The 141,660-nt window shown below is 38.0% G+C and overlaps 1 protein-coding gene across 1 annotated transcript; it reads left to right on the top strand.

Moving 5' to 3' along the window:
- The first annotated feature begins 32,859 nt into the window (after positions 1-32,859).
- hs3st4 (heparan sulfate (glucosamine) 3-O-sulfotransferase 4) lies at positions 32,860-100,604 on the top strand. Its single transcript, XM_026326165.1, has 2 exons — positions 32,860-33,455; positions 99,950-100,604. The coding sequence occupies exons 1-2, from the start codon at positions 32,860-32,862 to the stop codon at positions 100,602-100,604; spliced, it is 1,251 nt and encodes a 416-aa protein (XP_026181950.1).
- The last annotated feature ends 41,056 nt before the right edge of the window (positions 100,605-141,660 follow it).

The following is a 141,660-nucleotide window of genomic DNA, read 5'->3' as shown; positions in this document are numbered from 1 at the left end:
TGAATATGACAGGACTGCAAACATTATGCCCTGAATATGTAATGGATTTCACTGGAGTGTATGGTGTAGCTCCTTGTAACTGAGCTGTCTCCCTGGAAAAAGTGCCAATTATAATATTAAAGCTGTCTCTGCCAGTGACCTTTTTGCATTTGCTCTGTATGCTATTACACTCAATCAAGAAAGGTCAGTGGTGGACGTGGGTCCCATGCAAAACTATTCTTTTTTTCCGTAGTGTGTTTGTACAATTGGATTTTATCACTCCAGTAGAAAAACACATGAAACGTTATCCGTGCGTGGTGTTTGCCAACACTGATATTCCTTGAATAGTCAGATGTAATGTGGATAGTTTGAGTGTTTAAGAGCATACCGCTGAAATAGTGCTGATTGTATGTGAAGAAGTCTCTGATAAAACGGTACATAAAACTGACATTTGCTATTGTTAACATTTTTATTTTGGATTTATTGATTTATATTTTCAATCAGCATTTAGCATTTTTAACATATACATACACTATTAGTTTCATACAATCAATGCATAAGCTTTTAATAAAAAAAAAAACTCTAGCACAATATAGCAAGAGAAAGTTCATGTATATCTAAGTTTAGAAACTAAAATTGTGTAAATATAAAATATTAAGTATGACAAATGCACTTTATTACCTCTTTAATGTGTTTTTGCAGCTGTGTAAAACTTATGAGATCAGACTAACCACTGAGACAGTAATGATTTTCCTATGAACATGGAGCACACTGATTCAACCTCCAGACTGTAGCCACTTTGCATATCAGTGTTTGAGAAGGGAGCCCCCTGGTGGATAAATGCTTTGTGAATTTTCCTGTCATTGAATTTAAGCATCACTGCAAAAGGTCAGTACTTCTTATTCCCTTTCTTTCTAACAATGAAATATATTGCATTTATTGATGGTACACGCCACATTTGGTAAAAACACTTGATTCAGATTTGGACCATTGTTATATTTTTTCCTTTTGTTATCAAAAATAATTATTACTTTGAAGCATATTTCATTCATCTCTCCTCAGCTCCTAAACACACCATGAGTCCTGGGTACCTTTCAGGTCCTTTACAGTAGTAAAGGACCTTATGCTTATTTACATGTAATGTAAATAAGCATAAGGTTTACATATGCTGGTTTACATGTAATACATATGCTGGTTTACATGTTTACATGTAATGTAAATAAGCATAAGGTTTACATATGCTGGTTTACATGTAAAAATTTGAACGACAATATACAATGGAATTATGCACATTTGTCTCATTGTAAATGTGAGTGTATATATAAGCAATCACACTTGAATTTTATCAGTGTGTAACTGCAGCAGTTACCTTAGGATAGTTTATACTTGAAATGTATTGCTGACATTTAAAACCATGGATGATAAGTGTCAGGTAAAATATTACAAGCTGTATAAATATTACCAGTATGATGAGCCACCAGTGTCAAATATGTCCAGCTTTTTTTGTTTGTTTTTTGTTTTTTTGTTTTTTTTCTGCTTCAAATTTAATCAGATCAGCTCCACATACTTTTGGCACAAGTGCAATTTGAAAATGGGTTTTGAGGGTGACATGATACTGTAGCACACTGATTAATATTATTTCCTCCCACAAGAGGAATCTCCCATATAGAGTTTGATTCCTTGCCCAAGCATTGTACTTCCTTTGCATACACTTCGGTGTTATGACAAAGTTGGCAGTCTGCACTGTAAGCTCAACCAACTGAATATTTCACCATTATTAAAAAAAAAAAAAAAAAAAAAACTTTCATGTGTGAACGTTTGGGCTCGACCCCTCCATTCGTTGCTTCCAGCCATGTTATATTTATCTCTTTTGAGAATACATTTTGCAGTTCTGTATTATCGCTCACTTTGGGTGGAGAAAGAGGTTGTTAAATTTTGATTCATCCTTTCCTGTGGGCGGAGAAGTGTCCACTGCCAAACACACATTTCATTTGAATAAAAAAGAGTGGATCCCAGTGGGAATAAGAAATTCATCTGTAATACAGAACTTTTTTGTCAGATAGGTCACTAACTGCACTAATAGTACATGTTTGAAAAATCTCATGATGCCCATCTAAAAGATTAAGTACTATGCATTATAAAAGGGAATCATCTAATAATAAAAGTCAGAATAGGAGCGCAGATGCCATAAGAAATGAGATTAACTAATGAAAGGCCGCTGGAACAGTGAATTATGCCTTATCAGGCTTTAAGAGAAATAAAATTATTAATCACTTTGCAGTAGGCTAAACCTGTAAGTCACAGAAAATTAAAATAATTTCAAAATTACCATATTTAATGTTTTGATCCTTATCCTTTTGAGAAAGTAAAATTGGTTTTGTGTCATCGATTAGTTGTTTTTGTCAGCTTTGTATACTTTTAATACGTTTCTTTCTTTTGTTAGTAATGGGATAATTATTTTAGCTGCATTATTTATTTGACTCATAATATACAGTATAATAAACTGGATGTGGTCAATTATGGGAACTGTTTTATTACTTTTTAAATCAGCTTCTCTAACGCATGGTTCCAAAATTGCTTGTGCACTGCAACCTATTTTTGTGTTGTACATGGATTCATATTAAAAAAAGTTACATAGTAGGTTGCTAAATTAAACTTTTGAACTTTTGTATATTGCTGCATTTTGTCATTTAGAAGGTTAATTGTTTTTATTATAAAAATATACACGCCATAGTGTCATTGAATTAACTTTTGGGAACTAAACCTCAACAACACACTGAAGCTGTAAGAAATGATTACACTATTGAGGTATATTATGACCACACACATGAATATACAGTTTACATTATTTGTATGTGACAATCACTCTCTGACACGTACAGTAACAAACAATAACTCACAGCTCTCAGTGAACTGTGGTCATCGGTTGTCTTTTGTAAATGTCTTTGTAAATGTGCATTTTCCAAATGCACATTTAAATCCTGTCAAAAATGTGATTATTGTAGAGATATTCTAAAATGTTTGGGGAAAAAAAACATTGCACTTTTTACAGTCAAACATTTCACATTTTAAGGTAAGGAGGTTCCCAAATTGTGAGATAAATTGTTAGAAACATGGTGGTCAGTGGTGAGCTGAAAGGAAGAGCTCAGTTGTCCTTGTGCTGACGTCATTGACCTCTGCAGGGGTTCATTCACATCTAATCAATTCACCAATGAGATCAAGCAGAGCTTGACATAACCCCTGCCACCACATCCCAGGCCTTCACTTACCTTCGTACAGATGCCAATATGAATGAATTCCATCTGAGAACTGTCCACACATCAGCATATTAGATGCATGCTGCTCTCTCTGGGATAGAGATATTATAGTATGCCATAACTTTGAGACTATTGTCCAGCAGAGGGCAGCATAGATCTGCCAAACTAAACACAAAGAAATTCATTAGTTTGCATGACAAGGATTCTTTACAAAAGGAAAAGGAAAGGGATCATCAGTGTCGTAGTGAAAAACAACTGACTGTCCAATCACAGAAGACTCCTGAAAGAACGCTATGATGTGTGAGGGGCTGGGTCATGTGTGCTAGGCTAGAAACATTAGTGCTCTAGTATTTGATTTTAGATCAGCCTCAGGTTACGCTCAGTTTGATGTGACTTCTAATAAAAAAAAGACAAATTCTTAATTATGTAACATGGGTTTATTTAGGTAATTATAAAATGACTAATGTTTACAGTGCTGTATAGTTAAGTTTAGCTTAATTTTTAAAAATAATCAGACAATATAAGTGTCAAGACCAAAGCATGTAACATAAAAAATCATGAACGAGCATGAAAATATGGGGAGATGTTTATTTTAACTAAACATACTCTTCTGCTGGGAAATACATGCTTAATGATCATTAATAGTTATATTCTTTTACTGCTTTTAACCGAAGTGACTGAAGCTGTTTCATGTTCTTTTTCAGTAGTACTTTATTGGGAGAGGTGCTTGCTGATGCTTGGAATAGAACAACAGAAAGAATAGGTCTCTGCTCCCCAGAAACCATTGGTTATAATGAAAAATTATTGCAGAGTAAACATTAACTATACTTTGAGCCATTAGACATTTTCAATCATTGGATGCAAAGTGGGTTAATAGAGCGTTTGATGGAATTTAATTAGTTGCCACAGAACGTACTTTAAAAGAAAGTAGTGTTAGTGCACTTTTTAATGTGAGTGTGCATTTCTGTGTTGAGCAGAATTTATTGTCACCTGTGTGCAACCAGCACTGTTTCCTCTGCCGTTGATGTAGTGCCACCCATAGACAGGTCAATATATTACATCTTCAACCTCAGTCTGTCTGTGAGTGGAGATGGTAATCACACAGATACCAGACTGAGGAATTAGCAGCACCATGTTTGCAAGCTGTTTGAACAGTGGATACAACGTAGGTACCCAGTGTGTATCAATATAGGCATTTAAGTATTTGACCAAATGACTAATTAAATAAATATTAATGATACCAAAAAAAGAAATAAAAATATTTGTCTGCTATATGTTTGATTCAGCGCAATGGGATTCCTGCAGAAGCATGTTCCCCGTCTTTATAAATGATCGTATCTATTTACCATGTATTTTGTTAGACAACATATCTAAACAAATGTCCACCAGGCAGTTGTTTCCCTAAAAACATACATATTTATAGTCAGTTGTCTGCACTTCCTTCATACTGGCTATGGATTGATCTGTTCTGCAGTAATGGGGGGAGTAGTCACTGTCAGCCTGCAGCCCATCTGTGGGTTCCGCGACATTGCTTTTGCTTGATGGTTGGTGTCAGCAAGACCATAGAACAAAATAGTTTTGAATGATTGCTGGCAAATTGAATTCCTTCCCCATTTGTTGGATGCCACTGTAAATGGATGCTTATTGACAAGTGTAGTGTGGAGGCCAAGATGACCAGCTCTCAACATCACAGCTCGATAATATTAACTGAGATGTCCTTGATGTCCTGAGATGTAAATAATCAAAAGGAGAAAACTGCAAATATGGACAAAAGGTACAAGTAATATGATATGGCTCATTTCACTCACTTACATGATGATCTCACATATGGACTTCAGTGACTAGTAGTGATTCTATTACCTTGTTTACTAAAACTTCTTATATTGCCTATTTATGTTTGTCATCTCAGCGCTTTGCCCATCGATCAATAACTGCTGAAATGTAGTCAACATGAATAATGTGTTAAATTAGAATCTTTAGCAGTTATTGATTATGAATTTGCCATCACCCTCAAACTCACTCTCATGGCACTTAACTGGTTTTATATGCAAAGAGAGCTTTATGTCCTTTTATCACAACAAGTACAGTATAGGTCAAGCTCTACAGCAGTTCATCTATTTTCAGTTTTGCAGATTACGTGCATGTCTTCACAGTGAGACATCTTTAAGCGCTGCCCTTTAGAAATGAGGAGGTGAGTAAAGCATACAAAGCTGCAGTGATTATCTCTATCCTTTACCCTGGTGGTGAATGTGATACAGCGTGCCAAAGAGAAACGCCTGGCAGCCCATTACATTTTGTAGAAAACCGGCTTTGCAGCAATGATGCCATGAAGCTTCAGCAAAATGTGGCCAGAGACATGCAGTCAGAAATTATATCTCTGTCTCCCAGGGTAAACAAGCCAGCACAAATTCATTAAAGAGCTCTCGACTGGACCTCAAATATGTATTGACCAGCTGGGGACAAATGGGAACCATTTCCCTGTATGAATTGAAGCCATTTGTTACAGTTTAGGACTGATGCCTCATCATAGCAACCACCAGTGTGTGGTCATGAAATAAGAAATTGGATTATCTCAACTTAAATTGATTTAAGGAAAAAAGACAATGGTTGCGTTTTGACAGAGTAAATAGCCTCTTCACGACGTGACCCAGATTACACGAAGGCATGTGTCTGTGTCTGAAAATGAGTAAACGTGAGACTGTCCTCCCGTAAAAAAACGATATGTCGTTTGTGACAGTGGGCTATTATGACTAGCAGTAACGTGTTAAATCAATGAATAACAGAGTTAATTAGTAACAGAAATATAGTTCATAAACGATATTTAAAGGGTTACCCAGTGTAAACCTGCTGTGTAAGTACTTGTTTTTTATTATTTTAAGACATAGACCAATAAACCAAATCCCTGCTGAATTAAGTATATTTTAGTGTGACAGCAAATGCAGTATCATATTAAAATATATATTAAATATAGGATAATATTCATAGGACAATATTCATATAGGAATGCATGAATACAACCATTGCTGAAAAAACAGCTATAAAATATAGTATTTGAAGTTTTCATGTAAGTTGTGATTAAAATTACCATCTTATTGAACAGGCCAACCATGAGGAGCCTAAATCCATGTTAAATTTTAATAGGGGTGAGAGCTTTTTTAGTAGTTATGCGTGGGATGCACTGAACACCTTGTTTTTCCTGTTTCTAAAGACAAAAACAAACTATGCAAGTTGTCAGGATAGGATGAGATGCCAGCTACTAATACCTGTAGGTCTAAATATAATCAACATCCTATTTGTTCTTTTTGCATAAATTTGTATTTGAAGTTAATATGACTAGAATTGAGCAGTGCTATATTAAGAGTCCCTAAACTTTAGCAATAGTTTTCACATGACCACAGAATAATAAAATAATATAAATAAGCCAGGTTCTATGCACATAAAATGCTATAATGCAAGTGACTTTCTAATTGTGTAACTCAAAGCATGCATGCATTGAAATCAGTTCGCTAAAGCACAGACGGGATCAAAAGTATGAAATTCCTGCAGTTGCGATACATTTTCACTCCTGCACAACCGAAACTAAGGCAACATTATCAGAGCCCCTGTGGATGCAGAATTGAGGCAATCTCAGCTGGAGCACTAAATGCAATGTGTGCAATGCTCTCCTCCTTCAATACCCTAGACACAGTTATCCAACAAAACAACACTGACATGGAATCAGTATTACATTTAACTTTGGTTTGAGAAGCCATTACCTTGGCACTGCTAAGACAGATTTATTTAATCTACAAGCTGCCAGCAATGTCCCCTTCCCAGACTGGCACAGCAGGTGCTTGTTCAGTCAATCTGTAGGGGCTGGCATGAGTCTGGGAATCTGATTATATCTGGAGGCCTGAAAAACCTGGCAAGGAGCAAAGTTCAAACTGGTGCCTATCTGCACAAGTACTGTGCTGTGTAATCAGTGTTGTGGTTCTCAGAGGCAATACATAAATTATAGACTGTATGTTTAAACATTTGTGGTAAAAGGTTTTAGCCTGGGAATATTTGAGGTTAATGTGTGTTTCTGAAGGAGAGAAAAAGGCACAGCCACAGTTTATTATTTCCCTTTTTCTTCATTTATTCCCGTTGCACATCCTCTTTCTATCAAGTCAAGCAGATGTTAGAAATATATAGGTTATTCCAGTGTTGACAGGCCTCCTCAGCCTATGAATAACATAGATCTTATCTGTGCAATCCACCAGACACATCTGACTATTCATCTCTCCAATACAAGTGGCATATTTATTTCCAGATTTAAACAGGTGTAAATTGTGAAGATGTCAGGAAGCACATTTACAGCAACTATGGAAGGTCAGAGGTCAGTAAACTGTGTGCGCCGCCTGGAATAGGGGGATAAAGGAGCACATCCAGGTTAGGGGGCCTAAATCGCACCAAAAGGAGGTGCCTGAGATGCTGTATTGGAGACAGACGGAAAGCTACACTACAAATTCATCAGACTTAGATAGGGTTGTGGTCAGGCTGACCTTTCCTTTCAACCCAGTCGTCTACGCGTACAGTTCAGATTGAACAAGCACAGCTTTACAGAATACACAGTAGTGGGATTTATTTCACTGATTTTAAGTGATACGCACAGACACATAGTTATTAAATATTTTTTATTTATTTATCTTCTATCTGCATAAAAAAATCTACTGTCCTGTTTGTTTTCTCAATTAATTCATATTCTAAAAGCCAAAAGTTTTTTACTTTTGTGTTAACATCATCAAGATGATACAGCAAGGTCACAAAATTTAAGTGGGAGATTTGGCAGGGAGCAGCGAATTTAGTCATTAGTTAGCTGTCCGTTTACAGAAAGAGAAACGCACGTAGCGACCAATACAATGAATATTTTTGAGACACTTTTGGTTTTATACAGCCATATATTTTCATTCATGTGTCCTCACAGCATTGCCACTCTGGTCCCATTTCTGTGATAGACAGAATATAAATTGAAAATTTATATTGTCTTCTCCTTTAGATCCTGAAAAGAGACATTTCTTGTCTCTTGAAAAAAGAAGAGGATGTGCTGGTGTCATTTGCCGTACGAGTCTTTGAATTTTTTTTTTTTTTACCCCTTGAATAAACATCTTTAAACCCTGCTGCTCAGGATTTGTTCTAGGATTTTAGCAGGTGTAAGGCTGCGAAGTCAATGTCCAATGACTTGCCCTTCTTATACCATTACAGGTCATGTCTCTTCTCGTTCTTCTCACACTAACAAACCAGCCTGACACAGAAAATAGACATAATAAGGGCTGTTTGTTTTTCAGTGTCCTTTTCTAGACAAAGTCATGGCTGCTAAATGTTTGTTGTAGCTATAAGGTATTTTTCTGCAGATTGTGCCTGAGCTGTGCTTAGTTTGGGCTGTAATTACTCTGTTCTATTTTCATGCTTGTTGGTTCTGCATACAATAGATGCTGATCACTGAGCCACTGCACATTTCCAAGAGCTGTAATTGAATAGTGAAATGAAGAATCAGAAAGACGGCTGTGGCTGTAGCGTACTGCAGATGGCAGTAGTTGAACGGACATATGTAGGTGAGCAGTGTTCTGCTTTTCTGCCTCAGATGTTAACTCCTCCACAGGTGACAGATGAGAACACAGAGCTTTCCCAACAGTGTAGTAGTACTTTTAATCTAGTTCAGATTTATGGTGTCAACAGAGGGAAAATTCTCCCTTGCTTCTAGTCTGAGATGAAATGGAACATGTGTGCGGACATTAAACAAAGAGGAGGGGTTTTTGGCGGGTGTTTGAGGGGGGAAAAAGGGTTTGCCTCATATTCACCAAAGTGAATGCCCTGTGCGATTCATCCCAGAACCTTTTAGAAGTCTAACTCAGGGCAGGCATGAGATGAACTGATAACCAAGCACTACATCAGCCAATAGAAAGAATGTAAGTGTAAATTGCAGTAACTCCAGGAGAGATGAAAGGCAGAGCTGAAAGTTCAGATTGGAACTTAAAACAGGGCAGAAAAAAAAAAAAAAAAAGAACAGTCAATATAGATTGACTTTATCTTGTGCCCTATTCAACCTGTGCACCCTGTGGCTGGGCTCCTCATTTACATAGAGGTCTGAGGCTTCATCTGCAAGAGAGGGGGAAAAAAAAAAGAACATTTGCTGCTGCTTCAAGAGAACACAAAGCATGAAGAATATTGCATCATACCAGTATCCTGCAGACATGACTTATCCATGCTCACATTAACATGCTATATTGTATAAGCACAGTTAACCACATGCGCACATCACAGTATGGCTACAGAGCAAAGCAGAGCCAATTAAGTGTGTATTTCTAAGGAAGAAATGAGAAGCCAATCAGCCAAGTCAGTGCTAGCTACAAATGAGGGGGCAACCTAAATAAAAAGACACTTTCTTAAAAGCTTTAGTGAAGCCAGCACATTAAAGATTTATGCTCGGGACCAAGCTGAAGATTTACAGTCCTGTCTCGGCTCAAAGTTTGTCTGTCCTGTCAGATGCTGCACGGCTAAATCCGTCACAATGAAACATAGCCATATCATACTGCCAAGACCAATTGTTTGTTGCATCTCAAAGATCAGAGCATGACCTTAATGATCTGTGCAACACTGAGTGTTGGATTACTGAGTTACCTGAGCCAGCCACTGAAAGGCATGCTGCATGTTATATTTTGATTGTGTGGGCAGGAGCTGATACCCCCTCTGCCCTCCCCTTGTGGAACCTGATGCCAGCACCAGGACACTCTGGGGAGGCTTCAGCAGGATGAGGCATTCAGCCAAATAGGAGCGCCACGCAGCTTTGCAATTTGTCTTTCTCCTCCCCTCGACACACCTCATGAAAACAAATGAACTCTCACCTTTGTTGCTACAGCCAGGAAGCGTGCAACATTGTTAGAGGCAACAATTCATTGTCGGATGCTGGGGTTGTTATGGGTTCTTGAGTACCGCTCCCTTAGGGGTGGTTCTAGACTTCTTTACACTTGTGATTGGATTCCACTAAAATGGCTGAGGTGAAAAAATAAATAAATAAAAGTGAATGATACTTAGTGACCTCTGATGTCCAGTGATGTTAGGCCTTCAGGGTTTGTGGACTACATAAAAGACTGTAACAGAAAGCAAGTGTTGGAAATTCACTTTAGGGTCAGAGGCCAGATGCTGCATAAGCACTCCTGCTGCACAAAGATCATAAAGCAGTGGGTGGCCTATTGATTTGAGAGTCTTTATCAGTGGTTCCATGTGGCCGGTGGCCGAAACACTGTGGGATAGATATGTCCGTCATTTTTATGTGTACATTTACAGCACCCAAGAGAAACAATAAGTGTTAGATCCTCATCTATCTGTTTCTGTCAGCTGACAAAAATTTGCCAGTTTTGTTTGTGTTTTCTCATTTACAGCAGTGATTTAGAAGAGCTTTCTCTCCATGTTCACTAGTAGCACAATATCGTGGAATCAATACGCTGTGGCTGAATTGCTGTAAATCAATTTGCAGGATACTGTGCATGAGAACAAAGGATGAATAAAGCTACAAGTGCTTTTTTTGTGTAAAGCGTAATTCTAGCTTATTACAGCTCAGATCCTATTACCATAGCTTGGGAGATTGTTTCACTTATAACTGTTGTACTCATTGTTAATTGCTGTGATCTGGGAACATGACAATATAGCTTGAACAAAAGATTTTCTTGAGTTTAATTTTGAGGTAAAACTGAAATAGTTCATCGTACAGCAAAACTGTAAGCACACGACTATGGTAGGAATGGTTGAGCTTGCAGGCTGTAATTTTAATGTAAATGTGTGTGTGTGTATTTTAATAAAGTACAACACACCGTCATATTTTACCTTTTGCCTTTGATTTTTCTTCCACAAAAATGGTTTGAAATTGAATGTCTGACTGCTGGTGTTTCTTTCCCCTGCTGGAGTTCATTTTAGCAATGTCACATCACTCCCAGAATTCAGCAGTTAACAGTGTCCATTGTTGCAGTTTTGGTGATTAAGCGTCCAGCCGAGTCCGTTTTTTTTTTCCCACAGGTACTGACTGAGTCACTGGCTTAGCTTGCAGCAGGGTCAGGCCACGTTAGGAGTGGGAAAACAAAACGGTAGACCCGCAAAACTCAGAGCACTGCAGAAATGAACATTCTTCACCTGTTTATTCCAGCAATCTGACTCCAGTTACTTTTTGCTGCAGTTACTCACTGCATCATAGTTACAGGACATGGGTAAAAATACATGCACAAGGAACGCTTTGTCAGAAGAGTTATTAGTGAACTTTAGCTGCCATAAGGTTGTGGTTATAGCAGGAATAATAAGGCTGTTGCAATGCTCTGAGTGCATAGGTGTGTTTTATCCCTTATAACATCTACTTTTCATTGAGAGGAGGAAGAATGTGGTCTGAAATTTTACTTTCAAAAGTCCAAAGTTTCAAAGGTCTTGCTTTAATTACATCCACATCAGCTGAACAGCAGAACTTTCCACCCGCACAGCATTATGTAGTTCTCCATACAGCCTACACAAAAAATAAGATATTGTATATTAAAATATACCGTGACATTAATTGCCCTATGCCAATCATCCTAATTAAAAATATGCAAAATAATGTAATTTGTTGAATTAATTTCCACAAAAATAAATCTAATCTTGCGTGATCACAACTAGTGTAAATAACAGCCAAACCTCTAAAAATGTGAACAAAATTGTAATACTAACAATAGGTTTATTTATATAGCACATTTCATTTTGATTTTCCCTTTGGGGTTTACTAAAGTTCATCTTGTGTTAAACACATTTACAGATTGCTTTATTGCTTTACAGGGTGAAAGAAAACAGTGAGACATTCAAAGGAACAATCTCTGCCATAAAACAAATGAAATAAGTCGGTTGTGAAGTCCACAGGTTGCCAGATCTGTTAAGCTAAAACAGCTGTTATCATATGATCTTAAAAAGGTTACTGAGAAATCAGTGTGGGGTCCAAAATGTCAGTATTCCAGAGCGTTTTGTGACAGTTTTTATCAGCAAATCGTGTAACTGTGAAACCTGCAGCTTGTCTCTGTGTTGTCTGAAAAGGAATGAATTCAATAACACAAGTTCATATTCAGGTTAATTATGTCTGTGGCCTTATGAATATATGCAGTTAGCAGCCTCTGTAACCCACTGCTGCACCAATTCACCATGCCTGGCTACCTTTGTAGGCATTGGGGATTAGGTTGGCCCCACAGATCACCTGTTTCTCAGTTTACACCAGTGGTGCCAATTACGTGGAGAATGTCATGGCTCAAGTATGCTGACTACCTATAGTAAATTCAGTGATTCAAATGTCTCCAGGAAACTAACAAACGTGTTTTTTTACTCCCAAACAACAACGCCATCTCTATTTTCTCTGCACCAATAATCCGCCACCATTGTCTTATAATTTCTTTTGATTACAAGGTATCAGGTTGTGTGTGTGATAGACTTCATTATAGTTGTTACTGTATGTTTCAGTAAACTACACTGTATATGCCTTGTCAGAACAGTACAAAACAGTTACACTTGAATCTCAGAAAACTGCCTTTATTTGTAAGTGATTAAAATATATTCAGATTGATGCAAAGTTTTATAATCGGCTTTACTTTGTATCTTACAGTGAATAGAGTGAAGGTGAATTTCTAAGTAAAAGTGCATTAAACTGAAATGATTTTGTGGTGTCTATAGATTAATTTCATAGATGTTTCTGATAGTTGTCTCCTTGACTCATTTGCATTGCGATATGAGTAATGGATATGCTCTCAAACCCATTAAGACGGTAGAGAATATACTTAAAGGCCACTGAACGTCAGCTGCTATCAAATTTGAATCCTCTTCTCCTCTTATTGTAAGGTATATGTCTTGCTTTCTAACAGGAGAGAAAAGATTAAAATAGTCAAAATACACAGTAGATGCTTCATCCTTTTCTTAATCTCTATCCTGTCCTAACAATTTCATTTTCTGTGTTAAAGAAACATTTGTTTATAAATAGAAACGTGTTTCTAACATAAAATGTGTTTTTTTATTTCAAACAGAAAAGAAATTATAATCTTGCTATTCATACATTGTAATTGTGTTTCAGACGAGAGTTAATAAAAAACCATCACCTTTTTTTGTATCGGGTTATTATCAAAGTCAAAGAGATACATGGTGAGATACATGCAGAACTCTATCTACCCTATAAAAATGTGGTTTCTCCTTTGGCATTACATACAGCAGTTCTTTAGTTTACTCAGTTTTATAGGATGCTGATCAAGATTAGTTTCAAAAACCCCAAACTTGAGGAGAAAGCAAAGGAAAAAATAAAATAAAGACAAGACAAACAATTGCAGGCTCCCCTGAGTGTATTGTATGTCCTTGATTGTAGGAATAGATACCTTGCAGTGTGCAGATGAATCAGGTCTTTAACCCTGCGGTTTAATCAGTTTGTTGACAGAAACAATGTTTTTTGAGTTTCTGAGTTTTCCACGTAAAATGCATTTTGAACATTTCTGGAAAAAAAAAAAAAAGAAAAAAATGTTGATTTTGCCTTAGAGAAAACTCTGGGTTGACACTTGTGACTAACTGGCTTAAAAAGAAAGCATCTACTCTAAACACATTCAAATATTTTGCTTCCCTCTCTCATTCACTTCCCTTGGAGTTAGAATGAGTGGGATTGAATGCAGGGGAGTGGAAGGTCAGTGGTAGTGAGTATGCAGGTGTGCATGTGTCAGAAGTTAATAGAGGCAACGGTGGCTCTGTAACAGATTACAGCAGCTCTGTCAAAGGAAGACGGGAGGCAAGGCCTGCAGCCCATTCATCACCAGCCCTGTCTCCTCCTCAGCCTCACTCTCCTTAAGCCATGTGATAAAGGTGCATGTCAGCTCCTCTCTGCTGCTCAACTGCATCCAGTCTCTGCTGAATCCGTACACAGAAGATCGGGCGCTTTCATAGTGTGACACTAGCCATAGGAATATCAACACTTCTGCCTGCTTGCTGATTTAATGCATATGTGGAATGAAACTGCTTCATATACATGCGGTTCTAACTCTCTAAAGTACTTTACTTGTTTACATACCTTGAAGTTCCTGCATATCTGCCTATATGTGTTTATACAGCACCTACTGTGTAACTTAGCAATCTTTATTTTCACTGTAGGAGATTAGATACAGTATGCCTGAACTGAAAGTATATAAAAAAAAAAAAAAAAAAAATCCCCAGTCAGCTTCACTGCTCGGGGGACTCTGGTATAAATCTTGCCTGAAATAGACACACACTACTTCGTGGTGTTCTCAGGGCATTAAAATCAGAATGATAACTTCATTCAGGCTAACAACCACTTGGAAGTAATTTCTGTTTGACCTAGATTACAACATCAGGGGATATTTTTCCCCATTAGATACACAGACTTATGTTAGCTCTTGACTGGATGTGTAGGTGGCTGCTGGTTGAGTCATTTTATGAGGGATAAGCCATTCAATCACATCATGTTTTAATATAAGTGTTGCATTTACTGTAGACATATTAAGTAAGATATTTATTCTTATTCATCCATGAGAAAAAACACTTCTCATAATCAAGATATTACCTATTTTAAAATAATAAGTCACCTCTTGCAACAGTACTATCTACTTATCATTACGTCCTGAATTTCCCTTTGGGGATTCATAAAATTTATCTCATCATCAGTCTGTAACTCAGTACAAACTAAATTTCATTTTGTCTGTACTGCCCGAGCTGGTTAATATTTTGACACATCATGGCCCCCTATGATCACATGGAATAAAAATGATGCATACATGCACAAAATGCATAAAGTCTTCTTTAAAAAAGTTTCAAATAAAAACATGTTGCATTTCCTAATAAATAACCTACTAAATGTTCTTTGGTAGCTGAACAGTGATGATGACAGGATAGAAACCTTCTCGATGACTCTGCTCACAAGTGTTTTATAATTCCACGCTTCTCCATTTGTAAAGGTATTGACATTAATCAGAGAGTTCAGGATATTTTAATGTTCAGCAGTGAGTGATTATACTGGGAGAACATGAAAACCTTGACTCATTAGCTGTGCTTGTCCTTGTAGTGGTTTTGTGTAGCATTTATTTCGCTGCAAACATTAGTAGTAATAGCAAAGACTTGTAATCTCCATTGACTATGATTAGGAAAAAAAAAATCAAAAAAGATCTTAGAGGTTTATTAAAGCCATGTTCATAAGGATAAAGGTTTATTGTTGCATATACTATGAACAAATCATACTATACAGTCACAAGAATATTAACAGCCACCAATTAGCACATGCAGCAGCTACCTCCTTACTCACTTTCCTAAAGGACTCATATATACGACATACTGCTATAACACACGATCCCACACAGTTTAAATTCCTCTCGGCTTTAGTAGTACATGGAACACCAATCAATATCGTCACGCTTGGCTGTTTAAAAATTGAGATCACCCAATCCGACACATAATTTCCTCTGTTATTTATAGACCCAGGTCTGCAATTATTACCAGATGACCAATATGCTGCAGACCTTATTTGGACTGTTACATAAATGCAGCTATTTGTTTAAATCCTCTATTACTGCCTTTGTGTAATGTTTTTCTATTAAGCCTGAGAAACACAGACATTAAGCTTAGTGCATTTTGGTGGCAAGAACAGACATGTGTCATGCCTTTGGTACATAATGGCTGTAAATAAATAGCAGTGAATTGATGAGCAGAAAATGATTAGGGTATTTTTTTTTAATGGGATAAAGGATGGAATCTTTCACAGTGGTGCAGAGACAGGATTAGAAGAATAATCTAATATTTTTAAGGAACAGCAGTGTCAGGCTTAAAGGCAGGCTGCAGGATGATGCTCACACCTCATAATGAAACTTTACTTTTCATTCTTCAGTCCATTTCATCTTCGCCCTTCTACTATGTCCCAAGTTTTTGAGGTGTGCTAGATGACATGTTCCCCCAAGGGTTGTTCAGAAACCTAGTTAGGCCTGCGTTCATTTTGCAGTCAGTTCCTTCTGTGCATCCAACACAAGAAGGGTACTTCTATTAACAACCCTGCCATCTGAAATCTAATTCAGCTACTTGAAGTCTTCTCTGAAATGATATTCCCTCGTTCACCTAACAACACATGGTCTTACAAATACAGCGCATATCAAAGTAGTGAGCACAACAGAGATGTTAGAGGAGAAGCGAGACGTACTGTCCTCCAGAGAGAGCAGTTTTTGGACTGATGAAGATAAAGCTGAAGGAAACTATTTTTGTAGTGATGGGGATCAAACAGATAACATGAATTATTAATCACGAGAATTTTGTCCCCGATACCCTGAAGAAAAGCAGGTTCTGCTAACACAATCCACATCTCATTTATTTTATGGAACGTTATTAAAGTATATACCTGAAATCAAACTGTTGGTGCAAAGAGGAAAACATGAAAATAATGGCTGTCATAGCCCCAATATTAGAGAATATGGTTTTCAGTGGGTAAACAGAGATTCACTGCTAACCTCTGGCCAAAATAATTTTTTAAAGAAAGTATTTGCTCGCCTGCTTTATGCAGAAGAGTTAACAGTTTCATCCACAGGTTCATACAAGGACGTTTGCTTCATTTTCAAGATATACCATTTGCAACAGAGGAAACCACAGGAATGAAATCGCTTATGTAAAAACACTGAAATTTGAATTGGTCATTAATTATCTGAGGGTCTGATATAAAACATTGAACTACAAGCTAAAAATGAACAATATGTGTCCATATGCAAGTAGTGACATTATTTGCTGTTTAAGGTTTACCATGTTTAACACCTTTAGTTTAGGGTGTTAGTGGTAGTTAGCACTAATGCTGATGGGAACCTTATCAGTTGATATAATGGTGCCGCTACGTGAAAAGTCAGTGGTACACCAAAGTTCTTACAATTTATCATGAGGGGAACATGAAAGTCTGTACCAAATGTCAAGGCAATCAGTCTGATAGTGCTGGAAATATTTCACTGTGAACCAAAAATGTCAACCCACTGGCAGCAATAGAGAAAAAGTCAGAAGATCACTAAAGTCATGGGCTACATCGTCTGGGAACCATGAATATATGTACCAAATGTTGTGCCCGCCCATGCAGTAAATGTTGAGACTTCTCACTTTGCCAAACTTAGCTAAATTAGCGTAAATCCATTCAGTAGTTGAGCAGTTAAAAATAATAGTGTCAAGGAAGTATCCTCTGGGGGATATCTGACAAACCATCATGTAATCTACCCACAGACTGACAACATTGAGCACCACTGTGGATCACATATAGATATAGATATCAAATAAAATTTATAGACCGAGAAAATAATGAACCTGGTGACTTTAACCTCAAAGCAGCACCTGCTTCTGATCATACAGCCATTCAGAAAATGTCTCTAGAGAATTGTTTTCAATACTTTTTGTTGTTGCTGTTATCACTGCACTTTCACTCAATACACATTTGTGTGTTTATTGTTAATACATAACCCAAAGAATATGAGTAAACTTCCCTACATCATGGTGTGCCGCGGAACATCTCTTGTAAACCATTAAATCAAATTGCTGCTGTCTTGCTGAATTATCGTCACCCTGCATTTACTGTGGAACTTCATACTTACAGTCTGTGTTTTTCTTCCATATTCATTAATATAATAGCCTAGAGAGAAATATTAATGTGAACCAAATATCCAATCATAGTGGCCCAGCTTGCTTATTTTGATAAAAGCCTGTGCCACATTTCAGTGTGATGTAAACTCGCTGCAATCAAATTTTGTTTTTCTACCTCAGTGCCGTGGGCACATGGGCCTAAATTTTGCCAAGGAAACATCAGTACAATTCAAAGCTTTGCACTCCAAAGTGTGTAGCTGTTTTCTGACAGCCACAGAGTTTGGTGCTCCCCTTTAGGGAGGATGCAGACGGCGCCCTTAGCACTTGTTTGTGATGGGGAAAGCTGATGAAGAAGTACAATGCCATGGCCAGCGGTCAGCACTGTTTATGAGGAGTGTCATCATGGCTGACAGCATTCCCGCTCTATGATTTATACACCTCCAATCGCAACAGGCACCTGCCGAGAAGTAACAACTCGCCTGCGGACGACTGTAGAATTGTTTCAAGCAAGAGGTGTCTTTGATGCCAGTAGACGTAATGACACTGTTTGATGTCTGAAATTCAACAAGTGCAGTACTGTGCAAATATTTGCTGGGGATGCATTTCAGACATGTCTATCATCTGCTAAAGAAGCTGTCTTATTTACAGCTGTTCATTCACTTCTGCTCAGTCACTAGTCGCTATTTATTATAGTTCCAGTGCCATCACCCATATGAAAAACATTCACCTGTATGTGACAGCAGACTGAGCATTTATAATAGGTCAAATATAACCTGATACAGCTATGCCTGCATGTGGTTATAATCTTGATTTTTAGGATTTCTACATAAATGAAAGTAAAAGACAATCAAGCTAAAACAGCCCTCCTCATAAATGTTCCTCTATGAGCTGTTAGCTTGCCCATCAGGAGGTTGATTCATCTCAAACTTTCACTCATAAGACACTTTCTCCTGCAGTTTAATGGAACATTAAGGATTATGTAAGTCACCCACTGGTTGTGTGGGTGTGTATAAGATGGACCAGTACAACTTTCAGTCTTGAAAGGTGTTTTTTTTTTTTTCTTTTTTTTCTTCATTTGTCATTTTGGATACAATCCTCCATAGCACCTCGTAAAAACAGACACTGACACCAACAAAGCATTGAAATTATTATATAATTAGGCATTAAATAGCTGATATATTCAGTTCTTAATTCTTTGGACGGTTATATTCACACATTTCTATCACATTTTTCTAATAAATGACGTGTTTTTGTTCTTGCAAAGCACAGATAAGACCAATTGGACAGTTGAATGGCTCATGAATTTATGGTATGGCTTGAGTTGCTTTTCATTCAAAACGTGGCATGCATTGATAAAGGTCCCTTTGCAGCTTCTCCAAGTTCCCTGTGACCTTCGCTAGGTGTTAGAATAATATAGTTTTCTTTTTAAAAGTCTTTTTAGTGCCTTTTAATTTTTGGATGATTTGAAAACTGTTTATTACACCTCACTTACATATGCAAAGTACAAATATTATCCAAAGGTTACAGTAATTCATTTTCTATAATAGAAATTAAATCATAAATCATGTAGTCATATTAGCTTAGTATTCTGGCGATGGTGATTCTGGCTGTTTTTATAGAGAAATTCTGTAGTTGTTGGTTGGATTTTACTGCTTATGCTTTTATAAAGGAAATAGTAGAATGTTTTTTGTTCAGTATTTTGATATGTTAAGTGAATGCATCATAATTTACCAATACTTGTAGATTTTCAATTTTTTGGCATTTGTTGCAAATGTTTTTTTCCATATCTTACAGGAAAATGTTTAATGCTCAAACTGCCTGAGAAAACAACAAAATAATGCATGAGGTGATTTTTTTTTTTGTTTTTTCATTGTTTTGCAAATATATGTAAATGCAACATGTTTCTTTACAAGTGAATAGTCAGCTCCTTCTGTGATCACAGGCACTTGGGCAGTTTAGCATATAATTTGGTAAAGGTCAAATAAAACAATATTTTGCTTATGTACAGTATATGTTGCTGCTGTCTTGCTTATGTATACTATAACTGATATTGCAATATAAAGACATAATTAAATAAAGTTTTAAAAATTCTCTCTGTTGCCCAAAATAACAATGAAACATAGCACCCATCAGATCACATTTTAATATCACGCATCTTCAATTGCTGTGTGTCAAAATACTAACTCAGTCTGAATGTAGTCTAATAATAACCAACAGAGTCACAAATTCATTGCTCTAAGAATACTGCTCTGACAACTTCAGGCATTCTGTTTTTCCACCATGTCGTACTTTAGTGATAAGAACTCAGTAGGTCTATATCCTGCAAGAAATGGAAAAACCAAAACCCGAATCTTTATCTCTGGACATAGTGGATAAACTTAACCTCTGTCTGGGTGTTATCAAACTCCAGTGAGCAGCACCATAATTCTATATCCATGTGAACATTTACCTTCTGGTCTTCACTGAATAGAGGAGGACTGTATATAGTGAATCTCATGTCTAGACAAATGTTCCCTTTCCACCCAGCATGCATTGCCTCTGATAAATACCTGAAATTACTCCATGTTTGCTCACAGTTAAAAACATAACATTGTTTCTCACAGTTTTCCCAGAACATAGTAAAGAACTATACAATAAACACTGGAACAGTAGCGTTCAATTTGTAAAAACACAGAATTGTTGACTTTTCATTTATAAAACTGGATAACCTGGATCTTAAAAAACTGTCTAATTTTAAGGCACTTCATTATATGGAAGAAAGCCAGAAGATTTTAAACAGTGTAATTAAGACATAATGTTTAAAACCCATGTGGTTAAAAGCTTAAAAGGTACATCAGAGAAAAAAAGACCATGCCAGACACTGTGAGAAGCTAATGAATTAGAATGGGGTTTAGAAACAGTTTAACGGGCTGATCTGATACTTTGGGGACAGCTTTTCTATTACACAGTCTCAGGGCTGCCACAGTTAAAGCTTCATCACTTAACCAGTATGTTCAAAGCACAGAGGTTTTCATTTGAAGCCATAATTAAGATGTAATTTTATGTGGAGGAGCGTCATCCCCGGGAAGTATGCCTTAACTTCGTATACAGTATCTCATGTTCAACCAGACTGTACTGCATGGAAGAATGACTGGAGAGCAGACGAGGAAGTGCAGTGTTGAGGAAGATGAGATTCAGCTTGGGGATGAAAGCCCCCAAGAGGAGACTAGAAACTGTGTGTTTTTTTATTTTATTTTATTTTATTTATTTTTTTATGCCTGTAACAAACACTGACCCTGTTGTTTTTCTGACATCTGATGCAACCTGTGAAACTAAATCCCAGCCCAGCAGAGCAGAACAATCATGGAAACCTGCGTGTATGCTCTACATGTCAGTTATTGGTAAATCAAGTGGAGAATCACAGACAGCTGCCTCCACTATTCTTTATGTGCATGAAAATGTGCAGCACATCTCACAGCTGATCTGAGCCTGCAGCTTTCAGAAAAACACTGTCATGCACATGTTTAAACAGGTCAGATGATGTGTGATTTCTCTGACATTTGCACCCTGATGTGTCCACTGAGCTGTATAAACAGATTATTAATAAATGATTATTATTAATTATAATTGTTTACCAATCCTTGGTTGAGGTATTTCAGTCCTAACCAAAGCAATGGGATGACTGATTGACCGACAGACAAACTGACATTAGAGACATCTTTATGGCTATAGCATTGAAGGTGTCAGGAAAACATGTGCACTAAACACCTCTATAAATATCTAATGTGTATTGTAACCTGCTGGGTGCTACACCAGTGACAACAGCAGGGTACCAGCTGGCTAAGTAAATTATCATTCCAAGGTTAAGGACCTGTAAAGAAGCCATTTTATAAGGTGGTTATACAGAGTGTATAAAGATATATATGATTATAGAAGAATTTGATTTGAAGCAGCTGATTTCACCAGTAACACTGCACCTGTTCCCACCATCATGCTTTACATGCTGACTGTGTGCTGGATGCTGGGCTAAAAGGTAAATTATAGGGTGTGAGCAGAACACAGAGTTCATTCCTGATGCTTTAAAACATAAAGTAGAAACTGTTGTAAAGTATGAGCAACAGTATAACTCAGCAGAGGGTCTATTGTATGTTTAATCACTGTGTTTGTGATTATTATAAGGCAATCTAAACCACGCTGAATGAATGTTTGTAAAGGAGTCAATTATGTCATTATGAGTTTACATTTGCACGTTTCCATGAGTTTCCTGTTCTGCCTGTGACGGGCAGCACTGATACCAACCATTACAAACATCCAAACTAATCTTTAATCGTACTGTATAAATAAATTTAACTAAAAACTTAAATTTAAGTAAAAAAATCTCTATTCCAATACAAATCATTTCTGTGTGTGTGTGTTGGGGTAGCAGAGTGTACATGTGCATGGCCAGCAGAATGCAGATGCATTTCTCTGCCAGCACTATTAACAGTGTTCTCCATTCACTGCACATGGTTTGTGGACAGTATGGCATTCTAATGTGGTCATTTCAAAGGTATGGTGCATACTCTATGCAGCTCAAGCCCTCAAGTCAGAGTCTACATGTCTCATCTGCTGCAGGAGTTGAGGGCACAGAATGATTTGTTTGTGAAACACATCATAAAGCCAAGTGGAAGTAATGGTGAGGTGAAATTGGTACGGTCTGATGCTAAGTTATCCCTTGGTGGCCCGTTTTGTCTTTTCAACTCAGAGAAATGAAAGAAACATATGGTGTTATTCCCAGTAGCTGGATTGTCAACATAAAAATGAAACAAAGGTCATTTAAGAAATGAACCACATGCAGTTATTCTGCAGCCTAAATGACTCCGTAGCCTGTTGCAAGTCTACAGATGGTCAGCATTAACAAAGAGTCAGCTAACAGGTGTAACAGTGACACAGCCACGCTGAGGTGAAGAGGTGTGGATGGAGGAAATGAAGATTTGTTTACCAGAACCACCAATTTACCCAGATTTTAATCATCATTATTTACTAATTAAACAAAACCAATTTGTTATTTCAACAGCAAAATTATAAATGAGATGTACTTCTATTATATTTCCGTACATTGTATATATTTTTTTAAAGCGTGAAGCCAAGAGTCTTCATATCTACCAAACAATATGGACAGATTCCACATGGCACTCTCCCATGCACCCACACAGGCACAGAAAAACAAATGCAAACACGCGAACACAAAACCACACACAAACACACGACCACACAGAGAAAACCTTTTTCCAAACAAAGCTGCCAAACTGCTTCAGTGGCTTTGTTTCATATAGAGCACATCTTTGTAATTACATACATGTTAGTTACAAAATATGCAAATGCCTCATATTGGAGTTGTGGTACTGGGTGAAGACATTTTGATACAAAGCAAAAACTAGTGGTTTCTTGTTCCTTTTTATAAAGTCTTGAGTGATGTTTTACGAATCATTCAGATATATTAAAAATACAAGCCGCAAAATGTTACATTTAAGTATTCACACTGTGCCAAGTTACTGATGCGCTCTGCTGCATATTTGTTTATGTCTTGGAGACAGAATATGTGATTTATAGTTTGACTGGTGGGGGTGGCAGCAAGGGAAACTGTTATGTTCTTCCTTTGCTGCTTGTCGTGCACTGCTGCTGTTCTCTCCAGCTTGTTGTACGTTCACCCCGATATGCACCCTCAGGCAGTATGCCTTTCATTATTTCTTTTGAAACTTTCATCTGAAGTCTCTGAGGGATTAGCCCTCTTGATTCCTGACACAGTCAATGAAAAACAAGCCTCATATACAGGGAGGCTTACAGTCAGAAAAGCCGTGCTCAGCCCTCCCCTCACCTCTGTGTGAAACTGTAGAACGATTTACACAAGCGGACATTCTTCTTGTTTTTGGACAGTTTGGCATATTCAGTTTTATGTTGAGTTTTGTGTGTGGTGTGGCAGAAAATAATTAGAATTTCATTTATTTGATGCCAAGTATCTGTCCCTTTACTGGTCAAAGGCATTTATTCATTATGAATAAAGTCTGACAAGTTATTGTAATATTAATAATTAGAGCAATATATTTGCCATTGAATCAAATGACTGTAATCTGAAAGATTGGCTTGTAGTACTGAACCAAGTGATAAATAACACCCAACTCTGCAGAGCTGCAGGTTTTATATTTGGGTTTCCACATTGTAGCACAGAGATGGTAGGTAAATAAATGGCTCGTGAAGAGACAAAGTTGAGCAACTGTTGTGATAGTTTTATCAGCTCAAAGAGACCAAGTCAAAGCTAATCTGGTAATTTGTTGTCTATATTTATGACCCCAGCAAATTCAAATTCACGTTTGTTGAATTTGTATTTGAATTTGAAAGGGAGCAGTACAGATCATTCTGTACTCCCAGCTGTGGCTCAATGCAGTTTCAAATGTTATGCAATTAAATAGTTGTTTTATTAGTCTCTGAAATATGAAATAATGAAAAGACCTCTAATAAGGACAATTACGTTTAGTTCTGAATAGGTGATTATATTGTAGGTTATAAAGCTCCTCAAGGCTACTAATGTGTGGTAGTCTTGGTAACACCCTCTTTCAAACTGTGTGTAGTGACACGTTATTATGAGCCAGATCAATGTTACCTAAACTGTGCTTGAATTGTGAAATGTTGCAATCTCTGCTCCTTATGCTGTAAAAACTTTGATTTATTAAACAGTCTATGTGAGCTCCTATGAGACTTACATGCTGTGTAATGGCACACTCCCTCCTCCTTCTCCTTTGAGCTTACTTTTGTCAGCAGTTTCATTACTTTGCACTGTGCTATATGAAGCAGGGGGAGCTAATCTATCTAGTTTGCCCTTCAGTTATGGTTTACTGTCCGGGGGACTGGACACAAGTGTCTCCAATAATCCCTTAATTAGGCAATGATGGACTATTCATTTAGTATGCAAAGCTGCAAATCTTCCCATCCACTGAGCGGAGCCCTCTGCAGTCATACGGAGGCCAACGCTAATGATCTCAGCAAGTGGCAGCAATCCATTGGAGCGCTGCAGCAAGTGCACATTAATCTTGCAGGTGATCCAGTTGATGAATGACCCTGGCCCAGAAGCCCTGGCAGATCCCACCTTAATTATATGGAGAGAGCCACACCTGGAAAGCACCGGGGGATGTTTCGCTACTGTAGCTCAGGAACAATGGCTCAGGAGAAGGCCTTGGTCCACAGGCAGATCGCTCCACGAGGCTCCCATCCAAGCATCACTGTAAGGCTGTAGTAAAAGTGAGCCTGCACAGCGGCTCTCTGGAGGACATTATAGCTGGGACTGACTTCCAGAACACAACTTGTGTAAAGGCCAAATAGACATAATCAATTCACAACACTGTTGTTTGGTAGGAAAGGGAATTTTAGGCTAGCTCAAAAAGAAACCAATTCTAAAAGCTGCTCCTCTTGTGACGATGCATCCAACAAAGCATTTTCACAACATCTCTAATTGCACCCTATTATTTGCCTGTGCTCTGACATCTTTAAAGAAAAAAGCACAGCAGGCCAAGTGTTGCATCAGTCTAACATCAATACCCCTAAAGATAGCGCATTGGCACAAAGGGAGGATGAGTTAAAAAGAGGATTTGATCAGAATGCATGAATAAACAATATGAGGAAAAATGAGAAAAACACCAAATCCTCTGCAAGCTGTTTGATTAGACATTGTAAAGAAAGACATGGACAGCGTCCTCAAAACCAAAAACCAGTGAGAGAGACTGTGTCCTTATACATTCATGATGTAAAATGGAGTAATACCAGCATTGTTTTAGGGTTTACTATTTTGGCTTGAGGAAAAGGTGTTTCAGTTGTTGGTGCTGAGAAGCTGAGATTGTGTGGGGAGTAGATGAGAGGAAGCGATTGTAAGAGTCTTGAAATGATTTTTTTTCTCTAGAACAGAGTATTGGTCATTTTGTGCCATTGGAGGAAGAAATCTTGGTTTATGACGATAAACTGTTATTGTTGATGGCTACACAAAAATTTAGGCACCTTGGCAATTACCTTAGATAGTAGAAAAATTAATATATTCTGCAGCGACTGTGTAAGGGCAAACTAGTCGCCTCTCACTGATTCTGTTGGGAATACAAAATCCATGTGAACTACAAGCTGTCTTCCTTTATACTTTTTTCATTTTCTATCCAGTAATGACCGACTGCTCCTCATGTTCTCAGAGGACGCAATTGAGCATATGACCCAATCATAGAGGTTATTGGATTCTCTGGCACAACAAACTCCAGAAGGGATAATCTGCCCCTTTTCTCACAGCAAAGTGTGACTTACCTAGAAGCAAATTTGTGAGACAGATTGATAGATAGACAGATAAACAGACAGATCTGTTTAGTGAATCGGTGCAACACAGGACAATTGCTGCATCAAAATATCCAACAAATTGATATAACTGCTTCCCTGTACAATAAAGTTAGGATTCAAAAGGTCAGCTGGAAATGGAACAAAGCCCAAAGGAGTTCTCTTAAGGGCCAGCTGAATTTATACACATCCATCACGTTTTATCATCTAATTAGTCTGCATTGTGGCAGTCTGGTCAACATTAGAGGCAAGCAGAACTATTGATCAAGTAAAGGATAGTATCTATCATCTCACCTCAGCATCGATACTCCACCCATTTGAAAACAGGGAAGACAATATAGCCACAACGAAGCGCAATGAAACCCATGAATGCCATTCAAAACAGAGGCCATTTGTTAGTTCTCCTTAGTTAGACCATTGACTAATGGACTTGTACTGACTTCAGAGTGCAACAAATACTGGGATAATAAACACCACAAGTTGGGGAAAACAGCTATCTGCTATTAGAATCTTAATGTGAAATATGACACGGTTTACAGGTTTTGATTTTCACATCTTCGACTAATTGAATTACACACTAGGTAAGTGCAGATAAATGCTGTACCTTACTTTAATAAAAGGTGGATCAGAAATATACCACAAAAAGCTGCTGTAGATAGTCAGATCAAATTATAATTAAAAGTCTTGAATATAGCTATCATCTATACAGGACTAATGAGATTTTTTTTTTATTACAATGATACATAAGGTAATTTTCATTATTGTGTCAGAGTCTGAAAATGTTTATGGTAGCATTAGATAAAACGATGATATAATTATAATGGTTTTGAGAGTACAGTATATGAGTAGCAGAATTGATTGGAATATTTAACACTAACACCTTGAAACCTCTATTTATATGTAGCTTTTTATATTTACATGTAGCTTCTTTACTACATGCAGCATTTGGTTTTATGTTGACGTTAATTTATGTTCATTTGCGTAAATAAAGATTTAATTATCTTGGTTAACATTATGGCCTCATTCATCACTGGAGGGAATTTTCTGGTGAATTGGCCCTGTGGAAAGTATGCATTCTGCCATAACTTAGGGGGAGTGCTCAAACAAGAAAGCCCATATGAAACAGGAAAAAGATGAGTGGATAGGATATCATAAAATATTTTCTGTAAGATAAGGCCAGAAATTCCTCCATAAAGATCATAATAGCACAGCTTCTTTCAAGTGGACGTGACTTGGTAATACACACAAGCTGTGTCCCCCTAAACTGATCTATCCTTTGTTGTGGGTTAAACCTGCATCTGTTCCATAAAAGAAGTGGTCTTGCATTTGACACCAAAATGAGTGGACGATTTTGGTGGTAAATATTTAATGACATGCCCACGTGACCGCCTGACTGTTCGCAATATATAAGATTGTTGCATACTGAGGGCCAAAAATGACCTGTCCTCCCAAATTCAGCCAAATAACAGTCCTTACTGACCCGTTATGATATATCGGGTCTTTGAATGAAGCAGCTTCTGAACTGAGACTCATCCCCACTGAGATTTGTAATATCAATACAAACAAATCAATACTGACTCCAGCATCTGTTAGTTATTGACATTTGACCCTGGTGAGTTGTGTTAGCAACTTCAGCAATTCCAAAACACACTTTTTGTTAATTTACAAATTTCTCTCATCAGTCCAAATGATCATTGTTAATAATCCTAATCATGTGAAATTGTACGTTCCTCAGGAAACGGCTTAATAGCAATAACAAAAGTCAGTACCTGTCAGCTCCAACAATTAGCCCCAAATTATTACTTTTAAGTGCTCTGGTATTGTTATGTGTGTCCATCAGTTTCGTATTCATCTCAATCCTGTCTCTCAATGGCAGCAACAACAATTCAAACCTGTTGACTATGAAGCATGTGTGGGTTAGATTTGGGTCCTCAGAAAAAATACTACAATTTTATTAAAGTGATATAAATATGACCACATAAAACAGTTTTCTTCAGTTTTAAATATTGTATTTATATAGTAAGGATCACATTACCTAACGTTTTTCAAGGTAAACTTGTTTACATATCCAAACTAAAAACTCAACCATGCCGAATGCCCATTTTAAGAAAGTTTTTAAATTGCTCCTTTTTTTTTTTTCAATCTTTTTTTATTTATTTACCCAACACAGCCAAAGTCCAATCAAAATGTACAATAAACCCACAGTGTACAGCTGTAGAGTAGGACTACAGCGCAGGATATTTGCATGTTGTGTTTGTGTTTATACATTCCAGATTTTGTTTATATGCAGGGCCTTGGGCTTCAGGTCTCTGGATGGATAAAATTCACGTCTATTTTTGGCCCCTTTCGTTGTTAGCTCACCTTCACATATTCATTAACCAGAGTTCTGTTGTATTTGGTGTGTTAACGAAAACCAAATGCTTTCCACAGAGGTTTCTGTGATACTGATCCAAATTGTTGAAGGTTGTAGGTTGCAACAAATGTGGTGTTTTTGTGTAGTGTTTTGATGAAAACTGATCATTTTCTCAGTGGCTTCTGTGCACCTCTGTATAAAAATTGTAAAAAATCATCCTTTCTACGGGTGGTCAAAGAAAGAACTCTGTTTTTTTAACATTACTATATTATTTTTGATTAAATGCAGACGAAAGCTGTATAATACACTTGAATGGTACTGTGTATAGTACACAGCAGTATACATTGGTATACATTGTAGTATCCAAATTATTTGGAACCTAAGAGAAATATGTTCCTTTCATAAAGTTGTGTCCATTTTGTCATTGCTCCCTGGTCCCTCAGTAGTCAGTTCTAACTGATGGAGGGATGCTCACTTGCATCCGTTCTGTCATTTTGTGTCTAATTGCAGCCTGATAAACCATCTCTGCTGTCAGCCCCAGTGGAACAACAGGGCGTGGTTCTAGACACAGTGCTCTGACTTAAATTACTCCAAGCACTGTTACAGTCCAGACGGCTGTACCTGCCAAAACCTCCACACAACGGCCGTTCATCTCAGCTCTAGCAGACAGGCTCAGGCTGCTGCAGAGTTCAGAATCAGGTCATATCATATTAGAGGACCCAAATCTCAATGTGGTGCAGCAGCTCCTGAGCTCTAACTATATTAAGAAATTGTCAGATGATGTATTTTGCTTTGACAGCATAGGAACTTAATATGGCAAGTGGCTGAAACATTTAAACAAGTCAGTACAGCAGTGTTTTGGGATTTTAGCGTTAAACAGCCTCCAGAATACTTGGTTTTGCCAGGCTGACGGAGCTCTATAGCTGTATTAGTTTACTATAGTAGCAATGGCAGGTATTGTATAAGATGAAATGTAGTCCTTGTCTGGGCTGTGCCCCTGTCTAGATTTTAAGTTATGCAGGACATTTATAAATCCAAGAAAAATAAACAGTTTTGACGTTGTCTATTTAGTCATAGTTTCATTGAATATGTGATATGTGTATAAAAAAACACACATGTACTGCAACAGAATAAAGTACATTTAGTGTTGCAGCCTCCTCTAAAGCCCGTGCAACACGTTGTGTAGCTAAGACGCATTTTTAATTCCAGGTGTAAATGTAATATGGATAATTCATATCTGAATACAACCTACACCCGAGTTGAATGTTAATGTGAACTGCAGAGAAGGCCCCTGTGCTGCATGTGGCTCAGTTTCATCCTGATGAACATTGAATGTGTGCTGGTAGATTGGGACTACAATGCCATGGTTACATGAAACACGGAGATAGGAGAATATTTATTCATTGTGGAGTTAGTAATAAACTGTTAGCTTCGTTCAACTGGAAAATAGTGACATTTTGAGTTCTTTAATCCTATATATATGTAAGACCTGTTGCCTGTAGGTAATGTAGAAACGATCATTTGATATTTGCTTCCAACACAACCAGCAGATTGTCTTCTGAAGAGATCAGATGTCTGGACTCTAAAAACTAAACTACAAAAAATGCAATTTTTCTGAGTGGCTGCTTATTTGTAAATAGAAATAGACACAATCTGAGCTTCTACAGGGACAGACAGCGTCTGGCCACTTTATGAATGGCTCAGATAACAGACAAACGGAAACTAAACAGGTCAATATATTTTCTCTTGTGCTCTGATAATAATTTATCATTGGTACTGAGTAGCAGCAGCCATCTTAGTACCACTTCACTTGTGCTGTTAACACTGAAACATTCTGCTGCAACTGCTCCACAGCCGGCGAGTCGGAGCATGCTCAGAAATCTCTGACAGGGTGACTTTTAGAATGGTAGGAAGTCTGATAACAGTTGGGTTTTACAAATGGGGCAGTTCGCGTTAGAGAACTCTCTTCCTCTCCAAGTGGCAATTTGTGAATACAGTTTCAACAAACCCATTGAGCTCTCCTACGCTCTCTTGACTGTCAAACACCCAGAAACCATTGTGCTCCAAACACTTGTCCATGCTTTCCTCCCCCTCACCCAATCACCTGCATTGCTTATGTATAGGTCCGGTTTGCCAATAAGGGGATATTACAGTTTGATTGTAGCACAAAGTTGGAATAAAAATCAGTACTGACTTTTTTTTTTTTTTTTTTTTTTTCCAAAATATGATCAATGGTAGCTGGGGCAAGCTGTGTTTGAAACATGTTTTCACCAAAGAAGACATGCATGGAAACTAATGATTGGCTGTAAGCCATAAAAGCAACAAGTAGTACTCCACTTCAGCTAGGTTCAAAAATGATTTATTATTTATGTTAAGAAAGTCAGGAATGAGAAAATGTGTTTTGCTCCCTTTAAATGAAGTGCATTTTGTAACTGGGTAGAAATGCTGTGACTGAATGCAAAAGAACTATAGGATTCTGATTTGTGTGTGTGTGTGTGTGTGTGTGGTGTGTGTGTGTGTGTGTGTGTGTGCGTGTGTGTGTGTGTGTGTGTGTGTGTGTGTGTGTGTGTGTGTGCGTGTGTGTGTGTGTGTGTGTGTGTGTGTGAGAGAAGCAGTATCTATACAGTGGCTCAACCCATGACTATGTTTATTTAACCATACACTTAAAACAAGCAGAAGCCTTGGTGGATCCTTCCATTGGTGCAAAATGTCTGTGTGTTTCTTTCCTTCATGAACAAAATATTTGTCCTTCGCTAAAACTGCAGCACATAATACAAAGACTGGTTTGCATGCCAGCTACAGACACTTAAAAAAAAAATAGGTCAAGCAACATATACATAGAAGTATTTTTGTATAACAATGGCTATTCTGAGAGCCAGGCTTCCCAAATTATTTGTGACTGTGTACTTAGTGTGATGCTGGCTCTCCTGGTGTGTTGAAGGTGCGTGATGAATGAGATTCTCTAATTCAGAGAGACGTTTCAGTGGCATGCAATTTCACATCCTCATATTGTGGTAGCAACATGTACAAGTTAAGGTCTGGTGAATATTCTCATTGGTAATTATAGGCTGCACCCGTGTGTAATAAATTCAGTGTATGATACACCTAAGCAGTATCCCCATCCTCAGCACAATGCCCAAGATGGGACTGTTTTCTGCATGTGCTGTCTTCCATTTATAACTCTGTAGAGACAAATGCCATGACTTATCATTTTCATTTAAAGCCCACAGTTCCTCATTATCTGGTTTGATTCATATAACCTGCTTTTATGTGTCAGGATAAACTTCTCTACTGGCATTTTGGTAAATTAACTTATGTAATGCTCCCAGAAAAACCAGTAGGGTGCAGACATGAGCTTTCTGTAAAATGTAATCTCGATCAAAATAATCCTTGAGGTGGAGTTTTATAGAGAACTTTTCATACTGTGAAATGTTTCACAATGTAATAAGCCTTCACATATTCCAGCATTGTGATTCCCATCTCTGTGTAGTAAGAGGAATGAGGAGAAGTCGCTCTCCTGACAACTGTCTCAGATCAGGAAAACTGACGTTTATAGCCCGACTCGTGCACGGACAGAGGAAAAAGTGGGTGTACACACTACTTATGCTGTGTGGCTCTACAGTGCTTCAGTTCAGATGAGCTCACACAGCCATTGCGCACGTCCTAGGATCCTGCCAATGTTAGAAGGCGCAATGACGGAGAGCAGCATCCTGGTAGGCGCTGGGAAGAGTGGATGCTTTCTTTATGCAAAGGCTGCCGAGTTTTTACGCACAAAGTAAACAAAGAGAAGCGTAAGGGGTTGCGCGCCCGTGTTTGTCTCTTGCTGGAAAGAACCAAAGGATGTGTAGCGTGCCTGGATGGACGTGAGTCCACTCTTGAATCGCAGACTGGACTGGACTTCGGGCTGAGCGGCTGATGAGAAGAGACACACTTTCAACACTGCTGTTCGATTCTCTTTTTTCTTTTCCCTCCCTTCATAAGATGCCAGGATTTCACCCAGCGTACTCTGACCAGTTCAAACAAGGGTGCTCATTTGGAAGGACGCCAGACCCCCAGCCTCTCAAATCTGCAAGTTCAGTCCAATAAATTGTGACATTGTCTGTCAGCCTTGGAATAAGAAATCGATACTCAAGAAAAGGGGCGCGATATTCCTCCGGAATTTTAACGATCTATTTCCCTGCTAACCTTCTAAATATGCGATCTGGTTGGATTAGGTTGGTTTGGTCCAGCTTCACGCCTTTGTAGCTGGAGCAGCGCTGATAGTGACTGATTATTGCTGTTGATTTTGTCCATGCAAGACTCGGGGTGGAAACATGTCTGGCCACTTCTTTGAGAGGATCACTGCTATCAGAGATGGCATTTTGGTCCAGCACTTCGGTTTTCACCTCTAAAGTGCCCCGGAAAATCTTATTCATGTTCACCCTCTCCCTCTCTGTCACCTACTTGTTCTATAGCTTGATGAGCTGCTACAACTCACTGCAGTTCCCTCTGCAAGAGAACTACGTGTATCAAGGGAGGCTGGTGACGGAGGAGACAACTTTTGTGACATTGAGGGAGAAACTTTATTCCGCTTCCCAAGGTTTTACCGAATTCACCGAAGCCGAGAGAACCACCGCGGTTTCCGCCGTAAAGGATCATGCCGAGGCCGAGCAGAGGACAGTGGAGTGGATTAGGACTCAGGCGTCTCCAACTAAATCGGCGGCTGCTTATCACACCACCGCGCTGGAGAGGGAGCACCAGGAATTCAGCACCACGGACAGCGACCTCAGGGTGAACTGCACCTCGGATTATGGAGAGAAGAAACTCCCCCAAGCCATCATCATCGGGGTGAAGAAAGGGGGGACCCGAGCCCTGCTGGAGGCTCTCAGGGTGCACCCCGACGTCAGAGCAGTTGGGAATGAGCCACATTTCTTTGACAGGAACTACGAGAAAGGGCTGGACTGGTACAGGTGAGTTACTGTTTCAGTCTGCCACAAATCACGTCTCCATCACGTCTCTGTTTATCATCTGTATTGCTGCTTCCCGGTTCTACTTCAAATCATCAAGGTGTGGAAATCAACTTCCAAAAGACTTAACCTTGTTTGACATACAGTGAATGTCCTTTCTGCCACTTGTTCATGCAAACTTTTGAAGCTAATCTACACTTTTAGTTGCAGCTAAAATAGGAAAACTGCAACAAAAGATGTGCCTTTTTTCACTCAGTGCTCAGTTTACCTAATTGAAAAATGTTTAAATTAAACAAGTCTATATTGGGGGGAAATGAAGCGATCCATCCAATCAATTAAAATGAAAAATGGGAGAAAAAAAATTAAAAAGGTTTTAGGTAAATGTCTTAAAATAATAAAACGGTGGTATGGTCCTTTAACATGCTGTAATTATTTGACTTCTTCTGCACAACAAATGAATAAGGTGAAATTTCTGATGAATTTCTGATCCTGCGAATGTATAAAATGAAAACCTTGTCTCTAGTTCTGTTCAGGAAAGTGAACAACGCTGCACCAGGTCCTTCTGTTAAATGTCAAGAGATTTTCCATCGTACAAAAAGTTGAAGTTTGCACCTCACACAATATTTCCACACGTTGTGGTGCAAATGTACATAGAGCTTATTATTTCCAGCTTAATAATATTTGATTCTATTGTTTCTCTAACAAAATGTGATTTCAGTTGACATATTTTAGTTAGATTTCAGGAAAAATAATTTAATGTGTACTTCAGGCTGGTTCCCGTATCCACTGTAGAAATACACAGTACACTGAGAGAACAATTGTCGGATATTTCCATTAAATAACTGATGTAATTTAAGGTTATTTTAAGGTGCTGTTTTTGGAGCTGACTAGTAGAAATTGGCTTATTATAAGTTTCACTTATGCACACTCTTATACAAGTACAGGCATGTTCCACAGATAAATACAGAGGGAAAGATTTCTTTGAGTTGTTTATTTTAGTGTTTAAGTGAAAAGCGGTAATGTGATTTTTACTGGAGCTTATTCTGTTTTCATCTTACAAGTCAGTCAGTATTCGCTCCTGTTTTTCAGGGGGACATTCACCCATGAATTTTGTATAATGCAACATGTAATTGTGCTATAAGCGGTGTCTTTTCTGAAATGCTTGCATTTTTTTGCAGCTGGTTCTCAGAGGAGCGTGACTTGTTTACACCACCTTTCTTGTGTGTGATGCTTGACATTCACTTTGAGTCCAGGTTTATTAGCCAGAGAAGAACCTGTTTATCATTGCCGTGTTTATGGGAGAAAAAATCAATTTGAGGGTTCATTCATGGTCAGTTGGTCATGGCTCACTTAGGTGTTGTTCTCATATAATGATATTTGACCAGGAGAATTCAAGATTTTCTAATGGAGTCAATGAGCTGATGAGAATGAAGCTTCTGTTTCTGTGAAGAACCGGGTCTGTCATGTCGGCTTTTGGGTTGTGGAGCATCTGCTTTCATATTGCTGCATAGACATGGGAGCTCTCGGCTGTTCATTTAGCCTGTGTTAATGCAAGCTGTTTCATTACGCTTTCAGTGAATGGCTCATTAGACAGGAGGATGACATGCTTACATAAATAATAATAAGTGTGTTTGTGTGTTTTAGGGCCCCTGAGCAAAACAAATCTCTGAAGGAGCCCTAATGCTATATCTGTATTTGTCCTGAGAACAATGTTCACCCCAGAATGGTGCATTCAGGAGGGAAAGAAAGATACAGGGAACATTTGCAGGTGAACATTTGCAGGTGCAAGGATACACCAAGGTGTGGTTTCTTCCTGTTGTTACACATATTCATGAGTTTGACATGCTATTTAGAGTAAACATAAACAACATAAACATGATATAAAAAAATAATTCTCAACATGTTTATTTCTAAATGCTGCTTTATACAGCATGGCACTCTCCTGTCTGTGATGTTCTGGTTAATGTGCACTTAATGGAAATGAAATTATGATCAGTTACAGATGTTTGCAACCATTTGACATTGGTAGTTGTCTGAGAGCAGCAGCAATAAAATGATGATTCATAAATTTGGGCCTGTCTTAGTAACACCTGCTCCACATTCTGATGGATATGACAGACAAACTATGGGGAATTCAACCCAATGATTTTTCTTTCTGTGATGTGCTAAAAGAAAGAAAGAAACAGGATGAAGAAAGTTCCTGTGCTATGAATTAAAAAGCCTTCCATGAAATGAGAATAGTGTGGATGCATTCAGGTGCTGCTGGAGCATTTGCCTCTGTAGTATACTGTGTGGTTAGAGCCGGTAAATGATGTAGTGCGAGCATAGTGCACAAATGCAAACAAGCCACTTTTCAGCTGAATCTTGAACATTTCGTCTCCACCTTTGTGCTTCATCTCATTTAGAAAAACGCACCTCTCTGTTGTACAGTGGGTGTATTCTGTTGGCACTTATCATAAAGAATCAGCTCCTCGAGGGATGTTGTCATTATCCTGGCAAATGTCTGACATCAGTGGCCGTGGTAGAGAAAAAAAGAACTATGTGCTCTTTAACGTAGGCAGCAAGAAACCCCATGCTATTCCACAGCCCCTATGTTTGGAGCTAGAGCCACTGTCAGGCTCCTAGAGAAGTAAATACAGGTGTTTCTCTATGTGTCATGTCTGTTGTATAGAAGAATGATGGTATTAGCTGAACCCCATCAAGTTATTTAAAATAACAATAACAAAAGATCTTTTAGCTTTGATTTTCCCAAAACTTCAATTGCACTATTTTGTGCGAAGTTTGAATCTGTTTGTTGTTGCAAAGAAAAATACGCTAAATGATATTTTTGTCTGATAATAATAGTTGTAGTATTTTTAGTTAAATAACTGACAAATGAACTACTCATCTCTAGCTATCAGTAGTTATCTTCTTTTCTTCAGCATTTTTTTTAAAAGGCTGAACATAATAAAACACTGTTTATTGCAACACTGTTTCCAGTAGTAAATTTGTTTGATTTTACTGGAAAACTGACCCATTACTGACACCTTTAGAAGCTGGGAGGATTTTAACATGGAATAATCAAAGATAGACTTCCAGACTTTTTGTCTTGTAAAGTTTGGTGTATGTGGTTTCTAGAATTGTTTGGAGTTTAAATTGCAGCGATCACATCTGGAAGGTTTTAGCTTCCTGTATAGACACATTCATACTGCTCAGATGGTGCTGGGGAGGATGGATGCTGTTCTTGTGAGCTCCCCCAAAGTTTTTGTGTGTTGCTCAGTATTTTATGTTTCAGAGGCATCAGAGCCAGAACCAGCAGGCTCTGATGCAGCTTCTATCCACAAGCCATCAGACTGTTGAGCACTGAGACTCTGTCAACATACATAACACACAGTCTCTTCTTTTCCTACACACTTGCCCCAACACATGCTCACATACACACCGTCCTCTCCTTCTTTCTTCTCTTGAAAGCAGTATTTAAAAATTTGAACGTAATTGTCTATTGCTTATTTTCTTATGTCATATGTACAGGAAACTGTTATACATTACGATGACATTCTTACTCTGTGAATCTTTCTAGCAATCTATTTCAAACATGACATAAAAAAACACCAAACATACACTGCATAAATTACAAATTGTGCCAGGACCAGATCCCACTGCCACCACTGTGACGCTGTGCATGTGACACTAAATCTCCTGTAGCTTGAGCTCCATAGAAATTTTTGCACTCCTGCACACATCTAATCTTCACATCAGGATTTGATGTTTAGTGTGGGTCTGGTATGAGCCTCCATAGACGAGCCCAGATTGGTGATTGGTGCTGCTTTCCTGTTTTTAGCACTCTTGGACAGTTTCTCCAGTGTGTTTTGGGCTTACTTGAACAAGCAATTAGCAATGTAGTGCCATCATTACCGTACACAGAGGACTTTCATCAGCCAATTGGCGCTTCTAATGTTGCCTCTATTTCTGAGTAAAGAGGATGAGCCACCACCACAAGGATTTTACTTATCTGTTCTCTTGAGCATTCCTCAACCTTGTGCAAATGCCCATCCTGAAATAGTAAATGTTTGATTCATGATGGACAGATACAGCAAATGTTACTCCAGCTTTGTGCCAATGTTCATATACTTTAGTGGAAAGATAATGTGCCTCATGAATTGTGCTAAAGAATGTCATTGATTATCGATCATACATGATGATTTATGCCTGCTGTGGGTGAGCGCTCTCAGCACAGAATTCCTGCTAGTTAGCGACCAACCTAATTAGGGCTTATTAGTGAGGTTGACTGCTTGGTATTTTCGTCACTTTGTAAAAATGCCAAACAAATGGTGTTTACATTAGTGTTAACAAATAGGATTTGAAATGAGCAATAACCAGGGCAAGAATCTTGAAAAAAAAGAAAAAAAAATTTGAAAAAATTGTGATGCTGCTGTCTGAAACACTTGCATGAAATAATAATTTGAGACAGGTAGAAAACATGGTATGATCAGTTACGAGGGAATCATGTCAACAGAGCAGTTATTGCTCTGATTTTGAAATGGTTAAATGAAATAAGCCACAAAATTAAAAAATGCTTTTGCCAAGCAGGGTTGAGTTAACTGGAAGATTCACAGTGGCAGTATCAGTCAACCATGCTGTTAAAAATAACACCAATTTCAAATGTGTCACAATGTCCATTTTAGATTAATTCCAGTTGAAAAGCACATGTGACCAGATCAAATAATACAGCAGGAGGCATGAGGTTTCTCATCTATTAATGCTCAGTGTAATTCTGCTCTCCACTGATATGTGAACTGGACAGTTAGCAAAATGGGAGCAGCCTTTTCACAGGCAGTAAGAATGGCTTCAGCTGAAAGAATCTGATATAGAGCGAGTGTGTTGAGGAATATGCTATGATGTAATTAAACTATTTAACATTTCGAAACAAGTCCTCACTCATATTTGTCGTCTCTTTTTAAATCTAAGTGTCAAGGTAATAAAAAGTGAATGCCATACTACATGTGTCAGTATCTACAGAATATCTTCTAGGGTGCAATATTGAGCTGATACCTATCAAAAAAAAAAAATCAATATAAGAGTGAGATATACAGCAACACAGAACCACAGATCCAAGCCAAATTCTGTGTAAAATTCATGACAGATCAATATGACCGTGAAACACTGATCTTAAAATTCCAAATAACTCTGTCTCTGTGCCCTTGGGGTTTGGGTGTGCGTGTGTATGCAACCTGCACCTCTTGTGCTGCGATCCAGTGTGGCAGGCAGTACCTGCCTGCTCTAAGACATCCACAATCCTACATGGAAAGGAAGTCAGACTCTGCTATGTACAATACTAGTTGGAATCTCAACTAAACTGTGTTATGCAAAATACACAACGGCAATGTGAGACATACTCGCAACACCGCTGACTTTGCTGATGATTTAAGAACGTTGCATAATGCAGAATAATAGTGTGTTGATGGAAACATTACCTGACTGCATCCTGTTAAATTAGCTTTGAAGCAAAATGAAATTAATCTGCATTGTGTCAGATTGTAGACCATGCAGCACTGAATCATCTGAGAGGGTTAGATACAGACCTTTAATAGTCACTCCATGTAAAACCCAGAAGGACACACTGTGTGCTTAAAAAAAAACCATTTCTGATCCTTTTTAAACACACTGAAATGAGTTGTCTATAGACTTATTCTGTGTGTATGAGCAAGCTTTTAAAACTTTTACATGTACATACAGTGACCAGGTATAAAATATACTGCTCATAAATTGTCTCAGTGTGAGACTTAAAAAGGATATAAAACAGATTTATATGTTGTACTTCATCAAACAAGTGCCGCTGAGAGTATATACTCCAAGGTACCAGCAGCCAGGAGAAAAGACAGTACATTCACGTACAGTATGAAGGAGCGTTTCCTGAATCTGAAGCCACGGGTAGCTCCCCTGAATAACTAACCTCTCTGTCAGCTTACTGCTAACTCACTACAGCTGCCACCTCCTGTAACGCTGAGTTTCACCACACACCTATGGATTTGACCCAGTGCAAAAGGATTTATTGCAAAGCTCACCTGTTTATGAGGTGAATACATCATTTATCAAAGTCATACCCCGATCAGGACTTTGCTGCGCTAAATTAAAGGTATGTTTTAAGAAGAAAGAAGAAGAAGGAATGGCAGATTATAATCTAAATTTTCATCAGACTGCACAAAATCCTGAAAATAATTTAACAGCAGCAATGACGAAAAAGTGCATGCAAAATGCAGGTAAATCTTATCCATGAAGATTATGATGGACACTTGAGGTTTAGATATCTCTGTTAAATATGTTAGCTAATCACCAGTCCAGTTTGCATATGCAGATTATTTCTCCTGTTTCTTCTATCTCCGGACAATATATGGTGCTGTAAGTCAGCTTACTGTGAACGAGGCAAAGTTTTACTGAGGTTTGCGAGTTCTAATATCTCTGTGTTATTAAAATGACACTTTAACCCCCCCCCCCATGCAATAAAAGCTGAGGGGATGTGTCTATAAATCTTTGGAGCAGTGTTCTTACCCTTTCAGGGCTGCTGAGAAACAAGTCGGTGATAACATCCAGCTCTGGGGTTGATTAGTCCCAGCAGACATTGTTTTTATTTCAGCATACTATGAAACTATTTTACTTTTTGTTGCTGCCTTTTTTGCAATTGTCTTTTCTTGATGCTTCATGGGACATGGCCTTTTAAAACGATACCACAGAATGAGCTTTCCATTTCCAAGGACTTGTCTCGTGTGCGAGTTGTAATGTGCTCTAATCAATAGATACTACACAGCTATAAAACTTTTTCCTCAATTGAGGCAGTGGAGTGCATTCACTCCTCGCCTAATCTTATCAAAGACACGGATCCTTTCTGTGCACTGTATTATGAAAAATTCACATCTCTGTTTTTGAAATATTAAAGTCTATTCAGTGGAGGCAGTGTCGGTGTATCTTGTCTGATTCTGCTGCTGTGGGACTTTGAAAGAATAGTGTGTACTGCAGCACAGGCTTTAGTGTATCTGCAACCTCCATCCGTAAGACAGCACCCAGTGACAGGAGGTGTGTAATGGAGACATGGATCCACTGCCGAGCCCAGCAGCAGAAAGTCTAAATCCAGCGTTTATCCCTTGTTTAGCCTTGCTTTCCTTCTCTCAGCTGCTCCATGGGCAGCTTAGCCCCTGACTCTTGCCACCTGACTAGGAGCCCATGACTCCACTCTGTGGGGAGATGGGAAAGAGCAAGGTGGGCCAGATCCCTGAGTAGGCAGGATGCCATCCCTTCCAGCTGGGCTTGTGTGCTGCTGCAGTGCCTCCCCTGTCCTGTGCCTTCCCAACATGGCAGAATCTGCCTACGCCTGATAAGACGGCGCCAAGACTCACAAGGACGCACCTCTGAGTGCTCTGATGCCAGTGCTGCAGTTGTGGAATTAAACTTTTTAATTAGCAGCATACCCCTGCGCTGTCAAGAGAGTGGACCGCTTCAGTCAGGTCTTTCTCGTTGCCCACCCTCTTTCCACTTGATTAAACTCCCAAGCATCACGGAGCTCTGAGGCTCCGGTTACCACAGGGGCAATCATGTTTATTTCTTGTTTGAGCATCTCTTTAGATGCAGCAAAGCACAAGAAATGTATGCATTATATCCCACAGATAGAGAGACCAGCTGTTTAGCAATGTGTTGAACAGTGGGCCTACTACACTTTCAATGGATTCATCTACACCATGAGTATGAAATGACTTCTTTCTGTAAAAAGCCACTCCTTGTTCAGTATCAGCAGTAAAACTGCAGTCATCATAGTTTACACCATTATTCTAGCTACAATTTTATTTGTTTCTAATGTGGAAGAATTAAAAATGTATGTCATGCAGATCATTATTTGTCCATATTGTGCATATGAGTATTGTATGCGGTCATAATAAGCTGCTTTCACAAACAACCCGTGGGGTTGTTTTCTGCAGGAACACATTCTCCAACATTTTGCACATCAGTATGAAGATTTTGCCACTTAGGTTCACATGTTCATTAACAACATCTCCTTGTTATGTAGCAAAATGTGTTTCTCGCTGTCGCAGATTAGTAATACATATATAATGTACAACCAATTAAAGCTATGTTTTTGCAGTTTCATTTGACAGGTTCACCTGATACTAATATCAGGTTTTGAATTCTTTAAATTCTTGTTTTTTTATTATCTTGTAGATTTGAATTTCAGCAAGTGCAGACACCAAGTTGCAACTATCGCTGTACACCTAATTAATACAACCATTAGAGCATTGCTAGAACACAGGTTTCATATTTTCTTTAGCAAGTATCCTAATATATTAGATCAACACATAGCTACTCCACAAAGATCAGTGTTGAATTACCTTTCAGGAGGTTTTTTTCTTTCACTGGTGTTTTCTTTTTCTTTTCTTTGAATAGAGGCTCCTTTTTCATTCCATTCCAGGATTACAGATTGGTTTGATCTTATTCTAACGATCTGTATTGTAACATGAGAATTATGGAAGTAGTAATACCTCTCCATCCTTTTTGCATATGGGGGGAAAAAAAGCAGTTAATGGGTATAGCCAATTTCATCCTGCCTTTGGTCCTGCTCAGAATTCATGTGCATTCCTTCTTCCACACACACATTCATCTCTTTCTCTTGTCCTGCTGTAGCTACACTCCAATGCTTTCAAGTGGAAGTCTATTTTACTTATGGTTAGAATTTAATTCACCATTTTTCCCCCTTCCATTGCTATGAAGTGGCCGTGGGTTATGGTTCACATCAAGGCTCATATCCACTTTACTTTTGTGTCCATCAAAAGAGCCAGATAACATTTAGAGCAACCTTCTCCTATGTTGCTGCTGAGATAGTAGGCAGGACTTAGGCTTGTGTTTTTTGTTCCACCACATGGACAGATTGTCTCAGAATGAAAGACATAGCTTCATCTGTTAAATTATTTATTTTGGTCCCAAAATAAAGTATAAGCTGAAGTAATTTTATGCTCAAAGGGATTCATCTCCTCCCCAAAGATTATTTGCATGCAACAGAATTGCTGTGATGTGCTTCTAGTCTAGAGGAACAATAATTCTGTTCAGCAGAATGCTGGTTTACAGACGCCTTTAAATCGCTGCAAATAAGACTACCTTGGGACAAATACGCATGTCAATCATACTTGTCAAGATTCCAATTTTCCTGCTACATCTCCTGAAGCACTTGTGCTGCTCATGCTCCTTATTGGCTGCAAGGGATGTGGTCTCATGACACAAGCTGATGCATTTGTTCAGTCAAAGGGAAAACCCTGACAGGAATGGTCATGGAGCCAAGATACAGGGACTGCTGGGAGTATGTTTCAAATGTGTGTCCACAAGCTGATAGGTGCTTCTGTAGTATGTTATGCTGAGGGATGGAGGGAATGAAAATATTGGCTTTTCCCTCTAGTATAGACAGTATTATCATATGACCATTACACAGTAGATATATGCACCAATATGCAGCATATGGCCTTTTTTCCATCAAAAGCCCTGGCCATTTTTTCAAAGCACAGAAATTAGCATCTGATGCTGGCTGCTAAACACAGATGCAGTTTCAGGCATTTTTCAGGCTTCTCATTTTCAGCAATTGCTTCTTTTTTTTTGTTAAAAGGATTTCATGAATATGAAAAGTTACGACCAATTAAAGAGGTGACCACTGGATCCAAATGCATCTCGCACGCATTATAATATCTATAGTTCAGCAACAACCTGACAGACTTAATTCAATTATGGCTGTGTGATGCGCTGAGACTCTGGAGGCGTGAGCTAATTCCTCTGTTTACACCCCTGAGTCACTGTCACAAACAAAGACAAACACATTCATTGGCTTCCAGGATCTTGTTTGCTGTGATTGTCCCATCGCCTTTGAAGTTTCTCATCACTTTATGTTGTTTACTTATTCATGCTTTCTTTCCCTCAAACCACCATGGGGTATTCCATTAGAGTAATTTTAGCACGGTGGGAAACAATGTATGAGCTGGGTATTAGATGTATAAACTGCACTTAACAAACGTCTTACATCAAGAACTTTAGTGATGCTGTTGAGTTGGATTGACTGGAAGAGATTTTTGTTGGAGAGAGATTTTTCATTTGGTAAGATCCTGGTTTCCTCAGTCTCTGATGAAACATTCTGCTGCCACCAGCGCTGTTGAAGTGGGTACGTTGGAAGTCACTTACAGAAACTGGATCATTTGCCAAAGTCCCCTGAGACTTGGATTAAGCCAATGGAATGCACCGAAAAAAAAAGAAAAAAAAAAGTTTTAGGGATTATGCTAATTGATAACTTCAGTATCAGGATGTGATTGTCTTTCTTGGATAATTTGGATTATTGGCATTAGAGATTTAGGAGAGAGTTGATATGTTCTGCTTTTCTAAGGTTGTTACCTGCTCTCAACCATGAAGCCCAATTCTTCCCTTGTGGGCCTTTGAAATGTGTAATATATTGTCTTCTGTGCATAATGTACCACACAACCATACACACCGAAACCAGAAAGAAATTGTGCTGTAGACAAAGAGAGAAATTGGAAGCGCTTTTAGTTGAAATAGAGCATTGGTGCTATACCTCGAGGCTAATGGGGAGAATTTATTTTGGGCCTTCAGAGCCTCTTTTCATTCTGTTATAAAGCAAACATTCACCAAGGCATGTTTCATTCACCTAGTATGTAACACACAGGAAAATAAGTGTGAACAAAAATAAAATAATGAATGATAAACAAAATATTTGGTACAAAACTGCAAAAATATGCCAGTGTGCTTACGGGCTGTTGGATTAGGATTCTTGACTTCTTTCTGGCTCTTTTTTCATAAAGTATGTGAACTTCGCTTGGTTATTCATTCCATGCATTTTAAGTACTCTCAGGGTGAATCTCCCTGTAGTCGCTTTCTACTCTAATCGACCCCTAGTTTGTTTCATGTCTACAAGGCAGGAGGAGGCAGAATCCTAAGTATGAATTGATTTTTGAATGAGCATACATTTACTTTTAAAAACCTGCAGAACACGCTGGGGCTGTGCTCTGCAGCTAACATCCTGTCTTAATTGATTGGAGTAATGAACAAGGACATGTTTTCTGTCTTTTGACTCAAGGTCACCATGTCATCACAGTCTTAAACTGTGTCCTCTGGTCTTTATAAAGGACCAACTTACCATGAAAGTGTATCTGGAACGAGGTGAGAAGGTAGCAGCTGTAACTAATGGGTTTATTTAATTCAATTTATTGCTTCAGCCACTGCATCATATGAGACATGCTGGTCAGTGCAAGATTGAGGTTTCTTCATAAAAGAAAGTGAGAGATTAACCCCCTTTTCAAAAGGGCAGAATACAGTCTCATGTCATGCTGGATTTTCATGCCTAGATAGCTGGATGTATAAATCTGCAGAACTAAATGAATATAGGTTTGTGGTGAAATGGGGCTCTCGAGCTTATTTCGTACAAGCTTTCTAATCAGTGTCATGCTGGTGCTATGCTCGCCGGGCCGGGAATCTGTAATAAATGAGGGCTTTGTCAACATGTCCACTGTTGGATGCAGGGAAATGGTCTTTTTTGATTTCGGTGTATCAGCTGAAATGCACTCCGGCATATTTGTCCGAGCAAATGTTTAGCATTCAACGGTATCTCTTCATCTAGCATCTATTTCTCTGGATTGAGGATGGCTTTCTGTTCACCCTCAACTGTAATATTTAATTCCTCCTTAATACTTTTACGTTGTCTACATGTCAGACTATATCTGCCTCTTAACACATTGTCTCCAATTAACATTTTCCAAATTTCTGATAACAATCTGTAGAACACAAGTGAAACAGCTCCTGGCTCTGTTGAGACAACACTGAGTGAATTGCTCTCTCTTAAATTTGTTTTATAACACCTAATTTTTACAGGAATAAACATTGGGTAATCTCAACAAAGGCTTCAGGGTTTAGAAAATTAATGTGCCATGATAATTAGTTAAGCAGCGGAGCAATGCCAGAGGAAGGTGTTTCACACCTTGAGTTTAATAACATATACTGTAATTTGCCTTGGATATAATGTGCATATGTTTCTTCATGCTATTCCATGGTCCTGGTGGTGTGTCCTTTTGTTTACTAATGGAGGAATGAAAGTGGTATGTATTTTTATAGAGAAAGTTCACAGCAATTCACACAGCCAGCAGCATACAAGAGTGCATAAATGCTTTCTGAGAAAAATGAAAATGCATTTTACGGGAGCAGCTTATAAGCAAAGACTTTGTGTGAATGACTGTTTTTACTGTAAAACCATTTGACATGTTGCAACTCTGCTCTTGAGGACTGAGAGCACTGCTTCTTTCTGTCCTGCTAGCTAGTTGATTGCAGGTAATTGCCTTCACCTGGCATCCCAGGTGTAAACACTTCCTGATTATATGTTCAGAGTAAAAACTAGCAGGCCTTTAAGTCCAGAGGACCTGGATTAAAAAAAAAAAAAAACTGCCTCAATCACTCTACTCCCATCCTCTACTCCCAACCTCATATCCTAATTGTTGTCCATCAATTTAGGGAATGTTTTCTTGTAAAAACATCTATCTGTCTGTCTGTCTGTTTTTCTTTCTGAGGTTTGCCGAGGTTCACAGAGGAGTGTCTACATAAGTGAGATGGCAAATTATTCTGATTTAAATGAGACAGTGGCTTGATAGTTGAAATGCTCCCTGCTCTGGGTAAATGCTAACCGACCGATTCACACATGGCTCTTTTTCTAAATGCCTTCCTTGATTTTTTGTTTCCTGGGTCTTTCTTTTTTTTTTTTTTTTAAAAAAACATGTGAAAACTCAAAATCTAAAAAGCACAACAACATTGTCCACCACACATTCTGTCAATTTTTGAACGCTACCAGTGAAATCGTCCAATGAAAATTCATGTAATCATTCAGTCTCCTGTTGTTTTCACACATTTGCAAAAAAAAAAGAAATGTCAGGACTTGGAGCTGTGAACATGTAAAACACCAGCTAATGTAAAAGGTAAAGTATCTTTGACTGGAAGTTGTTGAAACAAAAAGAGCTGTTTGCTCATATGAACCTGGCTGTAGTTAAGCAGTAAAGAGGAATTGTGTCTGGCAGGTACACATTTAAAATGAGGCCACCTCATTGTTATACACCACCCAGTTTATCACAATATACCACACAACCACTTAAGAAAAAACACACTGCATTTACATGTGTTCATGTATGTGAATGAGTAGAATGATGCCTGGCACCCATTATTTTTACTTTTGGTAGATAAATGTGTTAATGATAATATTTATCCAACACAAACATACCACATTGTGTGTTTTCTTTTTTTTTTTTTCATGGAGGTCTAATGTGGAGGCAGTAACAAATGCAGCTCTTTTCCAGTTTGCAAAACAGACGAGCCACCAATTCTTCAAATTAAACTTTTAGAGAATATTTTGCCACGTAATGTCCTGAGCAATAGATGTGTTTTTCACAATGTTTTCCTCAAATTCAGTTGAATCTCTGTGAAATTTTGTCCAAAAAATGTTAAAAGTCAGTTTTCTGATTATGTACAGCAATTATGTATGATGACAATAACCAGACAAGATGTATCATATAATTCAAATACAGTGCAAACAGGAAAGTAAAGTAATCTGACCATTATTTCAAGGAAAATAATACTGCCTGTTGATTTTACCTGGTAGACAATATATATCTATATATATAGATAAATATATGAATATGAATTAGCATCAGAGAAAATTTGCGGAGGCTATAAGTCAATAAAAAAGAAAAGGCTTGTGCAAACATTGTGAATTGACAAATAGATCAAGTAGATGTGAGTAGGAGTCAAGAGACTGGCTATGTGGAGGCTTTGTCTGTGGAGTGTTATTTGCGTATGACAGCAGCTCTTGGGAAGTACAGTAACTGAGGTAATGTATAGTCTTGGCCACAATGACTATTGAGGCTATGAGAGGGAAAACAGAGGAGCAGATGGTTGCTGGGTGTGCGTGCACTTCTGCTGGCATTTGACCATATTAAGACTATGTCACTGTAAAATCTTGCCAACTGAAAACCTTGTTTTGAAGAATTTTTAAGTTTAGAAGTCTGGAAGTTACAAATCTGTTAACAAGACCGCCAGGATTTGTCAAATGTGTGTACGTCTATTATCATATATTTTCTCCTTTTTTTTTCCAGCTACTCTGAATTAAAGAGTTTTCTCCGCTGTCGTAGTTGACTGGAATTATTACAAGTTACATCTGAGAAATGTCTGTCGCTGCTTGTTCAACAGGTTTAACAAGAACAATGCTTCAGACAGATGAGATGTTTTTCACACTGGTACTGTTCCATATTCAGTATCTGAATAAACAATAGTTCTACTTTTTTTTTTTTTTTTTTTTTTTAAGCAAATAGTGTTTGTATATATAGAGTTGTGTTCATAAATTTACATACCCCTGGTCTTTTTAAAAGACAATGCAGAAAACGTTTCATTGTAAATGTTCAGATAGTATCTTTAGTATTTGCATTTGTCATTATAATTTTAAAACGGTAGACGCTTGTTCTGCATGTTCAGTTGTATCTTCCAAATTATGGCCAATATTTCTCAAATTGTACCATATGTGAACTGTATCCTTCATGACTTTATAACTGAAGTAGCACACTTATGTCTCAAGCTGTTGCCTTAACATGACTGTACCATCATCACGTCAAGATTTCAAGTTGACCAATACGTTTGTTTACGTTCAAGTACCTGCAAAACTATTGGCATTAACCATTAGCTTCAGCTGCACTGTGTGTTAGTGCTAACATGTTAAACTAAGATGGTGGACATTGGAAACATTATACCTGACTCTAAGAGAATAACATACTGTAGCTTAAAACTGAAAAATGCAAGTTTGCTTTGTGCAGTTTGACATAAAATGCAATTCCACTGCTGCAAAAAGAAAAAAGCATGTTATGAGGTGTTATTTCAACCATGAGAACTAGGAATTACATGTTTCATGGTGTCTAAACCTTCCAACCATTTTGAATATACCATTAACAGCTGTTGCTGTTGTACTAACACACGATGGTGGACTTCCATGTTGGCTTCCTCTGTATGAGAGAAGCCTCTGGGTGTGATTTCAACCTCCTCTATGCTACTGTTGTGGTTTGTTTGTTTTGGAGCAGGTTCAGCGCCTTAGCTGGCCTCTTTATTACTGCATTCCCTAATGCCTTGATTTAATGCACTCTCAGAGGTCAGATATTGTGCTGGCAGCCACAGACCACTTCCTTCAACACCGCCCCATTAATAACAGCAAATAAATCAGGGCTCACTGTGAATTTCCTCACTTGCATATTGGAGCTATCTAGGAGCACTATGGGGACATCTTTATTACATAGAGGAGGTATATCGCCAAACAGTCATCTGTTTACACCTCAATCCCAAGCCCAAAATGTGTGGTCCATGTCCAAATTAATTCAAGGTACTATTCCCTGTGGAATACTTACATTTGCATTCCATTACAAATCCTCAGAGGGCCTCAGTACGTCTGTGGAAGTTTCATAGGGCCATGCAGTGTTCGCTCATTCGGCAAACTCTTGAATGATTCTCGTTCAATTTTTGGTGATTTTATTGTAAAATGCATACAAACACATACACCACATGACGTGTTTCATGTGACAAACTATCATAATAAATTTGTTCAAACTGTTTGTACCTTGTAAATAGCCTGTTTATAATGAAACAAAGGGGTAAAATGAGTCATTCTCAGTGAGCAGTATGGCACCAGAGAGCTTCCTTTGCAGCAGCCTGCTTTGTGCACATACATATCAGATTCTGTTTCATCATCCAATGACACGGATGTGGTCAGACAGAAGAATTATTATTGTTGTCAGCTTGTGTTTATCTCGATTTGGCCCAGTACAATCAACTTTACCCAGCAAGCACCATTTTGTTTTATTCAACTGCAAATGCACTATCAAAAGCTTAGTTTCTGTTTTTACTTTGAATAATGCCAAGTATATTCTCCTGTTGCCTATTTGTTCGCAGCACAGATGCGTACTGCGTTTAAATCATTATGTAGATTAACTGTGTGCTGCTGGATCTTTAAATGAGGGAAATTACAGAACATGTGCTATCAGACAACTAAATGAGGGACGGCTTAATGACAAAAAAATGCTCATCATTTCCCAAGCTTACTTTGAAGTGACTGATGTTAGACCAGAAAGCTGTAGTTTTACAACCCAAGAGGTCCTCCTAGAGGGAATTTTTTTTTTTTTTTTTTTTGGTAGATGTTTATAGAAAATGTTGAATCACTGAGGTGAAGGTCTGCATGTGCAAGTGTGAGACAGGTAGCATATTTCAGTTCTAGATACATCAGGGGGTGTAAACCTCTCGGCAAGGTTTCTGTCAGGGCTTATTCTTTACAGAACCGACGGAAACTAAATAAATAAATAATTCCATAAAGGAAAAAAAAAATATGCAGGACACCGGTTCTATGCTTAAACAGTTGTCTGCATTGTTTACGTAGCAGTAGTGTCCCACTGCCTTGTCCCCCCTCACTTCACATAAAATCAAACATTGCTCCAGGCTAGTCTCACGCAACAGCAACTTATACTGTCCATACTGTAACAGAGGAACCGGCACCATAGTCACACAAGACTCCCCAAGATAATAAAATAATCTGTCTAGAAGAAAATAGAAGAATAAAAAATACTTACAGTAGGACACCACTGTTCATGGTTGGGAAAATTTTATTATACATAATTATGATGTTGTGGAAATATATTTTGCCTAGAGTAGAATATTAATTTCAGTTTCTTCTAGAAATGGAGCTGAAGTAATCAAAGACCCTGCATTAATTACATACATGAACAAAGGGATCTTGTTAATGGTGATAAACACCATCAAAGTTACTGGAGGAACTTAATGCAAATAGGATCCTTGGAGAATAATTGTGAATGTGTGTGCTGGAGTGAGAATAGTATCCTCTATATAAGAAGTCAGTAATTCGGTGATGATTCATGCTTTTCTCAAAAAAAAAATTAAACACGTTGGTCTGCCCAGCTGCATAATCACCATTAGCTATTCAATTTTGTCTCCCATTGCTATTAAAAATAAACAAACCAACTATAGCTCGGCGTAGGGACTTATATTCATTCTGATTTGCAGGGGAGCCAATGAAATATGTTGGCAGGCCAAGCATTCTCTGAGATGTTAACATGTATAAATTATGCAAAAATAGCCCATTTCAATATTTATCACTATATATTATCATCATTCCATACGGGGAAAGAGGTGTGATGTCATAAATTCAGATTTCACACTTACTGTATTTGTAGCTGATGCTGAGTGACAAAAACAGCATCCAATTATCAAATTTTCAGTTGTTCAATCACAATAATCTCATTACAACTCTGCAGTCAACTTAAGTGAATGCTAAGAATACATCTGGGAGAATGAGAGGATGGATCTGTTTTCGCTTCATGCTCAAATAAATTATGCACTGGAGCATTGTTTATCCATCAAACCAGGACCTGTTCCAGCAATCCACTCACAAAGAAATTCAGAATTAATTGGCAACGCCAAAGTAGAGCCAGACAACTTTCTTCTTCTGTCCGTTATGCAAATAATATCCAGTATGAGAAAAAGCAGAGCTTGCTCTCTTTTAGGGCTCATCCCCTCAGTTCTTTTGCCAAAACTAAGTAGCTCTATGGAGTGTTTAACCTCTCCACCTCCAGTTCCCCAAGGCTCATGCTGGAATATGCCGCTTAAAATTAATGCAGTAGTGAGTAGCGATTGAGGGGGCAAATGAATGATTGTGAATGACGGTCAGATAATTGGGGTCTGCTGCAGCTCTCCATCCTCTCTGATCTGGGGACAGGAAGGGAATAGGAGTCGGGCAGCGGGGACAGCAGGGCTTACTCAGCAGAAGAATCTATTTGAAGCAGGGACACACACACCTTATTCTGCCGTCTGTTCTTATAATGGCCCTTTAGTACACTCTAAGTGACTTGCTTAGATATATTGTGTGTGGCTTACCTGTTTTGAAAGTTACTCTTCAGCTGTGCTATCTGCAGCCCTCATGGAGAGTGCTGTTCATGCTCAAGGGGAAGTGGAGGGGGGGAGCCGCTAAGTGGTGCACCTTGGCGAGAGCCATGTTTATCCACGAACCACTCACCACAGTGACACGTGCATTCACTCTGACTAATAAATCATTGAAGGTCTGATGTGCATCGATGGGAATGCAGCATCAGTTTTGATGCTTGATTAGCATTTCTGTCACTTTGCCTTACGTTTAACATAACTCCAGCTGTGCAACTCAATTCGCACTGCCCATGGACATGGCTTTGACGAGCCATTCCTCAAACTGACAGCCTGTTTTAGCAGCCCATCGACAAATGCGCTATGCTTGATACAAATAAGATGCGTTGCAAGGGAATATTTGCAAGTACTAGGATACAACTACAGTTGCATTCTTGCCCCGTTTTGTAGTAAAACACATATCCTGGCAATTTCAACATTTATATTGCATTTTTGTGTTTGTTCTTTAAATGGATCATTATGAGACGTCCTGAGTTTTGCGCATTTGGAAATAAAGTTAAATTAGTTATGTGCATGGCAACTGTTTGTGTAACAACCTTAGATTAGGCCACAGTTTGAACCAATAATGTCACTGCTGATTCTACTATTGTCGTAGTGTATGATTATATCAGAAAAGCTTTCATCTAATACAGCAATTTAAAAAGCATACATATGAATGTAGCTATGTTGAATAAAAGTTTCTTAAAAAAAAATCATAGTTTGACTTCAGTCCTGCGCTGTGCAACACTAATCTCAACATCACATCAAATACAAATACTCCATAGCAGCAATACCAACTTTACTTAATTTAACAGTTCCAAACAGATTTATGTAACTGTATCTAGCTCAGATAAGGCTGGACAGATATTTTAAGGAATGGATTGAGGAAGGACACACAATCCCATCATGCTGTTTCTGCAGATTTTTTGGCAGAACGTTGTTTGCTGTAAACACGTTCCACCTGATCTCTACTGGGTTTATCTTAGGGCTGCACAAGTGGAGTGAAATAGTCACATTCATGTTCCTGTAAGTATTTTAAGACAACAGTGTGTCATCCTGCTTTAAGTACCGTTTGAAATGGTACTCTGGCCTTGACAGGATGTATGTGTTCAGTGTTAGCTGTGGTGTTCAGATGGACAGTTGATACTACAGAGCCCGACTTCTGTTTAAAAACATTACCTGCACCATGTCGTCCATCATGCTGCCTGACGCCATTTTTATTTCAGTTTATTACGCCACTTTCAGCTAAGTGTCTACACTACAGTGTGCCTAACTCCCTGAAGATTAAGCTATTTCCAAAAGTCTGGTACCCACAGTCATGACAGGTTAAAAGTTGCACTCACACATCCTGCCAATTCTAATGTTTCGATGATCAGTAGCTGAACCTCTTAACCCCGCCCACGTGTTTCACACTCGGGCCTTATTTATATACCGTATGAGTCGGTGATTAAAGGGGGCTGTTTGCATATGCGGTAATGTGGAAATTGTGGAGTGTATCATATTAAATAGCATGCAATATGTGGCTCACAACTCCCCTTAGAATGTTATGTAAGCAGTGTGCCTCTGTACAGATATGGGAATTACCATCCTGCCTTAGCGTATGTTAACCTACGCTTGGCTCTGTCCTCCCCATCTGTCAAACTCCACTCTTCAAAACAGTGAAGGGGACAAATCTGCCTGTGACACTAACACTTCAACATTGTAATTTTAAAACTACTACATCCCTAATGATAATGTGGCATCTCTGTACCGACAAAATGTAAAATTTAATCACCACTTTCTCATTTTTCATTATGCTGCATTTATTTTCTGTGAAAAGTTTAGAGTATTTTCGGTCTACAGTGATATCTGCTATCTGAGCAAAGTGATCTCTGCTATCAGCACAAGCATAAAGCATAAGAAAATAATTTGAAAATACAACACCATCAAACACACAAGCACTTCCTTAGATAGCTGATGAAATAACACCTTCACATCACTGACCCTCTTTATTCAGAGTGACTATATACATCCCATATTGTGCTTTGAAAAATGGATTTATTTAGACTTTTTTAAAGGCTCTGAGTTAATGTAGTGGTGACCTTGGAATTCAACTGTACTTTAATTGAGGGAAGTGGTTGGGCCACATTTTCATGCACACTGTTAATATGATAATGAGAGGATATGTTAATATCCACCTTCATTCTTGTCCTCATTCATCTTGGCTGTAGTGATACCTGTCTGTTGTAATGCTCGCTGCGTCGCTCTGATAGAGGACAGTTAACAGCAACACTGTCAAGGCAGACCCAGAGGCAGGATGCACTTAACCCTTTCATAGACCTACCTGGCTTCTACGTCCTGTTAAACTTAGAGCAGTGTAATATCACAGATCTGCGGAAAAACATTCATTAATTTATTGTGGCATTGACAAATATGGTCAATCTGTCAAGATCCAGCTCAAACTCAGAACTCCCCTTAAATCCTAAAACATGGCAGCGGGTGTAATCAAATATGTGTGGTGCTGTGTTATTGATATTAGTGTGATAAAGTGTTTCCTCATTTACAAGTCAAAAACATGCAATCTTATGTTGATTTTATTGCTTATTTAAACCCTTATCTGCCCAATATTAATAGTGCAAAGAACAAACATTGCATTCCTGTTTACTTGTAGTGATTGTTGATGAGCACTTAGAACACAATGCTTGAATGAAGTCCTACATCCTGTTAAAACGTAATGATGACCACACCAACACAACTGCTTCTTGTCCTGTGGTTTTTTTTTTTTTTTTTTTAGCACAGGGCGTTTGGTTCAGAAATGTTTTAATAACTGTGCTGACTTTGATTCGGATTTGATTGAACTTTGCCGAAACAAAACCCTCGTTTGAATGGCAGGATGATCAATTTAAGAAACACATATCTCCATGGCAACAATAAACCGAGTTTTTACGCTGCTAGCCAGCTAATCAAAATCAGCTCTTGACACTGCACAACAGATTAGCCGAAGAACTACCCTTGAATCAAGGAAAGTAATGAGTCTCTCTGCTTGCAACATTATTCAGCTGTAGAATGCTCATGTAATTTGCCATGGCGGGTAAATAGGCTGCATATGAATGAAAAATGTGCTGAAAATCCTAGGAATCTTTTCTATTATGCTCTTAACTGAGCAGACAGAGACAAGTGTAAATTGGTCTGTAGTTGAGTAAAATCTGCACATAATAGTGTCAGAGATGAGGAATGGCTTGTGTCAACATTTAGGAATCATGATGGAGCATATTTGGTACTTAACACTAATACCTAAGCTGATCCGAGGGTTTTTGATATTCTCAGATATATCTTGTTGCAAAATGTTTCATTTTAAAGTCTTTATGGGAACAAAATAAAAGTTGAAATAATTCTAAAGTACCTAGAAAATGCTGTACTATCTAGCTGTAGTGCTAATAATCAACAAGGAAACAAGAAGTCTAGGCTGAAATTTCAACTTGTTTTATCATCTTATAGATGCACAGCAGACTTTTTATGAAAGTCAAAATTTATTGTTTATTCTACTATAACCAGTTATGTAAAAAACAAACAAACAAAAAAAACATTTGTATGTGAATTGCTCACTGTATTGTTACAATTTAGTTTTACCGCAGCATAAAACTAAATGTTGCTTCTCATTCTCAGCATGATGATGAGAGAAACAAGGTTGCAAAACCTTTATCTTTCTACAGTAACTGAGCGGCGCTTGGTTTAATTTTCAGGTCATGCTCAATTTATTTAATGAGACTTTTGCAATAATTAAGAACCAGTTTGAATCGGTGTTTTTAGTGCTGTGTGAGTGTAAACAATAACTGATAAATTATTCATTAAACATTAATCCTGCTGGGATTAACCTGTTATCATAGACTGTAGGATAAACAGTGTAGCGTTGATCATAATAATGTTACGTGAGCATGTTTGAATGCATGTACAAACACAGCAGTTAGTTATATCTGACTATATAAAGCTTGAAACACATGGTTTCCAGAATTTGATGCAAAGTCTACATCTTTATGTGACTGAATGGCATTTTTGATGTTTTTAAAAGTCTTTAAAATTATTTTTGGTTTGGTAATTAGTTTCTACAAATGCAGTTTCACTAAAACAAGTGCCACCTGTACTAATCCTTAATCCTTAAGTTTTAAATGGTTTAAAACAGTTTTCTAAGAATTTTTACCATTTAATAATGTATAATAAAATTAAGCTGTGGGGTTAGGTAGTTTAATTGAAAGTTTTAAGTTGCACGTTGCAGATCTATTGCAGTCTAAGGGTACTGGACTGTATTTTATTTCATTTAAGAAAAAAATAAGACTCCCAAAGAGAGAGGCACCAAAAAGGGAAATCATTTTGTACATAACAGCCTAATGCAATTATTTGTGTTAACACATGGGTTTGCTATTTTACTAGTGTATGGAATAAGTAGAGCATGGAAAACCCACCAGATAACACTGGCTTTGGTGGTTCTCTCTGATTTGCTTCCAGAGTTGGTCAGAGAATACTCTGTAGAGCTTGACCCTTGCTATAAGGCTTATAGCCTACATTGTATTGAACAAAGTAAATCTTCTTTGTCCTCCCCTCTGAGGACCTCTGAATCATGAACATAATGGATACAAAAAGAAATGGCGAATGGAGGAAAAATGCTCTTGGGTATAATGTCCTCTTGCTGTAGCTTCTGTCTGCATTATAATGATATCTTCGTGTGTCCCTGTTGTGGACATGGGTACAGCTCTGTACACTAAAGCACTGCATTTGAATTGTAGCAGTATTGGTGGAGACCAGCCTGTGAAGTCAGTCAGTCTGAGATGAAAGTGTGACATAGCTTTCCAATCTTCTCATCTTTAGAACAAAGACTCATCATCCTGCAACACAGAAATCTACAGTCTGAAAAATCTGACAATTTTTTACATGTAATAGCAGCTTGTGCTGTCCAAATGTTCCACACATGATGATCTAGATATTATTCTGACACTCTACCTGGTTTAACAGCAGAATTACATGATTGATTGAAATAAAATGAAAAGCATTCACAGAATTCAACATTTTCCATTTACAGGCCATAATATGAAGACATCTGTCAGCTGATAAAATGTTCCACAATGAAAAATAGCTTAATGTTAATTGGTTTCTTTTTAACCACCAGGTTTATGACTCAGTCTGCATTCGAAGTTGTCTCCATATGACTGTTGACTGGAGAACCGGTAATAGCATTTCAGACCTAGCAGCTGTACATCTGCTCTGCTGTTACAGGCACTGACAGGTTTAGTGGCATGACTGCATTAACCCAATACCAAGTGAAAGAGCTGAGTCTGCCAGTCCCCGGTCCCATTTTCACAGGCTGATCTCACACCGGACAAAGCCTCACACTGTGATCTGTTGAGTGAGTTCTGCCAGAACATCTAAACTGCCTCTGACTTTCCCCTCAGTCTTCTCCCTAGTTCAGATGTGTACTTGACTGTTTGTTTCGAAGGGGGCCCTAAATAAAAATATTTGACTGCCACTTGAAGGCAAACAGTTATTTACATGTAATGTTAATTGTGATATTAATTTAACCGTTTCATGCCTAAATTAACATCTACCTTCACATTCATTAGTAAAGGTGAAAAACAAATATTTATAAGCTCAGTCAGATCATGTTTTAAAGTAGCATACAATCATCAAAGTGCACACTTTATCCAAGCCAAATGTAGTCAAATTGTACTTAAAATTCAAATGTACTTCAAATGGACTCAGAATTGCAATTTTAACACTTCAACTCTTGTACGCAATTGTGCACCTCAATTTGCATATGTTCCTAAAGTGGCACATAATGATGTTGGTACCTTTTCAGTAAGAGCCTGTGCCAAGTTTCGTGATTTATCATCTCCATTTCAGTGAGGCCAGACCACTCTGTAATAAAACTTTACAAACATATTTTCCTCTTTTTTTTTTAAGTTGTAAAAGACGAACCTGTGACTTACTTAAAAGGTATGATAAAATAAAGAACACCCTGGTTAGATGTTTGACGAGCAAATGAAAGACAAGTCCTTTTTTCCCCACCTCTTCAAACTCTGTCGGTTTTATCAATTTTAATGGAATATAAGTATTTTTTAAGGACACCTTAGCAATAGAGCAAGTCAATTTGGTTACTGTTAACAGCACTGAAAGTCACATATTTGGAGTAATTGTTACTCAAAGTCTGTGTAATTATATTGTTGAATATCCAATTAAAATCCTTATTAGAGGTTAAGATATTCCTTTGTTTACTTTCTCTCTGCAGACTTCTTTGCTCTTGTCATTTCTTACAGCTTTGCAAAAGTACACCCCCCTGCACACACCTACACATCGCCACCACTGCTCCCAGGTCTGTTCTTGTCATGCTGGTTTAATAAGAGATAGCATAGAATTAGAGAAAAGACAATACTGGGTGTTTGCACTCCCCTCTACTGGGGTAATGGCCTGGAGAAGCTGATTAAATACCATGGGAGCCTGTGCCCAACCAGCTTAATCTGGACAATACAGTATGTGGGTGCGAACACTATGGAAAAGTGCCTATACCAAAGAATGAAATCAGTCACACATCCCACTCAAAGTCTTTTCTTTCTTTGCGATTTCTTTACGTATTTTCTGTCACACGCAGTAATTATACCAGTTGCAGGAAGCCTTATGTGTTAACATCACACATTGTGTTATTTAGGGAAGCGCGGACAACAGTCACCTACAGCTACAGGAAGAATCCTCCAAATGCGTCAGAGCCTGCACCTACAGTAGTATCATTGCTGAAACTCCAGTCCCCAGGTGGATCTGTGAAAAGGTGGGAGGGGATGTGTGGCTCTGAAAATAGATCTCCTGATAAGTGACAAAAAATTCACGGAGTAAATGTGAAGGGTTCACTCAACATATGTGACTTTTATTGTGTGAGAGTTTGTACTTGAGAGTTTGTGGCAGGTGGTTTTTATTTGTCTAGCTGTAATTCAGTCCTGAATTTAGCCTTAATTTGAAAATTAAAACTAGTGAAACGACTGCTGTTTAACCATGAAACTGCCTTATTGTTGTAAAAGCATGCATGTGTTGCTAATTATTAATTAGACCCTGTAGTTCAGTCATTTGTAATAAATGTTGCATTTTCAGTTAAATATCACAAATATGACATTAGAGGGTGCTCACATGGGCCGCTGTATTGGATTTTATTCTGTTTAAAATTACTCCTGTTATTGTTTCAACACTTTTCAAAGTACACTATCCTGTCTGCCTTGCTTTGTCACTAACAGCTACACAGTATATGGATGCCACAGTGAACCCAGGGGCTCTCCAAAGATGCCACGTTGTGCATGGGCGATGATGCTATAGAAAGAGCTAGAAAGCTGCAGCTGATCCTCTCTCATTTCAGTGCTCTCAGCACATTGGGCCCATAATGCCTTGAGTGCTTGCCTGAGCTACATGACATCACTCAGCGCAGCCACTCTCCAATTCTAGTTTTTCTTCTGCTTTCCAGGGTAACAAGAACAGAATAACTGGAAGAGAAAAAGGTGGAATAAGGTTTTTGGCAGGGGGGAGGAGAAACTAGGCAAAAGCTCGCCCGAGGCAAAGCACACCAGAGAGCTCTCTCTCGTACACACTAATCTGACCACCCACTAGTTGTGACCCATGTATTTCCTGTGTGAGCAGCATATTCCAGGACAAGCCTACCCTTCCATCACTGTCATATGCTGCACTAATGAGTGCTAGAGGGCGCAAGGTCAATGACTAAGCTGATTTGCCTGTTAATAAGTGATCAACAGGAGGTCCTACTGTAGATAGACTAAATCTTCCCTATATTTGCCAGGGCAGCTCTCAGTTCCCCTACCTTTGGAAAAAAATGGTAAAAATGATTGCCCACACTGGCCTCTTTCCATATTCACAACAGTGAGACGTCCAAGGAAATAAACTTAGTAAATAGTCGCTGCTAGTATTACATTTTTCTTATTTACTGAAAGGGTTTTTACCATTGGTGTAGTCGCACCCCAGACATCTTTTAACCTTAAAAAGTGTATGGTGCATTATGAGCCCAGCTCTTTATCATTCTCTGTACATGAATCTTTGCTATTCCTAATGACAAAATAAGTGATTTGAGAGTTAAGTTTCCCCTCAGTGATTCCACCATGCCATTCACATAGGTAAGTGATAACAGCCCCAAAACTAATTTACATGTGATTATGCAGCTGTTACAGCATAGCCGTAATTGTCTAACTTTTAGCATGTAATTACATAGCCATTTACTTTCTGTAATCTGAGATGCTATAGTGAGAGGTCTGTGGCAGAATTAATTAAAGAAAGAGGTGTGTTGTCTTGATGCATCTCTTTTCACATCTCACCACTCCTCGCATTTGTCTTTTTAATGAAGTGTGTTTTCACCTTAATATAATACTCAAAGATTCAGTGGGGCACAGGTATAACTTCTAGCTTTGCCTTTCTGGCGTATTGGCTACAGACTCTGTCAGAGGTAAACATCTAACACAGCAGTGGATAAAAGGATGCTGGGGGGGGGGGGGGCTTTGGAATAATTATCCTATACCTTGTAATATTTCCATCTTATCTTGCTCTCTTTTAACTTCACCAAAAGCAACATCAAGCTGTTGATGACTTTAATCTTCCTAAAATGAAGCCCAAATACAAAAGGAGTCTGTAGCATATGAAATTTCAGGCATCAGATGGGGAGATGTCTGCAGTTCACTTAGCTCTGTAATTGTAGATACACACTTGATGCCTTTATTTTGGCAAGACACTGGATATTGGCAGTTCTCAGGAAGAATGGCAGTTGCTGTAATCAATCAGGTCATCTGGTGTCAGGGGGAGACAAACGAGCCTAGAGGCAGCGTGTCTATCAGGGAGCATGACTGCAATCCCAGGCCACAGTCCTGTACCTGCACCACCTCCATACATGTGCATAAAGGTTGTTTTTAATTAGTTGGTGCCTCCTTGAGGTTTGTTCAATTTCCAGACCCCTCAGTGTCATTAGAAGGTTGTTAAATAATGCATCAGGTACACAAAGAAGAGTAGGTTTTTGTGCTCCCACTCAAAGGATTGGCAAATACCCCTGAAAGATTTAACAGTTTGCTCTGAAGCGTTTACATCAGAATGGTTTCTACCTACTTCATAGGAGACTCATGAAGATATTAGTTTTATTAGTATATGAAAAGTTTGTTATAAAAACCCTTAATTGAACAAGCTCTAGTTTAAATTTAAAAGAAAAATCAAGACTAAATATAGCCATGAGTGGCAGTTATGGGCCCAAGCATCTCTGGTGCCACAAGCCCTGGCATGTCACTATTGCATTCTCAACATGGGATATCCATCAACCCCCTTGGTTCTCTGGTTCTTCCTGAGCACCTCTGCCAGGCATGGGCTCACACCTCCAGTGCTCAGGCCCTAACAAGAAATGCCCATTGGTTCATCTTGGGGTCCCAGAGTGCTCCAATATAGTAATGCAGAACACTTGTAATTTTAACTTGTAACGAACAGTAAGCAGAATCAGCAATAAAAGTTGTGTACACATTTTGGATTTATTTTGAGATCATTGCACTTGATTTATACTAGCGGGGGGGTGAAGAGAACATATGCCATTGCAGGTGGTGTTTGTTATGGACATATCAGACAGAAAGTCTATAAAATTAAATCCCTCAAAATGTTACCCTTGGTTTTGTCTCTATTGAGCAAACACCCATGCAAACATCTTGTAGCTGCAGCTGTGAAAATAAATACTGACAATAAAATGTGCATCTCTGCCACTTTGGAATACATTCAAGACATAAATTTTCTAAAACAAAACAACACAATTTTGGATTGATTCTCATTTATTCTTGCTGTTTCTTCTCTAGAAGTTTAAAATCCATTAATAGTATTTTAGAACTCTTCTATATTTTCATGGTACATGTAAAATTCTCATATTGCTGTAAAAAATGATTACCTTATTACAATCACTAAATAAATATATCAACAATTCTACACTCTGCCATGCAGCAGGTAGGGATCAGACCTTTATGGAAACATTTCTAAAAACTCTTTGAATTTTGACCACCTGTGTCGATAAAAGGGGTTTTGACTCAAGTAGGTGGTTGTGCATATTTTTCTGAAATCTGGCACATGGTTCTCAAAACTTTAAATAGCTGACATTTTCTTGGATGTAGGAACTGAGTCAACGTTACAAGGCTCAGGGATTAAAATAATAGTGGATTTCATTTTTTTCAGTACAAAATTACTGTATTCTGTAGAGTTGCTTTAATTTTAAACATGCAGCTATCTTTTCACAAGCTGCTATAATGTTCCCTTTTCCTGAAATTATTTTAGGTGTTCATTTGTCATTGCCAACCCATGAGTGATGCATACGCATATGGAGCTGTAGGGGCTTTCTAATAGTGACCCTATGTCGCCTTGCTCCCAGGACCGGAAAAGAGAGAAAAAAAGGGGGCAGTCTGCACCTGTTTTGACATTTTAGAGTGAGTGATCCACAACAAATATCCATTAATGGTGTGTTGCATTTCATTGAAGTCTATTCTTCCAGCCCAACACGGGTCATCCCAATCATGCCAGCAGAGGCGATGCTTCACCGAGCTTCACAAATCAGCTTTCCATTTCTCTCTGCATGAAAAATGCTGTTTAACACATGTGTTTCTGTTGATAAGTGACTGCTTTCCATGATGGAATTAAAACTTCCCTGAACAACAAACATGTCGTAGTCTCATCCTGCCATGATGGTGAATTAATACTCTGCACTGTGCTTCCTACCTATGGAGTATTTGGTAATCAGTGTTTGTGATTAGCCGAATAAGAGTCATTAAACGGGGTTTAAGAGATATGAAACAGGACGTTATTTTGCTTCTCCCACCTACTAGGATAAGGACAATCAATGAGGAATTTCTTTCAAGAATTTATTTTTAGCAGTGACATGTCAAGTGCAACTAAAAGCATATGTTATCAAGATATAAAATAAAATCTTTATAAAAGTAAAGGCTTGTTCATGGTTTCTGCATAGTGACCTGTTGCCATGGCTCCACCCACTGCACAGAATCTGGTTGCAAAATGCATCAGAAAATCAAAGATGGTAGCTGCCCTAATTTGACATCACTATTTATGTGCCGTCTAAGGAACATCCATGTAGGCTTCATGCAGACCCTCACAGATTTTATTATATTTTTTTTAACATTTTTTAAACTGCCTTACAGTAATGGTAATTAATAATAGTGATCATTTCTGTTTTCTAGGCACATTTATGCACATTTATCTACTGTGAAGAGTTGAATGATTTATGACTGGAACAAAAGAGTGTTTTTCACTTTCTTCGCCACTTTATCTGAGAATATATACACATATATACACATATGATGATGTCCTAATATATACACATATATATTGCACATTGAGCTCTACTCCCATTATTGTAGAAACTCTGATGCTTACCATTTTATTTACTTTACTGACTTTAATTGAAAACTTGAGCATTTTCCCATTGTAATTTCTAATTGTTAATAAGCTCAAACAGGAAGATAAAATAAAGCTTCAGGGAGCAGTTTGTGGGTTTGGTCCCAGTTATCTTGGAGTCTGAAAATAATTCTTACGTTGTCTGCTTTCATGCATACAAAACAATCAACATTGGACATTATCCTGCCAAAGGTCCAGAAATACTAATTACCTGCTGTTGACTGGGCTTTGTACATCCCACCTTCCTTGGGACAATCAATAATTACACACAAAGGCCTGAGGAATGAAATCACCCTGATAACCATTAGCATGAAACTGGATGAAGTTCATTAGCAATTCTGTGGGCATAGTGTGTAATATCCAATATCGGAGACAACTAGCTCTGTTATCCCTTTGTCTTTTGTCCTCATCCTGTGTAGAAGGCACACAAGTTGGTATTCTGTGACAATTTATTACAGCCTTACACAATATGCAGTCTAATATATCCCTTAATAACAGGAAGATGGGCTGTATTTGATGCATGTTATGCTGTTTAAACATGCTCTATCTCACACACATTTCCTGTTTTGAATTGCCATACTCGTGCTGCATATTCTGTGTTTTAAAATGAATGATTTTTTTTTTTTTTAGGCATCACGTCCTAACAACTTGGATAAAATGCCAAATGTACTGGAGAGGTGATTAATCCAAGATGAGCGTATGATGAGACTGGTTATTTCTGTACCTTACAATTATCCTGGTGGCTTGTGTATGTTTATATTATCTCTTCATTATTGCATGATAAGTTCCAAGATCGCAATTACCATCTTTTTCCATCCCTGCCAGAGTCGCATGAAATGCATTTTCAGTCATGTCAATGGATTATTAACCTGACACATTTCACATCTGTGCATTGGAGCCTGGCTAAACCGAAGCATAAATAATACTAACTAATATATTTAACTAATAGTTTAACAGTTGTGGGAATTTGATGTGAGAATATTTATATTTGTTGAACCAAGAGTCATTTGCCCCAGCTCGTATACTATGCGCATTTTTTGTTTCCACTGTCTGAACAACTTACTGCGTGTCACACAAACCTGCTCTTATCTGCTGCCTGCTCTAACATTACAATGCATGACTGATTCCCTATGGTGGTGCACAAGAGAGCTCTTTTCAAGCTGGGATAGGCGACATAAAGGGACCGTGCATGCAGAAAATAAATAAATGAAGAGATATGTTAAAAAAAATAGCTATATCTGCTTTTCCTCCAGCTAACCAAGTGCCTTAACCCACCACTAAAGCTTTGGATAGATGGAGTAGGCAACTTAGGATCATTATTGATTTGAACCTGTTTTGCTGTTATCCAACCAAAATGACAGCAAACAGAAGCAAATACTGTACCGTATCTGCAATGTGGCAGTGATCTGTTTCTCTCTTTTGTGGTCATAAGTAAAATACTTCTCTATGAAAAACAGAACCTATAAATTCTAAGCATTTTCTTTTCAACATCCTTGTTTACTGGCTGTTTGTGCTTCATTTTTGCAGTCTGGGCAGCGAACCCCAATTTGTACCCAGTATAACCCGCTGCAGTCTTTTAATTAGTTTCAGAAGGCCCATTTACATTTACTGAATATTTGTTTTGAATTGAATCTTATTAAATCTTGTCAAAATATCTTATCAGTTAGTGTAATCATATGCACATGGTGCTCATTAAGTAATGCTAGAGCTTGAGAATTGCTCATTAAGTGAAGTAAGCTGCATGGTATAACAAACACAGAGTATATTTGAAAGTGCTGGGAAGAATTTTTAGCTGATGACATGACTCCGTCCTCTGGGAAGGACAAAGTTGGTTTGTCCACTACTTTGGTCCGAACTATAATATCCCTGCTAACGATGAGATTGCCACGAAATTTTGTACAAAAAAATTAGGGTTAATCTCATGATGACCTGATCTAGGTCAAATTTCCAGTTCAATACTTGGATATTTAGGATATTTGCATAAAAATGGCCTTTCCCTTGTAGCATAACAGGGAATTTTTTTGGAGTCTTTGGTGCTCAGCAAGGGGCACAGGGCGACAAAGCCAGGTGTCATTCATGATGAATAGTAGCTGTCGCTGTCCCAACTTCTTGAATCTGAACTGTATGCATGAACGGCCATTAACTCCATCAGAATTGCATGTCAGATGTGGAGAATCACTTCCTTCCTTTCCTAAACCAATGATCTGACATTTACACCCAGTTCACAAATGCCTTCCAGGAGAGACTGTCTTAACATGTTCAATGTTGTCCCCACAATTGCATGAAAGTGTGGATGTTCAGCGTAAACACCTTAGATTTCTGACATGTTCACACAGCAGGTCTTCCAAAGTAGTTCTGATTGAGAGTAACGTGGAGTCCTTTTTGGTTTCTCTGTTTGTTTATCTTCTACATATATGAACTGACCGAGAAGCGAAATACAGAAATGTGATATTGGTAAACTGTTAAACTTTATTTTCTTATGATATTTATTTTTCAAAGGCTCCTGCTAAATATTTTCAGGAACATTCGGTACCTGACATTTAGTATAGTAGGTGACTACGTTCTTAGCTGCATCAGCTTAAGTGGATCATCAAAGTAGTTTAAATTCAAATGGGATAAAACAGGAGTGTGAACATACAGTGGGTACGGAAAGTATTCAGACCCCTTTAAATTTTTCACTCTTTGTGTCATTGCAGCCATTTGCCAAAATCAAAAAAGTTCATTTTATTTCTCATTAATGTACACTCAGCACCCCATCTTGACAGAAAAAAACAGAAATGTAGAAATTTTTGCAAATTTATTAAAAAAGAAAAACTGAAATATCACATGGTCATAAGTATTCAGACCCTGTGCTCAGTATTGAGTAGAAGCACCCTTTTGAGCTAGTACAGCCATGAGTCGTCTTGGGGATGATGCAACAAGTTTTTCACACCTGGATTTGGGGATCCTCTGCCATTGTTCCTTGCAGATCCTCTCCAGTTCTGTCAGGTTGGATGGTGAACGTTGGTGGACAGCCATTTTCAGGTCTCTCCAGAAATGCTCAACTGGGTTTAGGTCAGGGCTCTGGCTGGGCCAGTCAAGAACGGTCACAGAGTTGTTCCGAAGCCACTCCTTTGTTATTTTAGCTGTGTGCTTAGGGTCATTGTCCTGTTGAAAGGTGAACCTTCGGCCCAGTCTGAGGTCCTGAGCACTCTGGAAGAGGTTTTCTTCCAGGATATCTCTGTACTTGGCCGCATTCATCTTTCCTTCAATTGCAACCAGTCGTCCTGTCCCTGCAGCTGAAAAACACCCCCACAACATGATGCTCCCACCACCATGTTTCACTGTAAGGATTGTATTGGGCAGGTGATGAGCAGTGCCTGGTTTTCTCCACACATAGCGCTTAGAATTAATGCCAAAAAGTTCAATCTTGGTCTCATCAGACCAGAGAATCTTATTTCTCATAGTCTGGGAGTCCTTCATGTGGTTTCTGGCAAACTCTATGCAGGCTTTCATGTGTCTTGCACTGAGGAAAGGCTTCCGTCAGGCCACTCTGCCATAAAGCCCCGACTGGTGGAGGCTGCAGTGATAGTTGACTTTGTGGAACTTTCTCCCATCTCCCTATTGCATCTCTGGAGCTCAGCCACAGTGATCTTTGGGTTCTTCTTTACCTCTCTCACCAAGGCTCTTCTCCCACGATTGCTCAGTTTGGCTGGACGGCCAGGTCTAGGAAGAGTTCTGGTCGTCCCAAACTTTTTCCATTTGAGGATTATGGAGGCCACTGTGCTCTTAGGAACCTTGAGTGCTGCAGAAATTCTTTTGTAACCTTGGCCAGATCTGTGCCTTGCCACAATTCTGTCTCTGAGCTCCTTGGGCAGTTCCTTTGACCTCATGATTCTCATTTACTCTGACATGCACTGTGAGCTGTAAGGTCTTATATAGACAGGTGTGTGCTTTTCCTAATCAAGTCCGCAGCTGGACTCCAATGAAGGAGCAGAACCATCTCAAGAAGGATCAGAAGAAATGGACAACATGTGAGTTAAATATGAGTGTCACTGCAAAGGGTCTGAATACTTATGACCATGTGATATTTCAGTTTTTCTTTTTTAATAAATTTGCAAAAATTTCTACATTTCTGTTTTTTTCTGTCAAGATGGGGTGCTGAGTGTACATTAATGAGAAATAAAATGAACTTTTTTGATTTTGGCAAATGGCTGCAATGACACAAAGAGTGAAAAATTTAAAGGGGTCTGAATACTTTCCGTACCCACTGTATTTATCCTGTTACTCTTTGTATAGATACAGATACACTCAGTGCTGATGGAGGAGATAAAGACATTTGCTCTACCCAGTAAATGCTCCACTGGTTTTCCTTTTTTTTTTTTAAATGCCTCTTACTCCTGGTGAACCTATTGGAAACCACAGTCCGTGCAAAGTGTTAAATGTAGAGAACGTCTGCTACATCACCACATGTCAGGAGCAGAGAGGGGAATCTTAATTTATCACGGAAATGGCCTTCTCACCTCTTTATCAGCCGCTGATAGAATATTAAACAACCAGTATTTTATAACAGGAAAGTTAAGGAGAATATAAATCTTTTCGTTTGACGTTAATGGTTTCATGTTCAAATATTTTTGGACAAAATTAAGTCTTCGCTATCCCTCACTGTCTCCTACATTTGTGCTGTTCTGCTCTAATTAGTAACCAGGCAGTTTAAAAACTCTACATGAAAATTGTAAGTACTAACATTTGCACACAAATGGCATCACTGAGTGCACAATTTACCTGCAGACCTCTTACTCAAGGGTGTCTCACTGCATCTAATCACAGACCTGTGGAATGTAAAATGAGCTTTTTAAACTCACTAAATGTCATGACAAAAAAGAAACAGTCCTTGTTAAGTGTAGTTAAAATATTGAGAAGATATTTGAGTTACAGCTCAACAGTATTTTTCTACCAGAAATATAAGTCTTAACAGATGTCCGTCTTCCCCCTAAAGGCTGTTTTTCCAATTCTAGTTCTGCTTCTAAATTTCAAAGTGAAAAAGATAATTTACTGTGTGTCAGGGGATGCCTTGCTTCACTCTAGTAAACCTGCATCTTTCAAGTTTTCTTCTTTGCAGTCTCTGCAGTAAATCAAATGAGCACACTTCTCTTTTTCTCCTCTCCTGAGACATATTTTGTTTCAGTTTTCTGAAAATCACACAGTTTAGTCAGTGGTAGAGGGTGTTGTTTACCGCAGTAGAAACACTGCTTGGGAGGAAACCTGTCATAAAACAAATATGCACTTTTAGACTGAATTTTGAAATTAAATGTTTTTACATTTGGCTTAGTCTGTTGTAAAAATACCATCGCATCACCCCCAGCTTCGCTCTGTACGCTCGGGCTGTTATCTTTAATGGTGGTATGTGATGACCACAGATAACCTTTGCGCATGCTTCTCCATGTCTGGCTGGATACTTCATGAGAGACAAAGAGCGTCTCAAGAACAGAGAGGAAGTTAGAGTGCTCAGCGTACCCTTCCAGTGACACCATCTCAGGGGAGACTTACTCCATGTGGACAAGAACATAGTGCAGAAAACACCACATAAAAAAGAAAGATAACATCGATCAATGATGAAAATAAATAAATAAATACATAGGATCCTCTTTCGGAGTCATTCATCATCACCTTGCTGTGCTACTTAAACTCCACACAGCTCTGAAGGATACCTAACACCGATTACTATTTAGAGTAACAATCTCTAAAACCTGTTTTCTTTGTAAAACCAGATTAAGACTAGAATATATGTCTCAGCCACACTGTAGGTCTTCCAGGTGACACAGTGATTAAGATGTGTAGCGTATAACCACAATGTGTGTCTGCCTTGATTCTGGCTGGGAAATACCAACTTGTTGCATGACATGTGCCCCCTCCCCATGTTTTCTGTCTCTGCCTAGACTGACTCTATCTAATAAAAAGCAAAACAAATGGCACAGTGTAGGCATGGATGTTGTCAGAATGAAATCCAATCACAGAGACAACCACAAAATATTGTTTGCTAAATAGTTTCCATATAGAGAATTTACAGTGACAAATGATGACCAGCAGACTCAGAGTTGTTTTTGAAAAACTCTTTTGTTCTACAAATAAGAGGAAAAAGTATCATAAGGAAATGTGACTCAAAGGTGAATCTAAATATGCAAGTTCAAAATGTGGAACTGAATGGGATTTTAAAACACAAATATTTACACAGGAAATTGTTTACTGGGAACTGAAAACAACAAGCATAATTCAAAGTATCTAAGATGAAAAACCACAGATGAAACATTTTATATAAAGAATTACGTTAACAAGCTTGTAATTTATTGAATTATAAAATTTGGAACAGAGTCAAAGGAAATGGAAAAATCTTTTTTCATTTTTCTACAGTCATGCTTACTTATGTTTTTGCTTATGTGAAGAACACACTCTTGTATGTAGGTAGACTATTACACAACGTCAACTTACATACAGTTTTATGTAAAAAAAATAAATAATAATAATAATAAACTGCATTCTCTATTTCTTGAAATCCCAAACTTTTCAGCTAAAGAACAAAACTGCACTTTTATCCTGTGACCTCATTAATTACTCGAGCACATATCGGTAGTGATGCTCCACCATTAACAACACAAACAAAAGAAACTCCAGTCCTGATCCTAAGTGTTTCCATGCCATTAAGCATACTGTGAACTAGACAGGAGCTTTGAGTGCCTTTCCACCCCAGGCATATTGCTTACAATAGAAGGGCACACAGTATTTTTTATTTAAAAAAATGCTCAGTTTTATTTAAGGAATACTTTCAGCCATTCTGCCATGAAGTGTCCTCTGTACAAACGTTCCCTGTCCCTCCACAGCTAAAACAGAACAATAAATAATAAAAACCACATACTGGTTTGTAGTTTTTACCCCCCAGTCTGAGGTGAAACTACTGTAGTACATCCTCCGTTTTGAGGTAAGACAATTTAGGAACATCTCTCATGCTTTGACAGAGGTGTTTAATTTCAGACATGATTTGAGCAGCAGCTGAAATTGTTTGCTTGCTCAGTTCTATTCAGTGTTTATCCATTCAGCCTCCATCTCCCTCCTGGATTAGCTGGAAATCTATGTGCCAGTTTAGAGAAGGGTTAGCCCTACTTGACAGTTTTTTCTATCTCTCTAAAAATGACAAATGTCATCAAAGAATCTGGAGGCTAGAGTAATACTGTTTGCCTTGCAGTTTCTGAGGTAATTAAAATGGGAGGGCAGCTACCTCCCTAATGTCAGAGGGATTTTGTTATCAGCGTTTCAAGATGCTATGAAATTAGTCTCTGTGCGCCACAGTCTTAACCGTTCGTATCTCCCTCCTCAGACTCTGGCTTGAGTTGCAGTTTTAGACAAGGTTGCCATCCTGGGCCAATGACTCGATCATTAGAAGGTCAGAGGCATACAAAAAGAGACAGATTGTGCAGCCACCTCTCAACAGGACTCATCTCATCTCGTTTACAGCACAGTGGGTTGCTTTCACAGTGCTATACTCAGGAACGTGACATGGCTAACGCTTACAACCTGAAATGTACATAAGATGCAGCCAGAATGTACAATCCTGCCCAGTAGAAAAACACTTTGTTTTGAGATGCAAATTTTTCATTAGGTGCAGTGAAATCTCACATTTCTGACAGTTTCGCCACACGGCTGAGTACTGCTCCCAAAGCTTTCAGCCTAATGATGCTGCCGTTAATGAGGCAGAGTTTGATGACATCCTATGAATATGAACGCTCTACATACAAGTTATACAATGAGCAGAGAGCTGGCATGGGAATACATGATGAAAGGGTGCATTTATAAATACTTTTCAGAGATTTCTCAACATGAGAGTATGTTTCATTTAGAGAGTCATTTAAATTATTTTTAGCTTTTGCTCAATAATGAGGGGGTCAGTAGTAATAACCCTCTGAAAGATTTCATATGAAGGGTTTGTTGTCCCAAAAAAAAGAAAAAATACAAATTACAAAAAAAAAAACATATTTCTTTCATCTACATATCCTGTGGTATTTGATTATACACATAAATCCAAATAGACAACCAAATACAATGGATGAGAGTGGAAGCACTTAAAAAATGACATTTCAAAAATTCAGCAGCGATGTTCAGACGTCACTCTCTATCCGCATGACTAAATATCACAAGAGCTAAGAGATAAAATATGGACTTAGTAATTTTGGGTGAAACAGAATCTTTGAAAAACTTGATATGGATTCTTGATACAGTATTCACTGATCTCGATGCCATGTCAAGTGTGCAAGTGAGTGTCCCGATAGGATGAAAGTTATTCAGTTCAAAATCTAAGTTTGATATTACAACTCCATTCCAGATCAAAGTATTAAGTATTTTCTTGACACTTTCAGCTAAGATTGGACACTGGAGGTAAAAGGTCTTCCCAGTTTATCAAACTCTTCTTGTCAAGGCAAAGCTGTGAATCAGACGCTGTCAAAGAAAACATACAGTTGAGCTTCAACCCTCTCATCGCATGTTTCTGTGTTGCTTTCCCACATCCGAAGCATTTATTCACACACATGCTGCTTACGACTAAGAATACCCTCACGCTGAGTAATGACTTGTAACATCTCAAGGAATGGCTGTCCCACTCGGCCAACTTCAAGCTGACGGATGTGGTTGTTGTAAAACCACAGGTTTCTGGATCCCAGTCATGCTAAAAGTGACTTTCTGTCTGAAACATACACATAACACAGAACCGTGTTACATGGTGACTGGGCCCAATACCAAAGCTGAGCGATATCCTGAAAAGTGCTACATCACCAAAAAGAAAAAAGAAAAAAAAAAAAAGCAAAGCCATGCTCTCTTCATCTACAGCTTTGGGGAGTAATTAAACCCACTGCTTATGTAGCTGCTGAGTATTTAATTATATCAGTTGTAGACTGCGAGGCACTGCTCCTTCTGGCTAAATTTATGTTTAAATAAAATTAGCCCTTATTGTCCAATGTTTAGCAGACACTTTGTAATTTTTATGTGTATATCCTCAGTACCAAAACCCAGGCACTTAATTGGCATTCAGGAAGTGCTGTCTTTTGTTTCCCATCAATTTTTCATGCTGCGTCCTAGTCTGCTTTTAACCAGGAAGAGGAGTTAGCCGATTTGTTAGATCAGCCTGACTGAAACTGTCCAAAATGAGTGACCCACTTTGGGTTTCAGAAATAAGAGCTTTTATAGATATAGGTGGTACAGTGAACAAAAATGACCATCTTTTCTGTTTCCAGTTTCTCCAGTCTGTTCCCCAAACGCTGCTTTTTCTTCCTCTGATCCCTTTCTCCAATAGTTTTTTTTTCCTCTTGCTTTTAGTTTTATATGACAAACCAAACCCCTTCTCTGCCTCTCAGTCTGTCTGTGCTTTATAAAGCTTTTAAAACATTGATAGCGCCTGCAGAGGACATAGATGCCCACGTGGGAGGAGAGTCGCTGACCTCAGGTGGTTTTGAGCACCTGGCTCTTAGGGGAGACGTGCAGGGAGCGACTCCATAGTTTCTGCTTTGCTTTTAGACCAACGTAAGCTGCAGACCCACTTTCTCTGACTACTGATGAAGTTTTTTTTTTTTTCCCCAGATGTGCCTTTGATCACTGTCTATTTTTATAATCGTTCATTGTCACCAAGATATAAAACTAATAGAGCACATAAAGAGACCAGTGCTTTGCAGTATGGAAATCTGGAAGAAAAACAAAAGTGTTTCTTACTGACTGGATCTCAGTCCTGCCTTAGATGTTTGACATCATCGCTGTAAATTTGTGATAGTATTTTCATCTGTATTTCCTGTGTCTGGCTGCTTTTACTGCTTGTTTGAAGTGTAACAGACAGCACATCACAGTGTGATGAGAAACACAGGCGAACAACACACAGCTTATTTAGGATTTCCATCATAGTCACAGCACATTTAGAAATCATGGGGTTGTTCTTGGCATGCAGTTTCTGCTGATTGCAGATTTTATGTATCTGGCACGAAACCACATGCCTCTGCGTGCTGCGGTGCTTGGTAAAGAAAACAATGACTCTCTCTTTTCCAAAACCTAATGCAGCTTCATATTTCCAAGGATGCATTTAGTCGTACCTCATTTAGTTTGAGGACACTTAACACTCTCAGTGAGTTTGTCTGTTTTGCTGTCATTCATATTATTAATGATTATTTACGACTTCATTCTGAAATAAAATAATTATGGCCTGTGCAGCAAACCTCTCTGCAAAACCAGTCATCGCGTGTGATCTCCCGCAGAGATTATTTTCCAGTAGACTATTGTAGCTGCACGTTACAACTGACCATCTCCCCACACATGTGGGAACAAACAGTGATTTAAATGTCAGAACTGGCCCTGCTCACTACATTGCAACGCTAAAGCAACATAGGCATATCAGAGCAGTCAAGCATGGCATTAGTTTTCTAAATTCCCTGAATTTGTTGGGTTTTAAAGGATTACCCGAGTGTCCATGGCTCAGTGCTAAAGTTTCCAGATTTTGCATCTATAATGATTGATATGTAGAGCCTTTTTTAAATCTGTGGCCGCTTTTTAATGGTTGTTAATCTCTTAAGGTTATGTATCATTGGCAAACTCCCATTCCCACTGTTTAGCAGTGCCCTGAAAATAAAACATGTTACTGTCAAACAAATCTTGTTGTAAATGGGAAAGGAAAGTCATTTTTTATATTTTTTTTCTGCTTTCTGTCTAGATGAAAATAATATCTAAGATTAATAAAACAACTTCCCCAATGTGATATTGCCTGTAAAGGGTAAGTCATCATTTCATGACTCAGCTGTGTGAATAGACAAGATTATTTCTATAATAATTCAACTTTTGCAAAAATGATAGTGTTTCCCTTTTGGCCTCTTGAATAAAATCATATCCTGAGAAAATGTAAATACATTTCATAAGCTACATAATGTACATTACCCTTCACAGCCCCACTCATAAATAAACTCATGAAGGTTTATAATTCAGCAACAATCTATTAAATGCTTTCTCTAAGCTATTGCTCATTAATGGTTGCTGAAAAATTCATAGTGTTAGCATTCAAGCAGCAGTTAGCAATTAAAGCCAATGTAGGGACAGACAATGCAAACTAGCTTCAGGCTATAAATGCTATGATACAGTATGTGCCTCCACCTAATCAATTAATATTCGGGGCTACAGTCACTATAAAAAATAAATACTTTCTAATATTGATCGGTTCTTCTCATTAACAAAGAAACTTGGGGACAATATTGTGTTTTTAAGTACACGTATTGAACCGGTGTTCAAATGTCTGGTAAGCTCTATTGACTTTAGGTATAACTTTATATGCTTAAACAGAGCAATTGTTGCCAGAAGAGGTGTTGTTTCAAACATTTAATAGTTTGAAATTTATTAGTGTTTGTTGTTGCTCTGGTCCATTGGTTTAAAACGGCCAATTTATTACAGCATGTATTATGGTTCCAGCATTTGAAAGAGCTATATATGCACTCATTTCAGCTAAATTAATTTAAATCAATGCATCTGTCCTGATTACCATTTCTTATGTTTTGAGAATAAGGAGCAAGAGATAGTAACAATTGCAAAATGGCGACATGCATCAGTGACATTGACTGCAGTTGAAATTAATGAGAGAAAATTTCTGTGATAGTTAATTTAAGTAAAATCTCAAAGGCCTTTTTACTCTTTCAGATCAAGTGGAGACTTTTCCTTGACAAAACATTTTTATTTTATAAAAATGTTGGTGTTATTTACTTTTGCCCCTGATTTATTTACAATATACACATAGCGTTAATGCAACACCGTATAATTAGTATGTCATTATTGTTGAAAATTCCCAAACGTTATAAATGCAGATTTTAAAGAATGTTTAATCTTCAAATTATATTATTCATTGTCTTTTAAAATCTGCTTTCTTTTTAACTCATTTTATTTTGAAAGAAATTTTGGCCCATCTGCTGCCTTCTCATGGCATCATAATGTTTATATATTTGAAACTGTTCTTGCTTTCTTTCCTTTTCTTAATGTATTTTTTTCTCCGATAAACAGATGGCCCTGCTATGATCCTTTCTTATTGTTACCATGGTAACCATACAGTGCAGGTGCAAACTTATCCCTCGCCGAGGTCTTGAGGCTTAAACAGGTTTATATATACAGGATGTGCACATACATTGTTTTTTTTCTTCTTCTTCTTTTTACTTTGTTTTTATTAAATACAGCCACACTTGTCAGCGGACATGTCAGAGCTGTGAATTTACACGCCTTTTATCTTCGGTGCAGTGGCTGTCATTATTAGGTGTGTTTCCCATTTTACCATGCCATTTCATTTCTCCTTCTCCAGATAAAGTGATAAGAGTTTAAAAGAGTTTTTGACGTCTAGATGACGGGCAAGAGGACTAAATAAACCCAGCAGCTTTACACACTTTTGACTCACAGTCTCAAAGGAACACTGTAAAAAGATTGTGTCTTCCCTGCAGATGAAACATATACTAAAAAATATTGCATAAAGCTGTCTATTGTTGATCATGTAAATATGACCGGCATTGCTTTCCTTTTTTTTTTTTTTTTTATCTTGATGTCAAGAGATGAAACAAAAGAAAGAATATTTCAAGATAATTCTGAGTTGTATTTTAACTTACAACATGGAAGGCGACTGAGTTTGAAACACTGGATCGTGTTTACATCCAGGTTGTTCTTATAATGTAGCTGTGCTCATTTATGCAATAAAGACTGCATTGTCTGTGTGTCTGTTGTATGATGCAACATTTTGTCTCACAAGCACGAGTGTCACACATAAAATATGTGTGCAAATAAACCTAAACCCAAACCTGAAACATCAGGCCTCATAAACAAGAGTGATCATGGCAATAACTAATAGCACATGAATCTATATTGATGTCACTGACTTTTCGCCCTGTGTGGTCTCATGCTTTGACTAGCCAAGACTCAGTTGTGACACTGATGCCGAAACATCCTTTATTAGTTGCTAAAGGCACACATTCAGTATGTTTTGTTTTGTTTTGCAGCAGCCTGAAATCCATCTTTTCTCATTTACAATCAAATCAGCAGTTTTCCCATAGATATTCAAACCTTTTACTGTCATCACAGTACTAAAAAATTCATATATTCACATCTATTAGTGTCATTGGTGCAGTGGGTTATTCACTTACGGCAAATTAGTGGACTGAGAGGAAAATGGAAGAGGCCCTTTAGACAAATCACACATCTAACAGGGCAAAGCTCAGGGTTGATTTTAAGAGGCCGACTTGATGAACATTGGACGTCAGAATGAAACATCAAAGAAATCACAGTTCATTACCAATTAAAATTTAATATGTGAAGACAAACCGAGTCAGACTACCAAAACTTTGACAGTATGTGTGCCGTTTTTAAAAGCCCGTCCACAATCCTTTCACTGCGGTAGGAACAGTAATGCATAAGGAATCCAGTATTTTTTACCGCGATCATGTCCTCTCAAAGGGCCTGTATTGTTTTGCTTGAATAGTCTTTATCTTTGTGTCTCAATCGCTATGTGAACAATCCATTACTTGGTCAAATATGTTGTTTTAGAAGAGTAGACAAACATCCATATTTAATGATACTGTTTGTTTCCAACTCTCTTTTTCTCCAGAGTGCCATCCCGGCTAGTTTACTGTATGTATAGCATCAAATCATCAAACTCAAGTGTATGTTTTATGCACCACCTGCAAAAATTCTATGCTTTTATGCGGCTGAGCGATTAACCTGTTAAACTCCAGGCAGAGTGGGAAGACTGACTCACAAAACTGACAAAAGGCATCAATAATTCAGTATCTGCTGTTCTGAATGCTACAGGCTGGAAATTAATGTTGCATTCTTTGTTTAGTTGTAGCTACTACAGTACATAAATTCTGATATTACACCAGGAACATCAGGCTTTATAACAAAACAGCCTCTGGAGCAGGAGCTAATCCAGAGACCCTCATGAATAAAACATCTAGTCTAACTCTTAGTATATTAAATATTTTAGGCCTACGTAACATATGCAATTTTAAATCAGTAACAATTTGTTTTTGTTGCTCAAGTCAAGAAAACAAAAGCTAAGAAAATAAAGCAATACATGAACAATAGAGAATGTCCTGTAGAAAGGATTCCATATGTCATTTCCTACTTAATCACTCAAGTTTTACTGTTTTTATTCAAGTTAATTTTGCTTGTTATTGTCCATTCAGTTTAAATCATCTCCTCAGTTTATAAACATCTAGTCAAGTTTAACAGCCTCTTTCCAGCCTTTGGGAACTAATAACAAAGATTTTTATTTCTATCAGCTGTTTGTCACTGTCACTCTACAGTTTGCTTTTCGTTCTTCTCTCCAAAATGCAATCGCATCAGCTGCAGTCTATGCCAGTGTTTAAAACTGTTTTATTGAATAAAGTGTTTTCAATTAGTCTTTCCTGATGGAATCAACACAGCAGCAGCATTTGTCACTAATGTAATAATGTCACAGAAGTGCAAATATGCGATCACTTCTATGGCATTCATTATCTGAGAACTGTGCAGTAAAGGAACAGAGGGTGCATGATATAGTGGCCTCACTACTCTTTACAAACTGTATAAATTTCATTCACTGTTGCTTTGTCTATATTAGCAACGTTACTGTAGCATTACAATTTAAACCTGAGCAAAGGTTAATGGAGTGCAGAGGATAGAGCAAGCACACGGTGAAACCGAACGTGCCGTCTGGCTCGCATTTTGATCTCTGATAACAAGGTTCATAACCCATCATCTTTCTGCTAAAGTCAATGAAATAGTGGCTTTATTGAAAAAGATGTGATATTATGTGTGTGTGAATCTGCCACTGTACTAATGCTGGTGTTAGCCTTTCGGTCTTATGGTTTATGTCCATAAACTTTTTTTTTCCTGCAGTTGTTTGTGCTGAAAGAGAAGGGAGACCAATAATTCGAACCACATGTCAATTTTAATGGCAATGATAGAACATTTGAAAGGTCATGCAAGACATTTCTTTATTTTTCTAGTGTATAAAGGCCATGTGCTGCACCGCATGAAGGGCATCCACAAGTGTGTGGTTAAAAAGTGGCCTCTGCTTTGGGCTAGAGTCTGTGAAATCAGCCCTCACTGTGATACATACATGCTAGAACCATAAGAAGCATTGTACAGAAGATTCAACAATCTTTGAGGCAGCAAAGGTCAGAGAGTTTGATTCGAGCTAACTGATGTCATATGCCAGGTTTGCAGCAGCTCAGCCTTCACAAAAACTTTGACTCTAAAGCAGACTAATTGCTGTAAAATGGAAGTGACCTGATAACCCAATGTCTCTCATATTGGTCTGTGGCGTATTTATCTTTAATTGGCTGCAATGAAGTTTTAGGCCTTGATCCAGTCTGTATTTTAAATGACATTTCATTGCTTTGACTGACATTTTCATCATATTTTTATTCACAGGATTTCACAAGGCCACCCTATCAAGACAGCTATCAAAACACCTCTGCCTATGCAGGAAACAGCCACCAACTCCTTTGTGCAACTTTTGAAATAGCTCTACTCTAGAGCAATGACAGCAGTTTAGACAAGATTTATTCTAATGTTAAAGTAGGAGTAGTTCATCCAAGTGCAGGGAGGAATAGCAACCCAAGATAACCTTCTACAAAAGACAGAAATGTCAGACTTATTTCTTCTGTGGCCACTGGGATAAACAAGAAAGGCAGAATTGCAGTATGCTAAAAACATAGTTTTAAAACAATTACATATGCATTGCATTTTTTTAAGCATTTAAAAAAATGAGTTACCATGGGTTGGTAATATTTATGTAGAATGAGATGCTTATTTCCTCCAGTATTCCTGAGCTTGTTGATCAGTCTCAGCTGGCGTAAGGACTTTGAAGCTCGGTGACAGGTACAGTCAATCCGCTGAAATAATAGGTGAAGGAAGGAAAGTAATGTGGACAAGTCTTAGCTTTGGCATAGCAAGCCTATCTTGTGTTGTTAACAAGAGAAGGTACTGTACCGCTTAACACTGTGAGAGACAGCTGGCTGATTAGTACAACACCAATGGCCTTGGTCTGGGAGGTGGTTTCAATCTTCTCATCTAAGACTGTCTAGACACTGGGCGATTTTCAAATCTTCACCATGGGAGACCACAGGCGTGAGAACAGTTTTTAACAAATATAGGTACGCAGCATCTGTTTGGTGATGTGTCCTAGGCTGCTTGCTCTGATTGGCTGTTGTGGGTATTCTGTCGGAGCCTCCCAGATCAGGGGCTTGTAATTATCAAACATCTTTGATATATAAGTTCAGAGATACATAACCTACATAAAGCGCTTCCCTTCAGCTGTTTTATGGTGGCATCCGCGTGGCATCAGCGTGCTCTGGCTCAGGTCATTTCAAGTGCAGATTGAGTGCAGGCCAGCGGGGAATGGGAAGGGAGCATTGGTACGAGGCAATGCCTTGTGTGAGTACTACCTAACTCACACCGAGGAAACAACTAATAATAATAATTTAAGTGTATTTGCAATAATGTCAAACTGTTTTACCATCTAGATTTATTAGATTTATTAGACTTCTGATAACGTACCGCCAAGGCATGTTGTGAGGTGTTGTTTGAGATGCTTCAACCATACATTCATGCTGTGGCATTCATGTGTAATTAACACAGCATCAAGACATGAGGTCAGTGTATTTATCTTTAAACAGTGTATGGTTGAACATGAATGATTTCTTATTTAATCTCAGTGGAGATGGCACAGCTGAGGGATTTTGACACAGATAATAAAAACAGTAAAGTGTCACATATTTAAGTGTCAGCACAGCTGTTAATTATTTTGTTCTCTAAGGCATTACTCCTGGGGCGGCGTTGAAGAAGCTGAATGTTCAGCATATTCACAACAGCTTATGTTAAGTGAAACAAAACAGTGACAGCTAGTTTAGTGCAGTGGGTTTGCCAATAGCTGTGACTTTCTTGGCAAACGATGTATTGAATTCAAATCAGATTTTGATGTTACTGGAACAACTTCATTAATGTTTACATACACTTGCCAAAGTCTGTTTTTTGAAACACTAAACCACCTAGTTTATTGTACTTACAAGTCCACTGAAAGATTATGCAAATGTAAGATAGTGTTATGAAATTACACAAGTTACTTAATTAGAAAATTGACTTTCTGAGATCAGAAAATACTCCGTGAACATTTTCCGAGGTATATTTCAGGTTGTTTGGCTTTATGCTACTCTATCTGAAGAGGAATACTCTGGGATATAAATATGTTAGTATGAGGAGGATGGCTATTTCTTCATGAAAATACCAGCAAAATACCAGCTGATGAGCCTGTCAGCTGTAGGGCAGAGGGGTCCAGCTGGGCTTTATGAGCTTCTATTGTGTTTCTTTTGTTGCTGCTTTAGTTAAAATTGCAGAAAGGAACAACAATGATGTGCCTTGACAGGTATTCAGAGCCACCTCAAAACTACTTCTGTTACAGACAGTAGCGTTCACTTTTCAGGGTCTGAACACAGATCGTTCCAGCCAAGCTAGAGTGTCAGTGTCGTAGGCAGATTTGCCACAGAGGAATGTGTATGCAGCCCACTGCCATGTGCTTCTCTGTCATGGTCAGGCCAAATGACAGCCAGACAGGAGTCTCTGTCACTCAGCTTGCAGCAGAGGTGGAAGATTGTCTGGGGCCAAGAAACATGCACTTGAAAATATGGCAAGAGAGAGTGTCATATCATCCAAACATCACTAAACACTCTGGCTGCAAGTGAAAGTGATGTTTTTTAAAGCACAAGAAGCCTGAAAACACCACGGAAAGGGTGTTTTTCAGTTTTACAAATGAGTTGAAGTTACTGGGATTAAGGCAGTAAGTAATTCAGTTGAACACTGACTAAATCCTGCCCTGAAATAGTGATTTCCAGCCGTAGTGTAGAAACTGCTAACTAGGATAGGCATTTTAAGTTATGGTGGTGTCGTCAAGCTGCAGATCCTGTGGATCCAGGCATGAATGCTATTCTTTTTGTAACAATGCAGATCTTTTTAATCTTCTACGTTGCTCAGTAGCTGGAAACATCAGTCTTATTTGCTTAGCAGTAGCATTAGCTTCTAATTGATTAAAAACGTATTTGCTACTGACAAGCGTCATTTGAACTAACAAAAGCATTGGTTGTCTGACAACTGTTGTGTTGTTTAGGCTGAAGTTTTAGTTTTACAAGAATATACAGAAATGTAATAGTGACTGAACTGTGGTTTTAAAGACTGAATTCTTTCTTTGAAAACAATGTGGATTTTTAAATGTATCTGAGAATTGTTACTGTAAATATGCAGTGTATATAGTGTAGCTCCTTATTTGTTTTAACAGCTTCTTTAACTTGCTCATCGTGCTCCATCAGATTGCACTGAACAGCTGTTCTGAGAATAAGAGGGAAATACCATGGGTACACTCTGTTGCTAAATACTAATCAAATCAACATAACAAGTGTCTGATTTGATTAGTAGCGTGTCAAAGACATAAAAAAAAAACACAGTCTAGACTAACAAAATTAACCTTTACGTATGCAAACATGCTAGTTTGAAATATTAATTGCCTTGGAGCAATTAGAGTGTATCATAAACCAGGAAATCTTTGCCCTGCGTCAACACTTGAAGGCATTTTGGAGTTTGCCTAGGCGTTGAGTTTTGTCTCAAGAAGCACTGTGGAAATCTATAAGAATTCCGACTGGGAGAAACCAGAAACAAACAAGCCCAATGTTTTTCTAGCAAGTTGCTTCTTTTAGTAAAGTAAGTCAAACCAAACGCTTCTTTTCTGTTTCGGAGCACTTACAGGAGGAGCAGGAATAATCACAGGCTTTACTGAGAATGTCTGACAATGTGGTCATGAGATTGGATGTGTTTGTCGCAAACTATTCATTAAGTCATCATGAATACCGAGCTGTCCAAATGGGACTTGTACCATATCTTTATCAATAATATAAGTCTGTCTCTTAGACTTCATCATTCTGTCCCTGAAATGTCTGAAGCAGCTGTGTAGAAACCTCAATTTCCTCTCATGCACAACAAGGTTAGACAAAGATCAGTTTAAGAAATGCAGTGTGTTAAAAATCTGTATGCTTGTTTGCAAAAATGAAATTATCATGGTGGTCTCTCATTATTCTTGGCCATTTAAACAAAATATAAACAAAAAAAAAAAAAAACAGTGAGGCTTATCTTACCTCTTCCTGCTGACGCTGTCTATTCTAGGCTTTTTGTTTGAGATGTCAGCATCCTTAGCTGTGAGAAATAATGAACATCCAGAAGGAGAATAAAGAATTTTTTAATAGCCTTCTCTATTGATGTGGTAAAAGTCAATGTGGAGACCATTTATAATGAGGCAATCATTAGGTTGACCCCGTGATATTATCATTTCGCAAAATATACCCCGAAATTCTCCTCGCCCAGAAACCTTCCCCCAGACAAGCAGCCTAAATTGTCTTATGCTTGTTACAACTGGAAAAACCAACAACACATTACATGCTTCTGCAGTGTGTGAAAATTAACATGAATCATGCAAATTGCAAAAGGTTTTGCACACAGCATTCAGCTGGGCTTGTAAAGATCAGTGGTGCCTGTTGACTTGAAAATGCACATTTGAAATGTGATCATGTGAACCACCAACCCGGTGGATTAATTGAGGAGAAAATTCTTTCCGACAGGCTTTTAGCTGCTATGCTCAGATATAAAAAACTGCCCATTAAAAACATTAATAACTCCATGTCCATTTCAGTTCATCTGAGATTACCCCTGTTCAAACCAATCTTTCATAATTTCTTCAAGATGAGAGCGGTGAGAAGAGCCAACAGTTTGCTGTTTCCAGTTTATACCATGAAGCATAAATCTCTATTGTGTGGAAGATGACTGTGGTGTGTAATATTAATTATACCAACATCTGCTCAAAACTGCAGGAAGTGACAAAAATGAACACACTGTGAATCCAGTTCTATTAAAATCTAACAAAAGCAACCATATTATGTCCTGCATAACGACAACGTGTGAGATGTAATTCAAAGTACTGCCTGATGATTTTTTTATTTATTTATATATATATATATTTTTTAAGATTCATTCTAAGGCCCAAAGTATGTGGACACGCAAACATTTTAAAACTATGGCAATATATTATTCTCTTAAACAACATCCACTCTTCTGGCAAGACCTTCCACAAGGTTCAGGATCCCAGCTTGAGAGATTTGCTTCCACTGAGTCACAGGAGCATTAGTGAAGCTGCGGACACTGATGCCAGGTGATAAGACATGGCAGGCAGTTGGTGTCGCAGCTCTGGGGTTTTGGTCAGTGGTCTGTGTAGTCCAGTCAGGTTTTTCCTCAGCAAACAGAGAAAATGGTTTTTCTAAGGATCTGGCTTTCCCACTATGTCTCCAAGACAAACCAAACACTGGCTCTAGACAGTGAGTCACATTTTGTTTTAAAGGGGAAGGCCACTGTAACCCTCCTTCACACCTGGAAATGGAGAGAGTGAGGGGGTGTGAGGGGTGCTCACTAGGTTGCATTCTGCGATCTCACCACTAGATGCCGCTAAATCTTTCACATTTTACACATTGCACCTTTAGGGCAGGGGTCACCAACCATGGTCCTCAAGGCCCACTGTCCTGCTGGTTTTCCAACTACCTGTGCTCTTCCAGTTTCTGATTGGCTGAGCACACCTGATCCAGGTAATCAACAGTGTGTAGGGCAGGGATATCTGGAAAACAAGCGGGACAGCGGGCCTCAAAAATATGCTTTTATGATGTTAGTGGTTTCATCATTGAAAATATGTCCCCCTTCTAATGTGGACTTTGTTGTGCTATATAATACATTAACTTCCTGATAAATACTATTGTTGTTAGAAATCGTCTAACTAGGCTTTAACATGATATTGTTAATAACCTGTCGGCACAAATGAGTATTAACGTTTTACAGGAAGATTTAGGCTTTTAAATAATAGCAAAAATTGACCTAGCATTGTGTCTTTTTTCATGAATAGAAAACCAAACACATCATTTAATTGAAGAGATTATTGTCGTATTCTGCAGTGCAGGAAGTAAATACATAAAGTATGAATGACCAGTATTCTTGAAATGATACCAACACAAACAACTGCCTACCTGGCAACAGTTTCCTCTAACAAAAAAAGTAAGTGTACTTGATAGCACTTGATTACTACCGAATGAAATAGCTGCTGAATCTTTCTGAGGTTATTCCTGTACTTCTCACCAAAGCCTCATTTATACAAAATTTTGACTTGTGGAGACAATCATATATCACTTCAAGAAACAAATGTTTTTGTTTTTTTTTTTTTTTTATTCCTATAACACATTTCTGCTGTTTGATTGAGCTAAAGATAAAGTCACTGGAGAGGGCCCTTGGCAAAGTTGTTTCCAGTTTTCTTCACATATTTATTGCCTAAACAGATTATTATTGAAGGAAATATGAAGTCACATTTTGTTGTGAATGATATCAAAACTGTCATCACGAGATTACAAGACATCTGCTAACAGGGAGCTACAAAGCGCTCTTACTCACTGCTTTTGTACGCGCTCAACTACAGAATAGGCCTTTCAAAAGCCCTCTATTCTATCACTGCTATCATGAGAATATATTGCTTGTATGTGCAAGAGTCATTAGGCAATTAATTTATTGTATAACTTTACACACCCCAGTGTTCAATTCGATTTATGAGAGCAGATTGATGTTGAAATTCTTCAAATGAACTAAGCTTTCCTTTGACACAACGGGAGGGTCCACATTCACTGCAGCGTAACCACTTCAAGGATTGGTCAGTTTCTCTGTACACACCAGAGATTGTTTTTCTTAGATGATTAATCAGTAAAGAGTTTATAGTGGTTAATGATGTATAGTAATACATGCATTGTACAATGCATTGCTGAAGAAAAACTGGGGCACTGAAAGAGATAAGTTTAAATTCCAATTCTCTTGTATTTCAAAGATAAAAAGGGAAATAAATTGATGACAATAATGAATTTGACGTATGTTCTTAAAAATGGCATGTAGGCCCTATATTTATTTTATTTTTTTATTTTTTTTGGATTCAAGTGAATTGGGAAATTTCTAAAATACCCTCAGTGTAAGATTCTTTTTATATGTGAAGCATCAAAAAGCCACAATGGATGAAATCATGTGATTACAGTGCTTAATTGAAACTGACGTGAAATACAGACAGCTAGAGATACAGAGCAGGTTTCACGAGTAATTACATGTTAGTTAACCCATGTGGATAATTTTCTTGAACTCGTTTTTCCTCCGTGTACCTGCTTCAAGTGTTGATTATTGATTTTCATGGTCCGTTCACTTTTACAAAGAATGAATGAAAACTAAGCAGTCATTCAGAAACACAGTGTTAAGTTACATCTTGACACAGTTAATACTGACAAACAGGAACTTAGGTTCAACAAACATAGAATCCATAGCCACATCCACCCATAGAATAATGGATGTGGCTAAACCTGCACATGGGCACATTCTATAGATATCAGCCATTTGTTCTTAACTGTTGTTGTTTACTTTAAGGTATCCAGTGCTGCAGAATGTAAATGTAGGGCAAAATATATGTGGTGACTGCCCAAATGTTTGAAGCCATCCTATTTCTCAGCTAACTGCTCCAGTAAATTGTCTCACATAGGTCATATATCATTTGGACCCAAAGTGTGTTTATAGCTGCAATAACTGCAACAAGTGCAACTTTTGGGGAAAAAAAAAACATCACAGAAAACATCAAAGTTGTTTTAGTTTTATTTTTCTGACTTGCTGTCAGAGGAAATGTTGCTTCATGATGCTCAAAGCAGTTTCTGTAAGCAATCAAGTGTGACTGCTGCGGCTAAGGAGTTAATCATTGGTTATATTTTGAAATTCATTCTTCCCCCTCTCATGCATTCTTTCCAAGAGGTCCATTCAGAATACCAAAACTTTTGCTTTCATATTCACCAACCATCATATCAGTGTATGCTAAATCCCAGTAATACGCATTAAACATTTAAAACAACAAGCATTGTTTTGCATTTTCAAAATAACACAGAAATGAAACCAAACTCAGAGGTCACAATTTACCATTGTTAGTCTGTGTTTTGGCTCTAACTACTACACAAGAATTAAAACTGCTAATTGCAATTTTTATCTCTTTGCATTTGTCCAGCTGACACAGCAGTGAAGTGGCTGCACATCTCCCGCAAGAATAACTTCTGTTTATGTGTTTGGAGCAGTGGGCATCTTTCTGTGTTTAACATCCTTGTCTTCTAAATTAATTGCAAATTGCTGTGTGTCAGTGAAGCACTCAGTCATTCCATGAAATAGCTTGGAAAAAAAAAAAACACTTGGATGAAGGTGACTTGACTTTATTCACAGAATTTTTGAGAATTGACATTCACTCAAAAAAGTATTCTGTCATTTTTGCTTCTTTGAACAAACATATTCAATGTATTTGTCTTTAACAAGTTAAAAACATTATGTTGCTCTTTATGTCCAAAAAGACACATGGAAAGTAATTTATGACATGATAAAACTGTGGTTTTTAACCATAATCTGCTAAATATGTTGCATTTAGGCTACTTACAGTATTTCCATTTAAATGTATTGTTATTGACCATCTCTATAGATTTCAGCCGAACATTTGAGGACAATGGTAAAAAAAATGCTTTTGATATTAGGGTGTAATGTTTGGTTTTATTCCACCTATAAACATTTGACACATTTCTCTTTAAGCTCTCCCTTCAGCAGCCTGGATTACACAAGTTAATCTGTATATCTCTAAAACATTATCCTGCATTTGTGATGGTGTGTTTATGGCAGATTCACTTGCTGTGTCAAACTACATCTGCTGGGGAGATTAAGGGTGTGTGCATGGCTTTACTGGAAGTGCTCAAACAAGCTGCTCAAAGGGCTGAGGGCTATACCAAGATCCATTCAAGGATTACATCCTCATATCTCCTCCCATCTTGAGTATTGAAAACTAGCGAGATGTTCAATGAATTGCAACAGCCATTTCACAGTCGAGGTGTTGTCTGTCCATTTCCTCAGTGATAAAGAATATCTTACTGTTGGTTTTTGGGGCTGTAACTGGCACAAATAGTGCGGAACAGCCACCATAAGCAAGTTTGAGGTCCTGCAGAGGTTTTCTGTGCACTGAGTTGAGATCTTTGGTTGGTGTTCACCTATTGTTTGCAAGTCTTTGAGTCAGTGCGAGTGAGAAGGCACTTGCCATGCTTTCATCCTGGAAATGATTAAATATACATGAAAGAAACCAAAAAACTCAGATGCCATTATATAAAGCCACCCCTCTATAATCAGAGGCATTAAATGGAGTGTTTGTTTAGCAGCCATCTTTGTGTTTTCCTTTGACAGAGCAGTAAACCCACTCTTACTGCAGACTTAGGTGCTTTTCATAGCAGATTTGGTTTAATTCCTTTCGGTGTTTTGCAGGTATGAAACTCCAGAAGGAGAAGGAACCAATTGAGATTAAGGTGTTAGATTAAATCTAACAGTGATTAAATAACCAACCATTATATGGCTGTAGCAAATTAATTTCCCCTGTGTCATGTCAGCCCTGCTAACGTAGTGTATCTGTGGCGCCAAATGCTGATATTAGCTGCAGTCATACCAGCTTTGGAATAAAATAGGTAGCCTGACGTTTAGCTTCTATAAAGCTATTAAAGTCACAGTAAACCCAGAAATATCCCTACAACAAAAATTTAGAGAAGTGTTTGCATCCCCAAAAGTGACACCCTTAAAACAGAAGCACCCTAAAAGAGCTTTTTGTCAGGAATAACAGAAATATTCATGCGCTTCTACAAGTAAACACAGTAATTCTTCCATAAAATACCTTTTCTGTACCTTCTCCTGTCTGCAGCTGTAAATATAACTGTCACTCAGCACATTTGAGTATGATGTAAGTATGGCAGGTTGGGCTATTAAGCTTGTGTCAAATGAAAGCACCCCTAAGGCACTCCAAACTGGTCATGGCATTTATATGGTAAGCAAATAGAAAATTCACCATGAAAATGAGCTTTTCTAGAGGAAAAAAATAGCTCAACTTTTGTGCATATACTGGGAGATAAATATCTCACAAATGATAGGAGCTCACATGGAAGGTGAACTATTTTGGATTCCCCCCCCCCCCCCCTACACAGTAGACTCTCTGAATTGAGCAATCTCCTCCAGCTAAAGCAGAATTTGGATTAGCAAAAGCCCCACTGATAGGTCAGCTTAGCCCGTAATGGAGCAGCTTAGGCCTTGTCTGCATGATTATAACATTCTTAGCAGCCTATTTCCTTGCATCCAGATGTTACAGTACAAACATCACTGCCTCCCTGTAAGCACAACACAAATTTAGATGACAGGGACATGAAATGACATAGACTTTTAAAATATGTTTTCATATAAGATGCACTGTGACACAAAACCAAATTGAAATTGTAATGATGAGTCTAATAAATGTTCAAATAATTCCTTGTAGCTGTAGAAGATTTCAAAGATTTTCATTTATTTGTTCCTTTCAATTTATTATAAAAGATATTATCTTGGACATGCTTTTACTGTTTCATTTGTTTGCTGAATTACAACATCACAATATCGTCTTTAATATTTTTAACTACTGTAGAAGAAACAGCAGACATTTCAGCTGTGACGCTTAATCAGAAATGCTGGCATATGAAGAATTCTTTTTAGTTAACTGATTTGTAGCAGCTCAGTCATTCTGTACACTTTGCATTTAAGTAGCTGTAAATTCCACTTCGAAAACCATATTTCTCAAACCTTTCAGTGGTAATTTGTTTTTAACAGTTCAGTTTGTGTCTGCACTTTAAATTAAAGCTCCCTCTCTACTGTTCCAGCTGTTCCAGTGAAACACGCTGATGATAAAATGAACTATCTCTCATGTCACAGATACTACTGGTGTATGTGTATAAACCTTGAGAGCTCTCACCTACACCAGGGCTTCAGCTCTGCATTAATAATTGTAGATAGTGATTCTCAGGATTCTTATTCTGAGCACAATCAATAAACTGGTTCTATAGGCCAAGACGAGGCTAAAGGTTTTAAAGGTTCGTAAGTGGTGTTGTCAATGAAGAAAATAGTTGAAAAGAAGATTGCTTGAAAAATCGATCTTTTTTTTTTTTTTTTTTTTTTTTTTCTTCTTGCAAATGACAGTCCAAATGTTTGTGTGAACTGCTTTGGGGTGTAATCATTTTCAAAGTGTGTCTAGCTGAAGAAGTCTCCCAGGCTCCTCTGATCACAGGTTTCCTGGTTTTTACTTTATCGTTTACAAAACACTTCCAATGTTAATACTAAAAGAAGAGGTTTGGACAAAAATTAATCTACAGGTGATTTATGTTATGGTTTCATTCGTTTATCATGCCCACATTAGTCAGTGATCCAAGAAGCTTTCTGTTTATAATATTATTTCTTTCTGAAAAGTACTTTTACTTTGAGTTTTATTCACGAGGTTCAAACATTAAAGCGAAAGATTACGAGCGGCACGTACTCGACAGACAGCAACGCTTTTCCAACAGATTTGTGCAGAACAGCCCAAAGCTTTATAAATGCGGTGAGATAAATATTGTGCTTTTGAAGGCGCAATGAAATAGTTTGACTTCAGAATACCAGGATTATCCTGCACAAGTTAATTGGGGTGATCTGTGATTATTTTCATTTTTCTGCCATTTTCATTCATTTCTGTTCTGAAGAGAAATGGCACTATTTTATTAGCTTGTCATTTGGATAAATACAGCATATATACTCCAGTAATGTCTGAATCACTGATTGATTTTCAATTATGGGACTACTCTACTGTTTTGACTGTTAGACCTTATAAGAAATACACTTTAACAACACTGTCTGATTAAGGTCACAGTTCCCTATTCTAAGCATGACTCCCTGAAGGCAAACAGATACATATCATAAATAAGAATGAAGAATAAGACTCACATACAGTTTTGGTGATTTTGTTTGTAATATAGATTTTTTTTTTTTTTTTTTTAACCATTTCACCAGTTTAAAACAAGACTCAGCAACTTAATGCTGGAGTCTTTATACCGTCTCTAATGGGTTCCATTTGAAGATTATTTTCATAACCTAACAAAGCTTAACAACAATAAATGTTGATTAATTAGTTGTTGTTCAGCTGTCATGCTGTTCAGAAATAATAATCTGAGTTCAAGGAGCTTCTGAGTATTCATTCAACATTAGCACTGATAACAATTTTCCTGCCAATGTCAGCTTCACCACATTTAACCTTTCCCCACATCTACTGATGACCCATTTCTATTCCTTTTATTTTCCATTGCTACTGCCATCATTAATATTTTACAGTGAGTAGTGGGGTGGGTCAACCTGCCTAGGATGACCTGCCACAGCAGCTGAAAAGAATTTCACCTGTGCCACTGTGTTTGATTGGTATTTAAGGTGCCTTTGCAGCACGCCTCACACCGCTGTGCATTTTGTGTGTATTGAACGTATGTGAGGTATCTCTGGGGAAAGCCATTGAGACAGTGACTTCTCATACAAAGGTAATAGATACACTTTATCTCAAGCCTCTCCTTTTCACCTCTCTGTTATTTTTTTTCCTCTTATGTCTGTTTTATCAGTCTTTCTCTACAAAGATATTGTAAATGGCTTGAACAAAATTATTGGTAAGTGGTGATAAGTGAATTGTAGTGATATTGACAGTTGTCCTCAGTGAATATTACAGGTGTCAATCATATAATCAGCCATTCTGACTATTTAGTTGGAGAAGAATATTGCGTTTTATTTAGTTTCATTGTGGTCACTATACTGAAGAAGAAAACAAGTTTCAAGGGGAGAAGAAAAATAAAATATGACAGCCAACAAGAGGAACAGAATAATTGGTAGCATGGTCAAAAAGGCTAAACGGACATCTCCAAGCAACATGTTATTCCTGTGACCACAGTTGCTTAAAATCTTTGGGATATCCAACCTCCCTGGACATGCCAAGAATAAACTGAGCCTGGGTTAAACAGAAGGACATTTTGAATGCTGGAAAACAAGGACCAAGGAAAACCTCAGAACAGATACTGACCTCCAAGATCAAGGTAGAGTCACACCATACATGGCTGTCAGAAAGAAAGTGAGCTCCGTGGAATAAGACCCAGGAAAACTGTTTTGAAAGAGAAACTTAGTGAATGTGAAACTTAGTGATGTGTGCTAAAATGCAGGGTGACAAGCCACAATACTTCTGGGAGAATGCTGTTTGGACAGATGAAACATAATGAGAGCTTTCGGTAAGTCACATCAGCTCTGTCTTCTCAGAAGAAAAATGAAGCTTTCAAAGAAAAGAACACCATCCCCACTGTGAGACATGGAGGAGGCTCTGTTATGTTATGGGGCTGCTTTGCTGCATCTGCCACAGGGTCCCTTGAATCTGTGCAGGGCAGTATAATATAAGAAGATTATCAAGGTATTCTGGGGGGAAACGTACTGCCTGATGTCAGAGAGCTCTGTCTCAGTTGCAGGTCATGACTCCTCTAACAGGATAATGACTCGAAACATCCATTTAAAAGCACAGAGAACAAATGAGAAGAAAGAACTGAAGTGGCCTGCTGTGAGTCCTGATCTTAATCCCCTTGAGCATCTATGGAATGAGCTGAAACAGTTTAGAAGAGTTAGCAATTGGGGAAAGGGCACCCATCAAACCTGACAGAAGAAGAAGAATGGGTCACACTACCAGTTGAGAAATCTCATTAAGACTTACAAAAAGCACCTGATTACGGTGATCGCCTCAAAGAGGTGTGTTAGGAAATACTACTTTAAGAGCCGCAATGTTTTTGTTGATGCCATTTTCATTTATTGAGTTATTTAAAACATGGCCTGATAATTAGCATCAACACACTATACACGCTAAACTTATAGGGCTATCAGCACACAACATAAACATGATGGTGGACTGCCTGTTGCACCGCTCACAGAGAGAAAATCATTTCCGTTTGTCACATTTAGTTGCTGACCAGTTGCAGCAGTTATTTGCTGACCAAACTTTTCACTTACATTTTGCTTTCTCAAACTCATTTTAAACCCCTCAGGTTGCAGGATCAATACACATTCCACTGAAAGTCCATGTCAGAGTGCTGCTGCTGTATATGTGGCCATTATAACAGGGGGTCAAACATTAGTCACAGTGCATCAGTCACACTTCAGGTGATGGAGATCCTGGTGCACTGGAAATATAGTACAGAATAACTATGATTTAATTAAATTTTATTTTAAGCAGTTACATCACTATTGTTCCTCATTAGATTGAAAAGCATTTTAAAAGAGTAAATGTGGAACATTTTAGAATGAGGAAAGAGCAGGACAGTGTGCAAAATACTTCAGTGAGGCAGGTAACACACATGTCACTATTACATCTTCAGCACTTCATCCAGACCTGACCTCGCCTTCACTGGCTCAAGAAGAAAGAAAGAAAGAAAGTTGCTGGAGGCACATTCTCATCACTGTTGAGGCTGGATGTTAAACAACACCAATCGGGCCCCTGAGGAATTCAATTGTAAAAACAGGAGTCTGGACACTGGATGGAGACTCTTGAATTGTACGGTAATCCATATTAGTGGAAATTAAAAGTTAAGGTTTGGTAAATTGGCTAAGGTGCCTAATCCTTTTCTGCTGATTATTATGTAGTAAATATTTTAGGGCCAAAATTTGTCTTTGTCATCCTCATTTTGATGCTCTTTTTAATTCATGACAAAGCACAAGACTCCCACACTATTTATCCCTGTGAAATACCTGCTGAGCTTGAAAATGGAGTGAGGACAAGCTCTTGTTTGCTATAAAGAGCAAATGCAGCAAAATGAATCATTTCTTTTTTAGTTCTAAATTTTAACTTAATTTTCCAAATATATTTACAGTGAAATCAAAGTGTTTGCAAGGCTCAGATTAAAACTCTGGCAAGAATTGGCCTTTGTATGTGTCATCATGTGCTTATTCTTGCATTAAAAAAAAAAAAAAAAACTCAGCTCACTCATAATAAATTTTAAATAAAGCAGTTTGCTTTGTGTGGCAGATTGTTTGGCACATAAAACAATGGTCCAATGCCATCTAGCTTATAGAATGAGAAGTAGATCGCCTTCACAGAAACTATGCTTTTGTGTCTCATAGCAATTAAATAATAGACAATGGTTCATGCTGAATTGTGTCATTGTTACTGTGGAACGAAGTACTGCAACACATACAAATAGAGAGAGCTGAGGTCGAGTTATTGCAATTATTAGGGTTAAACTCTGTGCTACCATTGTACTAATAATCCACCAAACCTTATTATTCAAAACTGACCCTGCAATATTATAGTCCAGTTGTGTTTTTGTGGCATTGTTGCATTTTTGTTCACAGGATGCCTCGTGCATTAAGGTAGCTTACAGGCTTTAATGTGGATTGTTGATTTCTACCCATTTCTCTTTCTATAGCTATAAATAATGTTGGTAGCCTAACAAATAAGCGTCAAATAAAGCCAAGTAAATTGCCATCCCAAATCCTAGCCTCTCTGTGCAAACTGTAAATACCTAAAGGTTGCTAAATATGTGGAGCCAGTGGGAGTATAGCTGTTCCTTGGGCAGACACTGCAGACTTTGACATTTCCCAGCAGTTTTATGGCACAGAGTTTCTTCAGCACTAACAGAGTGGTTAAAGTAAGACATTTGCCTGCTGTAACTTTTTCCCTATATTCATTGTGATGTTTTGTGAATTTACTCTATAAAGAAAAAAAAAAGCTAGTGAAGCTTCTAAAGATACAGCTTCTATTTCATTTGCTGTCTTAAATGACTGGTTTTATGTATTGGTGATGATGTTTCAGCCATATGGCTTTGTGTTGATGGAAAGCAGCATTTTATATCTTCTGTAGCCACTTGTTTACCCACAGAATAAATTATGTCCTTCAATTTTCTTGTCAGACGCTGTATCACTGCAGGCATGGTGCGCTCTGTGTAACTGAAAATTAATAATGCCAAATGTCAGAAATGCTTTAATTTTGGAAATTACACTTACTGTACTAATTTTACACTGATGTTCCACTTCATGACCTCAGATCAACCTACCTCACCTAAAGGTAAATGTAAATCTCATGAATATATCTTGCATTTTATTAGCTTTAATGAGAAATAAAAGAAAATTAATGGTAAATTCATGGTGGTGTTGGATATGCTGCGTCAGGTGTGGGGTTTTACATCTGGTCAACTTCAGTAACATGATTGGATCCTGAACTGCAGGCTATTTTTCTGAGACAAGAAAAATTTATCATGTTCAAACTGTCATATTAATTGGTTCTGCTTAACTGAACTGGATCTCCTGGAACATTTTCCAGGATGTAAATTTTAGCCTTTGACTCTGACGTATTCAGGTGTAGCTTCCAATTATGGTTCTTGTCATTGAGCTAATACACATTTTGAGAGGGGTTTGTGCACCATGAGTAAATATAATAAGATGCAGAGGTCAATAAAAAAAGTCAAATTTTTAAAGAGTACAATGCTATATACTCTAAAACAAACATAAACAGATATGATCAAATAAAAGCCAACATATTCCACTGTATGTAGCTGATATGTTCTATTCAGACAGTAGTTTTCTACTCATGCTACAACTTGTGGAGAGTGAATAGGTCTCATTTTTCTATGGATTTGTTTGCTGCTCCTGCAGAGTGGGAACCAGATCATCACGACTGCTTGTTTTTGTAGTGACAACATCAATAACAGAGTATTGAGGGCAATTGTGATCAAATTGAATGAGTGTAGCCTGAAGTGCTCTCATCAGCTCATCCAAAGGCAAATAAACAAACAAAGAAGAAAAGAAGAAAATTTTTCATGGAAGTGGCAGACTGCTACTGCACAGATGAATTATTATGTAAGAATATTATTTTAGGTTTGGGGTCTGAACTATATATGTGAGGAGAGATCGGTGTTTTTTAGATTAGTGTTTTTAAATCGGTGTTTTTTAGTCAGAGATATGTTATAAGTAGACATTGGAGTTGAAAACAGCAATAACCTTTGAGTTTTTGATTTGAACTAAGATTGCTTCTATTCACTTCATGGGCTTTAATACAGTTAAAAATGGACTAATTTTCAGGCTCATATACACTGTTATAGACTAATGATGCAGGGTGGTAATGCATTCCAAGCATCCTCATCATTTCCCTCGCCATCACGCTTTATTTCATGATGTTTTATGTCCAAAGGGCATCTGAACACAGCTTCAGATCTCGGTGCTGCAGTCTGGTGATGTGGGGAGAGAAGTACCTGGCTTGCCTACTTTTGGACGTGGAATGGTCTTTGGGGGGCCTCGGGAAGCGAGTCGGGAATAAGATTTTGATCAGGACCAGCTGTCACTTCGGTCCTCAGCTATTCTGTCAAAGCCCACAGTCCTGCAGAAGTATACGTATAATGGGCTTACTTCGAGTGCTGAGCTTTGTGTTGTTTTAATTAGTCTCACATCTTTATCCTTCTTCATGACTTGCTTTTCACTAAAACTAGCTGAACTCTGGAGACACCAACAATAATAATGTAGATTATGACAGGATAATTTGGCATATATCTAAACACCAGGATGAACATTTTATTTTTAATTAGTTAGAAATGTAAAGGTAACATTGTAAATAAAAAAAATAAAACTAAATAAGATACAATCAAATTTTAAAAAACTCTCTCTGATTCATGGGAAATACCTCTTAGTACAACACAGTCAACAGCTCTACAATCTATAGCCAAGATGACCATGACTGTGTTCACGTTCTGTAGTACTGACTGTTTTTTATCATTCAGTTTGAAAGACCTGTTGGATCTAGAAATGGCTGATGAACAAAATGCTGGGTAAATAATTTGGCAGGAACCTTAAAAAAAATCGGAGAAACAGACTGACTAGTTTGGGAATAAATGTGTGAAGAACATGAAGGAAACTAATTGGATAAAGTGATATGAAGAAGTAATAGGTGTGAGTGAGGAGTGTCGGGGCGAGCTGGCCTTTGTAGTTCCCACCACAGCTTCATTAAATTATCCAGCATATGAATTAATGAATCTGAAGACAGAAATATATCAAAACCTGTTGCAGCTTCATTTAAATAACAACTACAGAATATAGTATTTTGAAAGTACTCACATCTTTCTGACTGATACCTTGCATGATACTATGAGCTTTGTGTTTTATATTACATAACTAAACCAGTGGGTAGCTTCAAGGCAAGCCCACCTAAAGGATCCTTTCACTACAATCAGGTGGAGAGGTCAGATTCAGGAGGAGAAAAACAAAACAACCCAAACTCTTCACCATGACGTGAACCTCATCTGGCGACTGAGTTATTCTGTGTTTGTTTTCCTCCTAAAAGTTGCACCTTAACCATGACAAAACAATACCTCCCACTCTATAACAGACCCACTAAGACCCTTTGCTCTGGCCTGTAGGCTTGTGTTTTTTTTTGTATGCCAAACATGTATGCATCCACTTGTTGAGAGCCGAGTGAAGAATGACTCATTTGATCGACCGACCGTTGTTTTTTTTTCTTCTTTTTCTTGACTTCTTCTCAGTAAACCAGTGTCTTTGTTTTTTGTGCAGCTGTAATGTCATGATGGGATTATTCACATCAAACTGACCACAGTAGCTCTCACTTCAAATGTCCTGACTGACTGACTGTTGTTGATGAATAGCTGCTTACACCCTCGATTGATATTTGCAATCGGACTCAGAGTAACACCTCAATACAATTACTGTTTGTTTTCCTTTCTGCTGTCAGCCTGCACTCTGCCTTAGTGAGAAAATGTGATAATGTTCCTTAAAATTTTCATTTGCAAATAGTTTTCTGGAAAAATATTCTTGTTCCATGACTTATGTTTCTTCTATAAAGGGCAATGATCCCTGCACCTCCATGACAGAAGCATTACTCTGTAACTGAGTCAATACTGACAGCAAAACAACAAAACTGAGATTTCATTTACACCTCTTTATCATCATATTATTTTTTCAGGAATTATTTAGAGGTTCACAGAAGTCTGCCCACATCTTTGGCACTGTCTCTAAAACATGTTCTCTGAGGACTCCAGAGCTTATTATGAGTGGACTCCTTTAGAATAATTGATTGTATTTGACATGACATGGAGGAAGCTCAGCGGATTGATACTCTGCAGCCGAGCCGTGATCAATCCAAATGAGAGACTGGGGGAGCTTTTATTTCTCTGCCAGAGTTTATTAGAAACAACTAAGCTTCTCTGGAGAAGCTTGATTCCTCCAGAAACAGCTTGGACCTATTAGTATCTGGGAATGTAAATTAGCGTGATCCCTCACCTCATCATGGCTCAAAATATTCCCTATGCACCAGTTTGACAGAGCATAATGAAACTTTGAGTTAAATGCCTGGGCATGTTCCAGAGCACTTTTCTGGTGGGCGTTTTGGCACGAACAGTTGTGATTATTTGTGAAGATTAGTTTCTGTCTTAACAAACAAAAATTTGGTGTGGTTTGGTGTATTGCATATTCTGAAAGATAAATCAACCTTTTGAGGCATACGGGGATGCTCTGGAGCTGAACTGCATGAGGAGTCGATGTGAAATGGATTTCCTTCCTAAGTTAAGAGACACAATCCCAATGCTACCTGAGAAACGTAGTTTTAAAGGTTGATTTTATCTCTTATTATTTGTCCATTTGATGGATTAGACTGCAAATGTATTCTCACAAATTATATAGGTATAAGAAGTCTTCTATGGGAATCATAATTACTTTCTCTACAGTGAAGTATCTGCATGAGTTTCTATTAATAGTGATCATTAAAAGTTACTCCAAGTCTAAAACACCTTTGCTGTACATTCACACTTTTGTTTGCTATGTAAATAAAGCTTTGGGCATGTGCTGAAATGCAAGCAAGTAAATGTTACGCGGTATGTTCTCTCAGTCTGAGGTGGTAAACAGCAGATGGTTTGCAGGGCCTGTTTAGCACTATGGATTTTATTTACCTACCCATCTGAATGACCTGTGTTGAGCTTAGCAGCTGATAAGAAGGGGGGAAAAAAAAGCAGGAGTTAACTGTTTACAACGGTTCCACTAGACTGCAAGGCCAGAGGAGTCATTTGCCGTGCACAGAGAAATTACTTTGTTTATCAGCATTTTGATTTCCATCCCGCCCTGCCATCCCACTGACATTTTAGACGTACATGATCCATGACTGATTCCGGCTCAAAATGAAACCACAATAACAAAGTATTTGGCACGTGCAGTTTCCATTGTTTTGTAATTAATGTATGATGATTAGCGTTGAGCCCGATGAGGCCCACGGCTTGTTATGCACACGCCTTGAAAAAGGTAACCTTGAACATTGTAAATCTGTCCTGTCGATTGGATATGCTCTGACAGATGCACATCGTATTACCACTGAGATGCTGCAGTCTATGTGCATCTCTAGTAGGATATCGGTGGTTTCAAGGTTGTTTAACTTGGTTATGTTGCCCCCCACCCCACCCAGACCACCTACTGTACTTTGGAGTTAAATGACAAACAGAAGTAAAGTCCTTGAATGGTTACAAAAAATTTTTAATGTTCATTACTGTAAGAAAGGGTGTGTGGGAAGTGACAGAATATAATGACAACCAATGGTCTTTAAACTCACTGTGCTATCTGTAGATATGTTTATCCCATTACACACCCAGAAGTAACCACAGTTGTATACTGTCAAGAGACAAAGATAATCCAGAGGGAAATTACCCATCAGGAAGGCAATGCTGTTACTGAGATGCAATTACCAGGCCACTTGTGAGACTTTCAGCCTACTATCCATGAATGCATGTGTGTGTCTGTCTGTGCGTGTGTAAGGTTGGTCGATATGTGCATAACAGCTCTTATGTTTTGCAGAGTAAATTGGATTCTTTGCTGGAGAACAGTTAATTTAGAATATGTCCAAGATGCGAATGATTGATGTGACTATATCGTTACAACTGTAGGTTTGTGGTGCAGTGCAGCTTGGGGAAAAAAAATATATATTTCAGGGAGGAGAAAAGCTTTTATCCCAGAATTATGAAGAATTTTCTGCAGCTAAATCTGTGAGTCTCTGGATGGAAAAATTTGGATTTTGGTTGGTTGCTTTTCACACTCATTTCCAAGTAAACATTACTTAACATGGAAGGGAAAAATACTATGCATGCTTGGATTCTGTTTCTCTTTATATTGTATTGTGGAGCTGCAGCACTCGTATTTGTTAGTAGTTAAATTAATGGTGTGTCTCACTGAGGATTTAATGTACCAATTTAGCACTGAATCACATAGCCTACAAACAAAGAAAACAGCATGGACTGGAATGAACATCAGTGTAAACATTTGATAAGGATTTGCTTGAGGCGAATGCTATGCTTTATTATTGATACAAAAATAGAAATTGTGGAAACAAGACTTGCTTCTGTGTGTATGATATACTTGCCTCTGCTCTGTTGTATCCTTCTCCTCATCCTTAGAGGCCGAGTTGAACATAATATTTGTGGCTAAGATATTTTTCAATTGTGCTACAAATTATCACCTTGAATCTGATAATTAATCACTGCTGCCTTCAATGAACAGCTCCTAACCTTAAACATAGTACAGAGAGGGTTAGAAGAAAAGAGCTGCCTGCACCCATTGCAGGGGGGAGTGCATGTGAATAAGAAATAAAACTGACTGCACAGAGTGTGAGCCTAGCATGCATAATAAATGTATGACAAAACAATACCCCAGGCACCCAAGTACTAATGATATGCAGCGAACTCATTATTAAAGTTCCAAAACAGCTCCTGGAGTAACACAGATGGAGTCAATTAAGCAATGAGCATACTTGCTTGCCTGCCGTTTCATCTCCTTTCTTTTATCTCTTGCATATTACTCCATGGATGTAATTAGCTGTATGTTTCTCCTCACAACATAATGTCCAGTGATAATAATAACAGTTATTTTCACTTGTAATTTCAAATAATGTACTGCTTAATAAACGTACCAAATTTGCTTGCATCGTGTCCTTGGGTATTTCATTTTCACTGCAAGATGTGTTGAGTATAATACCGTGCTAAGCTGCTTTTTGTGTTTGCTGTTTATGTTTCCAGAGACCTGATGCCTTCAACGCTGGAGGGGCAGATCACCATGGAGAAGACACCCAGCTATTTTGTGACTAACCATGCCCCAAAGCGTATCCACTCTATGGCCAGGGACATCAAGCTTATTATTGTGGTGCGTAATCCTGTCACTAGAGCCATTTCAGACTATACACAGACTTTGTCCAAGAAACCTGAGATCCCTACCTTTGAGGTTCTCGCTTTTAAGAACCGGACGCTGGGTCTTATAGACGCCTCATGGAGTGCATTGCGTATAGGAATATATGCGCTCCACTTGGAAAGCTGGATGCAGTATTTCCCTCTCTCCCAAATGCACTTTGTCAGCGGGGAGAGGCTCATTGTGGATCCCGCAGGTGAGATGGCCAAAGTGCAGGACTTCCTGGGACTGAAGCGGATCGTCACCGACAAACACTTCTACTTCAATAAAACTAAAGGATTTCCATGTCTGAAGAAGCCAGAGGACAGCAGCACTCCCAGATGCCTCGGCAAGTCTAAGGGGAGAACTCACCCAAAAATTGACCCAGATGTGATTCGGAGGCTGCACAAGTTCTACAAACCCTTTAATATGATGTTCTACCAAATGACTGGCCAGAACTTTGAATGGGAGCTGGAGGAGGACAGTGAATCCCGTAGCTCTCAGGACTAGTAAAATGCAACATGGCACGGCGCAGCCACACCACCAGCCTTCACAATAAAACTACTACTGTCGCGCTTCGTCTTCAGAGAGAGTGCTTGAGCACGCCAATCAATCATGGCTGTCTTTGCAGTGTCTGTATCCATTAGCAAGAGTTTACTGACATGCTTTTTCTCTCCCTTCAGTACTAATGTTGATGATGGCAAATAATTATTGTATATACTAAACACAAAATATATTTATATTTGTGAAAAGGAGATGATTTATTCGTTTTTGTTTTTAGAGCATAGCGCTGATATAAAAATCATGTTGACTATGGTTGTGCATGCGATGAGTTAAGTGTCCTTACCTCATGAACCCTAAGGGTAAACTCTGCCTGTTTTTTCTCCCTTTACTTTCCTGCAGTTTGTTGCCCTCACACCCACTCACCAGCATTCAGTGCAAAAAGATATTCTATTTCAATGGCTGAGGCCAAGAAGTTCTTTGTATTATTTCTTTAGCACTGTCTTGCTGCTTCAGAAGAGAAAGAAAAGATAAAAATGAAAGACGTATAGTCTAATGATCTCTTGACGTGTGCTCATCTTTTCAGGTGTTCATGTCCTGGGTGGAGACAATCCATTTTTAGCAGTCTGAGTTTACCAAAGTGTTAATTTGCTCAGTTTCAGTGTTTTGGTTGCTCTGCACTTATTAATTGCAGACTTTCAATAGGAGAGCTGATGTACAGTGACCATCATTCAGTAATTGGATTGTTTCACCGCATAGTTGAACATTAGCATATTGATGACCATGCGCTCAGATGTGGTTCAGTATCAGTGGTTTTGGCATAATTTGATAAATGAATCCCCGTAAAACAAACATCAAGGGAAAACTGTGCATTAAACAGTTCTGCATATTGATAAAAACAGCTTCTTGTTGCCAAACAGCGCCTAAAGTATCAGTTAACTTTTACAATCCTCTGCTGTGACTCTCCTCTTGCCACACTAACACACCAATAAGGGTGAAGAACAACAGCGGAGGACCAAGCAGAAGTTTGTTAAACAAACATCTGCTGCAACACAGTCTTCTGTCGTTAGAGATTAATGGCGTGTTAAATAAACTGCTGCCACTGGAACACTGTCAATGTCAGAGAGAATTTGCTGTTATGGGAAAAAAAAACTACATACATGCCCAGGTAAAATACCAAGCCATTACTGTATGTACTTAACTTAAATGAGATGATGTCTGCCAGGGAAATGTGCTGTAACCAGAGGTTTACTACCAAACATTTGTGATCAGCAGTGCTAACTGGGAGGAAACCTGGGTTCAGAGTAACAGGGTTTTGATGTGAAATGCTCCTTTATGCGTGCAATGGAATAACATCATCTTTTCTTTTTTCTTTTTTTTTTTCTGGGGTTTTGCATAACTCGCTATGCGTCTGTCTGTTGTCTCTGGACTTTTCATCAATTGAGACAATCAATACAGTCAATGAGTCAATAAATACAGTCTGCTACACATCACCGGTTCCTAGAGCTATGATGCATTGCTCTGTTAATCCTTCCTGTTCTCTGGCCATGGATGGCTGGATTGGTTCACTCTCTGCAGACCTCTCTGTCACCCTGGGGAGGCCGGCACCAGCAGCTACTTACACAGAGCAATTGATTCAATCAAAGTAAGCACTATACTGCCCTTTTGTAGCACCAAGCCTGAACACTTACCTCTGAGTCTCACTATCCCAAAGTCACAACTTCCACTTTGAGGCTTTTCTGTGCAACTATCCCTCTGTGTTTTCCTGACAATCTCTCTGTCTCTCTACACTTATACCTCTTCCTTCCCTCGCATTCCTTCTTTCTCTCTCTGCACACGTCATCCTCTGAGCTGATATGGTGTGGTGGGAAGCTCTTTCACAATGGTGCAGTTCTCTATATCAAGATAACTAGCAAGATATGCTAAGCACACATTTAAGAAAAGTCTTCATTATTATTTTTCACATTTTCCCCAAGCTTTAGAGCATAAATAATCCACCTTCCAAACCTGACAGTCCCTCCTACTCAGTGTAGAGATGTTCAAAGGAATTCACAGAAGGTACCCTACAGTGTTATTAGGAGAGTTGAGGACTCAATTTCCCATCTATGAATATCCACTTGTGCTGTCATTTGCATTTCCAGGATTACACACATATGGGAATTTCTCTCCAAAGGCAAAATTTAGATCTAACCTCTCATTAAGCACACACACACCTTTTTCTTGTGTACCTCCTGTTTGTTATAGGAGCAGGCGGAGTAGTGTGATACATCCTGGGAGAGTTACAAAGCATGAAAGACGTGTTAAGATGCCCTTCATGTGTTGCTCCCAGTGGGGGTCATGCTATGTTATGTGCTTCATCAGTGTTTGCAGCACAGACTAAAGAAGATTGCATTGATAAACGAGCATCACCTGCTCATCAAGCTGTCACCTCTTAAGTGCCATCATTTTAAACTGAAGTACAAATTCGTATTTGTCAGTCATTAATTTGGCAAAGAGCTGCAACAGTAATTCATAGCGTGAAAAAGCTACCTGGAGGTACCTGGAAATGATTTGTGGTTGCGGGTTGTGTGTTTAATTTCGGTTGAAGGGCTATAATCTGTGTATGAAAGGTGTTTTAAAGTGTTCTTTTCACCTTTCTGCTATGTGATCTATAATAATACACCGCTGAAGGGCATAATGAAAGGGTACAGCAGGAAAAAAAAGCTCAGTTTGAACGAAACAAGTGTGAATAGTTTGGCCCTGGAAACTTAAAATGTTTGCAAAAAAAACCTTCAGAAGTAGTGAAGTCTCATTGCTACCAACTAATTGGTTTTTTCACTTCATTTGAGTGAGTGATTACCAGCTGTGTAAAGAGGCATGATGGTGTCAACTCCTACAACTAACTTGCACTAATCCACTCCGAATTAGTCTATAATTTAGTCTCTAAATGCTTCCATTTTAATACCCACTGACATCCAAATTCCTAAAAAAAAACACATGCATGTGAGCTTTAGCAAACAATTTAAATCAGCAAAAGAACAATGTGCATTTGTTCACCGTAACCATACGATAAAGGTTTTTTCAACAGCTGTGAATCATTGCTAAACAAATATCCACAAAATGAAATAAGCTCAAAATTAGATGCAACTGTACACTCTCCCTACGCGCTCATCTTTTTCATCCATAATGAAATCATTCATTTATCTGTACTGCAATTGTATCTGCATGGAAATGCTACCAAGGTGGTTTAGTCGCTCTTTGAATGTCGCTGCTATTCCTGCACTAGAAACGCCGAATTAAGAATTAAGCACAATCCTCTCTGTGCTGAGTACAATCATCTTTTTTTCTGTTTTTTTTTTATATCTTTGTTTTCAGGTGTATGAAGAGGTTTGGGGGGGTTCGGAGTAGGGGGTCAGAAAATGAGGACAATGCTTCCACTGGTTGCCAAGGACAACCTGCATGCTGGTGACTGAACATATTGAGATTCATAACTCAAACATAAATGTCTGTCTCCTCTGTTTCTTCTGCAAGGCTCCTCATTTCCACATTTGCTAAACTTTCCATTAATCTTTAATTTATTCAAATGTTGCCCTGCTTTGTGGAGTAGAAATGAAATTGCACCCCATTTTAGAGCTGAAATGAATGCTGAAACAAAGACTGGAGTTGCCATAATAACCATTACAAAGTCCCTAACAACAAGAGTGCAATAATTTTAGAAAATGTCTTCAATCACACACGCTTCCTATATCCTGCAGTTCCAGCCATTTCCACAGCCAGAAGTAATCATTTCATCTGATGCTGTTTCCTGAATCAGGAACTTCCTCTTCAACCACCTCAGGAGCAGAAACACATCCTGTCATAAATCTTGTCTCAAAACCCATTCTCTCCTCTGTGCTGTTAGTATGGCTTTCCAGCCCAGCAAATTTGCAAAAATACAGGCTGATTCATTACTGAAACTGAAATACAAAGAGCACAGAAAAGTACTTGTGTTAAGCTACTCTTACCCTCCTTGTTCTGTTTATTTTTGATTCAGTTTTCTATGTTCTGTTAATTAGTGAGACGCCATGTGTTCTTAACAGGTATTGTGAGATGAAGGTCTGTTTGTGCAAAGGTGATTTTTAAAAAAAAAAAAAAAAAAGTGCCTCTCAGCATCAGTGCTCACAGATATCTAATCACCAATTAAAGAGGAAATCACTGCAAGATAAACATGTTGATAATGTAAACCAATAAATTAGGCATACATAATTAATGTATGTTTAATGAAATTGGCAGAAAATCGTATTGGCTCCTCAAACCGTGGTATGATAATGTGCAATAATCCAGTTGCAACTGAATTATATTAACCCAGAAGTCCCCAAACAACCCTCTCCTTTATTAATACTCACAATAAAAACAACAACTCTTTCTCAGGGGGTGATTCTGTTACTGGAAAGTTCAGATCACTTTTCCATTAAGACAATTCTCATGCACGCCTGGTTAGTACTTAACTCTGTCTCAAAAACTACACATCTCCTATATGTTTCTGCAGGAAACCAGTCATCCTTATTGTTGTGGTGAATTTTTTCTAAGTGTTTCAAACATTTTGAAGCGAATAGCTTTCCACTGGACAGTATCATCTTTTTTTTTTATGTTGGTTTTTTGCCTTAGGTTTTCATATAAACGCACATAGTTTTCTTCAAAGCTGTGACATTTGACATTATCAGTTCAATATTTTCAGAAGGATGAATAGCATCTTCACAAAGAAGCAATTATTGACAAAAATAAACATGTAAAAATTCACTGCACAGGAGGCCTGAAATGAGGAACCCCTTAATGGTTTGCAGTAAAACTACAATCAAGCCCACAGTGTTTTGGCATTGTTCCACAATGACCTTGTGACTTAAAAATGTTAGCTAAGTAAACACTATATTTTTTAAGTAACAAATATTTTATATGAGACTAAAAAGGAATGTATAAACAAGCTTTTTTTTTTGCTGGATTTTTCTGAAACCATAACTGAGTGGTACAGTGAGGCAGTGGTTAATATTGTCACCGCACAGCAAGAATGTTCCAGGTTTGAACCCTGTTTGATGTTGTGGCCTTTCAATGTGGCGTTTACATGTTTCACTCTCCCCTATCCTTGATAGAGAAAGTGGCACAGATGATGGATGGATGGATGAAACAAATGATAGGAAGCTCAGTGTTTCACTTTATTTTAATGGCCTCCTCAGACCACACACATTATGTTTGACTAGTCGACCAGTCCTTTAGTGTTTTGGCCACTAGATTGAGTTGCTAAAGACTTGTTTGACACTCATGACAAGGGAGAATAATATTGAAGAAGACGAGAGAGACTGCAAGCGACAGCATGTTCTAAATGATGGTGCAATGTAGTTTATTATTGTTTCCATGAAGTAAGACTTGTCTTGTCTTTCCAGGAAGATGTTGACAGTCCATCCTATTCTCTAAAGAAATCTTGTGGTAGCTGATACCTTCACTTGTAGCTCCATGCATATGACTATAAGATGTTAGGCTGGTAAAACTGACAAGACATGTTACATTTAATTTCATTCTCACTCTGTAGGGAAAAAATAAACATTTATGCTGCCCTAGCCCCTAGGTACTTAATTCTGGTCCTCTGGGACCAGGGTCCTGCCGGTGTTTGATCCTCCCTGACAGTTAACAAGACGCACCTGGCCTGTATCTACTTGGAGCCAAGTGTGGCCCATTAACTATCAAGAAGGATCAGAAAAAAGATCAGAAACCTGGAGGACACCGCTCCTCAAGGGGCAGAATTGAGTGTCTAGGCTCCAGGCCAAAACACGGGCTAGTCATGAAACCCAGCACTCCACTAGCAGAAAAGCTCTTCTGAGTTGGTCCTAAAGCACCTTGAGTTGACGGCCTCGAAGAAAGGAAGCATCAGACAGTACTGTCTATTTTTCAAGGTTTTTAGAAATTAGAAGCACACTACAGGAACAGAATGAACTTGAAGGCTTAGCACTGCACAGCCGTGGAGGATTTAGTTTGTTCTTTGTGAACCTTTGAGCCATTTATGGACAGGATTAGTTTCCAAATGGTGTCTTGTATAACATGCGAATGGGTGTGAAATTGTTGTATTTTCTGCAGAAAAATGCACAAGTGAGAGTAGAATCATTGAGGAAACTGCATGACTGAGCCTTTCTTTCTTTATCTAGTAATGCATTTTAATTCTGTTAAGACTGAGTCCTCACAGGCAGTATGAGTAGGCCTGGGGCAACCACGTCATAGTTGGATTCAGTGGCATTCTCATCCAGGAGCCAAGCCTCAGTGTTAATGAACATGGAGACTTCAGAGTTGGCTGAAAAACGGTGATGTATTTATGAGCTGTGGTCTTGGAAAACCCATGCCAGAGGACAAACAAGCAAACATCAATGTCATAAAGTACTATAGTAAATTTTGAAGATACTTGTCTTAGAAAGAGCCCAAATACAGCAATAACAGTGTGATGTATGTGCTCATAAACAAACTGAGTCAGGTCAGTGGTGTGAGCAGTGAACCCATCCTAAAATGAGCAACAGTGTGCTCAGTGGACAGCTGCTGAAGAGTGAGATACCAGGAAACATTTGCATCACTGGAGTTATTTGGAGCTGTATAAGGATTGAAACAAACCCTCAAATGAGCCAGATGTAATATTAGTTATGTTTCAGATGCCAACAGTAGAAACTATGACAAAAGCATACAGGGAGCAACAGGCTCAGTAGTGTTTGTCTCATTGAAAATGACTAAAATAGTGAAACCAGCTGTTTATATATACACAGAAAGTGTCTTATTAAAAACATCTACTGCAAAGATTAGTCATATGGTAGCATAAGGGAAACTGTAGAACGATGATTTTGTTTTGTAACAAAAGAAACTGAGCTGAAAACCCATTTTCCTAAATACACAGAGGGACATGAACCTTTCTCTGACCTTTTTCCTGTTTGTTACTTAAAAACAGAACCTTGTTTTGAACCTTGTGTAAAAAAAAAAAAACCTCACCTTTTGACACGAGGTTTTAGTTCTTTAAAAGCTGTTTATTATGATCACTTGCTGCTTTTTTCCTCCTCCCAGTCTGCTCCCATCGCACAGCGTCGCCACATCTCAGCTGCTGCTCTGACTCTGCCTGCACTGTGTTACATAATTTACATAAATACACACAACAGTATGAGATGCAGCAGGAAACAGCAGCTCTGCATTAGGCCTACTGTGCTGCTCTCAGCTTGCGTCCATAACACTACAATACAACCTTCACACGTTTCAAAAAAGTAAAAACAAATACACTGTGACAGCAACATAATTCTGTATGGTAGAAATCTAAAAATACACAGTAAACAGTGTTTGCAGGAAAGGTTTGTCTGCTTAGTTGGTCTGTTTGCTGTACTAACCATCTTTAAATCAGTAGTGCTGGAAAAAAAGCAGTGCCCCAAATATGGCTTATATAATGAAAAGAAAGTAAACAAACATGGCTGAAATCAAGATTTTAGAATTAGTGAAAACATCATTTAAAGTCCACCCTGCAGACAGCGAAGAGAAAGCTTTATTGTTTGTTTTCTTTATATTTCAAACCATTAGACATATTAGCAAAGTAGTACCATTATAGTACTTTTAAGGAAACATAGGCACTAGTTTTTTTTTTTTAAAGTATTACAATTTTATTTTTCAACATAAAGGTCTGAATGTAGTTCCAATAAAGAAAAAAATAATTATTTATTTTTATTTTATTGTGAAAAGTAAACAAATTGTATGGTTTTGGTGCCGTCTCAACATAATCAGCTGTCTCTTTCACAAACATGTAGTTTGGCATTACCATCTTGTATAACTCACATTCCAGCTACAGGCTTGAAACTACTGACATGAAATTTCCGTTCTGTTGCAGATTCAGTTTGACTGATTAACTTTGAAGTGCTGCTTAAATGAAGAATTGATACATGAATCAACTCATCTCCAGAGCCTTCTCTAAGTACTATCTGACTTGCTGCCAATTAATAACCCACTACAGTTTTTTTTTTTATTTTGCAGAGACCTATTACATGTGCATGAATCACTCCTGAAATTACTGTGGGGACCTGCTGGTAACGTCGCTCTTCAAGACTTCAAAAACAGGTCAGTGCTGGAAAAACCTGAAGTCTCTTAACATCATAACTTTTACAGGTTGGAAATACATTGACATTCTTTTCAAATATTTGACATTTAGATGTAAAAAAATATATATACTTTTTTTTATTTAATGGGGTCAGTTAGATACTTTAAAATAAAAAGCAATGCATTTCTTATTTGAATTTATATAAAGTATAGCCCTGTGCAAAGGACATGTATTTTCAGCCCTAATAGCTCTTATATTGGCTGAGACCTCCAACAGTCAAGATCCACTCAGAACAGGTCGAGGGCTTCACCAACATATGCATTATTTTTCAAATCAATACCGCCACATCCCAGAAAGTCCTACTTTGAAAGAAGACTAATTTCATTATCAATCCATGCAGGTAATGATCTCATTAATTCACTGTTGATTCATTTTTAGCTGAGTGGATATTAACCTTTTGCCAGTAATCATTAATTTTCTGTGGGAGAGGTGTGGTATGTTGTGATTGGAGCTACATAAACAAAACAATTAATAGACTCCCGACATTAGAGGTCCTTCGTGACGTCCAGCCGACTTCAAACGTTCAAATGATTGATTAATTGCTACACAACCACCAGTCCTGATCAGAGCTCTCTCCTCACACAGGGTATGTTTTCCCCCAGAAGTGTCATGGGGAATTATTTGTGTTGTTTGCGTAGTCATGCGTGTATTTTGAGGACAATTATTATGCTCTGAATACTCATAAATGTGCAGAAGGCATTCAGAAATTAATGTATAGCACCTGGTCACTGCTTCCCAGTTAGCCTCCTACTAACTGGTTTGGCAAGAAGAGCCAATATTATTGATAATTTAAGTTTAAAGAAAAAAATAATTAGCCAGTTTTTAATCTACCAAATGGGATCTCTCCATCTGGTTGTTCCTTCAGACCAGTTTGGGGCTATCGTTCACATCTGTTTTGATGGTAATTTCCTGTTTCATTAGGATTATTAACAGTGAGATCCAACAGTTATTTGCCTTACAAGAACTAATCGATCAAAGCTTAACAAAGCTCATGCATTTAACAAAAGTTTCACAACAAAGTCTGACTTTATCTGTGAGGTTGCCAGCAATTTCCCTTTTACTATTTTACTCTATGTTGAGCTTTTGAAAGTAAAATCAGTAAAATTATATACGTGTGTGTGTGTGTGTGTGTGTGTGTAGAAACTGCATGGCTTGTGATGTTATGTGGGTGCGCTACCACAGTCACTTTTCTAAAATGTTCCTCCTCACTGTATAAACGATTCACACTAAAGAACACTCAAGACAGTGTTCTGCTCATAGACCGCCTATATTTGATTCCTGGATAAAACACTACGTAATAATGTGACTCACATTTACTGTTTCTGTGTTCAGTATTCCTCACTTGAGCCTCTCTTCAGTTGATGGGGCTTCCACTTTGGAATATCAAAGTCATTCATTTTTACTGACTCCTGAAAAGGCGGCTGCAACAGGAGTCCAGTAAATCCTGTACCAAACAGGGATTTTTACAGGAACAAGGTGAGTGGAGAAAAGGTGCATAAAATAAATGTGCTCAGAATGGTAATGCCAGTTATGGTGCAGTAAAGTTTGGGCGAATGCGACATACTTGTTATATGTGGGAGAGAAAAGGTTTTTCATTGAAATGTTTATTTAACAACTAAGGATACTTCAAATAAGAAGCCTCATCGTTAATATCAGTGTCGAGGATAAAATGCTGAGATGAAAAATACTGTATATCATATGTGTCAGTTTAAATAAAAATAGCTTAAAGGACTCAGATGACATTCTTTGGGTGGGGGAAGAATATTTTTGTGCAGGTAGAAGAAAGAACTGAGAAACTTTCATTCTTCAAGGATTCAACACCCAGTGGCCCATTATCTGCAACTAATGAGGCTACTTTGAGTGGGGAATAAGAGTAGACATTCTTATTCCAAGTAGATTTCTTTGCAAGCAAAAAAATTAAATGAAATCCACCCGTACTGCTTATTCCTGTCAAGGGTCAAATGGGGGGCTGGAGTTAGTCCCAGCTCACACCCTGGACAGATCACCAGTCTGTCACAGGGGTCACAGGGAGACAACCAACCATTCACATTCACAGGCAAATTAATTATGGACTGTGGGAGGAAGCCAGAGTACCCAGGTTAAACCTACAGAGACACAGGGGAGAACATGCAAACTCCACCCAGAAAGGGATTTGAACCTTCTTGCCGTGAGGAAACTGTGCTAATCGCTGCCACCCAACGTTACCCATCAAATGTTTCAGAGATATAACAGATTTTAGGGAAGCAAATGTAGGTCTGAATCTGTACATAGTTATTTTACTCTATAATACAACCTGTAATGATTTAAAAACATAATAACATAAAAAAATAAAACATAAGAGATGAACAGGGAACAATGTGACCTATAGGAGAATAAAATATGGAGTGAAAAATAGGACAATGGATTGATGGAGGATTAAAGTGTCAGACTACTGGTCAAATGAAAGGTAGAACAACAAATTGAATGCGGCTGTAATTATGATTGTTTCCCTTGTTATAAATCTAACCTCAGTCAAACCTGGACAGGAGAAATGACAGCTACATCTTTTCATCATATTTGATCACTCATTCTTCCATCTGGTCATGACAACGGTTTACATTTCCCATCAACATAAATTTTCCCTCTAAATGTTACTAAATGATATACAATCCACTCCTGCACCAACGCTATCTGTCAGCCTGGAGATAAAGTTTGAAGGAGTACACTTGACCCTACATGTGGCAGGCATATATCAAGGGATGACGAGAGGTATGGCAGGCCAGAATGCAAATAAGACCTGAATCATGATTTTAGGCCCCAAGAGATGCACAAACTCCATGTCTGACATGCTATATATCTCAGTCCAGACGGGCTGCAGTGATGACCTAGACTGAATTTATTCCTCTATTTAAACTAGGGCTTGTTACAACTTCTATAATTTAAAACAGTAATGCGTTTGTTCCTTCAAAACATATTATTCTGCTCTTTGCTCTTCAAAATGAAGTTTATCTAAGGTCACCCAGAACACTTAATCTAACAATTTTTAATCTAGCAATTTTTAATACGTATGCTAGGCTATAGATAATGCTCTCAAACTGAAGGACGCCGTACTCACTTGCACTCAACATCAGGATTCAGAAATAAACAGGCAAGTGAAAGTACTTGCAAAAGATTGGGAGCACTATTGACAGTTAAACAGCATGGACTAAACTTTTCTGCACCAAGGCTGTTTCCTCAGATCTTAAAATATAAAGCAAGTCATATTATTTATAAAGCACCCAGGGCAACTTGAAATACATGATGTGTAATATATGTAACACTGAGACCATCAACCTGAATCTCAGTTCCCTTATTTTATCGCTCCTCTGTCCTTGGTCATCCACTATGATTATGGATATCCCAAAACTCTTATTGCTGCTCTGAGGAGCAAGGATGCTGCCTGCAGGAGCTACAGCCCAGGATATATGAGTGTGGGGGTCTGCTACAGATTGACACTCTCCTTTATTGTTAATCTGTTTTGAGATTGGACTCTTCACATTAAGACTCATGCTTGTCTCATTATGTCTTTGCACCTTACGTGGGCGGGACTAAGAGGAAAAGACGCAAATCAGAGAGCCAATGGATGCACCAATTGCCTTGAACTTCCGGTTGCCCCGGAGGCTTTAGTTGGCTATTTGACTCTGCCCTTTGTCGAGTTAATGACAGGTGCCCCTGTCAACTTTATTTACAAATACCCTAATTATATCGTGATCAATCGGAGTACGCATAAAATCGGAAGTTTAAAGTTGTTTCTTTGCCTAGCTCTGCGATGACCTACACTCGCGATGATCCCTGAACGCCTCCTGCGTAGAAGCGACCTGGCCTTTGGCGCAGTTTGTTTAATTGTCGCCTTTGTTTGAAAATACGCTGCTTCACATGGGATGTGACGTTGTTGGTACGTAGCAAATGTAACAAAGTTTTTTACAATGTGACATGAACCATTAATGTTCCTGTCCTTGAAGCTTCTGTTGCTTCAGCTGTACACTATACAGCTATACACAGTTTACCAAAGAAGAAATGATATCTTAACTACCAGTTGTATTCACACATTTTCTTTTTCTTGAGGACTTTCCACTCACTATACATTCATACTTATTTTCATTCACTCCTTCATGAACAGCATCTTCATATGTGCAGTGCGTCGTTGGTAGATTCATCATTACAGATTCTTTAAAACTCTAGTCAATAAGACATCAAATAAGTGATTCTAAATTGCTAAAAGTGAAATTGTATAAAATGATGCACAGACTTTTAAACTAATAATTCAATCAATTAATCTGTTTTGTTTTGTACACACTAGAAATAAACAAAACTGGAACACACAGATATCCAAAATGTATTATGACTTTTGGGAAAAAATATTCAGCCAGGTAGAATTTAGCAGGTGTATTAACCTCTCCATAACCTTTAACCCAGTCCTTTCTCACCCTCTAATTCTAACCTGAATCCTTAGCCTGTGTCCTAACCCTGGAAAAGCCTTTTAAAGCACTAAAAACGTAGTTAAGCAATCTTACTTTAGAATAAAACAGTATGATTCTTAATTCCTGCAGCTCAAATTGGCTAAAAGTACTGTATGTAATCTTCCTGTCCCAGCTAAGTTATTTATGTGTCAGAAGAGTGTGTGTGTGTGTGTGTGTGTGTGTGTGTGTGTGTGTGTGTGAAGGTGTGTGTGTGTGTGTGGTGTTGTTTTTTGTTTTTTTTTTTTTAATCTGCTTCTGTCGGCTTTTTTAATAACACTATGTTTCCCTCTTCATTTCTTTGTTTTCAGTCTCTGCTGATGCTATCAGACTTGTGAGTGAAATGCACTTTAAATACAATTTTAATTTATTTTCATTGAAACGATACAGAGAAAACAAAGGCTCTGATTTAATCTTTTAGTGGGTGGCACCATGTCAATATTTTTGTTCAGTGGACTGAGTCTGCTGCAACCATTGCATCCTGATGCTGACAATACATTAAAGATGCAGGATCCAAAGTCGTGTCAGGTTTTCGCCTCAAGCAACTCCTAAACCAAACAGTGCAGACCAATGCTAAAGTGAAAAATATGGTTAGTACATGAAAACATCATTAGTTTCTTAGAGAGTCCTAGGACTCGTACCTGAGTCACTTGCCATGTTTGAGTGTTTAGTGTCATGCTGTGTGTAGCACTGCACAACAGCGTGTTAAGTGAATAACAATAACAGAAAACAAAGGAAGAAGAAAAAGAAAAAACTCCTTTTAAACAAAGAACAATACATCTGTGTCCTGTTAAGAGTAAGGTTTGAGCAGATTTAGTGCAGTTTACCTATGTGGGATTACACAGTGGCATGCAGGTATTCCCAGCCTGCTGCCCATGCTGTCAAACAAGTGATATGTTAATGTCTTCAGAAAAAAAAAGACCATCTGCTGGAAATGCCAATTTGTAGAAACCAACTCTGAAAGACTGTATTTATAATCAAGAAGGGAAAAGGGAATTGACGTTAGCCAGAGATGCACACAGATTCTGCAAAGACATTTATCTTGGGAGAGCTGAAATGGTACAAAGCTTCGAGAAAAACTAGGGATTAAAGATAAATCTTTTAAAACAAAACATCCTAAACTGTAGTAAAATAACTTCTGTTTCTGGAAACTGTTTTGACACTACCTCTATTTGAGTAGTGAGTAATGCTTAGACAGCAGCCCAAATCACAACAGAGTACAGTACAAGGGGGAAAGGCCCTGCTGAAGACACAAAATAACTGCAGCCAGTAAAGCAGACAAGGTGGGGAGTCATTGTGGGAGAATGAAGTTAAGTTGTTGTAACCCACAGCTCGTAGAAATCCACTCCTGCCTTTGTAACTGAAATGTGTGGATAGCTGGCCTGAGTGGTTTCACAGACAGTATTACTTCAGTATGTGGACGCCCTAATTATAATTTAGATGCATAGCTTTCAGTGTCGGAGTCATTGATCTGCTTTAGGGAGGGGAGATTTGCTCTGTATAGGTTAGCAGGCTGAAAATCCTCATTCTGGGCATAAACACTCTGTTGTTTCAGTGATGTGCAAACAAGGCGTACAGCAAAGAGAATCTGTGCCTAAATTGAGACAAAATTCACTTTGAGCAAGTCGGTCTGCAGTGAACTGAATATAGCTCATCACTAAGAGCAAATGTCCAAAGGCATTTACAGTGTTGTGACTTGACTCAAATGGAAGCCTGAGGCCATGCACAGACAAACGATAAAACATTCTGAAAACCATTTCAGCTCCTAAAAAAATAAAATAAATAAAATAGACCTTTCAACCTCACACCTTCAAATGTGGTTCTTTTCTGACCTATTTTGGAAAATGGCAAAAAAAAAAAACCCCAAAAATACACAACTGGATGCCTGTGGCTACCTGAGCACAAGGACAGTGGCGTACAGTGTGTATGCCCAAAAATGCATTAATGTAGCACACTTCATGTAATTAGTCACCCTGAAGAGCGTGATTAATACCCAAAATCATGACACCAGGCCAACATGCAGCCTTTCACCTTTCTATTTTAACACCGACTCTGATGCAGGAGCTTCTAATTTTAAAAGTGGTTTGGCTCAGAATTAAACCTCACAAATCCTCCTCCAGACAACCGCACACATCCACATCCCACAGTTTGTTCCTATATTTGTTCAAGACATTAAAGTTAATATTATTTCAGTCACTGCTTATGTAGAAATAACCTCATGTTAACCTCTTAGCATGTAACAACCATGTTTGTTGAAGTCATTAAGGTTAAAAAAAAATATACCCAGATAAAAGTAGTAGACTGAGCAGCGATATTCAGAAAATCATGATTAAATGTGCTTCTATCACAATGATGAGTGGATCTTTGAACCCCCAAAGTACCATCTGGTTTCATCGTGTTACAAAATGCTAAATTATTTGTCAGCGACTGTACTCCAAATCACTATTGACTTGGATTGCATTAATATTCTCTTAAAAATTGGATGAGAAATCAGCTGAAGAATGCAAGAATTGGAACATCCAAATATAAAATTGAGAAATAGAAAAAAGATAACATATTTAGTTGTGTCTGCTAATGAAATTATGAAATGCATTTGTCTAAGATGTAACTTTGACATTATTTCTTTCTGTTCCTGTGTGTCTGAGTGTGAATTGCTGTACATGGAGGTTTTACATCTTTAATTTCTGTCCTAGAGCTTTAATCAAATATTTGTGAATGAAGCGCAAACAGTCCTTCTGTTGTTTATGAGGCTTAGGATGGAGGTATGGAGCTTTTCACGATGCAGGATGAGCCTCCCTGTGCATAGAAAAATCTGTTTGCACTGTTGCTCTTACAAAGTAATACTTGATTTCACTCCTTTGGTTATTTTTCTAACAAATTAAGGTTATACTGAGCGACAGAGGATAACTCATCCAATTTCTGTGGCAGAAGCGTTCGCTCTTTAGATGACAAAAAAAAAATCAACTCTCATTGGCTGCAGTGCGGTATATATGACGAGGTCAGAAGGAGATGGCAGAGGAGTCTTAATTAAAAGTCACTGGTCATACGACCCAAATTCAGCCTTCCCAGTCATTTCTTTACTGACAAAGAATCATTACATTAGATGTCAGAATGGATCAATATCCTGTCAGGGTGAGGTACCCTCATTCCCGTCTCCCTCTCCAACCTCTGCATTGACTGCAAACCTTAAGCAACAAGAAGGATGAGGTCAAAGATTTGTTCAAATCAGCACCTCCATCCCTACAGCTAAGACGGGGGGAATCATTTTGTTGAGGCAGACTGTACCAGCGAGGCATCATTAAATTCCTTCTCACTGCTTATTGTGCATAATTCATATTCAGCCGTTGAAATATAAATGTTGCTGTGTTGCAGAAACTCTGCTAGACCAAGGCACAAGGCAAGGGCCAGAATCAAACCCCAAGTGGGACATCAGGTTCAAGAAAGAAGCATACAGGTGAGGACTCTCATTTCTGGATTGCCTGCAGCAGAATCAGTTTTGAATGTTGTCACACACACACAGAGCCGATAAACAAATACGGCCATTTAATTGCTCATTATATGAAACATTTTCTAATTCAGGTTATTCTTTGCAAAAGATTTTGAGTAAGTGATAACACCATGTATCACTAAGATATAAATTCACAGCAGGAGTTCATAAAAATGCATTAAAAAGTGAAACGTGTTACAGTCGTTTTCTCAATGCTGAGACGTGCTGATGAGCAGAGTGAAAATTTTAGTTGGAACAGACCAGCTCTGTTTCTGCTTTTTGCCCTCATTTCTTTTAATACTAAGTAAACAATATCACTGCTGGGGTTTGGGGAAGCCGGCAAAGTAAAGTTGAAAACTATTTTGCGAAAATATGATTATTTTGTCACCTAAACTAAATTGAGCACAATTTCACCTCTGTTTATTCTGTCTGGTCGATGAACTGCACGTGTAACCTCTTGTCAAACTCACTGACACTGGATGATTCAGCAGAGCCTTGGACTGTGTTTTTAACGTTCACCCGCACATTTTATTAGCTTCTGTAAAATGTAATGTGATCCTACACGACACCCGTTTAAGTTCCACCTTTATGGAGATAATCATTTTCATTTTTGATTGACACTGAGAAAGGTGTTCATTTAACTAGGTTTATTATCAGAGTTGTAGTTAATGAGTGTTGAAGTGGACTGCATTATATTGAAATGTGTTTCCCTAACATTCTGGTGCCCTCATATTTGGAAATGGGGTGGGCAGATCATTAGAAACTTCTCTCAGTATAATGCAGTCCAGTATAGTGGACTTGTGGTGTGTTCATCTGTGTCTCCTCGTTAAATAGATTAATTGGTGCAGTGCTGCACGACCTACCGACAAAATCTACTGAGTCCCATACTTCTAACTCATTGGAACTAACAAGATGATCATACTGTATGTCAGTGTCTTTGCTGCTTGGTGTGTGCCCCAGGTACCTATGACATTCAGTCCCCTAAGTGGCCAAAGGAAGCCTGGTAATATACGTTTATATATAGGTTTATAATATGGTTACAGTGTGGGATCATGGTTATGATGTAATATAAGTGTACATTGAAAAGTCATGAGGTGCAGAATTGACTAATATGATTCCAAAAAAATATTAAGCTGTGTTTTTTTATCATACTATATGTACCAGTATACTAAGCACATTTCATATTACATTATACCAATGTCTGTACGGCTTTCACATTTTACCAGTTGTGACACAATCTCTCTCTCTTTTTTTCTTCCTACATAATGTGTAGGAAGTGTAAATGTGTCACATCTCCATGACTCTTGTCTTGGGGCTGAGTACTTTGTTCACTGTAGGGATCAATCAATACAATGTCCCTGTATTCTTGCCTTGGATCTAGCTCTCTCAGGTTTGCTTGCATTTAGGTGAGCTGCTCCTCTTGTGCAGTGATCCCTACAGAGTGATTCACTGTCCCGCCTCTCTTCTACATCCTACCAAATCCTTCTAAGTTGGCCCGCTTTCAACCTCCTGAAACATTATCAGTCTGTGAGCATCGTGTTCACCATCAAGCGCAAAGCATCATTTACAGAAACATTACATTTTCCAGCTGTTGGCGCTTTCCTGCACTAAAATGAAATACTTCCAAGAATGAAGTGCCACCTGTGCCCACAATAATGGACTGGAATTTTATCTTCTTGGTGTGATGTGAAACAAAAGATTTTTGAGATTTGTTTTTTATCACGCGCTGATATTAGACAAGCCCTTATGTGATTTCAGTATTACACAGTCAAGATTTAGTGAGTGTGTGTGCATGTGGTGTGTGTTATTTGTGTGCGGGGGAGCGGTCACTTATCAGTGGCCTTGAAAGTGCGTTACTTCATAGCTGTATTAATGATGTGGGTGCACTGTGGTGAGGTTGATCCTATCTGTGGTGCTCATTCATTTTACCTTTCCTACTGCAATACTGTGTGAAGAATGCAAGTAATGAATAATATACCAGAGACTAACAGCAGGGTAATTACAGGATAATGAATTCACCTGCATTTTATCCACAGTGTCAGGGGTAAAAAAAAAAAAAAAACGACTTGCAGTATACTGGAAATGACCACTGCTCATCCCAGGAGTGCTACGCTATAGGAAACACATAGAGGGAGCCTTATGCTTTATAAAGCACATGTAGTTGTCTGTCAAAACAGCATTTTTCAGCACACTGCAGCACCACTGTATTTGTAACGATGTATTGGCCCAGTGAACATTTTTCAGCTTAAAAATCCATTTGTGTATTGCAGCATTTAAGTATTGATGAACAGATTGCCAAAGGGTGACCAGACCCTGTACAGTGTACAGGGTCAATATAAGCAGGAACAATACGGTAGAACTATATTGACAAAGATATTTAGTTTTATTTAAGTGCTCTGTCCTCTCGCGGTCCAGGTCACTTACTTAATAGATGTCCTAAATCCATACATCATGGCTTTTGTGTCGAACATAAACATACTCCCAGGTTTTATTAATCAGATAATCCACTTTAAATTCACCTCTTGTAAAACATTTCTAAAGTTTTTCATAACCATCTGGCACAAATACATTAGAAACAATAAAGTCAGAAAGAATGCACCGCAGTTTGTTTTATTATACAATATTAAATCACGTAATAAATAAAGGCTTTCCTCTAGTGAACTCTACCAGAACTAATTAATTTTTCTAGCCCACAGAAAAAAAGACACCCTGTGTGTGTACGTAAACTGTAGTTTTTTTTAAGCATTTTTCTTTACAAATAACATTACGTTGCATTAGGTTGTGTTCATAATACTGCAATATAGGTTTGACAAACAAACAACAAATAATTCCAAGAAAAGGAAGAGAATAAACCCAGCACAAATATTGAAGATTTCTCAAAACGTATTTCTTTATAGTCGGTGGTCAGGCATGTTTTTCAATAATTCATCAAACATCGGTCTAATATCACAGTCCTGTCATCCTTTATCACAAAAATAGAAAAGGCACTACGCCCCTTTATACAAACATTTTTTTTTCTTAAAAAGTGCTTTGTACACAAACAAATCTTTAGAATCACTTCTTATTGTCTGTGCACTATTTTTGTGGTCACAGCAGGAATGCTATTAGTGATCCAATAGTAATTTTTCAACCACTAGCATAAGCTAAAGAAAGAGCCAAATCGCTGTGGCTTTTGAAATCCATACATATTTCATAATCCATGCAGTGTAGCCACAGTCGCTGTCATTTTGAGATGTTGAAAAATTGATGTTTTCAGGCCTATTGTCCATGTTATATTTGGCAAAAAACATATAGATCATGCAGAAGAAAATCCTGTATGTTGCATACAGGATTTTCTTCTGCATGATCTCTATGTGTCTATATCTATGTTCCTGTGGTTCTGTCTAATAGAGTGAAAGAGAGAACCATTACCCCTGAATACAGTCGCTGCTACACAGTGGCCACATCAAGCCACTGCTGAGAAATCAAGAGTTTTGCATTGTACTGGAGGCACAGCATGCCATTTTAAAGTCCCATTGATTTAATCCCTGTCAGTGAAAAGTGTGGGTTTTTTTTTTTTTTTTTTTTTTTTTTTTTTAAATCTTAGCAAGCCCTGCTCCAGCCTCTCTTATTTCATGATATTCTGCAGCTAATCCATGTTTGTTAAAATCACAGTAGACTGACAGGCCTGTTTTGTGTTTCACTGTAGGATAAAAAAAAATTCTCGATAATGGATTCATAATTGCTCATATCCTTGCCATTTTTCTCTCTGTACCCTGGTATTTCTATTCTACCATGTCAATGTCACAATGATCTTTCAAAATATAAATTACTTTAATATGGTTAAAAAAAAAAAAAGCAGATATTGTGGCAAATCAGAACCAAACCTGTGTTGCCAAGGACATGTACATACAGTGTTTGTGGCTCACTGGTGGAAATTGTTTTTCGGCAATGTGAAGGACATTTTCAACACCTGTTATTTGGAGAAACAGTGCAGCTGCAAGGCAAACCAAAATCAAAAACATATCAGTGGCTCTTTTAGAGAATGTTTTCTGAAAATACAAAGAATGAAATTACAAATGCAAAAATAAATGATTACTCCTTTCAGCCATGCTAGCGGCAATATGAATGCCACTTTGATCCAGACCAATATATCTCAACAACTGTGGGTTATTCAAACTGGATTGTGATAAATTTTTAAATTATATAAATATATCACTTTGGTCTTTGGCAATCTGCAGACTTTTCCATGAATAACTCTCATGATCTTCTGACTTTTCATCTAGTGCCATCTTTAGTCTACATTACAATTTCTCTGATGCTTTAGTTAATGAATTTCCTGCAAAGCTAATAACAATCCCATCATCCTCAGCTGTACTTCATGTGTAGTGTTAATTAGCAATTGTTAAAATGCTAATATATTGATATGGTGAACATGGTCAAATTTGAGCTCACTCTGTTGTCAGCATGTTATATGTTATTTTTTTTACATAAAATCTATGTTTAATTTTTTTATAGGAACCAGCAAACACACGCACACACACACACATACACACATACATATATATATATATAAAAATCCTCTTGAGTTCTCTTGTACTCTTCTGTATGCTGCACTGTAACACTTCAGTGATCCCAGCAGCAGTGAGTGTGTTCAGTAAATGACAAGACTGAGCTTAGCTAATGTTCACTATCGTCAGATTTCTCCTGTTTTGAGACATCTGCCAGTTGACAGTGTCTTCCTTTGCATTTCCAGCAAAAGTAGACAAAGTTGAATGTTTATTAAAACAGACTGCATTCTGTGTAGGAAAGAGACAGAGAACTGTAAGTCTGAGCAGAAACTCAGGTGTTTCCTGCATGCAAACTCAGCATGAGTCTCTCTTTTCAGATGGAATATATCAGCACATTTATTCAAGGCCACATCTCATTTCAGGAGTTTTGCTGACAGTTTCTCGTCACGTCATACAAACAGAGCTTTGAAAACATAATGTTTTGGGACAAAGAAAAATGAAAATGCAGCATCATTATTGTAGTTTAATATGTTTCCACAAAGATCATCTATGTTACATCAAAAATGAATACACCTGTTTTTTGCTGTAAATGAAGCCAGAGTCCACCCACACATTTATGCAGTTAATTAACTATTGTAGCTACTATTACAGTCGCATGTTGACATACTACACATGCGGCAGGGAACTACTCTGTCTGCAAATCAGGTTTGCCCTCTGTAACAATATGCCAAGCATGTGTTACATCATTTTGGTCTCTTTTGCTCCTTCCAGCAACCTGTGATTTCAGTAAGATCAGCTGGAAACTACTGGGACACAATGACTGAGGACTGACCTTGTCTAGGACAATCTTTCAAAGTTATTGAGCCGGGATGCTGATGACAGTTGAGAAATGCTGGGCCACAGCACTGAGGATATATCATTGGCTAAAATTGTCATCATATGGACCTCCATGAAATGAACTTATTCTTGCAGTGGCCAGAATAGAAATCCTGAGAAGTAGGGAGGAGCTGGGAAGAAATGGGGAGGAGTGTGGGCCTACAGGGAACATTAGTAGCATTAAAACAGCACGTTAATATGCCAAGCATTCATTCCAGTTATAAAGGAGGCTTTTGTAATTATGGTTTACTTGCAGTATATTGTGGAAAATATGTTTTTAGTAAAGACCTAAACCTCTTTTGGTCCTGATGGTTGTAGAGTTTACACAACGACATGCAGCCTGTCGTCAGTTGGTCTTTAGAGCTTATTGTTTTTAGCACTGAGATGGTTTCTGTTTTTGAAAGCAAGGGGAAGATTCCTGTATTGTGTTTTGTGAAGTTTACAGTGCACCATAAGCCTTTACTTGCCAAATAAAAATGACGGTGGCTCCATTTCCTGTAACACTCTTACAGTACACTCTGGTCCCCTGCTCTCTCCTCACACTGTAAAATCTCATACTGATCTATGCAAACTGAGCTGAATGCAGTTTGAATGCATGCAACTTTCATGAGCCAGTACTTAGATATTTTTATAGTAGTGGTTGGTCCAGTATTTCTAAATGATAAAATCAGTAAACTGCAGTTTGTGAAAATACTGCAATAATAAGAACAGCAAGTTAAGATAGAAAGGATACTTATACTGCATCTAGATTCCCTTTGTCATATCTGAAGTTGTAAAAGCATAAAATTTAGAGGATGATATGGAGACAACCCATTGCTTACTGTTTCTGTCTTCCAGCACACAAGATCTGGAGGTTGAAATGGTGACTACTACCTTTAATTTGGGGATATTATATCCATAACAGGAAATGTAGTTTTCTGTAACTGGAGAAGTTCAATTATTTGCTATGATATTATATTGATATGATATTATGTTGTGATTTTTCATCCCAAATCATTTACATTACCAGTCTGCTACCATCACAATGCTTTTTTCCTTGTTTCTGAAACCTGTGGCTTTCAGCAAATAAAACACACAGATATTTATCATATTTTATTTTATTATTATTATTTAGTCATTTTTTGGATGTCATAGAATTATATTTGAATCTAATATTACATTTGTCCATGTTATTATTGCCAACCTAAACTGAAAGTTAATTTTCCTAATTGTTTTGAAATTGAGATGAATTTGAGATTCACATAAAACAAAACAATAAGATAATAAAAACGTGCAACACATATAGTCCTTACACTTACATTCTGATTGGTACCAAATATTTATTCCATGAGGAAGTAGGAACTGCTTGTTGTTTCCGCCTGCTGTACAGACTGTGCTGGCAAAGACGAGGTACAAAGAGAGAATTTCTTCCTCATATATTTTATGCTGAATATTCTACTATTCCAATGACTAATTTAGTGATATAGCCGCCAGTTTTCCTTTTCTTGTGCCCTGTGGTCCTGCTCCACTGCCCTGCTGATGGGAGTGGGTGAAGACTTTTTGTCCTGAGTCTCTGCAGTACAGAAGGGATGTTGTTTCTCCACATTGCTCTGCACTGCTGATCTTTATTAAATACAACTTGAAGACATTGGACAGAGGCGGAGTAGCTAGAGATAAAAGCTCTCCCTTCCAGTGAGGATAAGGAAGATTTAAGTTTTACTTATTTAAACAAGAACGTGCTAATTAAAAAAAAATAGAGGTTAAATTAAGTGCAAAGTTTACTAAAGAAAAAATGCAATACAGTGTGCTGGGCAATTTTTATATCTATGATGTTAGTTGCAGGGGTGTTGCAGTTTGAGAAAAGTACTGTAGCTTGAGGTATTTTATAATAAGGATTAGTGGCTTAGTACAGGATTTGTGCACATTCATAGTCTTACTATGATTTTATTTTTTTTCCCCCCCACTGGACATTGAGTTTAACTCTAAAGTGACACTGATGCACATATGTTACTGTATAATTAAAAATGTATGCATATGAAACATCCCTATTTGGTAGATGATTGACAGCAATGGCAGCATGTCAGCTCTCAGCTAGCCGCTTCACTCTCCCTCGAGTGTCACACAAGATTAGAATAATGAGCAGTTTTTGTAATGATAGTAATGCTTTTTTTTTTCTCCAGGATCAGTATTAAATATAGTGTAGTATTTTATATGATTCAAAGCATTTTCGTCGTAAGTATTTAATGTGATTCTTTAGGCTCTTAAAACAGCTACTGAGGCTAATATAGATTGCTAAAGTAGTTGTGGAACATCTATCCAACATCTTGTAACTTTGAGAAGGCCAAACACTAGTTTATTTCTGAAATATGTTGTTCATGTTCAGAGTTTAAGTCAATAAAGCACCAGATGTACTGTACCTCAGACAGTGCCTACTGCAGGTGCTGACCTCATCTTTCCCTGTATACACTGTAAATTCAAGACTGAGGGTTTGTCGAGCTGCAAGCATCGAAACAAAACCTGAAGTCTGTTCTACAGAGACTCTAATGCTTCTGAAAGCATCACCATCCTGAACTTTAATGTTTTGTCTCAACAAAAAATAACCTTTAAGTGCCTCAGTAACAAAAAAATGATAATAACAATAGAAGCACCTCATGTAACACTTTAGCTGTTTAAATGACTTACTACAGCTGCATGTTACAGCTAATAAACTGTCAAATTTCAGGACTCGTGATATGTAGCACATATGCAATGAAATGAGGAATATAGGTTTTTAAATAGCTGTATAAAAACATTACAATTTCCCTGAGATGCAAACAGGAACGATATACAACTTAGACTCAGTTCCACGTTCTATAATATTATTTCCTATATTTCGTATTCTGCAAAAACATTTGGTGAAATGATATATTCTCCATTTTGGCCTGACAGTGTTTTTTCCTCATGACACTTCTCATGAGTGTGGTTGTCTATCAGTCAACACAAATGACCCTGGTTTCTGATTGCAAAAGACAACAGGAAGTCATATGCAATTAGTCGCTTTTTCTCACTTCAAGAGCTGTATTTCATGTTAGTGTATGGGGTAGCAAATTAACACCAGCCACCAGGCAAATCAAATGCTGCTGAATCTTTGTCAGTGACAGGGAAGCCTGTCAACTCTGCCAGACACACTGGCAGGAGGCCAGGCATCATTTCCACATTATTTTCACCTTTTGAAGTAAATTTGGAAGGTGGAATATTAGCTTCCCAGCCAAAAACAGTATAAAATACAGTATATTTATATAAGTGTTGCAGCAAGCACGCACAGTACACAGCACAGAAAGTTACCTAACAACACAAAGGTCTGTGGATGGGACCTTCAAAATAACACCATGGCTAAAAATGAAACCACTTAGTCCAATTCTGGGTCATGGGGGGCGGGAGCCATTCTCTGCTGACATTGGGCCAGAGACAGGGTGCACCATGGACAGATCGCCACTCTATGACAGGGCTGACACACAGAGACAAATACTCATCCCTGTGGGCAATTTAGAGTCACCAATTAGCCGAACCCCAAACTGTATGTTTTAGGAATGTGGGAGGAGACTGGAGCACCCGGAGAAAACCCATACAGGCATGGGGAGACCATGCAAACTCCAGAAGATCCCAGGTTCAAATGGGACCTTCCATAGTATAATTCTTAAACTACTGCATCACATTCAGCCGTATGTTGCTGTGTACCTCACGAATATCATTTAGCTGTTTAACTTTTCGATCAGTCTATCTGACTTCCAGTTATACGAAAATGAGCCAGCTTCCTATTTTTGACACAGCTGTGGGACCTCACGCAGTTTGCCATTCACAGATCTCATCTTGAGTCTGTACACCCAACAAAAGAACTGCAATGACTGCATTTGTATCACTGTAACACCACCAAGGAGCCAGCCCAGGGATAAAACACATACCCAGTCTAAAAGGAAGCAGAGCAAAAATATATATTCAGTAAAAATATTTGCATTAGCTCCCTTTGCTCAGTCCATGGAATCCATATTACATATACATTATATTACCATTAACATTACAGGATGGTTGAAGGAATGACATAAAAACAGTAGAGCTTGTTTAATCTGTCTAATATCAAGAGAGAGGCTTCTCTTGGAGCACAGATGGTGAACATAGAGTCACCTTTGAATTGTAATTGTCCTCAGGACATCAGGATGCCAGTGAGAGGACCTAGGAGATTTCACATTTGTAAATAAGGACAGAAGTTCAGGCATGCTGGGGGTATGTGTAGGACCCTGCATTTAAATGCTTCACTGAATTTTATTATCATGACAAATTTTAGGAAGAGACGGAGCATCTTGGATTATATTCTAAGAAGCAGAATTAATCCAGCTACTTGACATAAAGGGAATAATTCAAACGTTAATTTAACAACCAAGTAAACTATAACAGTTGTCGTGAAACTAAAAATTTTGCTTAAAGCAACATGGTTGATTTAATGCCTACAGCCAACCAATGTGAGCAGCCAGTGCTTCTGTCAGGGAGCCACATGTTTAACACATAACTCAAAGGCATTAATGGCAGTAAAGAGTAAGTTAAAATCAGTATGCAACTAGGTTTGTTGGGGTCGTTTTTGTATTCCCCTCTGTTGCAAGTCTTTTTTTCCTCTTTAGCTTTCTCCATATAAATGGTATCAGCTGTCCCGTTTGTTGCACTGATATCTGCTATGATTGCCTAAAGGCAGCATATTCCCTGGTAGAGGGAGGGTAAAATTTAAAGGTGTAGTATGAGTGACTTTTTTGCCACAGCTCATTCCTAGAATTTGGGGGATCTTAATAATAGGATGTACTGTGTGTTTTACATAATTCAAGGGCATAAAAATTGTTTTACTATTCATAGTGTCATGTAGCTCACTCCCGCATGATTCTCGATAAAAACTTAGATGCAGAGAAATTTTAAATATAAACTGTGACGTGACTTAAAATACTCTTGTCAAGAGTCATAAGATCTTTTCTCGTGAGTGGAAATGGAACAGACTAAATATAGTTCTCTTTACAGAATCCCATAATGGATACTTGTTAAAAACATCTTATTTGCATCATTGTTTTTCTTTTCCTTTGTTTAATCACAAAGGTTTAGAAGACATTTTTGAGAAGTAAAGTGCAGTTGCTGTATAGTCACTGCAGTATCCAGTGATGTCTGAGTGAATTTCAATGACAATTTAAAATAACTAGTTTTGATGATTGGTTGATTATAGTGCTCAGTCCTCAGTGACAGGCAGGCAGGTTATTTAGTCACTTTCTTTAGATTTTAAAGATTACCTTTCAGTCACAATCTCAAAATGTGTCAGTTCTTTTGACTGTTTTCAGTCTTATTTCCTGTAATTTTGAATTTTTACACATCAAATACAATAATTACAAAATACTGAATTACTTTTCATGTACAATAATAATACTTTTTCATGCTCAGTGTATTACCCAGACACATGTGAAACAATAGTTTCCAATGACTTGTGGTTATTATAATTATGTGAGGGGTTTATTATTCTACTTAATGCAATAACCACTTCCCAACTAGATCTCACATGTGCTAAAGTTTACATTAATACTTTGCTCATTTAATTATACAGTGTAACCAGTTTGGGACTGTAACTTTTCCATTCTAAATATTATATGTGGTTCTTCACTGTTTTCCTGCCATTTTATACTTTACATTGCTGTCAAACATCAAGTTAAACAGGAAGGGATGTAAAAGGACATACCTTAAGTTTTCAAATTCTAGTTAGTTGTTTTTGTCTCTATTCTCGCAAATAATAAAACACATTTGAAATTAAATGTGTGGTTTTCAATAAGAAGCTATTTATCTTTTTATAGCTTTTGGTGTTGTACAGGTTTGAAGACTTCTTTTGAATTTAGTAACAGATTCATGGATAGTTGGAGTGCTGTTACTGCATTTTGGGCTCTAAAATAATAATCTAATTTTGTACAGAAATAGTCAGTGACTTAAAGTTAAAAACTGTTTCTACCATTCAGTAATAATCTGTTGGGAAATTTCCAGTGTTTTGGTGTTTGATTTATACTTAATGGATCTTCAACCCCAAATTCAAATATGCAGCATAACATTGTCATTTTTATCTTGAATGATGAAAATTTATTTGCAGTAGTCAAGAGCAGTCATGTTGTTAGTCTTTATAATAGTTGAAATGCCCAGTGTCCCTGAGGCAACTATTTTATTCCCATTTTACCACACATAAAAGTCTGAATAAGACAGCTTTTAAATCCCAGTTCTCACAAGGTGTCAGCTTGTTCTGTGCGTGGCAAGAGAGGCTTGATCAGGACAAGTTAAATTTGATTTGTTGCAGTGATCAGTGAAGCAGGAGGGTGTGTTCAATTAAATATTTTACTTTGACTTGTATCCCTGAAATGTAGTCCCAGGGCTGTAGGCCATCATCCACCACATTCCTCTGCAGAAGACACTTATAATGGGAAGAAAGAAGTAATGGGTTTCTTATTGTCATTACGCTTCATATGACTTAACTTCTTGTTTTATCAGTGGTGTAAGTTATTTAGTCTGGCCATGAACTGGATGGTAGAGAATATTTTATTCCAAGCCTTGGAAATATGACATCCTTTAAGTACACCACGGTCAGATTATTGTATATAGAAAAATAAAGAAAACCCTTAAAGACATCCAAACTTAGATTTAGATTTATTAAACAAATTAGCAAGTAGCTGTTTTTTTTTTTTTACCATTTTTTTACTTGCTTGCAGATGCAAAACCCTCCACACTGCCAGTAATCAGTATACCACTTGACTACCTTTTAGAATAACACTTTGTTATGCAAATATATTGCCAGATGGCTTAAGATCTTTGGACATTTGAGTCCTACATGACAGCAATATTAAAACCCATACAACAGCATTTGAATGAATGATCATTGTGTCTGTGTGTGTGTGTGTGTATGTATGTCAAGCAGTGGTGGAAGAATTTCCTTATTTAGTCAATTCTTATAGTCTGACATATTTGTAATTAGATGCTACAAAGTTAATGCTAATGCAGTACCAACAAATGAAGCTGTTTGTTGCTGTTCTAATTAGCTGTTGTTTGCACAATAAAATACTTAGCCTAGAAAAGAATAAGTGGTGGCCGTTCAGACATCTCAAAGAAACAAAGCGGCAGCTGTGCCAGGCAGAGGGTTTTTCAAGCACAGTTAAAGATGGCGAAGAGGGAAAAAAACAGTTACTATAAGTCAGTATGAGAGTCAGTTCTCACTCAAAAACACTACACTTTAGTTATCTCTTGATATGATATGAAAGCTTGAGAACTGAGTTGAAATTCCTTTATATTGCTTAACAGAGAATGAAGTGGGTGGAAACATGTAAAATGTCAACCTATATGGGCATATTGAGCCTCCCTATGCGTGAAAGTGATGTGTGCAAAACCACAGTTGTGATTGTATCCATGTTGCCAACATACAATATTGCTAGAGACCTAAAAATCTCATTAGAAAAAAGCCCAGAAAAGCGATACTAGCAACCAAGGGAGAAATATTTTTAATACAAAACACTGAAACATGAGTATTCATTTTCATTTCTATAACAAACAGAATGAAAACCTCATAACCCAAACAACCAAATGAAAATGAAGAGCAATTAAGTCATCGAATAAAGTGATCCAAAAACAATACCAGTGCAAAGAGTACCCACAGGTGGATAGTGGTAGCATAAGAGCAGATATTAGCAGTCAGCAGATGCCAAGGATTCGGCTGCAACCATGTGTGCAGGAAAGCTTGATGTTATCCTGTTGCTAAAAACCAAGACATGAACATGTGGATGTTATACTGAAGCAGTGAAATAATTCCTTTGGAAGAGTCACTAAAGTGACATGGGTTTCATGATGAAATGCCATGAGTAGTAGAACAAAGCCAAAAGTGTGGTCCATATACTTTACATGAAATCAGACACAACCATCATCCAACATCCTGCAGTTTTCAGAGACAATGAAATAAAGTAGTGTAGAGTATAGATGTTGGTTTGATGTAGTCATTTCTGCATCGGGTTCACAACAGATGGCCTCACCATGCTGGTGTATTTAAACACCATTGTAAATCTCAATGCACTGTCCATCACAGCAGCATTAGATTTGGATTAACAAACCATAAAACAAAATGTGCCATCTCAATAACATCAGGCACATTTCTGCCTTTAATTTGTTAACAGGCAAATACAAAATGCCTTCTCAGATTGCTTGCTTTCTGTATTATATCGCCTCCCATAGTTAACTCTCATATTGTGAAATCTATAGTTTGGATCCCAGATGTCAACACAGCTAAATATAGGGTGTAGACAAGATACACTGAGATTTCAGACACTTGTTTCATTTTTATTGTTTATATTATGTTTATGGGGGTCAAGAGAAATTAAAATAACTCTATTACATATACTATCAAATATGGTAAATGACACTATAACTGTAAATAGAAGTATTGATTGTGTTACTGCTTGGTCTTAGGACATCTAATATTTAGGTCATAAAATTAATCCTAAACTCATTTTAAATAACCATCTGGACCTTCTATTGAACATTGTGTCCACTGCTGATTTTTGTTTTTGTTGGTGGATGTAACATACTGTAGGACTGCAGTGGTCACTCCAGTTTTATTTGTAGCATTGGGCTTTCAGGCTTCAGGCTCCCCAAAGAACTGCACTTGAATGCATCTTTTTAAATCCTGTCTCTGGTGTGCATGGCTTTGAATGAGTCTGTTCATTAGCATTTCATTCTGCAAGCAATGCTGCCCCCGGAGATTCTTAAGGTGGTGCCATACACAGACTTGTATTATTTGCTCTTAGTCAATTGAGACTTCATTAAAAAAATTCTAATTACAGATTTTAATTAGTCCTTGGATTATACTTTAATATTATCAATACAATAATCTCATCCATTTATACCACCCATTGTTACAGTAACTGATTGTCAGTGGTAACATTTCTAATCTGATACATAATAATCCTCCAGAAGTATTTTTTCATTTGAAATAAGCAGCAAAAAACATTTTAAATAGAAGGGTAATATTGTTTTTTGTATTAGGTAATGTTAATGCAGTATCGCAACACAATACAACTGTTTTATTCCTATAGGAGTGAAAGCAATTACAGTCTTGACTAAAATGTCATAACTTGACCATGGTAGTTTTCATTTTTAAAATGTTGCAGAGAAAAAGCTTGTGTTTAAAGTGTCTATGTTTTCAGCCATTCTAAATGTTATCATCCCATTAAATGGCTGTTATCAGTTGGTATCACACCCATAATTATGCTTCAGTAAGAGCAAACTGCACCTACCAGTAGGCAAGCAGGTGGCCTCAAGCAATCGTGATAATTGGTCATAATTGGTGATGTCTTCTAAAGAGTGGGATGACAAAACACAGGTGACAGCTTCCCATTTCAAACCAAAAGTCAGTATAGTAGTATAGTGGTTATTTTAACTCCAGGATGAACTTTCCCTGAACCTAATAAAGTTGTGAGCTAAATCTCCTGAAGTTATTTCTGTGCTTATACGTTCTAGGCTTTGTACATGTTTACATTGAACTAAATCTAAGAGGTGAACTAAATCCTTACTAACCTTCACCTATTCTTCCAAAAATAATCTGGTGACAACTATTTTGCTAGGTAATCCTATTCGAAGTGTGTGATGTCTGTTTAACTTTGACTAAAATAGTATTTTCTGTGATGATGCATTTACACGGTCATTTATTGAATTGTATTTATTTTTACGGGTCAGCTTCAGTCATTTTTTTTTTTAAGAGGGTGCCAGAGTGAGCCATTGTAATCCTTGTATAAATGTATGCAGAGGCGTAATGAATATGTACTGAGGCATATCAGCGAGTTTAGCATGCTTAAGGCCACAGCCGGAGCATCACCAGATTGCTGACTGGTGCACATGGATTTATTGAAGAGAATAAACTAATCTTAGCACTTCAGTGGGACAATTCTTGGTGACGGTAGTCAAAATTTACCAAAAGTCTCAAAGCAGCATTTTATCCACTACTAACACGAGTGCAGTGTCCTGTGAGATAGTGTCTGGCTCCAACCACTAATTTTTCCTATTGTGCCACAACTGTCTCGATCTGCAGTGTGATGAAACCAGCCGAGTGTAGAACACTGTATCACGCTGGCAGTGTGCCAGAGATAACACTGTGAGGCCAGCTGAGACGCTTGCCCCTGATGCAGAATCTCTCAAGAAAAGTCAAACACACCCTGCATTTCGGCACAGACACAGTCAGCCATGCTGATAACAGCTGAGAGCTGTTGCATATATTATGGCAGAATTAGAGAATAAAGCAGCTGAGGCTGTAAAAGCCTGAGGTCTTGGGGCAGGGTATGCCTCTGGTCTAATGAGGTCCAGGTAGCCATCACCCTGAGGGTTACAGATGATCCAGCTAGCTGTATGAATTTTTGATTTGTGCCAACATGGACCCACTGGTGAGGTGTTTCTGACCTACAGCATTGCTTTTCAAAAACAGAAGATCATAAATGTAGCAAGAACTGGGAGAATAGACATTACTGTTTGTTTTGTGAGTTTCCTAGTTTGCCCTCCTGCGCTAAGGGTCTCTACAGCCACTTTCATCTACAATAAATTTTGAAAAAATAACATTTAGATAGAAAGCAAGCCACCTTCTTCCCTCTTTTCTGTCACTGTGTGGCAAATCTTCAAGGCAGTAACTTACCGAGACTGGCAGTTTCACAGTCAAACTGATAAAAAATATAGTAAAATACTGGTAGTTTGTGTATGTGATCTTTTGTAATATTTTAGTGGGATTTGACAACATGCAGTAGAAAGTGGGTGATGTCAGAAAACAAGATGAATAAAATTAACTGGCTCGATATACCTTCAGTTATGAACGTTAACACCTGTGACAGCTCAGTTTCAAAAAACCATGAGCCTCAATGCATTTGACAGTGAATATAGGCTGCGTGATCATATTTACTCAGCCTTTAGGGTGAAATGCATATGTCTCTTTACATGTTGCAAATCTGTCAATCCAGCAGGGCTTTATTATCAGGCATTACTTCCCAGTGCCTCTGGAACATTTTAGTACTGTTCTATATGTTTTCTACACCCTGCAAACATATGTTATGCTTTGTGACATAAACACACTTGATTCTGAAAGTTCCATCTAATTATCCTGCATGTCGGTATCATTTAGTTTTCTCACTAACAATACATACATCCAAAATTAATATGTTTTCAGATATAATAATTTACATAAGCTACAGGTCCATTAACATAATTATTAATTATTATTAAGCATGGATTACCTGATGTAATATGTTTTTATTAATATAAACAGAGCATTACTTTGTACATTTTGAAACGCAGTACTGTCTGATTAAACCAATTAGGTGAAAAGGCAGCAACAGAGCTGAACCACATACAGTAAAGAGAGTGAACTGGACATTAATCAACATGCATTTGATTCATGCCCACTGAGACATGTAGCACATGTTGTATACATCTTACAGACAGAAGAAATACTCAAGGTACAGTAACCAGGAGGTGTCAATCTAAGGAAGAACTGTGAAAAACATGACTGTTTTTATGGAGAGCTGATGTTGTAGTAGTAGTAGTGTAGTAGTAGTAGTAGTAGTAGTAGTAGTAGTAGTAGTAGTAGTAGTAGTAGTAGTAGTAGTAGTAGTAGTAGTAGTAGTAGTAGTAGTGTTTCCCAACAAATGGGATGGTATGTGTCAACATATGATAATGCACTTCAGTGTGCAGACTAACACAGAAAACAACTGGTGTGAGTATGAGTACTGCCTTTTAAACTAGATAAACTTGGATTTATAATAATTAAGACTTACTGTGGCTGTGTTCTTTACTGTGGCATGTCCGTAGTGGCTTCAAAATGGCTGATGTGATCTTGGCTTCTAAAATGGACCGACAGTTTACAGTTACAAATCAGTGTGTAATTAGCCCAACCTTAAACTCTTGATAAGTTACTTGTATCTTGTTTCTGTGTGTGGAACAAGACACCTAAACATGCAGTGCGGTCACTGTCCTGTGAAAGCCACGTGTCTCCAGTACATCAACCTTTCATGGGCTAAGAAAATAAGTCTTTTTAACATAGACCAATGGGTTTTAAGAAGAAGAATAATTTTGTCCACTGTTTACTCCTCCACTTTATATATATATATATATATATATTTTTAAAAAAAAAGATGAAATCCTCAAACTTGGAGAAGCATTATTTTCATATATGTAACTGTTGAACACAACTATATTCCCATGTTGCACATATTTTTGTTCCAGATACACTTGTGTAGTTCTGAGTTAAACACATCTGTCTGAAACATCTCTGTAATTTATGACTTTCTGTTTTTTAAAAAACATGATTATGCAAGTGTGGTTTCAATCACTCTGTGCTCCCTTCACTTTTCTGATACTTAATTTGTATGCAACCACTTTCATTGCTTGCCCCTAGGAGAGCAGAGGTCCATAAAATGGTTATTCCAAGAGTTCTGCTTTGAATATTTCAAAGGGATGCAACACAACTCAGAGAAAATTCAGATCAGTACAGATGGATTAATCAGTGCTTTGGTATTTCACAAAAGAAGCCTCCATTAAGTTCAAAGAGGGAAACTTGTTAGCCAAACACACATGGGGGGTGGGCGGAGGGTGGGGAGGTGGGGGGAGGTGGGTGCAGTATTATCTCCAGCTTCTCAGGAGTTGCAGTCTATGGTTCAGGTATTGACGTTTATATAGACTCCTCAGTATCGATCTGTGTAAAGCACAAGGAGTTTAATTGAAGAAAGGACTCAGAGTAAAAGGAAAGTCAGTTAAAATACATGTACAAATGCATCCAAACACGTAAAGGACAGAGCTAGAGCAAATGCTAAAAACATAAAATAAGGACATGTGTCTCGTATCACCCTCAGAGACTCATCTTCTCTTGTGCTTAATTATGCATGTAATATGTTGTCAGAGGAATTGTCTCCACAGTGTGTGATCTGTTTTTTTCCCCCTGTCATCTGTGTAAAATAAGATTTATTAATTACTCTAATAAGCTCTTACTGGCATATGTGGAGGGCTATTTCTTTAATTTAAGGCTATGTGGAAGTGAACATCCAGTAATCACAAATTAAAACACAATGAATGTTGGTGCAGGGGTTGAAGCTGATGTTATACTGAAAATATCTTGTGGCCAGGTCACTACACCGGGAATATGATTGTTTTTTTTGTTTGTTTGTTTGTTTGCTTTTTAAACAGATCATATCTAGGGATAATATAGAAGTAGGGCTTAATGTTATGGATGTTATGTTGTAGTAAATCATGGCATTTCTCATGTAGGCTCAGTATAAATGAGTAGTTGCTGTGTAGGTTTATTTTGGTCATAAGTCCCTTTGGAAAGTGTTGATAATAAACTGGTGTGTATTTACAGCATGTTGGATTATTTTTAATATTAGAGAGAGGATCAATATTTGATTTTAAATGAAATTATTTGGCATTTTATTTAGGATGTCAGTCTCAGGCAGCTGAGTTGACAAGAAGTGATACTCACTGTTGTTACTGATATTTAGTATGTCTTCCAAAATTGGAATTCATCAACAACCTACACAAAGTTTGGTCTTTTGCTTTGAAGACCTTTTAAATGAAGCATTTTAGCATAAAAGTGGTTTCTGATTAATATGACCTTTATACTGTAGTCTAGTCTAGTAGTCATTTTTTAAAATCTCCTTGTCTAACAAACCTTTCCCTCTAATTTGCAGGCAATAGACCCCACAAAAGTATTTCCATTCAAAGAAAAGGATGAATTTATTTTTATATCAAGTGTGAATTATATGTATTGAAGTCATTTCAAAGGATATGACAGCTTTAGAACTTATGAAGCTCCCAAACAAGATTGTGATGTACCTAAGGCGCAGAGTCCGATTTAGTACTCCAGACACGTCATACTGGAGCACAACAAGGCTGCTGAGCCTGAATGCTTAATTTGCGGCCAGTGGGATGCTTTATCCAGAGATATAAACAAGTGCAGGCCCTATTGCATGCACCGTCACGTGGGGTGTGCATGAACTGAATTGTTAAACAGTATATGGAGCCTCCTTGTTAACCCCCAGAGCCAGATTCCAAGCATTCATTCAAGAAAGACCCCAGACCTTGAAAATCAAGTTGTGCATAGCAAGTGAAATCATAACTCCAAGGATCTGAGCAGACCTACGCTTCAGGTTTTTCATTATCTCTGACTGTTAGCATCACAGTAACCATACCGTGTGAATTCAAATGACCTAGAGCAAAATGAAAAGCCACAATTAATAAGCCACAATTTTCAATTTGCCCATCGGCATCCAGTTAAAAATTATGCCCTGCAACTAGAAATTAAGAGTTTATTAACTGCTCTGACAAAAGCTTTTTCTCTTAATGCATTGTGTGTTTATTGTGTGAGGATGGATGAAAATGTCCTTATATAAGCTTAGCAAGCCATTTCTTCATGATAGCAGATTTGAAATCCTATGTGTATTTCAGATATTTGGTTTATTAAACCAGGTGCAGCAGACTTTGGAATGTACAAAATATAAATGCAGTACGTTACAGAGTTTGGGGGCCTTTACCCAGATTTTGTCATGTTTACGTGTCAGTAATATCATATTTCCTTCTGTGTGACAACTGGAAAAATGCTGTTCTTCCTTTGACCATGAGCATTATTTAGAGGCTGCATGGCCCATGTCTTAACCTTTTATCATGTACACTGTTGTACACTATATGGTCTGCAGTATTGCAGCTGAATAGCAAAATACCAGTGGTTCAAGATAATAGGTGGATAGGGAGGCATAAAAATCCCACTGCCTGAAATGCAGGACATTTCAGCAGCCAATCCAAAACTATTTCTATAGAGAAATACTGATGTCTTTTAAGATGTTCAGATTTTTGGTAGTTTGTCAGGTTTGTAGACTTAAAGCTAAACTGGCATCTGGCCACTTGATTGTTCAGATGGTGCAAAATAAATAAAGACAGAATATGGAGCAGTAAGAGGGTCATGTACCCAATAGCCCAACATGGGGATATCCCTCAATAAGTATGGACGTAAGATTTTGTTTGTGTCTGCAATTAATGTGCTGACCAGTTCTACTCACATTGACAGTGGCAGCTAAACAACTAGGTTGTTTTTTTTTTCTTTATTATAAAATACAATGTTCTCACAGTAAACCACAGTAAAATGACCCTTGATGTCTTGTCCAGGCAATAATAAAGACCAAAAACACTGCAAATAATGTTCTTCTGAACCCTCAGTGAAAGCTTCTACATATTGATCCGCTAACGGAAAAAGACACTGTCCAAACAAGGATTTACAAAAGGGCATCCCGGAGTTCCCCATAGATACAGCACTAGTTATTGAGCCAGAAACCCACCATGAGACCATACTGCCACCATGGTGTCTGTGGTTATTAAGGTATATATTGATGTGTTTATTATTAGCAAATTTAATAACGGAATCAAAACGGGTTGCCCAGTAGGGAAGCTGCTCACTTTATGGAACAGATATGAGTTAGGTTTGCCAAAAACGTTTCTAATGAAATTTTACAATTTAGGTGCCAAACTAAAGAAAGAGAACAGAAACAGTGGTAACTGCACAAGTCAGACACAACATTTTATCACTGAGCAAAGATGTCAGAAATATTACTTGCTGAAAAGTACTGGAGGACGGAAACCCAACCAGTCATTTTAAAAGAAATGTCCTTTTAAAAAGTTTACTCAGACTTAAGCAGGCTGACTGAAGTGAAAGCAGTTGTCATTTCTGGGTCATTCTGCTGAAGAGAGAGAAGAGACTGATAAAGTCTCAATTAAAGATAGCATCCATCATACTCTGTCAATCCTTAAACACTATTACATCACAGGCTCAGACCATTTCTGAGGGAAAAATGTCTTCAGGACCAAAAACACTAAATTATTAAGGCTGAAGATTGCATGAACTGAGTTCTGTGCAGCTTAAGCATGTGCTTCTCTAATGTGTCTTTAGTTCAATTCTGTGTCAAATGAAAATGCAAAGAGGTTTAATGTGCAACATTTCCTTCACGCTTTAATTAGATTCAGACAGTGACATTTATCAAATGCAAAATTAATTTCTCAAATGGACTTTTCCGCATGTTTGTAACATGTCTTAACAGGTCAGTGTCTGACCACTAGAAATACATTGTGTTGTATCTCTTCCATCTTAGAATGATGGACATAAGTGTCTGGGTGTCTGCTCTACAGCCTGCCACTGCATGACATCATTCACAAAAATGTTCCATGCCAGCACCAGGATGTGCAGGTTTTCAGTCCAATCAAACCTCACCCAGTAATTTTACTAATCAGCATGCCTTCAACCAGACAGAGGAACAAATCAGCTGGTGTTGAATTTGGCTGGAATTTAAACCTGCATATCTTCCAAAGCACGGGACTGGACAATGTCGGCTTAGAGGGAACACGGCAGCACGACTCAGTGATCCAAGCCCTATCCTTGTACACAGGGGGCAATGAATGTTAAATTCAACACATTCAAATAAATGGATAGTTGTTATTCTTTGGGTGATGTGGTAAATTTCAGGCCTGCATGTACTCAAAATATTTATTCTGCTAGCTGCTAACCACAGCTGCCTTGCATAAGCATGTAGATTTCAATTTGATACCCAAAAACAACATTGAGGCAAATTGCATGTTGGAGAGTACTGGATGTTTCCAGAGTGTAAATGTTCAATGTTTAGGCTTCAGTGTACACATTAACACTTAAAGGTGGCCTTGATCTGCATATTTATGACCTCCAGTGAGTATCTCGCAGAGGGCAGCATATTCCCTTGTGTGACTCCAAGGTTGAACCAGCACAGTGGGGTGTATGCTCAAAGTGGCTCTTAAGTATAGTTCCAGAGGCAGTGAAGGTGTTGAGGGTGTTGTTATAGTTACTGTTGGATATAAAAGCTTTATAGCCCCCACTTGTTCAGCACTGATGAGGTGATATCGGGTGAATTTCAGATTTTTTCACCTCAAGTGTGTAAAACTCTAAAGTTAATGGTAGTGCACAATCATATTTTAAACATTTTGTATCCTAATATTTTATGTAGCATTAATGAGAGCACTTTTTTTTTTTAAGCAGAGCACCAATTTTTCTAATGATGTGTTAACTGAGATTGTAAGCAACCATCTCAGAACAGTTGTCACAACAAAAATCCATCGAGTGGTTTACAAAAAAGCCTTTAGATAATAATTATCTTTAGTCACGCTCACAGAAGAGTTGGTTTTAGGTGATGGCTGTTGTTAATCAGCAGGAGATTGTTGGTGCCACAGTGATGTGAAAAGTGCACATCTTAAAGCAGAATAATTTGTAGGGAAAGCATCACTTCTCTGGGTGCCCTGCTGTCCATAAAGAGCAAGTAATTAATTACTGTCACTCTTAAAGTACATAGCCCTGATTGCTAATGTGCGAACACAATCACCACATGAGCAGACAGACCCGGGCAAATATTCGGCACCACTCTAAACAATAGCAGAGTTTTGTTCATGCAGTTCATGACTCAGACGTTTTTGCTTTCATCCAAACCTTGCAGTTGAGTGTGTTTTATCTCCCAGACTAATGCATTTTGTATTAATAATATTTTTTAGGTGTTTTTTTTTTTTTTGTGTAAAAACTGATGAATTTGTAATCTAATATTAAGGATGTGATCCTGAGGCAACGGTTCTCTTGCAGCCTCTTGACATCAGCCCCGTTCTGACAGGTATGTACAATCTGCGTTTACATTACAGCTTGACAACAATGCACTGGCATCTCCATTTCCCATATGATCACATGAAATAACCCTGTCAAAAAATATGTTACAAGCCATATTCATGACATTTCCCTCTCTTCAGTCACACAAGGTCATCAGGGTGAGGCTGCGGACATGTTCTGTGCAGCGAGGAGCCTTTGGTGTAATTTTAATGACAGCCTCAGTTATTAGGGAGGAGTTAAGATTTAAGAGGTCGAATAGATAGAATATAGAAATCTGTTTCTGCTCGAGTCCGACTGAGCATGCACCACTTATTCAACCACTGTTTAAAAAAAAAAAAAAAAACTGAAGAAAAAGAAAAAAAAAAATCTCCCTTAACAGCATCTGACTCTGTGAGCTTTCAGTCAGCGTGTATTAGATTTATCACTTTCGTGTCCCTACACCTTGTTGATGCCTCCAGAGTATGACTACATTGGTATGGGAGGGGAGGCCTAAGCTGTGACTATGACATCTTTCTTGGTGCATTATCTTCACACTCAATCTCCTTGGGGTAGATGGAGTGCACGGAGGAAGTGCTTCCACCGGTTAAGTCCTAACATGTAACCAGACATTGCTTTTAGGGGTGGGCTGTTAACAGGGTTGACAATGCTCTTTTATAGCCTTCAGATTGAATATTCCCTGAGCCTCCCGCTGCAGAGGCCATGTCATTACAGCTGATAGCTCCATTATTTTTTGAAAGAGTTGGCAGGACTTTTTATGTTTTATATTTTCCCTGCACTTAATGGTTGTCAGTGTTCCTTACCTTTAGTGTATGTACTTTCACAAGGACATTTTTGGTTACGGCACCATGGCCTGTGTTCTGTGAAGTTCAGATCTCCATGTTCAGGTGATTCAGCTGCTCCAGATTACTGAGGTGATAAAATCCACAACTTTCTGAACATAAAGAGTTGAAGATTCTGTGCCTATATAAACAAACATAATAGAAAAAATATATATGGCAATGCCTTAGGGAGGCTCAGAAACACAAAGTGCATCATGGTCCTTTCTATATCAGTTTCGCAAGAGATGTTTCAGGATTATAGCAACAAATTGTCCATAAATAAATAGGTAATTATGAAATAATAACATAAGTGATGTAAATTACAAAAAAACAAACTAAAAATCATCAGCCACTAATTAGTGAAATGATTTTTAATGTAATTGTAGCAGACGGCCCCTTTTCAAGTCTTACTTCATCTGTTTTGTTACAGTAAAAATTTGGTTTCATGTTGTATTTTACTTCATAATAGTCAGCAACTGCCATAAAATTTAGCGAGTTACTGTGGCTTGTTTCACCAAGAGCCGCAACCTTATCAGCCAACCAGAGGCTGCTGCTGAAAGACTACACACAGTAATTAACATCTGTTATAAAGCAGTGCTGCTATAGCTAAGACACGTTGGCTAGGACATCCAGAGAGTAAAACGTTAATCCATGAATATGTATCTATACCCTGAGAATGAAGTTCATAATGAATGTGTACATACATTCAATGCACTGTAAGGCAGATTGTGGGTCTGGGCTATGTCAGTTACAATTGGACTGAAAAAACTGAAATCCATATTTAATGTTGGCGTAGAAAATACACTGTGCCAAATCGCCTTGACTTTCCCTTGTTCCCTTTTCTCTCTGGTACTTCATTCTTCCCCTCTTCTGATCCAAATTACTTCCTGAAGGAGGAGTGAAAAAACTGTACGATCCATCCCTGGTCACCGGGACTCTACTGGTTTTCTCTTAAAACCACCTAATCAGGTAATTCAGCAGAGAACAAAAAGTGCACGGGCCCCTGGGGTGATAAACTGAATATCATCAAGCACATACTCCATCAAATCAATAATCAAGTAAAAAAAAAATTTTTTTTTTTTCATTTATTTCATTATGTCAGGAGGAT

The sequence above is a fragment of the Mastacembelus armatus genome, chromosome 8, assembly GCF_900324485.2.
Source record: "Mastacembelus armatus chromosome 8, fMasArm1.2, whole genome shotgun sequence".
NCBI lineage: Eukaryota > Metazoa > Chordata > Actinopteri > Synbranchiformes > Mastacembelidae > Mastacembelus > Mastacembelus armatus.
This window is presented reverse-complemented; position numbering and strand designations above follow the sequence as displayed.

What these genes read in the sequence shown, in the direction of transcription:
- hs3st4 (XM_026326165.1), top strand. Translation starts at nt 32,860, where the DNA reads ATGGCATTTTGGTCCAGCACTTCGGTTTTCACCTCTAAAGTGCCCCGG. An exon ending in AAAGGGCTGGACTGGTACAG is followed by an intron (nt 33,456 to 99,949) that starts GTGAGTTACTGT and finishes TTATGTTTCCAG; the next exon opens with AGACCTGATGCCTTCAACGC.